The sequence below is a fragment of the Homo sapiens genome, chromosome 2 (genome assembly GCF_000001405.40).
Source record: "Homo sapiens chromosome 2, GRCh38.p14 Primary Assembly".
NCBI lineage: Eukaryota > Metazoa > Chordata > Mammalia > Primates > Hominidae > Homo > Homo sapiens.
In genome coordinates this window covers 223,972,014-224,116,192 of record NC_000002.12, presented here as the reverse complement: position 1 = coordinate 224,116,192, position 144,179 = coordinate 223,972,014, and the positions used below count along the sequence as shown (strand labels likewise).

The 144,179-nt window shown below is 43.3% G+C and overlaps 1 protein-coding gene and 2 long non-coding RNA genes across 9 annotated transcripts, besides 8 other annotated features; 1 reads left to right on the top strand and 2 right to left on the bottom strand.

Annotated features, from left to right (window-relative positions):
- On the bottom strand, positions 73,701–76,791 carry LOC124907991 (uncharacterized). The gene is made up of 2 exons (XR_007088103.1): positions 76,651–76,791; positions 73,701–74,475 (listed from the first exon to the last, which is right to left on the bottom strand). It is a non-coding gene; the product is annotated as an uncharacterized LOC124907991 (long non-coding RNA).
- Positions 76,447–76,741: a silencer, noted in NCBI's record as "tiled region #13948; K562 Repressive non-DNase unmatched - State 13:Ctcf". NCBI's record gives its function as "represses a minimal TATA promoter and a strong SV40 promoter by Sharpr-MPRA in K562 cells {active_cell/tissue: K562}" and the evidence as "EXISTENCE:reporter gene assay evidence [ECO:0000049][PMID:27701403]".
- SERPINE2 (serpin family E member 2) lies at positions 76,907–141,148 on the top strand. Of its 7 annotated transcripts, NR_073116.2 has the most exons (10): positions 84,715–85,217; positions 85,986–86,121; positions 114,271–114,551; positions 117,851–118,078; positions 124,193–124,390; positions 131,243–131,441; positions 133,412–133,512; positions 135,796–135,882; positions 138,566–138,649; positions 140,289–141,148. NR_073116.2 is itself a non-coding variant. In NM_001136528.2 (9 exons), the coding sequence occupies exons 2-9, from the start codon at positions 114,293–114,295 to the stop codon at positions 140,324–140,326; spliced, it is 1,194 nt and encodes a 397-aa protein (NP_001130000.1). In that variant the 5' UTR covers positions 76,907–77,094; positions 114,271–114,292; the 3' UTR covers positions 140,327–141,148.
- Positions 88,232–88,870: an enhancer, noted in NCBI's record as "OCT4-NANOG-H3K27ac hESC enhancer chr2:224892040-224892678 (GRCh37/hg19 assembly coordinates)". NCBI's record gives its function as "activates a minimal SCP1, AML or CMV promoter by ChIP-STARR-seq in naive H9 embryonic stem cells {active_cell/tissue: H9 hESC(naive)}" and the evidence as "EXISTENCE:reporter gene assay evidence [ECO:0000049][PMID:30033119]".
- Positions 88,871–89,510: an enhancer, noted in NCBI's record as "OCT4-NANOG-H3K27ac hESC enhancer chr2:224891400-224892039 (GRCh37/hg19 assembly coordinates)". NCBI's record gives its function as "activates a minimal SCP1, AML or CMV promoter by ChIP-STARR-seq in naive H9 embryonic stem cells {active_cell/tissue: H9 hESC(naive)}" and the evidence as "EXISTENCE:reporter gene assay evidence [ECO:0000049][PMID:30033119]".
- Positions 89,902–89,951: an enhancer, noted in NCBI's record as "active region_17186". NCBI's record gives its function as "activates an Ori minimal core promoter by ATAC-STARR-seq in GM12878 lymphoblastoid cells {active_cell/tissue: GM12878}" and the evidence as "EXISTENCE:reporter gene assay evidence [ECO:0000049][PMID:35858748]".
- Positions 90,012–90,071: an enhancer, noted in NCBI's record as "active region_17185". NCBI's record gives its function as "activates an Ori minimal core promoter by ATAC-STARR-seq in GM12878 lymphoblastoid cells {active_cell/tissue: GM12878}" and the evidence as "EXISTENCE:reporter gene assay evidence [ECO:0000049][PMID:35858748]".
- On the bottom strand, positions 96,873–107,316 carry LOC124907990 (uncharacterized). Its single transcript, XR_007088102.1, has 2 exons — positions 107,036–107,316; positions 96,873–97,385 (listed from the first exon to the last, which is right to left on the bottom strand). It is a non-coding gene; the product is annotated as an uncharacterized LOC124907990 (long non-coding RNA).
- Positions 100,606–101,105: an enhancer, noted in NCBI's record as "H3K4me1 hESC enhancer chr2:224879805-224880304 (GRCh37/hg19 assembly coordinates)". NCBI's record gives its function as "activates a minimal SCP1, AML or CMV promoter by ChIP-STARR-seq in naive H9 embryonic stem cells {active_cell/tissue: H9 hESC(naive)}" and the evidence as "EXISTENCE:reporter gene assay evidence [ECO:0000049][PMID:30033119]".
- Positions 105,696–106,895: an enhancer, noted in NCBI's record as "MED14-independent group 3 enhancer chr2:224874015-224875214 (GRCh37/hg19 assembly coordinates)". NCBI's record gives its function as "activates an origin of replication core promoter dependent on BRD2, BRD4, P300/CBP and CDK7 cofactors, and independent of MED14, by STARR-seq in HCT116 cells {active_cell/tissue: HCT116}" and the evidence as "EXISTENCE:reporter gene assay evidence [ECO:0000049][PMID:35650434]".
- Positions 106,196–106,771: an enhancer, noted in NCBI's record as "H3K27ac-H3K4me1 hESC enhancer chr2:224874139-224874714 (GRCh37/hg19 assembly coordinates)". NCBI's record gives its function as "activates a minimal SCP1, AML or CMV promoter by ChIP-STARR-seq in primed H9 embryonic stem cells {active_cell/tissue: H9 hESC(primed)}" and the evidence as "EXISTENCE:reporter gene assay evidence [ECO:0000049][PMID:30033119]".

Sequence of the window (144,179 nt, the reverse complement as noted above, 5' to 3'; positions counted from 1 at the left end):
GAAGTCAGCACATATTTGGCTTATGATATTTTTATCCATTCTCTCAATCTGTATCTTTTAAGTGAAGTATTTAGACCATTAACATTCAACTTTAATATTGAGATGTAAGGTACTGTTCCAGTCATCACGTTGATTGGTACCTAGATACTTTGTTTTCTTCTTTGTGTTATTGTGTTTTATAGGCCCTGTGAGTTTTATGCTTTCAAGAGGTTTTATTCTTGTGCATATTACCCACTTGTTTCAAGATTTGGAACTCCTTTTAGCATTTTGTGTAGGACTGGTTTGGTAGTGACAAATTCCCTCAGCATATGCTTGTCTGAAAAAGACTATTTCTCCTTCATTTATGAAACTGAGTTTCACTGGACATAAAATTCTTGGCTGACGGTTATTCTGCTTAAAAAGGCTAAAAATAGGGCTCTGTATTAGTCTATTCTTACACTGCTATTAAAAACATACCTGAGACTGGATAATTTATGAAAAAAAGAGGTATAATTTACTCACAGTTCTGCAGGCTGCACAGGAAGCATGGCTGGGGTGGCCTTAGGAAACCTACAATCGTGGCAGAAGGTGCAGGGGAAGTAGGCACAGTCTTCATATGGCCAGAGCAGGAAAGAGAAAGAGCAAAGGGGGAAGTGCTACACACTTTCAAACAACCAGATCTCATGACAGCTCACTCACTAATATGTGAGCAGCAATGGGGGAAACTGCCCCCATGATCCAATCACCTCCCACCAGCTCCTTCTCCCAACTTTGGGAAATAAAATTCCCAAATAATACACCACCACCATGAGATTTGGGTGGTGTATTAGTCTGTTCTCATTCTGCTATGAAGAAATACCTGAGACTGGGTAATTTATAAAGGGAAGAAGTTTAATTGATTCACAGTTCCCCATGGCTGGGGAGGTCTCAGGAAGGCACCTCTTCACAGGGCAGCAGGAGAGAGAATGAAAGAAGTGCAGAGTGAAGGGGGAAAGGCTTCTCACAAAACTATCAGATCTCATGAGAACTCACTCAATATCACGAGAACAGCATCAGGGAATTGCCCCCATGATTCAATCACCTCCCACAAGGTCCCTCCCCCAACACATAAGGTTTACAATTTGGATTACAATTCAAGATGAGATTTGGGTGGGAACACAGCCAGGCCATGTCATTCTATACCTGGCTCCTCCCAAGTCTCATGTCCTCACATTTCAAAACACAATCATGCCTTTCCAACAGTCCCCCAACTTCTTAACTCATTCCAGTATTAACCCAAAAGTCCAAGTTTGAAGTCTCATCTGAGACAAGGCAAGTCCCTTCCATCTATGAGCCAGTAAAATTAAAAGCAAGTTAGTTACTTCCTAGATACAATGGAGGTACAGGCATTGGGTAAATACACCCATTCCAAATGGGAGAAATTCGTTAAAACAAAGGGGCCACAGGGTGCACACAAGTCCAAAATCCAATAGGACAGTCATTAAACCCTAAAGTTCCAAAATGGTCTCCTTTGACTCCATGTCTCACATCAAGGTCACAATGATGCAAGAGGTGGATTCCCATGGCCTTGGGCAGCTCTGCCCCTGTGGTTTTGCAGGGTACAGCTCCCCTCCCAGCTGCTTTCACATCTGGCATTGAGTGTCTGTGGTTTTTCCAGGCTTACGGTATACTACCATTCTGGGGTCTGGAGGATGGTGGCCCTCTTCTCACAGCTCCACTAGGCAGTGCTTCACTGGGGACTCTGTGTGGGGCCTCCAACCCCACATTTCCTTTCTGCAGTGCTCTAGCAGATGTTCTCCATGAGGACTCTGCCCCTACAGCAAACTTCTGCCTAGACATTCAGATGTTACCTTACATCCTCTGAAATCTAAGCAGAGGTTCCCAAATCTCAATTCTTGACTTTTGTGCACCCACAGGCTCAACACCACGTGGAAGCCACCAAGTCTTGGGGCTTGCACCCTCTGAAGCAATTGTACATTAGCCCCTTTCAGCCAGGATGGGAGCTGAAGCAGCTGGGATGCAGGCCATCATGTCCTGAGGCTGCACAGAGCAGGGGGCCCTGGTCCTGGCCCAAGAAACTGTTTTTCCCTCCTAGGCTTCCAGGCCTGTCATGGGAGAGGCTGCTGTGAAAATCTCTGACATGCCCTGGAGACATTTTCCCCATTGTCTTGGTGATTAACATTTGGTTCCTTGTTACTTATGCAAATTTCTGCAGCCAGCTTGAATTTCTCCCTAGAAAATGGGATTTTCTTTTCTACTGCATTGTCAGGCTGCAAAGTTTGCAGACTTTTATGTTCTGCTTCCTCTTGAGCACTTTGGTGCTTAGAAATTTCTTCCACCAGATACCCTAAATCATCTCTCTCAAGTTCAAAGTTCCACAGATCTTTAGAGCATGGGCAAAATGCTGCCAGTCTCTTTGATAAGCATAGCAAGAGTCACCTTTGCTCCAGTTCCCAAGAAGTTCCTCATCTCCATCTGAGACCACCTCAGCCTGGACTTCATTGTCTCTATCACTATCAGCATTTTGTTGAATGGTCAAAGGCATTCAACAAGTATCCAGGAAGTTCCAAATTTTCCCTCATCTTCCTGTCTTCTTTTGACATCCAAATTGTGCCCAGTTCCAAAGTTGCTTCCACATTTTCAGGTATCTTTATAGCAATGCCCCACTTCTCTGGTACCAATTTTCTGTTTTAGTCCTTTCTCACACTGCTGTAAAGACATATCTGAGACTGAGTAATTTATGAAGAAAAGAGGTTTAATTGACTAGTAGTTCTGCAGGCTGCACAGGAAGCATGGCTTGGGAGGCCTTAGGAAACTTACAACCATGGCAGGAGGTGAAGGAGAAGCAGGCACAGTCTTCACATGGCCAGAGCAGGAGAGACAGCAAAGGGGGAAGTGCTACACACTTTCAAACAACCAGATCTCATGAGAACTCACTCACCATCATGAAAATAGCAAGGGGCAAATCTGCCCCCGTGATCCAATCACCTCCCACCAGTTTTCTCCCCCAACATTAGGAATTATAATTCAACATGAGATTTAGGTGGGGACACAGAGCCAAACCGTATCAGATGCCAATCCCTTCTGGCTTGTAAGGTTTCTGCAAGAAGTCTGCTGTTAGTCCAATAAATTTTCCTTTATAAGTTATGTGATGCTTTTTTCTCATTGCTCTTAGAATTCTTTACTTCACATTGGCTTTAGATAGCCTGACAATTACATGCCTTGGTGATGTTCTTTTTGAAGTGAATTGACCAGGAGTTCTTTGAGCTTCTTGTTTTTGGATCCCTAAATCTCTAGCAAAGCCAGAAAAGTTTTCCTCAAGTATTCACTCAAATAAGTTTTCTAAACTGTTTGATTTCTCTTCTCCCTAAGGAACACCAATGATTCTTAGGGTTGGTCATTTTATATAATCCCATATTTATTGGAGACTTTTTTCATTAATTTTAATACTTTTTTCTTTATTTTTGTCTGACTGTGTTAATTTGAAAAGCCTCAAGCTCTGAAATTCTTTCTTCTACTTGGCCTAGCCTATTGTTAAAACTTTCCACTGCATTTTGTAATTCATTAAATATGTCTTTCATTTCCAGAAGTTCTGATTTTTTTAAATATCTATCTCTTTAGTAATTTTTTATTCATATCCTGAATTATTTTGTCAATTTATTTATTTGGATTTTTACCTTTCTCTTGTATCTCCTTGAGTAAATTAATAATCATCTTTTTGAATTCTTTATCCGGTATTTCAGATTTCATCTGTGTTTGGATCCACTGCTAGAGAACTAGTGTGATCTTTTAGGGATGTTATAGAACCCTGTTTTGTCATATTGCTAGAACTATTTTTCTGGTTTCTTGCCATTCAGGTAGACTGTTTCTTCTAATGATTTTTGAATTTTTTTATTCATCTGTCTTTTAAAATTTCTTTCCCACCTTGAGGATGTAACTTTAATGTTTATAGTTTACTGTGACCTAATTTGGCTCTGCATGCTTTCAGGTTTGAAGACTCTGTATGAATTCTTTGGTTATAGAAAGTCTTTATAATGCTGGTTTTCTCAGATGCTGGTTATGGTAGCAATGTGCTGTGTGTGTGAGCAGGTTCACTGTCTCCTGTGGAGCTGGAATGGCAAAGGTCTCTTGAAAGCAAGCTTATCTCATTCCCCAGTGGTGTGTACTTTTTAAATTTATTTATTTTATTCCCTCCTATTTTACTTACTTGTTTGAACAGTTCAGGCTTCAGGTCGGTATGTGTCCATGGGTTAAAAACAGCTGAGGCTAAAGCAGATGGGTGAATGCAATACCCAATGGTGGGCAGGAGTCCCAGCCTTGACAGAGGTGACTGGAGGAGCTCTCAATGAAATGCATTGAGATGTTTTCATGGGGAAGGGAGGGAACCCCCTCAGCTCCCCTTCCAGGCCAGAAGAAAAGTGATCCACCTCCGAGTCACACTCCTGACTCAGTGTTCTGGCTATACAGATCAGACAGGCAGCTGTTTTCATCTGCAGGAATGCTGATGCTCCACATAGAGAGGGATTGTGACTCTACCCCTCATGCAAGCCTTAACCTGGAGGGCACTTCTTCTGTGCAGATGCAGTGACCCTGAAGTGTTCCAGAAAGGCTGTTTACGGATGCATCCATGCCAAGCTCCAGTGAAAGAAGCCCCAGCTGTGTCTTCAGTGGTGGGCAAGGGGGAGAAGAAGTCCCCTTTTCTGAGATCCTTCACAAGCACCAGAGCTTGCTGACTGTTGGGGTAGAGCCACAGACTTTCCCCATTGAGCCCAGCACAGCACCCATGCCTGAAAGAAACTTGCCACAAGTGAAAAGTTCTGGAACTCAAGGCCGGCCATCTGGATTCTGTTGTGGAGTAGGAGTCCCTGAGGGCCAGACTACTGTGAATACTGCTGCCCCTCTGGGTCTAGCCACCCAGTGGGACTTCCACACTCCAGGCTGGTGGTGGGGAATGTCTACAAGGGACCCAGTGGATGTGACCTGTCCTCAAGTCTCCCAGCACCAGCTCTGATGAGGGTAGCAGGGGAGTGACATAGATTCTGTGAGATTCCTTGGCTATAAACAGCCTTAGTGTGTTGGTTTTCTCAAGTGCCAATTATAGTAGTAGTGAAATGGTCACAAGAACACACTCAAGACCTCCTGATCAGCCAGGGTGGCGATTAGCCAGCAGGCGATGGTGATAGCTGAGGTCATGCACAATTTTCCTCCTTCCTGGGTACCATGTTATTTTGCCGCAGATGCTGTAATGGATTGTGTCAGCTGGCCTCCGCCAGGAGGTGGTGCTTGTAAAACTGCCAGCTGCAGTGGTAGCTGTGGGATTTGCACTTGCCTTACGTTTGTTACCCGGGGAAGTACTCTCATGTCTCAGGCAAAGGGCAGGGCCATGGAACTTCCAAAAGTTTCTGTCCTTTGTGTTAAGCTACTAGGGCAGGTGGAGGGGCAAAGCTAGGTGGGGACTGGGTCAGGCAAGTCTGCACTCTGGCTCTCCACCTGTGGATGCAAGCAGTGGCCCCAGTGGGTATCTGAGGGCAATTCTCTGGCCTCTGGGGTAATGTTCCAAGGAGGAGCACAGCTGCCTCTGCTGCACAGAAAATTCCGCATAGGAAGTAGGGAGTAACAGGTGGCAATACGCCCCACCAGCTCCTATGCACTTGGCAAGGCAGGTTTCACACCTCCAGTTCCAGACTGTCTGCGCTTCAGACTCAAAACTATCCCAGGCCATAAGCCTTCCCCACCAAGACAGCACGGCTTTCAGGCACCGCCCCTCCCACTCTGCCCATGAAGAAGGGGCACCCAGCTCCTGCACCTGTGGCTACAATGCACTCCCCATTCGTCCCTCAGTTCTGGCCAAGGGGGTTTATCCCTAGTCAAGATTATACCGTAAATCTCAGTTGGGAGCTTCTCTCAACCTCTGACTGCCACCTAAGTTAGCTGGCCGATTTCCACAGTGTCCCCTGTGATGGAGGATCAGGAACAGCTTCCATCCATCCCCTCTGGAGTAGGAGAGTGCACACACCACACGTTTCAAAGCTATTCCTTCTCATATACTCCTGCTGCTCATTCAATCAGCTCCAGCACTGGGTAGGGTCAAGGCTGTCCCCCATGGCCTGGATTGCCAGGTTCCCCAGTGGGGGTGTACCTCCCAAAGGCAGCTTCTCCCCTTCTCACACTCTGGGGACTTTCTCTCCCTCTCACATTCTGGAGTTTTCTGCCTGGCTCAGAGTTTAGGCTGCAGCGCGCCACTTTGTCCAAAGGATCTGTGGTTTCTTTCACTTTTCCTGTTAGGTTCCTGCATTGCTTCTTGGAAAAAAGATCCCAGTGTGAATATCTGCACGCTATTTTGTCTTTCCAAGTGGGAGAGGCACGCTAACAGTGCCTCCGATCTGCTATTTTGCAAATTTTTCTTTTTGTGTGTGTGTGTGTTTTTTCACTTAACGTTGTAAGTTAGTAAAAGTTTTCTTTTACAGTAAATACTTGGTAAAAATATTTTGTCTAATGTATTTAGTCTCTTCTTTCTGAAGACTGTATACTATTATATTATATACTATATTATAATTTATCTGAGCATTTCTCTATTGTTGGATTTTTTTGAAATTATAAATGATGCTGAAATAAAAAATTCTTATTCAAATCTGTCTGATTTCTGAGTTCTCAGGGTACATTTTCCTAGATGTGAAATAACTAGACCTAGGAAAATAAATTTTATTAAGGCTCATGGTATATGTTGTCATATTTTGCCCTTATAAATCTTTCTCCATCTCTGGTATTTTTTCATAATTTTATCTTTTAGATTTAACTCTAGTATTTCTCCCATAGCTGTAAGGTGAGGTTATAATTTTAATTTTACCACCAGATATTTAGCCAATTTTTCCAATAATGCTGTTGAAAGCCATTCCTTTATGTTAGACACAATATTTATATATGCATACGCACAGTTGGTTATAGGAATACGTGTTCTTTTCTGGTGATTTCTGTATACAACCTTTGGGTGTAAAAAATGACACCATTTTGATGATCAACATTTTAAAGTGAGTTTTAATATCTAGTATAATAAGTCCCTTCTTGACATTTTTCAAAATTTTCTAAGCAGTTCTTAATGTATTAATGTTCTATTGCTACGTAATAAATTCCCACAAACTTAGTGGCTTAAAACAACACATGTTTATTATCTCATAGTTTCTGTGGGTCAGGATTTGGTAGATGTCAGATGAGGGCCATGCTCAGTTCCTAGAGGCCATTAGTCATTCTCTGCCAATGGAACACAGCTCATGACTGCCTCCAGTCAACAGCGCTCTCACTCTTATCTTCTTTTCTTTCTTTCTTTTTTTGAGACGGAGTCTTGCTCTGTCGCCAGGCTGGAGTGCAGTGGCGCAATCTCAGCTCACGGCAACCTCCGACTCCCTGGTTCAAGTGATTCTCCTGCCTCAGCCTCCCAAGTAGCTGGGACTACAGGCACGCACCACCACACCCAGCTAATTTTTGTATTTTTAGTAGAGTCAGGGTTTCACCATGTTGGCCAGGATTGTCTTCATCTCTTGACCTTGTCATCTGCCTGCCTCGGCCTCCCAAAGTGCTGGGATTACAGGCATGAGCCACCGCGCCCAGCCTCTTATCTTCTTTTAAAGGCTTCTCTGAGTGTGTCAGGTCCACTCAGGATGATCTCCCTTTTGAGTAACTCAATGTCAACTGATTTGTGACATAATCATGTTAGTGATGACAAAGACAGGAGGCAGCCAAGGCTCCCCACCGACCCCCCACTGCCTGAAGGCTGAAGAACTGAACTGCTGGTCCTGGATGAAGCCTGCCCTTTTCCCGACTGATTCTTTCTGAATAATGCCCACCTGAGCACTGGGAGGACAGAGTGGAGCCTCAGGAAGTTCACGTGTTTGCAGAGGAAAGGAGCCTGTCCTCTCTTGTTCCTCGGTGGTGACCTGGGCATTCAATCTGTGAGACGGCGGCCTGTTAACAGGAACCTCTCTTGCTTTGCTGAGAGTTTTTTTTTTTTTCCTTTTTGTCCAATAAACTCCATTCACCCTCACCCTTCAAAGTGTCTGCATGCCTAACTTTTCCTGGTCATGTGACAAGAACCAGGTTTTTTTCTACAACAGTGATACCCATCATATCCACAGGTTTTACCCACACTGAAGGGGAGATGAAGGTATTTATACTGGGGGCGGGGGCAGGAATCTTGGGCCCATCTTCAAATCCTGCCTACTGTGATGATAAATTTTATGTGTCAACCTGACTGGACAGTGAGGTGCACAAATATTTGGTCACACATTTTTCTGAATGTGTCTATGACAGTGTTTCTGGATGAGCAGAAATCATGGTCCTTCAATTATTTTCCAGACTTGAACCAGTTTACAGACCCAGAGCCCCTTGAATGAAGGGGAGGCTAGGTCTTTTTTGTGGAAAGACCCTAGTACACTGCTAAAAATTTATCCTGTTGACTTTTTCCTAGCCTTCCCCAAAGGGACCTACAGCCTTTTCACCAGGGTAACTGTCCACTAGGGAAAAGGAAATAATCAGACCTTTCAGGGGTGCTGGACACTGGCTCTTAACTGACACTGATTCCAGGATACCTTAAATATCACTGTGGTCCACCAGCCAGAGTAAGGGCTTATGGAGGTTAGGTACCTAGTGCAGTTTTAGCTCAAGTTCATCTCACAGTGGATCCAGTGGATCCCTAAACTCATCTGGTGCTTATTTTCCCAGTTCCAGAATGCATAATTGGCACGGATATACTCAGCAGCTAGCAGAATTCCCTGTTGGTTGCCTGACCCATGGAATGAGGGCTACCATGGTGGGAAGGCCAAGTGGAAGCCACAAGAACTGCCTTTATCTAGGAAAATGGTAAACTGAAAGCAATACTACATTCCTCAAAGCATTGCAGAGATTAGTGCCACCATCAAAAACTTGAAGGATGCAAGGGCGGTGAGTCCCACCACGTCCCCATTCAACTCACCTATTCAGCCTGTGGAGAGGACAGCTGGATCTTAGAGAATGACAGTGAATCATCCTAAGTTCAACCAGATTGTAACTCTAATTGCAGCTGCTGTGCCAGATGTGGCTTCCTTGCTTGAGCAATTTAACACATTCCCTGGTACCTTCCTACCTCAGGGGTAGATAGGCTCTCCAGCCGTATGTCATAATTTAGTTTATATGAATCTTAATCACCTTTCCCTTCCACAAGATATCACATTGGTCCATTACATTGATGACATCATGTTGATCGAACCTAGTGACCAAGAAGAAACAACTACTTTAGATTTATTGGTAAGGCATTTTTGTGTCAGAGGGTTGGAAATAAATCAGACAAAAATTCAGGTCCTTCTACCTTGGCAAAATGTCTAAGGGTCCAGTGGTATATTGCATGTCAAGATATCTTAACAAAGGTGAAGGGTAAGTTGTTGCATCTGGCCCCTCCTACATCCAAAAAGGAAGCACAATGCCTAGTAGGTCTCTTTGAATTTTGAAGGCAACATATTCCTCATATGGGTGTGTTACTGTGGTCCATTTACTGAGTGCCCTAAAAATCTGCTAGTTGGAACTCAGAACAAGAGAAAGCTGGGCAATAGGCCCAGACTGTGGCACAAGTTGCTCTGCCATTTGGGTCATATGATTCAGCAGATTCAGTGGTACCTGAATGTCAGTGACAGACAGGGATGCCGTTTGGAGCCTTTTGTAGGTCCCTATGGGTAGCACAGGCCCTTAGAATTTTAGAAGCATCCTCTGTGGATAACTATTCCCCTTTCGAGAAACAGCTCTTGGCCTGCTACTGAGCCTTAGTAGATATTGAATGCTTAACTGTGGGCCACCAAGTTATCATTTGGCCTGACTGCCCTTCATGAACTGGGTATGGTATCATCTGACCCACCAAGCCCTAAAGTTGGGCTTGCACAGCAATACCCCATCATCAAATGGAATGGTATATATGTGATCACACCTGTACAGGCCCTGAAGGCACAAGTAAGTTACATGAAGATGTGGACTCCACTCATGCTACACTGCCTTCTTTATCCCAGCCTGCGCCTATGGCCTCATGGGGAGTTCCTTACCATCATTTGAAAGAGGAAGGAAAATGGGCCTGATTTATGGATGGTTCTGCGGGCGTCACATGAAAGCAAATAGCTGAAGCACTGCAGCCCCTCCCTGAGACATCCCTGTAGAACAGTGGGGAAGGGAAATCTTCCCAGCAGGGAGAACTTGGAGTAGTGTGCCTGGTTGTTCACTGTGCTTGGAAAGAGAAATGGCCAGATATGTGATTATATACCAATTCATGAACAGTGGCCTTTGGTTTGGCTAGATTGCCCAACAACTTAGAATGAATGTGATTGGAAAATTGGTGGCAAGGAAATTTGGGGAAGAGGTATGTGAATAGATCTCTCTGAATTGTTTTTAAAAACTGAAGATATTTGTGTTCCTTGTGAATGCCTACCAAAGGATGAACTCAGTAGAAGAAGGTTTCAATAATCAAGTAGAAAGGATGACCTGTTCTGTGGATACTTGTCTTCCTCTGTCTCCAGCCACTCCTGCTATTGGTCAATGGGCTCATGAACAAAGTGGACATGGACGTAGGGATGGAGAATATGCATGGCTCCAGTATGTGGATTTTCACTCTCCAAGGCCAACCTGGCTATGGCCACTTCTGAGTGCCCAACTGCTAGCTGCAGAGGCCAACACTGAGCCCTCAATAAGGCACCATTCCTCACGGTGGTCAGCCAATCCCCTGGTGGCAAGTTGATTATATTGGGCCACTTCCATCATGGGAAGGATAGTTTCATTCTTACTGGAACAGACATTTAGTCTGATATGGATTTGCCTTTCCTGCATGCAGTACTTCTGCCAAACCACTGTCTGTGGACTTACAGAATGCCTTGTCCACTGTCATGGTATTCTGCACAGCATTACTTCTGATAAAGGAACTCACTTCACAAGAAATAAAATGTGGCAATGGCTCATGCCCATGGGATTCAGGATTCACTGGTCTTACAATGGTCATGATCATCCTAAAGCAGCTGGCTTGATGAAATGGTAGAATAGCCTATTGAAGACTCAGTTACACACCAAATATGCGGCCAGAACTTGTAGAGCTGGGGAAAAGTTCTCTAGAAGGTGTTAAATGCTCTGAATCCAGGTCCAAAACATGGTGCTGTTTCTTCCATAGCCAAGATTCTCAGGTCCAGGAATCAAGGGGTGGAAATGAGAGAGGCACCATTCACTATTACCCCTAAGTGACCCACTAGCAAAATCTTTGCTTCCTATTCCCATGACTTTGTTTTGCTGGCCTAGAGGTTTTGATTCCAGAGAGAGGAATGCTTTGACCAGGAGACACAACAATGATTCCATTGATCTGGAAGTGAAGACTGCTGCCCACTTTGGGCTCCTCATGCCTCTGAGTCAACAGGCAAAGAAGGGAGTTACTGTGTTGGCTGGAATGATTGATCCTGGCTTTCAAGGTAAGGAAGAAGAGAAAGTTTGAAATATAGGGGATCTCTTATGGAGTGTCTTAGTTTTGCCAACCCCTGTGATTAAGGTCAGTGGAAAACTACAACAACCCAATCCAGGCAGGACTACTAATGATCCAGACCCTTCAAGAATAAAGGTTTGGGTCACTGCACCAATAAAGACCTGTGATATCCTGAGGTGCTTGCTGAAGGCAAAGGGAATAATACAATGAGTAGTGGAACAAGGCAGTTATAAATACCATCTGTGACCACATGACCAGTTACAGAAAAGAAGACTATAATTGTTATGAAAATTTCTTCCTTATTTTGTTAGGAATATGTGTGTATATCTGTGTGTTTATGCATGTGTGTATTAAGCAGACAACTTTTTCTTCCCTCTCTTATTCCCTTATCATGTAATAGAAGACGTACTGACTTCATATCATAGTACTTAATTACTGTTAATTCTACATTGTATTTATCACATATTTAAGTTATTAGATATCAAGGAGAACAGTAATCATCACTCAAGGACTTTGCATCCTCTGATGGAAAACTGGTTAGTGCATTTTTATTCGTACACAGGATTGTTGTATCATGTTAGATGGAATTACAACCTTGTTATTTATGTTCTTTATTTGGAGAATAAGTATGATTTAAAGAGATGCATATGAGTGCCAAGTTGGCAATGGGTTGATTTGTGATAGTTTATTTTATGTGTCAAATTGACTGGGTCACAGGGTGCGTGGATATTTGGTTAAACATTATTCTGTGTGTGTCTGTGAGGTTGGTTTTGGATGAGATTAACGTGTAAATTAATAGACTAAGTAAAGTAGATGGCCTTCCTCAACATGGGTGGGCCTCATCCTCAGCTGATGGCCTGGATAAAACACACAAGGCAGGGCAAGGGGGAGCTGCTGCCCAACTGCCTTTATGCTGAGGCATCAGTTTTTCCTGCCTCCGAACTCAAACCAAAACTTCAATTCTTCCTGGGTCTCAAGCCTGCCGGTGTTTGGGCTGAAACTCCAACACTGGCTCTCAATTTGCCGTCTGTGGATCTTGGGACTTGTCAGCCTCCATAATCACATGGACAATTACTTTTACTCTCTCTTTCTTTGGACAACCACAATATACACATTTACCTTTATAATTTTAAAAATAAACTGCAGAAGAGTTTGGTCAACTTCCAAAACAAAATCCCACGGAAATGTTTCTTTACTTGTAAGTTATATAAACATCTTATTGAAGTATAGCATACATGCAGAGAAATACACAAATCACAAGTGTACACTTGAATTCTCACAAAATTAATACCTCCCCAACTAGTTCCCTAATCAAGAACCCCTTCTGCCCTTTCCAGTGTTTACCTCCCAAGGGTACCCACCATCCTAACTAAAACCTAGATTGGTTTTGCCTGATTTTGAACTTTATGTAAATGGAGGTATACAGTATGTACTCTTTTGTGTCTGGCTCATTTTACAGCACATTATGTCTATGAAATTCATCTATGTTGTAATGTGCAGTTGCTGTACAGTATTCCACTGTATGAATCCACGATTTGTTTACATATCCTGCTGGATTATTTTCAGTTTTCAGCTGTAATGAACTGTGTGGCATGATTATTCTTGAACAGTGGCCTTGGGGAATATATTAGATATAGATATATGGCTTGTGAAGATGCCATTGGAACTTCTAGGAAGGGTGATTATAAAAATGTTTCTGGGAATAATGGGTGGTAAAATATAAATTAATTTCATGGGAATTTTAATAGGAATTTGCATTAACTCTATATATAACTTTGGCAAAAACTGAAGATTTATCATCTGTGATTCAGGAACATGACAGTTGTCTCCATTTATTCAAATTCAAGTTTTTGTTCAATAATGCTTCTCGCACACTCACCTAATTTGATGTACATTGGCCCCAAAGTGGAAAGAAGGAGATGGAAAGGAAATAAGAGGAAGGAAACTCTGACATCTCTTTCACCTGTCAGTGTTGCGCCATGTTGCCAAAACATTGTTCTGGGCCATATTTGCTCATCGGTTCTGAGAGTAAATATGATGCTTTTGGTTTCCTCACTTGCATGGGTATTAATTTAGTCCAGTCATTAGCTTTCACAAGACACCTTTTGCCTTCATTTTTAGTTATCTATTGCTCATTTAACTTTATGTGCCTGACCTTTAAAGTGTACACTCACGGGAAAGCTCCCTGGGGAACCATTTGGGTTGTTTTAGAGACTTCCTTTTCTGCCTCAAGCACTTTGAGAAACGCCCTTCCCTCTTGAGTCATACTCCTGTTTAAAATCTTTTCTTCACATTTAAAAAACATCTGTTTCAGTACAATCTTGTACACATGTCTTAAGACATCTAGAATTCTTTCCATGTCTAGGATTGCTATGAAATGGTCATCAAGGCATGCCAGGAATTGACTAGACATCCTGCTTTAGACAAAGCTTCTAGCTGATAGTGAAGTGCTGAGGCATCCTGTTGCTATTGCATCATACTTCTGAGTTGAGCTGGTTCAATAATTCTTCATTGGAAAAGCATCTGCTAGACCGTCTGCCAATGACAGGGCCTTGGTGTAAACCATGGGCATGTTTTGTGACACTGAGCTCCTTCCAGCACTTTCCAGGTGGGGATAACTCCCTTGTCACTTGGTCAGTACTGCAACTCTTGTGCTCTCCTTGAACCTCTGTGCTCCTGGACCTGTGCAACAGGAACCCCTGAGGCCCTCTGTGGACCACAGGGAGTGCCTATCCTCCCCAGTAAACCAGATTATAGTCCTTACTCATCTTTTTGGCCCGTCTGCTCCATTAAGCTTCCCACCTCCAGACATTTCCAGGTGAGAGGCAGACAACACTCTTGTTGCTTGCTAATGACCCCAGACACATTTTAAGCTCTTATAGTTACTCCCTTGCCACCCTCCACTCCACTCAGCTATCTACACAGTGCAAACCTGCTCATTCTGAAGCTTAGTCAATTATCTCTCCAGGGAGTTGATGGACAGCCTCCTCTCAACTAAATCCCCAAACCCTAGGAATAATCCTGTTGAAGATCCAGGGTCACATGGCTAGGCAGGATGATGGTGGAGATGGAGAAAGTAACCACCCACCATTACATGGAGCCAGTGATCCCTGATTCCCTATCGCTCTTTCCATTTCCCCTTTCCTTCCCAGAAACCCCATCCCTATGCCCTGTCTGCTGAGGATAACAGGGCCAGATCTGCAGCCATTTAGTCAGACCCAAGACAGGGGCTTGGCCTTGACTTTTTAGAGCTAATTTTAGAATTTAGGGGTATATAACAATTTATTTGTCCTCAGTTTTGGTCCTAAGTCAACTATCTAAAAATAATATTATAAGTCTTAAGATACAAAAGGAAACTTATAATACAATAATGTCAGATAGTTATAAATGTCATAAACACAGTGAAATAGGGGCCAGGCACAGTGGCTCACACCTGTAATCCCAGCACTTTGGAGGATGAGGTGGGAGGATCACTTGAGGCCAGGAGTTTGAGACCAGCCTGGCCAACATGGCTAAACCCCATCACTACTAAAAATACAGAAATTAGCCAGGCGTCGTGGCATGCACCTGTAATCCCAATTACTCAGGAGCTTGAGGCATGAGAATCACTTGAACCTGGGAAGCAGAAGTTGCAGCGAGCTGAGATCATGCCACTGTACTCCAGCCTGGGCGACAGACCGAGACTCTGTCTCTAAAAGAAAAAAAAAGAAGAAAAGAAAGGAAATGAAATAGGACAATGGGATTGACCATGGAGGGGAAGGTCCAAGACAGCCTCTTTGAGGAGGAAGCATCTGAGCACCCACCAGAATGACAAAAGTCTCTGAGCCCTTTGGAGATCTGGAGGAAGGGCATTTCAGGCAAAGGGAACAACAACAGCATGTGCAAAGACTCTGAGGTGGGAGTAAGCATGAAAATTTTGAGAAACAGAGAGAAAACCAATGTTCCATGCAATATGCATTTTGCTTGGGGATGGGCATGATTTCACCCCCATCCTCAAATTGCTACCTAAAGGACACCTTTCATTGATAACATTGAGGACATTGCAGAGCCTGTCCTCACATTGGAGGGAGGGACAGGTGATGGTCACTGAAGCCGTTCTTAGAAAGAACCATCCACAAGCAAGTTTCACATAACCACGTAATTCAACCTTGGACCCTTAGACATCGCTAACATAAAAATCATTCTTGTCTACTTTTATGTGATATATATACACTGGAAACACAACACTGGATTAATTATTCTCTGCAGATGTCTGAACATCCTTTAAAAGGAAATAGCTAATTAACTTCTTCATAAAGGTCCTTGGCACCCAGGAAGCAGCAGTTACAATTCTGAGTAATATAATCAAGAAGGCTTTATACAATCAGTTGAACCAAACAAAGAAAGACATTTCTTGGTATGCATATTAGCAGCAGTACAGGAAAATAAGCTGTTGAACATGTCATTGGAACTTCTAGGAAGGGTAACTATAAAAATGTTTCTGGGAATGATGGGTGGTAAAATATAAATTAATTTCATTATTCTCATACTTGGCTAAGATTATAAAATGCCATTGATATTTCTTTAAAAAGTAAAACTTTCATTTTCAAAACATCTTTATTTTTTTAGAAGCCATTCCAACTTATCTCTCCAGTGCAGAATTATGATAGAACTCTCTCATTCCTCTGCTGTTAGGAGAGCCTGGAGCACTGGCCACACTTGGTTCTCTTCTGGGGAATGCACTTCCACACTCGAGGCCAATGCTGAAATAGGCATGCAAGGGGTGTGAAGTGACCTGGAAGGGCAGTGGAGGCTCTCCACAGCCTGTCACTGAAACCCTGGAGCGGTACTTAGAGAATCAGTGTCTTACAAATCTTCCCTGAACTCCTCCACTGTTTTCTGCTTCACACCTGTGAGCTTTTTCTCTATAAGGGCTCAGAGTCCATTGACCGTGATTGGAGACTGAAGCCATGGCTAAGCTGTTTTGTGGCAGTCTTCCCACACTACCAGACACGAACTGACAAAAACAGAACAAAGCCAAGGCCCTTGTCTTTTCTCCTTCCATCAAAAAACAAGTCTCTATGCATCTCAGTTCACTCAAATCGACTTCTACTCCAGTCTCTGAACTTTGTGCTCTGTATGAAGAGCCAAGTGTGCTGGGTGCAGTGGCTCACGCCTGTAATCCCAGCACTTTGGGAGGCCGAGGCGGGTGGATCATGAGGTCAGGAGATCGAGACCATCCTGGCTAACAAGGTGAAACCCCGTCTCTACTAAAAATACAAAAAATTAGCCGGGCGCGGTGGCGGGCGCCTGTAGTCCCAGCTACTCGGGAGGCTGAGGCAGGAGAATGGCGTGAACCCGGGAAGCGGAGCTTGCAGTGAGCCGAGATTGCGCCACTGCAGTCCGCAGTCCGGCCTGGGCGACAGAGCGAGATTCTGTCTCAAAAAAAAATAAAAATAAAAATAAAAAAAAAATAAAAGGTGCAGCTCACTGTCAGCGCTCATTTAATTTTACATAAACACACTATTTGAGGCTGAAGCAAATATAACTGATTTTCAATGTGAAAATAAAATATAAAAACTGTTCTTGGAATTATTTCTAAACAGAACTAACATGGGAATCGTCTGAATCATCAGAATAATCTATTTCGGAAAAATCAGATTCATCCAGTGAATCTTTGGCCAACAACTGTTCGGGAACGATGTTAACATCACTCGTAGGAATGCTATGTTTTCTAGGATTTGACATTTTCAGTGACCGAGAATTACTATATTTTGTCAATGGGAAATACCACTACTAAAAACAAAATGCTATAAATAGAATGATGCTTTTTTTCCCAAAATTGATATACGAAAGCAATGTGAAAATAATAATGAAAGCGATGTATTTCGTGACAAAGTTATCTCCAAATAAATGCTGCAGCCGCAAGTGCCGCCGGCGACTGTCCTTGGGGAAACAAGAAAAGAGTTAAAAGCAGAGCGTTTTCTCCAGTTCATTGCAGAAAAGGAAGTCAGAGATTCAGAACTGGGGAAGAATTGGATACGCTCTTGCTAGCTTGAAGATGGAGAAGGCCATTTGGCAAAGAATGCAGGCAGCTTGTAGGAGCTGAGTGCAGCCCCTGGCTGAAAGCCCACAAGGAAATGGGACTTGAATCCTACAACTCTAAGGAACTGAATCCTGCCAATAACCCAAATGAACTTGGTAGTCGATTCTTTTCCTGAAGCCCACAGACAAGAACTCAACTTGACTGACACCTTGACTTTGGCCTTTGTGATCCTGAGCAGAAAACCTAGCTACTTCATGCATAGACTTTTGACCTGCAGAACTGTGACCTGATAAATGGGTATTGGTTGAAGCCACTAAGTTTGTGGTAATTTATTACATATCAATTGAAAACTAATACACAGGTAATGGTTCTTTGGTTAACCAAAGTCAAAGTTTTGAAATAGCAGTGGATGTCCTCAGCCTCAGAGTCCTACTCTTTGCTCTAGGGAAGGACGGGACATGCCAGTGCAATCCCCGAGCCTCCAGAAAGTCATACATGTGTACAGTTCCAGGGTGGGATCTAAGATAGCCAGCTTGGCCTCAGACCAAAAATTATTAGAAATACATTATTCAAATGTTTATATTTTCCTCAGAATCTTTCTCCTTCCATTCTCTGATACATGGGAAGGCTCCTTTCTCCCTTCATCTCTCTCTCTCTCTCTCTCTCTGTCTTATTAGATATTTTCCTCACTTATTAAATATTTTCTTAGGCATAAGAATTCAGGCTGTGTTCCTTCTATGTGCACCTGATATAGGTGGATGGAATGAACAGATGATGGTGTACAAGACAGAAGAAGAAACAAAGATCAGAGGAAAAGAGAAAGAAAAAAGAAGGAAGGGAAAGAAAACGAAAAGGAAGGAAGTAAAGAAAGAAGGAAAGAAAGATGGAAAGCAGAATGAGAGAGGGGTGTTTCAGTTATCTATATAACAAATCACTCTACAACTTGGGAGAGTTTGAGAAACAGCCGGGAGACCAATGAGTCTGCAATGTCCTGAGCTAAGGAGAAAGTGCAAGAGGCTGGACTCAGGAGAGGCTCAAGGGTTGGAGCAGGTTGTATGACACTTTGGAGATCATCGTAAGACCCTGAGTCGGGGACTGACATGATATGGTCTGTTTTAGAAGGATACCCCTGGCTTTGTGTCAAGGAGCAAGGGTAGAAGGGGGTGAGGGTGTGGCTAAAACAACAGCTATTTTACTTTCTTCTGATTCTGTGGGCTGACTGACCTAGCTGGATGGCTCTTCAGCTCCATATGATATTAGCTGGGGCTACAGCCATTCAGGGATGTCACTTAGTGAAGCCACTTAGCAGCTTTACTTTGTCCAAGACAGCACACTCATATGGCTGACAGGCAATGTCAACTGCTGTCTGGGAGCTCAGGTGGGACTGTCAACCACAGCCCCATGGTTCTTCTCCATGTGGTGTCTCCATGCACCTTGAGCCTCTCCCAGGATTACAGCTGGGTTTCAAGAGGCAGGAAGTGAAAATGTTTCATCTTCTTTAGATTGGGGCTCAGAAGTTCAAGAACATCATTTTCCCTGCATTCCCACGGTTGGAGCCCAACGTAAGAATAACCCAGATTCCAGAGGAGGAAATAAGCTCCACCTCATGGCGTGAGAAGAGACGTATGTGTACAAGTTGGTGAAAAATTGTCCTAAAGCATCTTTGGAGACTCACTGCCACAGGGTGAGAAAGAGAAGTGCACACCGCCACCCCAATCCCTGCTTCTACCATTGCTCCCTGACGTGAAGCCAGAGGGATCCTTCTAAAACATACCAGATCAGGTCACTCCCCAGCTCAGGGTCTTACAATGATCCCCAAAGTGTCACACCTGCTCCACCCTTGAGCCTCTCCTGAGTCCAATCTCCTGCACTCTCTCTCTGGCTCACTGCATTCCAGATTCACTGGTCTCTTGGCTGTTCCTCCAACTCCTCAGGCATATTCTTATCAGGGACTTTGCCTTTGCTCTTTTTTTTTTCTGTCTGAAACTCATTCTCTGGTTATCTACAAGTTTCATTTCCTAGTTTCTTTTAGCTCTCGGATCAAGTGTCAGGGAAGATCATCCTAACCATCCTAACATAAAACAGTAACCTCCATCATCCCACTGCTATGGACTGAATTGCATCCCCCTAAGTTCACATCTTCTTTAGGTTGTTTAGATGCTCTTCACATCCATCCCCAGTACTCCCCACCATGCCAGGACACAGAAAAAGGCAAGGAAGAGAGGAAGAGAGCCCTCAGAAGGAAACAAATTAGCCAGCACCCGGATCTTGGACTTTCCAGCCCCCAGAATTGTGAGAAAATAAATTTCTATTGTTTAGCCACCCAGCCTATGGTATTTGCTATGGCAGCCCAAGCTGACTAATATATCTACCAACACCCTCTGCCCACCTAGCCTGCCTGTTTTTTTTTTCACTGCCATTATCACCATCTGGATGATCATACACTTATTTGTTATTTGTGCATTGTTAGTCTCTCCACCATCCCCCAGACTACATGCTCCATGAGGAGAGACACTGTCTGTTATAATCACCACCATCTCGTTAATACCTAAAAGAGGCTGCTCAAAGAGGCTGTTCATAAATATTTGGTGAAAGATTTGAATGAATGAGAAAATAGGGATTTTTTTAGCATGAATAAACGGAGGAGGAGCACTGTTTCTTTACCAGCTGAAAGCAGAATATTTCTCCTCTTTCCTAGCAAAGACAGCAGGTGTTTTCAAAAGGTAGCACAGATGAAATGCTGCAGAGATAACCCCTATTTAAACCCTACAAGAACACAGTGGAATAGGAAACAAAAGGGTGTCAGGATGGTAGATGATTCTGGACAGTATACAGCCCAGAATCTCTAATACAGTGAGACTGCTTGATTTTCATACCTGTTTTCTCACCCTCAGGAACCTGTTAGTGCAGCATAGGCTAGATAGACCTATCCACTGGGAAAAGGGGCTTCAATTCTCATTATAGCTCCATGATGTGTACTTTGAATCTGTGGCAACATTAAAGGTATATCTCAGAGCATCTTTTAAGAGCTCTGAGAGTTTGTTTCCATAGCAAGCTTGCTGATGGTGCCCACTGAGACATTGCATCATAAGTCTATGCCAGAATATTTTGATGCCAGAGCATTAACCCTTTATGGGGACTATCACTAACTCTTTAACACCAAAGGATAAGTCTGCAACAACCTCTGAGAGAGGTGAATTGGGAAGCAGCTGTCATGTGTTCCTTAGGCTGATCATATCTCACTTTGTTTTTTTTTTTAATGAAGATGATTCTTTCTATCTGGCCAATGGCTGAATAAAGAAGCTGATGTTGCAGTCCTGGTTTACCAACCAGGAAACTGATGTTGAATAAATTCTTTAAAGTCAGGTCACAAAGGAACTAAAAGAAGAATCAAGATGAAGAGTTGAGAAATGCAAGCTAATGGTCTGACTTTTAGTGTCATTTTCAACAATACCATAGCAAGAACATAAAAACTACGAACTAAGAGCCCATATTAAGGGGCCATTTCTAGTTTCCAAACCAGAATGTCCAGCTCAGTTTCCTCTTATCAAACCATTTATCTGCAAATGCACCATGAACCCCTAGAAGAAACCAGAGAGCTACAGAGAGTGGATCCACAGAAACAAACTTGACAGACACTCTGCATTAGTTGCTTCGGGTTGCCATAACAAATTGCTATGACTTGGTGGCTTAAAACAACAGAAATGTATTCTTTCACAGTTCTGGAGGCCAGAAGTCCAAAATCAAGGCATCAACAAAGGTTGGTTTCTCCTGGAACCTCTGAGGGATAATTCGTTCTATATTTTTCTCCCAGCTCCTAGTGGCTCTGGCAATCCTTGGTGTTCCTTGTCTTATGGATACATCACTCCAATATCTGCCTCTGTCTTCACGTGGCTTTCCTCTCTGTATCTGTTTGTCTTCTCCTTTTCTATCTCTTACAAGGACACTCATCATTTGGATTTAAGTGCCCATCCAAATCCAGGATGATCTCATCTAAGCCCCATACCTTCATTACATCTGCAAAGACCCTAATTCCAAATAAGGTTACATCTTGAGGTTCTAGGGGTTATGACTTGGGCATATCTTTTTGGGGGACATACTTCAACCCACTATACATTCTTTACTCAAACTGTCAACAGGCTCCCAGTCTCACAGCCACAAATATTAGTCATTACTTGATCTAAAGCACAGATAGAATGGATAGCATTGAGCCCTCTCTAATCTGTAACACTCCGACCCCTCTCTAAAGTCCTATTTCATTTTTCTTCAAAACTCTTCTTGACTTATATCTTCCCAAACACAATCCAGTAATTCCTATAAATATCAGTCATCCCCTCCTAAAAACCCACTTATTCTTCAGATATCTCCATTTCCATACATCTGTATGTAGTTACAGAGTATGTTGAAAAACATACGGGCTTTAGATCCTGGCTCTATCACTTGCAGCACTGTCCCCATCACCATGGGAATGGGGTACCCACCCTCTCTCAGGCTCGGTCTCCTTATCTATGAAATGGGAGTTGCCACAAGAAGTAATGGAATTGCATGTAAAGCACTCAGCTCTGTGCCTTGCTCATAGATAGTAAGGGCTCAATCAATGCTGGCTAGTATTTTGTTCTTCCAGGGAAAACACATTTCATCTGTGTGTTATTGAGTGCTTACTCTAGGTATGGCACAGTAACAAGCATTATGGGAGTTTTTCTGAGGCCAAAAAAGAAACATAATTGCTCTTAGAGAACTCACAAATGGATTTTTTCCTTTTTCTGAAATTCTTAGAGGAAGGTTTAGTAATGTCCTCAAATCAGAATGCATGCACCGTGATTCTTTCTGTCTCTACAAAGGCCTTAATGTTTTACCATTACCAATAATGGGCATTTATCCTAATTTAACATCTCTAAGAAACAAATTACCTTTCAAAAACAACCATTTCTCTCCTTAAAATCTGTTTTCTGTCACAGCTTCCTGGCTACTCTTGTGAACTAAATAAGCTCATCTCCTAGTTTTCTTTGTGATTACAGATTTTCAACCATTCAGTACTTTTTAGCAATCTTCTGTTGTTTTAAGTTGTGGCAATTTGATTTGGCCAGCAAATTCCACGGGTCTAACCTGACCATGGCAAACTCATTATTAGCACTTGTACTGTTCAACAAGAAATGTCCCACTTTGAGTCTCTCTGGTACAATGTCACTGTTGGTCAAAATAATGTCAGGCCTCTGAGCCCAAGCTAAGCCATTGTATCCCCTGTGACCTGCACGTATACATCCAGATGACCTGAAGTAACTGAAGAATCACAAAAGAAGTGAAAATGGCTGGTCCCTGCCTTAACTGATGACATTACCTTGTGAAATTCCTTCTCCTGGCTCATCCTGGCTCATCCTGGCTCAAAAGCTCCCCCACTGAGCACCTTGTGACCCCCACCCCTGCCTGCCAGAGAACAACCCCCTTTGACTATAATTTTCCACTGCCCACCCAAATCTTATAAAATGGCCCCACCCCTATCTCCCTTCACTGACTCTCTTTTTGGACTCAGCCCACCTGCACCCAGGTGATTAAATAGCTTCATTGCTCACACAAAGCCTGTTTGCTGGTCTCCTCACACGGACGCAAGTGAAATTTGGTACCGTGACTCAGATCGGGGGACCTCCCTTGGGAGATCAATCCCCTGTCCTCCTGCTCTTTACTCTGTGAGAAAGATCCACCTACAACCTCGGGCCCTCAGGCCAACCAGCCCAAGGAACATCTCACCAATTTTAAATCCAGTAAGCGGCCTCTCTTTACTCTCTTCTCCACCCTCTTTTACTATCCCTCAACCTCTTTCTCCAATCTAGGTGCCATCCTTCAATCTCTCCCTTCTCTAAATTTCAATTCCTTTCCTTTTCTGGTACAGACACAGAGGAGGCACATTTTATCCGTGAACCCAAAACTCCAGCGCCAGTCACGGACTTGGGAAGACAGTCTTCCCTTGATGTTTAATCATGCGGGGACACCTGCTTGATTATTCACCCACATTTCAGAGGTGTCTGATCATGCGGGGACACCTTCCTTGGTCCTTCACCCTTAGCAGCAAGCACCCTGCTTTTCTGGGGGGCAAGGACCGCTCACCCCTTCTCTCCGTGTCTCTACTCCTTTACCACTTTTCTGGGGGACAAGCACCCCCCACCCCTTCTCTCTATGTCTCTAGCACTTTTCCACTTTCCTGGGGGGCAAGCACCTCCCACCCCTTCTCCACTTTCCTGGGGGGCAAGCACCCCCAACCCCTTCTCTCTGTGTCTCTACCACTTTTCTGCTTTTCTGGGGGGCAAGCACCCCCCCACCCCTTCTCTCCATGTCTCTACTCTCTCTTTTCTCTGGGCTTGCCTCCTTCACTATGGGCAACCTTCCACCCTCCATTCCTCTCTCTTCTCCCTGAGCCAGTGTTCTCAAAAACTTAAAACCTCTTCAACTCACACCTGACCTAAAACCTAAATGCCTTATTTTCTTCTGCAACACCACTTGGCCCCAATACAAACTTGACAATGGCTCTAAATGGCCAGAAAATGGCACTTTCGATTTCTCCGTCCTACAAGACCTAAATAATTTTTGTCAACAAATGGGCAAATGGTCTGAGGTGCCTTACATCCAGGCATTTTTCACACTTTGTTCCCTCCCTAGTCTCTGTTCCCAATGTGATTCCTCCCAAATCCTCCTTCTTTCCCTCCTGCCTCTCCCCTTAGTCCCAACCCCAAGCGTCACTGAGTCTTCCCAATCTTCCTTTTCTACAGACTCATCTGACCTCTCCCCTCCTCCCCAGGCTGCTCCTCGCCAGGCCGAGCCAGGTCCCAATTCTTCCTCAGCCTCGGCTTCTCCACCCTATAATCCTTTTATCACCTCCCCTCCTCACACCTGGTCTGGCTTACAGTTTCTAGCCCTCCCCCACCTGCCCAACAATTTCCTCTTAAAGAGGCCACTGCAGCTAAAGGCATAGTTAAGGCTAATACTCCTTTTTCTTTATCCCACCTCTCCCAAATCAGTTAGCGTTCAGGCTCTTTTTCATCAAATATAAAACCCAGCCCAGTTCATGGCTCATTTGGCAGCAACCCGGAGATGCTTTACAGCCCTAGACCCTAAAAGGTCAAAAGGCCATCTTATTCTCAATATACGTTTTATTACCCAATTTGCTCCCGACATTAAATAAAACTCCAAAGATTAAATTCCAGCCCTCAAACCCCACAACAGCACTTAATTAACCTCGCTTTCAAGGTGTAAGATAATAGAGTAGAGGCAGCCAAGTAGCAACATATTTCTAGGTTGCAATTCCTTGCCTCCACTGTGAGACAAACCCCAGCCACATCTCCAGCACACAAGAACTCCAAACACCTGAACCACAGCTGCCAGGGGTTCCCCCAAAATCTCTTCCCCCGGGAGCTTGCTACAAGTGCTGGAAATCTGGCCACTGGGCCAAGGAATGCCCGCAGCCCAGAATTCCTCCTAAGCCATGTCCCATCTGTGCGGGACCCCACTGAAAACCAGACTGTTCAACTCACCTGGCAGCCACTTCCAGAGTCCCTGGAACTCTGGCCCAAGGCTCTCTGACTGACTCCTTCCCAGGTCTTCTCAGCTTAGCAGCTGAAGACTGATGCTGCCCGATCGCCTCAGAAGCCCTGTAGACCATCACAGATGCCGAGCTTTGGGTAACTCTCACAGTGGAGGGTAAGTCCACACCCTTCTTAATCAATACAGAGGCTACCGAATCCACATTACCTTCTTTTCAAGGGCCTGTTTCCTTTGCCTCCATAACTGTTGTGGGTATTGACAGCCAGGCTTCTAAACCTCTTAAAACTCCCCAATTCTGGTGCCAACTTAGACAATACTCTTTTAAGCACTCCTTTTAGTTATCCCCACCTGCCCAGTTCCCTTATTAGGTTGAGACATTTTAACTAAATTATCTGCTTCCCTGACTATTCCTCGACTACAGCTACATCTCATTGCCGCCGTTTCCTCCAGTTCAGAGCCTTCTTCACATCCTTCCCTTGTATCCCCTAACCTTAACCCACAAGTATAGGACACCTCCATTCCCTCCCTAGCAACCGATCACATGCCCTCACCATCCCATTAAAACCTAATCACCCTTACCCCGCTCAACGCCAATATCCCATCCCACAGTACGCTTTAAAAGGATTGAAGTCTGTTATCACTCACCCGCTACAGCATGGCCTTTTAAAGCCTATAAACTCTCCTTACAATTCCCCCATTTTACCTGTCCTAAAACCAGACAAGCCTTACAGGTTAGTTCAGGATCTACACATTATCAACCAAATTTTCTTGCCTATCTACCCCATGGTGCCAAAGCCATATACTCTCCTATCCTCAATACCTCCCTCCACAACCCATTATTCTGTTCTGGATCTCATGCTTTCTTTACTATTCCTTTGCACCCTTCATCCCAGCCTCTCTTCACTTTCACTTAGACTGACCCTGACACTCATCAGGCTCAGCAAATTACCTGGACTGTACTGCTGCAAGGCTTCACAGACAGCCCCCATTACTTCAGTCAAGCCCAAATTTCTTCCTCATCCATTACCTATCTCAGCATAATTCTTCGTGAAAACACACGTGCTCTCCCTGCTGATCACATCTGGCTAATCTCCAAAACCCCAATTCCTTCTACAAAACAACAACTCCTTTCCTTCCTAGGCATGGTTAGGTACTTCCGCCTTTGGATACTTAGTTTTACCATCCTGACTAAACCATTATATAAACTCACAAAAGCAAACCTAGTTGACCCCACAGATCCTAAATCCTTTCCCTACTCCTTTCCGTTCCTTAAAAACAGACCTAGAAGCTGCTCCCACACTGGCTTTCCATAACTCATCCCAACCCTTTTTCATCACACACAGCCAAAGTGCAGGGCTGTGCGGTTGGAGTTCTTACACAAAAGCCGGGACCACGCCCTGGAGCCTTTCTGTCCAAACAACTTGACCTTACTGTTTTAGCCTAGCCCTCATGTCTGCGTGCGGTGGTTGCCACTGCTTTAATACTTTTAGAGGCCCTCAAATTCACAAACTATGCTCAACTCACTCTCTACAGTTCTCATAACTTCCAAAATCTATTTTCTTCCTCCCACCTGACACATATACTTTCTGCTGCCTGGCTCCTTCAGCTATACTCACTCTTTGTTGAGTCTCCCACAATTACCATTGTCCCTGGCCCAGACTTCAATCTGGCCTCCCACATTATTCCGGATACCACACCTGAACCCCATGACTGTATCTCTCTGATCCACCTGACATTCACTCCATTTCCCCATATTTCCTTCTTTCCTGTTCCTCATCCTGATCACACCTGGTTTATTGATGGCAGTTCCACCAGGCTTAATCGCTGCCACTCACCAGCAAAGGTAGGCCATGCTATAGTATCTTCCACATCTGGCTACCACTCTGCCCCCCTCCACCACCTCTCAGCAAGCCAAACTCATTGCCTTAACTCGGGCCCTCACTCTTGCAAAGGTACTACATGTCAATATTTATACTGACTCTAAATATGCCTTCCATATCCTGCACCACCATGCTGTTATACGGGCTGAAAGAAGTTTTCTCACTACACAAGGGTCCTCCATCATTAACGCCTCTTTAATAAAAACTCTTCTCAAAACTGCTTTACTTCCAAAGGAAGCTGGAGTCATTGACAGCAAGGGCCATCAAAAGGCATCAGATCCCATCACTTAGGACAACACTTATGCTGATAAGGTAGCTAAAAAAGCAGCCATCAAAAGGCTGATCCCATTGCTCAGGACAATGCTTATGCTGATAAGGTAACTAAAAAAGCAGCTGGCGTTCCAACTTCTATCCCTCACGGCAGTTTTTCTCCTTCTCATCTGGCCACTCCCACCTACTCCCACTAAAACTTCCACCTATCAATCTCTCCCACCCAAGGCAAATGGTTCTTGGACCAAGGAAAATATCTCCTTCCAGCCTCACAGGCCCATTCTATTCTGTCATCATTTCATAACCTCTTCCATGTAGGTTACAAGCTGCTAGCCCATCTCTTAGAACCTCTCATTTCCTTTCCATCATGAGAATCTATCCTTAAGGAAATCACTTCTCAGTATTCCATCTGCTATTCTACTAATCCTCAGGGATTTCTCAGGACCCCTCCCTTCCCTACACATCAAGCTCAGGGATTTGCCCCTGTCCAGGACTGGCAAATTGACTTTACTCACATGCCCCAAGTCAGGAAACTAAAATACCTCTTGGTCTGGGTAGACACTTTCACTGGATGGGTAGAGGCCTTTCCTACATGGTCTGAAAAGGCCACCACGGTCATTTCTTCCCTTCTGTCAGACATAATTCCTCGGTTTGGCCTTCCCACCTCTATACAGTCCAATAACAGACTGGCCTTTATTAGTCAAATCACCCAAGCAGTTTCTCAGGCTCTTGGTATTCAGTGGAAACTTCATACCCCTTATGCCTCAATCTTCAGGAAAGGTAGAACACACTAATGGTCTTTTAGAAACACACCTCACTAAGCTCAGCCTCCAACTTAAAAAGGAGGACTCTGTCAAGGATACAGCCCAAAAACTTGCCAACCATGCAAGTAATTAGGCTGAACCCCCTTATGCACTCTCTAATTGGATGTTCTGGGCCCTCCCAATTCTTAGTCCTTTAATACCTGTTTTTCTCCTTCTCTTATTCGGACCTTGTGTCTTCTGTTTAGTCTCTCAATTCATACAAAACTGCATCCAGGCCATCACCAATCATTCTGTATGACAAATGCTCCTTTTAACAACCCCACAATATCGCCCCTTACCACACAATCTTCCTTCAGCTTAATCTCTCCCACTCTAGGTTCACACGTTGCCCCAATCCCGCTTGAAGCAGCCCTGAGAAACATCGCCCATTATCTCTCCATACGACCCCCCAAAATTTTCGCTGCCCCAACACTTTACCACTATTTCGTTTTATTTTTCTTATTAATATAAGAAGACAGGAATGTCAGGCCTCTGAGACCAAGCTAAGCCATCATATCTCCTGTGACCTGCACGTATACATCCAGATGGCCTGAAGTAACTGAAGAATCACAAAAGAAGTGAAAATTGCCAGTCCCTGCCTTAACTGATGACATTACCTTATGAAATTCCTTCTCCTGGCTCATCCTGGCTCAAAAGCTCCCCCACTGAGCACCTTGTGACCCCCACCGCTGCCTGCCAGAGAACAACCCCCTTTGACTATAATTTTCCACTACCCACCCAAATCTTATAAAATGTCCCCACCCCATCTCCCTTCACTGACTCTCTTTTCAGACTCAGCCTGCCTGCACCCAGGTGATTAAAAAGCTTTATTGCTCACACAAAGCCTGTTTGGTGGTCTCTTCACATGGACGCGAGTGAAAAATAATGCCCCAGAAGTAGGGCTCCTCTAGATTTCTCTGAACTAACAAACAAATCAATAATGATCAGGCTGGTTTGGATGATAAATATATTTCCTTCTCTGCTAATTTCATAGGAATGGCAAATCCACATATTGTTTGTAAGATAAAGCTCATGGATTATAATCTTGAATCCTAAATCCTGACGCTGATATGCTGTTTCCTCTGCTCCCTGATCCTATGAGGTAGCAGAATGGCACAATTTCCTAGGATCACTCTAGCTGCTATTGCTGAAATCATGCCTACACTTTTAAGGCTAACACAGAGCACATAGTCAGCCCATGTAATAATTCAGCCCACAAATGAATCTTACTTGGATGATATAGTGTAATTTCTTTCTTTTGTTTTTAGGGGGCAGGTGGTCCCCAAATCGAAATGGTCCTTTGTACTCCTTATTGTGTTTTTCTCAATGTAGGCAACTGCCTGGTCCCTGAAGCCATATGAATTGCACATCTCCTAGTGAAATGTAGCAATTTTACTAGAAGACGTGTGATAGTATTGGCTAATAGGCCCACTTAGTGTTACTAATAATTCTTTGTCTACTAGGCACACCCATGTAGAGCTGGCTTGGTCATCCTGACTCATGGGCTCATATTTCAAGCTTACTCAGACAGTTAATTGTCAGAGTGTTTGATTCCAAAAACCACATGCTAAATTTCACTGAGTTATGGCACTTTGGTATTTCCTAAGTTATGGCATTTTGGTATTTTGCTGTTAAAATGCTGGAAACAATATGCCTGAAATTTTCCCCTAGTAGAATATTTAATTTTTTAATTTAGCATTTTTATATTTTAAGCTGGCCCAATAAACCCCAGAACAGAGTTTAAAATGTACCCAGAAGCTTGAGTTTACGAGGCAGAACAAATACCAATCAGACTTACAAGTCTTTCTCGCATGGAAAACTTGACCTACTCATGTTGAGTGAGTGTTCCACAGAAGAAGCTTTCCTTAGCCAAACATTCTGGGAAAACTCTCTGATAAGTATAGGTAAATAACCTTTTTTGTTGGTCTTTAGTATGCTCCAAGAAGAGCTACAGTACATGCTACTTCCCAAATACATTTGTCTAGTAAAGTCTTTTTGTACAAAATATAGTCTTGTACAAAATATAAAGTCTTTTGTACAAAATATCTGCTCACTAGTATTCGAAGGCACATGCTTTGAGAAAGGCTGATGGAAGCTGGTGAGCAGAATGCGTGACAAACACTTAATAAACACTTAATCCTGGTGCCTGAGCTACCCCTAAACAACAATCAGACCTTTTGAGCAAATCTCACAACTGCTATGAGTTACTCTTCATTCATTTAGAAAGTTAATAGGTTATATTCTCTTCCAGCTCAAATAGTTTCTGACTTGCCTCAGAGCTTCATAATATTATATTTGGTCACTTTCACTAAATGATTAATGGAGACAAAGAAAAAGAATACTACCGTATTAAACAGAATTCTAGGACTTTCCAGGGCAACCTGACTTTGCAGAACTACAATTAGTATTCCAAGGTAACATGGTAATAATTTCCTGAGACTCGTGGCATTTTCTCTAAGTGGTGTTTCAAGTCGTGAAGTGTTAAGATCACTAAAAAAGTCTGCTGTTGGCTGCTTTATTAATCCAAGATTTTTCAATGGAATCATCACCAGAACCCTTAGACAATCCCACTTGTAGTACAGAAACTGAGAGAGGCTAAAGAATTTCCTTATTCAGTTTCTTAACGTTGGTAGAAGTAGGTCTAAAGTTAGGACTCCCAGGGCTTCCAATTTATCTATATGGTTGGGTTTTCCTTCTTTACTGCAGTGAATGAGGATGGAAAAGGAGGTCACAGGTCCATCTCCTCTCCTTCTGAGTCTTCACTTCCTAGGGTTTATATCTAATGACTCATCTTCAGTATTAGCTTAAGTGGCCTGGCAACAACCAGAACACTGTTTTCAACAGCAATTTGTCTTTCAATGGCTCAGGAAGTGGGATCATTTTGTACAAGTCACAAATACAGCCCACCGAGCTCCCCAGTTTATGACTTTTCTTTTTAAACTTAAGATATAGGAAAAAAAATATTCACTTGTTTATCAACCTAAGGAAAAATAGGTTTTCTTGTTATGAATAAGAACAAAGAGTTGGCTGAAAATACCACTTCTAATTAGGTAATGAAGTTGTAATAAAGTACATTCAAAATGAAAATTAATTTCCATTAAGCAACTCACTCTCGGCACTGTTTGTTCTTATCACAGATACAAACATATGCTTTGACTTTTCTTCTGGATAATAATCTGTACTTGAAGAATGGAAAGTTTTCTGTTATATATTTGAGTCCAGAAAAGCTACCTAACTGTCCTACATGAGAAATGGCCAATGTTTGGTGGTGGATGGAAAGTATACATGAATTTATATCTAATTTTTCCAACAAGGTTTGGTGGAAATGAATATGTGAGTGTGTGTATGTGTGTGTGTGTGTGTGTGTGTGTGTGTGTGTCTACACAAAAGATGGAAACAACTCAAACTAGCACTTAAGCAAAAAAAAAAAAAAAAGTAATGTATTGGCTGGGAAATCTGAAATGTGTATCTGGTTTCAGTATGATAAGATCTGGGCCCCAGTTTGTGATTCCTGTACTCTCTTCTCCCTCTCTCTCCATATACCTCTGCTGGGTTTCAATCTTAGGCTCTCTCTCCGTCTATCACCAGCAAGATGTCTGCTCATAACCCCAAGACCACCTTGCCCTTATAACTCCTGGCCCTCAAAGAAGAGAGAGACTCTTTTTCTGCTTTCACAGATCGCATCGCAAGGCAGGGTTTTGGTGGGCCTGTTTGAGTCATGTGCTCATGGCTGAGCCAATTACCACAGTCAGAGTAATGGGCTACTCTGATTGGCCAGTCTTGGGTCATGTGTCCACCCTAGTGTCAGGGGAAAACAGGGCTCTTATCCTACCAACATGGAGGGAAGGACAGCTTTCCAAAGGAAGATAGGCTGGGAGCCACACACAAGAGACAGCTAGTCCAAAATACACAAACTTCCTGGCAATCACAGCACCAGAATGCTGAATATAACCTCCAAGTTCAGTTATTCTTCTCTTTCCTACACAAGGTCCTACTGAGGCACACAGCACATTTACAAACCTCTTCCCCCAACCGACTATTCCCCTTCTCTGAGGTATTTGCTAATTGGAGATGGAAACCCAGACACTCAAAAATGTAATAGAAACAGAAAGAGTAGTGAGACAAAGTTTCTAGAATTCAAAGAAAAGCAAAAAGCTTCTTTCTTTATTGGGAAATTGTGTTTTGCTTAGATTTCAGGAATTTTCTTTCTTTTTTTTTTTCTTTTTTCTTTTCTTGGCCTCTGGTTTGCAATAGTACAAAATAAGGATAAAGAAGAAAAATTAAACATAGCATTCTACTATCCTACTCAAATGTTCCCCAGCCTACTAGTCAACTGGTTGGAGAACTATAAAACATAGTTTATAGTCCATAGTTCATAGGTGGAGAACTATAAAACAAAGAGAAGAATAACTGAGCTTGGAGGTTACATGTTTGTTTATTTGCTACACACACACACACACACACACACACACCCTCACACATTCATTTCCACCAAACCTTGCTGGAAAACTTAGATGAGTGAGCACTGACTTCTGGAAAACATTTGCTGAAGACTCAGGTAGAATCTACGATTCACGATTTTTTTCTTTTTCTTTTTTTCCTTTCTTTTTTTTTTTTTTTTTTTGAGACAGAGTGTTGCTCTGTTGCCCAGGCTGGAGTGCAGTGGCACTGATCTCAGCTCACTGCAACCTCTGCCTCCTGGATTCAAGCAGTTCTGTCACCTCCGCCCCCGAGTAGCTGGGATTACAGGCACTGGCCACCACGCTCAGTTAATTTTTGTATTTTTAGTAAAGACAGGGTTTTGCCATGTTGGCCAGGCTGGTCTCAAACTCCTGACCTCAAGTGATCCACCCGCCTCGGCCTCCCAAGGTAGTGGGATTGCAAATGTGAGCCACTGCACCCGGACTTTTTATTCATTTTTCTTTAAATACTGGCTTGCCCTCTGAGTCATGGTTTTCGACACTAGCTGGTGCCCCTGTCTGGAACACCCGTCTTCCTGCCCACTTGTGGCCTCTTCTGTCCTCCATCTTCATCTCCACAGAGAAGCTCTTCTCCCCGGTCTGTAATAATGACTCACTCATCAGTTTTACCAATCACAGAACCCCATTTGTTTCCCTCATGGAGAGAATCACAGTTGATTACATGTTTGTTTATTTGCCTATTTATTATTAGTCCTAGATTATAAGCCCCATGAAGGCAGAGTTCTGCTTAATTTGCCAATGTCCACCAGCAACTAGCATAATGCCTGGCACTCTATAGAGGGCAAAAACTGAAAATAAAGTATACCAGAAGAAAGAGGTAACTTAGGACTTCTTGGTCCTTGGGCAGGCTGAAACAAAAAAGCAAGGGGAGGCTTAAACTACTAGGCACAGATAGTTTCTTTCTGGCAGAAATTGGGAATGTAATGAGACAGAGTCGGTGTTGGGGGGACCAGAGCCTCTGCTTCAGGCACCATCTGTGATTCTTCCCATCTTCTGTACCCATTTCAGTGTATGCTCCCCATTCTCTGTCCTGGCAAAACTTGCTCTCAGGAAAGAGCAGATAAAACTCCTTCACTGTGTCGTATGTGACTAAAAACAGCTTAATATGATAACCTGTGCCAGGGCTTTTTGAATTTTAATACAGACCAAAGCCTCAAAATCTAACAATTTCTGCCATGGAGCTGGGGAGGATAGGAGATATACAGGGTGTCCTCAAAGTCTGGGAAAGAAAGCAAATATGCATAAGGTGGTCTATGATATCCTCAATGTGTAAAGTAATAAAGTATTATCTATGTTTCTATACTTGATGGACTTAATCCTATATTTCCCATTATATACATATTTTCTAACATATATACAATATATAATGCATGTAAGAGGAGAGAATGTTTAAAACTCACACATTTAGAAGGTTCTAGGGTTAAAATGAGAGAAAATGGATTATTCTTGACCAGACATAAAGAAGGGGCAAGACAAATAGCCTAGCACTCTGGAAAAATTGTCATAAAATGCTGTGGGGTAAGACACCAGCAGAGAAATGGGAAGACACAAGGGGAGACGGAGAAGGACAAAAGTTCTCTTAATCTCAGACTTCTAAGAGTGAGGTTGGAAATAAACATGTTTGCCTGGGGTAGATGGACTGGGATCTAGAGTGTGTTTACTTACATGTAGAAACATATTTTGTTGTTGTTTTTATCAGGGATTGAAGCTGAAGTCTGAATAAATCTATCCTTAACCACTGTACTTTGGCTAAAAGAACTGTCTAACCAACATTCATGGAATTCAGGTTTCTAAAGAAAGATGCTTCTTCTGGGACACACCCTGTTGGATTACAGGTTTCTAATCTCTCTTGAAACAAAGAATGCATTTAATCTCTCTCTAGATGTGGAGCCAAACTGGTGGTGAAGGCCCCACCATAGTGTCCTGTTAATAAAGGCACTAGGTCACCATGGTCATGTGGACAAAGTCTTTGCATAGTGGCCTGACCATTTTGTGTAACAATTCATACTTCCAGACTGGCCATTCTCAGCTAACCAGGTTTTTTGAGTCCTTGCAGATGAGCTCACTTCCAACCTGTTACCTATCCCTGCACCTCAGCTGTTCAGTACTATGAGTAGTATTTACACTAATATGTCAACAAACTACTTGATTCCAACTTAGGAAAGTATAAATAATGCTACTAACAATTATAGGTGCTGGGCTTTAAATAATGTAACTTGCTTTTGATTTTTTCTTTCTGGAAGTCACCACTAGAGACTTAAGGAGGATGAAATGAATAGTTGGGTACCAGCAAACATCTTAATGCCAGAAAAAACTTGCTGACATCACAGACACTCAGAAAATCAGACCAGACATGACATGTAGTACATACGAAAATGGCACCGACCTGTACAAAGGGACGGAGCCCAGTGTTCAACTGGTATTTCATGCCTGGGTTATAAGTTTCCTTGAGCCATGATGACCATTTTGTCTGTGGTTTTCTGCTAGGCCTTGGATTAAAGAACAAATATAATGGTAATTTTATGCCCTTGTCCCTGCCAATGAGCCTGTCAAGAGGATTTCTCAACTTTCAATACTTCTTTTCTTAGCATGAAAGAACAAGTTGATACCTCAGTCAATACTGTCATTTCTTCAAGCATTTGAAATATTTTGAATGGACCACAAAAGCTTTGGATTTCTTGTATCGCTTGTAACCATTTCAAATGGACCCTAATGCTTAATTTAATTTGTATTGGGGATTGCTACACTGACTGATCATATTCTCTCTGTAAAGTGGTTTTGGAAATTGTGAATACTGGAATTTAATTATACAGACATATTTTTCCAATAAGGGCTTGTTCCGTTTTGGCCATAGATATGCCTCGGGTCAAAACAAGCTGCTCTGTGAAAAATGAGGTACATAAACCAGTTAGAAAGAGAAACTCCTGGTGTGAGGCTACAACATAGACTAATGCATTCACACAACTCCAGAATGTACACAGACAGTTCCACCTGCATAACCGTGGAATTAGAATGAACTCTTCTCAATTCCCATTTTACAGGCAAGACTGAGAGAGATTGAAAGTCTTGTCCCATCACAGGGCTGGTTAATGGCAGAGTAAGACTGAGCTCTGCGCCATGACTTTAAAATGAAGCATTGCCTTCACCTTATGATCCTTTTTAAGTAAAATCTGTTAATTTTCTCAATCAACAGAAACATAATGACTGACTGATTACTAGGTTCCAGGCACTAGGATTTGATTGTGAAATAGTGTAGACCCCGTCCCTGCCCTCCCGGAGCTCACATCCACACGGGTGAGACAGACAAATACATAAAATAATAACACACTGGGATATGTACCATAAAGGAAACACTCAGGGGGCTGAGAGAGAATAATAGTGAGTATCCACTTTACCTACCTAATGGTAGCTCCCCACTTTCGACAGAAGGGGCATTTAAGCTCAGAGATCTGAAGGATGAAAAAGAGATAGCCATGGGAAAAGTTTGAATGGCACGAGAAGAAGATTCCAGGCATTCAGAGGTGCCTTCAATGATGTTGAACATGAGGCCAGTCTAAACTGTCTTCTGAAAAGGGCAAGCCTATTGTGTCCAAGGATGGATCAACTGCCTGATCTCCAGATATATTTAATACCTGGCCAATTCCTCCTTCAGTCCAGGACAATGCTTCTTATATCCATAAGAAGGGAGCTCCTCTTGTTATTTAGAAGGAGATGCACATACTGTTCCATCTTCTCCCCACCTCTGCCATCTATCTGTAAAGTAAATGCACCTGACACTGGTAACTTAAGCATAGCCTTTGAATGACACTGTATGGCTGATGCACCTTGTATTAGTCTGTTTTCACACTGCTATAAAGAAATACCTGAAACTGGGTGATTTATAAAGGAAAGAGGTTTAATTAGTTCATGGTTCTGCAGGCTGTACAGGAAGCATGAATGAGGAGGCCTCAGGAAGCTTACAGTCGTGGCGGAAGGTGAAGAGGAAGGAGTCACATCTTACATGGTCAGAGTAGGCGGAAGACAGTGAAGGTGGAGGTGCTACACACTTTTAAACAACCAGATCTTGTGAGAGCTCACTCACTATCATGAGAAAAGCAAGGGGGGAAATCCATCCTCATGATCCGATCACCTCAAACATTGGGGATTACAATTCAACATGAGATTTGGGCAGGAACGCAAACCCAAACCATATCACACCTGAATGTATGTTTTGAGTTAGGGAATTGGATGTTGGCAATCCAGAGATTTCTTCCTTGTCCGTGAAGAATATCTGAGCCCTGGGCCCATCCCATGGAACACGGGCCATCCAGGGGATTGAGGCCCTGAGTTTGGGTTGGATGGAGGTTGCCAGGTGGAGGTGGTAAGGGGAGGGTGTTAAGTGAACTGCGACATAAACTGCATGCTGTTTGCAAGTGGTTGCAGTTCTTCTGCCCAGCCCATTATCACACCACTGGGCTATGCAGTAATCTGGTTCAGCCCGCTGCCATTGAACTGTAGGTAAGGTGGATACCTTGTTCAGCTTTCTGCTACTGGATTCTCTTGCCTGTATGTAAGCCTCTAATAAAACCTCTTGTTTGCTGGCTCTGGGTCTCCTCTTCTGCCTCTTGAAACTGGGGCCTTCCCTATTGAGGTTAACAGGGGTTTGGCACAACAAGTAATTGACAAGGCAGGCAGGAGTTCGGAGAAAATCCTGTGAGCACCAAGACAGTGGGATCGGGGAAGGGGAAATCAGTGGGGGAAATCCCAGGTTGGCCATCCACATCAATGTGGGGCCCAATAGCTGCTATCTTTGATGCATGGGGCCTACCACATGAGTACAGGATGCCCTGAAAATGCCGAAGGATCTGGAAGAATTTTTGCAGGGGGTGGATCTGACTGAGCATGGGTCAGATGCCTGAGCAGTGGCAGCCACGGTTGGCTGGCCACTTCTGACCACTCAGAGGCTGAGCTCCTGGCACAGGCGAGGAAGGGTTCATCTATTACAGAGTGAACTGTGATTACCACAAGGTGCCAGATACCGCCGAGACCTTGGCTTGTTGGTTGGCCCGTTTGAAGGGCCACCACCTTCCCCACACCCCCAGGGAGCAGACCCGCAAGATTTGTCCCTATCTGGAATACAACAGCACAGTGCAGGACTGCACCACTGTGGAACTGGTGGAGCTGAGGTTCCACAGAAGGGGAGAGTCAGTCATGGGGTGGCTTCTCCATCTATGTGACATGGGGCGGAGGGTTTTATACTCTCTGAACTAGAGATGAATAAAATGGCACAGTCCACTCCGCCCTCAGGCAGTGCTGCTGTGGCACTGATAATGGGAATTAAGCCATCCCCCTCAGCTGGGGGATGCTGACGGCAAAGCAGCCTGGATAAATAAGGGAGATGCCCCCACCTCCTTCACAAAAGCAGACTATGCAGGAATGGTGGGAAATCCTCCAGGAATAAAGGATGAAGTATGCTCTCTATGCTGAGCATTTCCGAGGTCGTCATGATGAATGTCTCCCTGCTGGCATGAAAGATGCTATCTTGCAGTCTGTACTTGGATAGAGCACCCTTGACATAACTAACTGTATTTTAGAAAAAGGCTTCATTTTATATTTCAGAGAGTACTTTGCCAATAAGCATAAGACATTTTACTTAATAAACAAATAAAAACATAAAGACTGCATCCAACCAATAAGAACACAAACAAGCACACTCTTCCACCAGTTCTCACCAGAGGACTCCATGACTGTAAGAGAGCAGGCCTTCAGCTCAAAACTGCCATCTTAACTGACATCATCTTGCAGCCACTCATAAGAATTAAGCATCTGCTGCCTAGGGCTCTGCCACATCAAAGACTCTTCTTTGCGAAACAGCCTAGACCAGAACTCTTTTTGTCTTCTTTGCTCCCCTGGACTGGTTAATTAACTTTCTCCTATATCTTTTTCCTCTTGATGTTAAAAGTTACTTTGTTATGGAATACTTAATCTATAACATTTATATTTTACACATACTATTATGTATGGTTTGCAATATTGACTGACTGGTGAAGTGCCCATGGCTCTGACCACTGAGTGAATGGGAAGTACTAAGAATTGCCTCCTTTGAAACTCCATGCAGCTCGTGACTTTTGTGATTGAAATAGCATCAATAAAGCCTGACATTGTGGAAAGACACAAATATGCACAGACCTGGTTATCTCTAACCTTGCAACACTCATGTCAGTACTCAACCGATGGTTTGGTGCACTAGTGTCTATCCTGAGCCTCCTGGTAGGAAAAACATGGTCTCAGGTGGCCTTGGTGGCCACCAAATTAGGAAAAATGAAGAAACTTGTGTGGACAAGGGATGCATGCTTGGATGAAAGACAAGGGATCCAAAGGGAAGGAGACAGCCAAGGGGCCTGTCAGGGTGACCCACAGACAAATGTGATGTAACCTGGTAGTAGCAGGGACACCTTTTCATTAAACGGCTTAAACAGCCTAATGCTGTTCTGGTGGGATGATGGCCAAAGCGCAAGCCAGAAAACAGTGCTTCACTAAGGAGCTTCAGGTTCAGCCAGCTGCCCCCTGTGCAGAGGGAATGGCAGGTGCCAACCCCTTTAGACTAGGATGAAGGCCAAGGCTCCAGAATTCTGATAAGAGAAATGGTGTCCAGGTGTCTGGGGACCAGAGGCCACAGGTAGAACTAACTACATATTGGTCCCCTAAGAATAAATAGACTGTGCTTGTCCTGGTGGATACTGGAACCGAATGTACTCTCACATATGTTAACGTTTATCAGTTCCAAGGGTCTATAACAGCAATAGATTGGTGGGGGCCATGAAAGTCAGGCAAGTTGACTAGTGTGACAAGTTGAGAGACTGCCACCAAAACTGTATTTAGTATACACAGCTCCCATCCCAGAATACCTTTTGGGAATGGCTATATTATCATGCCTGACCCTCCAAACAACTGCTGGGGGATTCCGACTGAGAATTGGGTGTGAAGCATGTGATTGGGAGAATGAGAAATGGGCACCAGGACAGTTGCCAGTCCCAGGGTGAGTAGTAGCTCTGAAGCAGTACCGTCTGCCGCAGGGCATGATGAGATCACAGGGCTGTTAAGGAGCTAGCCTGGGTAGGCATTAGAAGGCCAGCACTCAGCCCATACGGCAGCCCTATGTGGCCTGTGTAGAAGCATGATGGGACGTGGAGAATGAAAGTAGATGACCAGGAATTAAATAAGATGGTCCCCTCAATGTATGCAGCTATTCCCAATATCACCTCCTGTATTAGGCCATTCTTGCATTGCCATAAAGAAATACCTGAAAAGGGGTAATTTATAAAGAAAAGAGGTTTAATGGACTCATAGTTCTACAGGCTTTGCAGGAAATGTGCTGGCATCTGCTCAGCTTCTGGGGAGGACTGAGGAAGCTTACAATATGGTGGAAGGTGAAGCGGGAGGCACATCACATGGCCAGAGCAGGAGCAAGAGGAGTAGGAAGGGAAGTGCCACACACTTTTAAACAATCAGATCTCATGAGAACTCACTGTCAGAGGACAGTTTCAAGGGGATGGTACTAAACCCTTCATGAGAAATCCACCCCCATAATCCAATCACCTCCCACCAGGCCCCACCTCCAACAATGGGGATTACATTTCAACATGAATTCTGATGTGAACACAGATCCAAACCATATCACCTCCCTCCTGATGAGGACAGGAGAGGCCCTGGGCACATACCATTTTGTTATCGATTTAGCCAATGCCTTCTTCAGCATCCCCATTTCCGCAGAGAGTCAAGGCCAACATGCATTCACCTGGGAAGGAGAATAGACCTTTACCCTCTTATCCTAGGAAACTGTCCCAGAGGGGGTATGTGGTTTCCATTACGTTGATGATACCATGCTAACTTCAGAGTCTTTTCCAGTTTACAAACTATGCCCCAACCCTGCTGCCTCAATCGGCCAACAGAGGGTGAGCAATTGGCACAAAGTCCAGGGTCCACGCTTGTCAGTCAAATACTTGGATGTCATCTGGTCAGGTGAGACTAAAGTCATTCTGTGTGTGGTTATGGATATGGTGCAGGCTTATCCACATCCCACTGCACCAAAGCAGAGTAAACCTTCCTAGGCCTTCTAGGGTAAGGGCTTCCTTCTATTCCTCATCTGGCCCAATTCCTTAGGCCCCCATACCACTTAGTCAAGAAAGGCGCCTGCTAGGAGGGGCCCACGAGAGAGGATGCAGCTTTTGAATGAGCTAAAGCTGCAGTGAAACAAACACAAGCCTTGTGGGTTCTAGTGCAGGGACAATCCCTGAATTAGATGTGGCCGGTTATCCTGAGGGGTCTGAGTGGGGCATGTGGCAAAGGCAAGGACATAAAACTTGTGCCTTTAGGATTCTGGTCCCGGGGGCTGAAGGTGGATTACAATGTCATGGGGCAACAACTCTGCTGCATGTCATGTCTTGCAACTAGTGGAGGATGGTGTGGAGGGTGTCCTCATGCTGATGCACACTCAGAACCCCATGGCAGGTTGGCTGGAGGATGCTTTTCAGAGACTGAGGTCTGGGAATACCCAGACACAGACTGTGGCCAGATGCCATGCATGCCTGCAACAGAAGAGCACATTGACTGGTAGCCCCTTGAGCACCAAGTTCCATTTGGTGCTTGGCCCTGTCACTTTATGTCACAACTGAAGGACAGTCTTTGACAGAGACCACTGGACTCTACAGGTTCCCCCCTTCATACAGGAGGACAGGGCCCAATTCCTGACACACCTTTGCCCCAGCCTGGGGCTCAAGGCAACCTGCTGTTGCCCTTACCACATGACCTGCCCACCAGGGACCACATCATTAAGTAGCCCCAGAAATAGCAAACCAGCCCCTACCAGTTCAGTTTTCTCACCCCATGGGGGAAGGGCCTAAAACAGGTGATATAGGTCACACCTATTTTGTACCCTACTCGCACTCTGGGATGGTGAGTCCCCTTGTGCAGGGGGCCGATCATCCTCTCATTGTGGAACATTGCAGTGTCCTGGTATCTTGCTCTGGCCTTCTGCCACGTGTCACAGAAGGGGAAAAATCCATTTGGACAATAAACCAGGCATCAGACCAGGGGTGGTGTTCTCTCAGAAAGACATAATGATATGGTTTGGCTGTGTCCCCACCCAAATCTCACCTTAAATTGTAATAATCCTCACACATCAAGGGTGGGGCCAGTTGGAGATAATTGAATCATGGGGGTTGTTTTCCTGATACTGTTCTCATGGTAGTAAGTCTCACAAGTCCTGATGGTTTTATAAATGGGAGTTCCCGTGCACAAGCTCACTCTTGTCTGCTGCCACGTAAGACGTGCCTTTACTCCTCCTTGCCTTCTGCCATAATTGTGAGGCCTCCCCAGCCATGTGGAACTGTGAGTCAGTTAAACCTTTTTTCTTTATAAATTACCCAGTCTTGGGTATGTCTTTATTATCAGCATGAGAACAAACTAATACATACAACTTCCTGTGTCTTGCTAAATGGCCATGTTTCTTGCACCCACTAAACATCTCACCATCCACCCGTTGATGGTGTGCAGCAAACTTCTTTGCCAACTGGCCACAGAAGATGGCCTTTCTTGAGAACAAAACAGAATTTCAGGCCTGCAGAGAGCTGCCCCCTCCTCCTCCACAGGCCTGCCATGGCGCATCCAAGATCTACTCCCTAGTGCTTGGATGAGCTTCGTCATTATTGTGTTTGTTGTTCTTTTTGTAGTTGTAGATTGTATTGCTGCTGCTGGCACCTGGCTGCAATGCTCCTCAGCATACCTGGCCCAAGGAAAATTGCCGAAAAATGGCATGATAAGAATGTGAGAGCCATGCAAAGTTATGCTGGGTTGGAATGTATGGTAAACTCACCTGATGGCAATGACTTGAGCATGGCCTTAGAATGATGCTGTATGGCTGATTCACCTGAATGTGTGTTCCGAGCCAGGGAATCCAGGAGTGGCCAATCCAAAGATTCCTTCCTTGTCTATGAGAAACATCTGAGCCCCCAGTCTGTCCTGAGGGACATGGGCTGTCCAGGGGATGGAGGCCCTGAGTTTTGGGTTGGATGAAGGTTGCTTAGGTTTTCACTACTTACCCTGCTCAAGGAGTCTTGACTCCTTCCTGATTTGAGGACCCATCTTCCTGGAAGAAAAAATATATATATGCAACAAAACATAGGATTTGGGAAATTATTCAAATAGTTTCTGAGTTGAAGAGAATTCCACTTGCCCTCATCAGTTATATTTACAGCACAATGAGCTCAGTTCTCCTTATTTTACAGACAAACTGACGTGTAACTGAAAAATGATGTTCAGAAAGTACTGTTGCATTGGGCCTGCTGATTTGATGACATGGAAAGTCCTGACCACATCCAAATCCATTGCCCTTCTTCAGATCTGTCCCATTAAAATGTCCGAGGGCCCACGATGCTCATCTCTATTTAAATATTTTGTTGTTCCTTTGGGACATAAATAGGAAAGGTTTCTCAAAATTTCAGCTGACTACACTCAGATCCCCTCATGCCAGACCTCACATACTATGATGTAGCATTTTGTAGATAACATGGACAGACACCCACCCTGTCTGCCTGATGTAGTAAATAACTTTACCCGTCCGCTGATCTTGGATTTGACTGCTGATGCTTGCCTGAAGCCTGGGTACTCTCCAGCCTGTCAGTTCAGCTGGGATGATACTAATGAAGCTGTAGCTACAAACTCAGCTCCCCTGGGGACTCATTAGCTTCAGCAGGAAAAAAAAAAATGTTCTAAATTTTCCTCATAGCCCCAGCCATCTATTTTGGAAGCACACCCACTGGGGAACAAGGGGCATTCTACATCATTCTCCCTGTATGTAATCCCTCTTCTTCCCAACAAAGCTTCTTGCATGAGAGGTTTAGACTCGCCAAGCCACCTTATCTCTCAGTTATTTCTTAACTGTCTGGATTTCTTCCTCTTTCCAACATCATTGAAACAATTCCTGCTAAAACCATCAGCAATCGGCTAACTGCCCTGAAATAAGGACTTTTCAGGGCCAATCCATTTCTCCAGAGAGGAAAGAAGAAAAGACAAACATAGTTCCTTCAAAGAAGATAAATGAGCCCTAGTGGATGCTATGCAGCCAGAGTCCTCCCAGCTGCTGGGACATCTGGGGGCTGAAAGCTATCAGCTGAGTTGCTCTTTGGCATCTGTGTCAGCTAAGGAACTTGTTGCTGTCTTGCCCAGTTTTTTGCCTTTCTTGGGACAGCCAGCATCCAATAACTGGTTGTTGGGACATGGGTATAAAAGTCCAGCCCTCTTGCCTTAAATCATGACAACTCTGAAGGGCCATTCTTGTTCCCAAGCTCCTTGTAGGATCAACTGAAAACTTTGTTGTTACTGCCCTGATATGACATCATCCCTTGAGGAGACTGGCCATATAGTGACAATGTGAGTATATTGGTCGCTATAGGACATGAGTCCTATATAACATCACATTGGACCAAAGAACATTATTACGGTATCTCTGGGTCCCATTACTTACCACACTTTTCAGAAGCTAGAGGCCTGATAGAGCAATAGCATGGACTTTTGAAGGTGCAATTAAGGTGCTGACTTGGAGATTATACCCTGCAAATGTGCCCCCTCCCCCAAGATTCAACATATATTCTAAATCAGTTACGATTCTACAATGTTGGGTCTCCAGTATGCAGAATACACATATCCAGAACCAAGGGGTGGAAGGAGAAGTGGCTCTGGCCACCCTCGTGCCCAGCTATGTACATAAGTCTAGTTTCTGTGGATTAAAAGGTCCTAGTTCCCAGGGTGGAAATACCTGCACCAAAAGGCAAAGCAAGAGTCCCATTAAACTTTAAGCTACTAGGCTGTACCAAGGCACTTCAGGTTTCTCATGACAAGAGACAAGAAGGCAAAGCAGGTTTTCCCCATCTTGGGAGGAGTGCTTGATTCTGATCCTCAAGAGGGAGTAAGGCTGCACAGTGGGAAGAAGGAAGAATATGTTGGGCACCCAGGTGACCCACTAGCGTGTCTCTTCACGCTTCCTTGCTCGATTTTGACAGTGAACGGATACATGCAGCAGCCACAGCCTGAGAAGGGCATATTGAGCAGTGTTCAGACCCCTCAGGGTTGAGAGTCTGGGTCATTTACTGAGTGAACCACCTAAACCAGCAGAAGAGACAGCTGAGGGTGAGATACACCTAGCATGGCAGATCAAGTGTGACTTCAAGACCACCTATAGTGATGAAGCCTGTCACTCATCCCATTCACCTTTTTCTTGTAGGTTTTCTCAGGGAAAGAGATCAACCAGAATTCTGAGGGAGTTGTTTCCACGACTTGTTACATGAAAAAAATCGGATCCCAGCAGCACAGGGGGTGGACTGGAAAGCATGTTTTAATGCAGCACCCAGATCCTCCCTCTCAGGGTGGTCACCCATTCACCTAATTGCTTGGAGTGGTGGTAGCTGAAGACTTTCAGTTCGGTTGCCCTCCAGAAATTGTCCTATGTTAAGTAGAGCAACCCCACACCAGAGAATGCTGTCTTTTCACTTGCAGTGCATGTCCAGTGACTGCTTCATCCTAGGAAGGTATAAAGAACCAGCTCCTCTAAGCTGGGCGAGGTGGCTCATGACTGTAATCCCAGCACTTTAGGAGGCCAAGGCAGGCAGATCACTAAGGCCAGGAGTTTGAGACCAGTCTGGCCAACATGGTGAAACCCCGTATCTACTAAAAATGTAAAAATTAGCTGGGCATGATGGCGCATGCCTGTAATCCCAGCCACTCTGGAGGCTGAGGCATGAGAATCACTTGAACCCAGGAGGTGGAGGTTGCAGTAACCCAAGATTGCCCCACTGCACTCCAGCCTGGGCAGTATCAAAAACAAAAAAACAAAACAAAACAAACAGCCCCTTTGCCTCAAGACATGACAACTCTGAAAGGCCATCCCAGTTTCTGAGCTCCCCATGGAATGGGACAAAGTCTTTGTGACTGTATCACAGTCCAACTCCTCCCTCTGATCAACCCTGCTTTTGCCACTCCCCTGTGGGTACTGATATTGGCCACACTCCCCAAAGAACTTTCTACCCACCAGTCTCTTAGAGTCTGTTTCCTAGGGAACCTAAGACTGGAGTTTTAATATTGGAAGATGCTATAATATAGTGTTCAGGGGCATGGATTTTGAAGTCTCATAGAGCTAGTTCACATCCCAGCTTTCTGTTGTTTTAAGCTACCAAGTTTGTGGTAGTTTTTATGACACTGTTCCATAAACTACGAATCTGTGAACGCTTAAGCAAGATGCTTCTATTTTCTAAGCTTCTGTTTCTGCATCTATAAAATGACAATAATGTGGGACTCAAAGGGCTATTGTTAATGAGCAAATTAGATACAATGAATTTCTTAGCACAATGCTTGGCCATAATACTCCAGAAATGGAAGCATATATATTTAAGTGCATCTCGTGTTGCGTTCCCTCTGGAGCAGACCCTGTGCCAAATATTTGAGTGCGGGTAGTTTATTGAAGAGGTGATCTCAGGAAGCATCCATAGTGGAGAAGGGAAGTGAGATGCAGAAAGGAAGGAAGCCAATACTGAGTACATTAACGTGAAAGTTACTGCTGTGGGCAATTAAAGCTTGGTCCCACTAGGGACCTCTGAAAGACTGAATAGAACTTGCTTTTCTCAAGTGGAACCACCAGAGTAAGAATCTAAGGTATTGGCCCCCAACTTCTATTCAACATCTTCTCCCCAGGGCATTAACGCTTTGATGTTTTTAGTTGGCCTCATCTGCCCCCGGGCCAAACACAATGCAGCAAGCAGAGAAAGCCCTTAGGCAGAGAGTGAGAGGTGCATACAGGTAGAAGCCATTGGTGTGTATGAGAGTGGTGAGTGCTGAGGGAATATGGATAGGATGATGACAGCATTTGCTGTGACATGTGTCTGCACATATTATACAGTACCAGCAACCTCGTAGCTTTCACCGTATTTATTAACTTTCCTCTTCTCTTGGTTCCTTCACTGTCTTATATTTTGGGGGTGTAGTGAGTTGGATGATGTCTCCCCCAAAAGATATGTTCATGTCCTAACCCCTGGAACCTGTGAATGTGAACTTATTTGGAGAAAGGGCCTTTGCAGATGTCATTAACTTAAGGATCTTGAGATAAAATCATCCAGGTGGACCCTAAATCCAATGACAAATGTCCTTATTACAAGAGAGAGGCAGTGGGAGTTTTGAGACAGAAGAGGAGACGCAATGTGACCACAGAGGCAGAGTTTGGAGTGATGTGGCCGAAAGCCAAGGAACTCTTGGAGCCACCGGAAGCGGCAGGGAGGAATATTCTGCTGGAGCCTTCAGAGAGGACCTGCCAAGTCAGACGTCTCACTTCCAGAACTGGGAGAGAATGGATTTCTGTTGTTTTAAGCTACCCAATTTGTGGTAATTTTTATGACAGCCCTGGAAAACTAATACAGGGAGTTTCCGGGAACTTGTTTCTGACCCATCTTCAGAGAGTGCCAGCAGCCTTTGTAGCAGTTGAGTTTTCAGGGAGTGGCTTGCACACAGACTGTCTCTCCAGTCATAACCAGGTTTTTTGCTTGGGGGACCTGCACCAACTGTATTTCCCAGAAGTGCTTTAGGAATTGAGATCCAGGAGATTCTAGACCCTGGGCCCCTGGCTCCAGACTATAGGTGTAGCCCTTCTGTGAAGTTCACTGGACATTTCAGAAAAGCCAGAGGACACAAGATCTCTTCTATACTGAGAAAGCTTGAAAAAAAAATGAGTTAAATTAAAGCTAATCAATGAAGCTGATTATTCAAAAACACTTCAAAATTTTTCTGCAAAATGATGCACAAATTAGATACTTATTCCACAAACACTGATCAGCTTCTGCAGTATGCCAAGAATTTTGCTGGGTGCTAATATCTCACAGGCAGGAATCCTCAAGGAAAAGTAATGGTGAATTTATTAAATACACAGGTACTGAGGCTCATATTTCTACTCCTGGCAAAGGCTATGCCTGTGGTATGTCAGGGTGGAGAAGATCTACTTTGGCTCTCTTCAGAGAGTTCCGGCTATCTGGCCCTTTACTTGGAATTCCTGCTGTTCCTGAAATCCATCTGGTTCTGGATGGGACATCTGAGATGTACTGGGAAAGCACTATCCCCAGGTGACATTGGATGCAGAGGCTACAATGCCCGCGGAGCCCCACTCACATTTTAAAGGATGGCATCTCCATACTTGAAATAGGAGAAAAATATGACCCTTCTCACCCGTCCTTCCTGGACCAGCTAGTACAACCTCTTCCAAAATGCTTCCCAGACTTTTCTGACCCAGTTAATCCATCCACCTATGGTACTCTGAGCTGAACTACCAATGCTGAACATTTAGATTGTTGCTTAACTGCTTTGTTAACTGTTATCCCCCCCAGACAGTTGATGAGCACCTGGAAAGCAAGAACATTGTCCTAGCTCACTTGAATACTAATAGGTATCCAATAATTTGTTTGAATGAATATTGAATGAAATTCATTCAACAGTTGAAAAAAATGAATGCATCTTGACACTTCTCTGCTCTAAGCCTCCCACTGTTTCCCTTCACATCCACAGGAGAAGCCAAGGTCAAGGTCATTACAGCTGCCCACAGGGCCCGCTGTGACCCAGCCACCTGCTCCCGTCAGGACCTCACCTCCTATCAGTCTTCCCCTTGCTCACTCTGTGGCCTTCTTGCTGTTCCTTGAACACACCAAGCACACCCTTTCCTCAAGACCTGGTGAGGGTTGCTAGATTCAGCAAACCAAAATACAGCACTCCTGGTTCAAGTAGAATTTTAGATAAACTGACTTAATATATCTTATGCAATATTTAGGATATACTTACACTAAAAAAACTTGCTTTTTATTTGATTTCAACTCAAACCAGCATCTTGCATTTTATCTGGCAGCCCTACGTTCTGGTTCCTCTTCAGGGAACAGTCTTTTGCTAGATGACCATGTGGCTCAGTCCCTAACTTCCTTCTGATACCACCATAGTGCAGAGGCCCACCCTTTGCAGCATGTCTAAAAGAGCACACCACCATCACCAGCTCTATCCCTCTTCATCCCTGTTTCCAGACTTAGTCTTCTTAGCACTATGAAAACTGGACAGTATATTTCTACAGGCTCTTTTCTGTTTTACTTCACTCTCAAGTAAACCCCACATGAGCAGGGACTTGTGTCATTTACTGATGTATTCAGTAAACACCTGGGACAGTCTGGCACAGCGAGCCCTTAGTGACTACCTATTGAATGGCTTTAAATTTGAATGGCTTTTAATTTTCTTTAAAAGGTTAATTCCTTGGTTATTAAAAAGTCAGATGGTGGCGAGGTTGCAGAGAAAAGAAAACTTATTTTATTTTACTTTAAGTTCCAAGATACATGTGCAGAACGTGCAGGTTTGTTACATAGGTAAACATGTGCCATGGTGGTTTGCTGCACCTATCAACCCATCACCTAGGTATTAAGCCCTGCATGCATTAGCTATTTGTCCTGATGCTCTCCCTCCCCACGCCCAACAGGCCCCAGTGTGTGTCATTCCCCTCCCTGTGTCCATGTGTTCTCATTGTTTAGCTCCCACTTATGAGTGAGAACATGTGGTGTTTGGTTTTCTGTTCCTGCATTAGTTTGGTGAGGATGATGGCTTCCAGCTTCATCCATGTTCCTGCAAAGGACATGATCTCATTTCTTGAGAAAAGGAAATATTTATGCACTGCCGGTGGGAGTGTATATTACTTTAGTCATTGTGGAAAACAGTGTGGTGATTCTTCAAAGAACTTAAAACAGAATTACCATTCAACCCAGTAATCCTATTATTGGGTATACAACCAAAGGAATAGAAATCATTCTACCACAAGGACACATGCATGCAATTGTTCACTGAAGCACTGTTCACAATAGCAAAGACATGGAATCAACCTAAATGTCCATCGACAGTTGACTGGATAAAGAAAGTGTGGCACATTTACACCATGGAATTCTATGCAGCCATAAAAATGAATGAGATCAGGTCCTTTGAAGCAACATGGATGGAGCTGGAGGCCATTATCCTTAGCAAACTAACACAGGAACTGAAAACCAAATACTGCATGTTCTCATTTATAAGTGGGAGCTAAACAACAAGAACACATAGACATTAAGAGGGGAACAACACACATGGGGTCCTACTTGCGGGTGGAGCAGGGAGGACAGAGAGGATCAGAGAAAATACCTATTGGATACTATGCTTATTAACTGAATCATGAAATAACCTGTACAACAAACCCCTGCGACACGCAATTTACCTATATAACAAACCTACACTTGTACCCCCAAACCTAAAATAAAAGTTAAAAACTAAAAAATAAACCAAAAACATGTTAATTCTTATAGAGACTTTTGGGAGGTAAATTTCCAAGTTTAAAATGTTAGTATGATTCCCCCTTTAAGAGAATGACTCCCTCTCACTCTCCCCCATCCATCCTGACAGACCTTCTCAATAAGAAAACATCTCAAGTGAAAACGGAATTGGCCTTGACTCTTGGGCTTCTTTGGTGCAGTCTTTTCCCTCCTTTGTTCTATGCTGAATGCCAGCTTGGAAACATACATATTACTTATTTAGAAGTCACAGGAAAACATTTAAGTTCTCATCCTTAGGTTGGCAGAAAAGTCCACTGATACTTGAATCAGAAGACATGTTTGACCTTGAGTTTTCCCTGCAATGTTGTGTGAGCCAGTTTATCTGTAACTGACAATCTGAAGAAGGCAACGATGAACATTAGTGACTGAGGGGATGACCCATGCTATTCCATCCCATGTTCCACTTTTCTACTTGGTCCTTGCCCAGAGATATGAAGAGAAACTGTTCTCTGTTTTATTGTAGAATTCAGCTGTAAAGGAAATTTTAGCTGTTATAACAAGCTGCCAGATGAGGCACACTATTCTCATTTCTGTTTCTTAAACATTTGAAGGATGAGGCATTGCTTGTAAGCATCTAATAGGCAATACTCTGGCTTCAGAGAAGTTGACAATAAGGAGAGGCAATCTCAGCTCACCCAGCCAGTATCCAACAGAGCACCTTTTGCCTTCTGAATCTTTGCCCAGAGCAGATGCATGGGCCAGAATTGTGTTGGGTCAATCTGGACAAAATGGGCTTAGAACCTACAGCTCTCTGATACTCTAATAGTAGAGTCTTTGAGATTTTCTTCTGCCACCACCACCACCCAACCACCACCACCACCACCATATTAGGCCAGGTTTCATCACCATATGCTTGACATCCTGCCAATCAACACATGATTCCAGGCTCTGAAACTAATCATGATTTCTCTCACTTGTTCAGCAATTGTTAGTTTGTGGTACTCTAGGTTTCTGCCCCATCAGGAGTCTTCTGCCTGGCTTTCAAACCCTCCATCATCTACCTTCTACTTACCTAATCAGCCCCTGCCCCCATCTCCCTAATTTTTAGCTTCTTTTCTAGTCTATATCCACCTCCAGGTAACTTTCAGAGTGTTTCTTTTGCCACCTTTATATGCTGAAAACCTGTCCAGCCTTCAGGATATACTTCAGCCTTTACTTATCTCTCCTTGCCCTAAAACTCCACATTTATCATTTGAGTAGATACTTGCTGCATTTTAATGTTTTCTGTTCCTTTTCTCCGCAACTAAATTGTAAGTGTCTTAAGATCTGGAATAAAGATATGAAAAATGAAAACTATATCTGATTATTGATTAATTTCCAAATGGCCTCAATGGCAAAGTTAGCACCACACCTAAGTTGATAGCTATGCGTTTGGTTCTCTCCTACAAACAATAAGTAAAGGAAACGTCATTGTGGGTTCAATGGCTTCCTGACACGGGACTTTAAACAAGCTTATGTGACCATTTGGAGAATCTGAAGCAACTTGACCCCAGCACAATAAAAGCTGGTCTATAGCCTCTTTTGAGGAATCTGAATATTTATGTGGTAGACACTGATGATATGTTATCCTAAATTCTTGTAATAATCTCGAATTGTTAACAAAAGGATTGTTATCTCACTCTAAGGTTAAAAACAAGCTTAGACAGGTCAGAAAGTGCGTCCAAGTTCACACAGTTGGTCAACGGTGAAGTCAGGATGAAGACACGGTGGGTTAACTTTCAGACCCTTAAGCTGTGGCTTCCAAGGCACCTTCCATTCATACCACAGGTATTCTAGATTTCAAGCACCGACACCATCAGGGTAGAAATGGATGAACAAAAGTGTGGACTCAGAGGAGCTATCTGCCAAGTGCTGAAATACACTGGCAGCATTGTACACCTAAGAGCTAGTCAATAACATTATTTCTTTACATTTCTATGGATGTTTGAAAAAACTAAATTCACAAAGCCTTCAGAGAACCCTGGATTCGCTCAAAATTTTGACATGCTGAACTTGATAGTGCTCAGGAAATATTAAACATCTAAATATGATTGATTATTCTCCTGAGGAAGGAAAAAAATCAATGATTTACTTTTCCTCCAGTTTGCTAGAGTTTTCTTTTTTCAAGGCCTTCCTTTGAATGTCTAAATGCTTAATACAAATAAGTCCTAGAAACCTACATAACTGTCTTACAGTTGTGTTAAAAAAAAATACGTGGTTCAGGCCGGGTGTGGTGGCTCATGCCTGTAATCCTAGCACTTTGGGAGGCCAAGACAGGCAGATCACTTGAGGTCAGGAGTTTGAAACCAACCTGGCCAATGGGGTGAAACCCCATCTCTACTAAAAATACAAAAAAGTTAGCTGGGTGAGGTGGTGTGTGCCTGTAGTCCCAGCTACTCGGGAGGCTGAGGCAGGAGAACCTGTAGGCAGAGGTTGCAGTGAGCCAAGATCGCACCACTGCACTCTAGCCTGGGCAACAGAGGGAGAATCTGTCTCAAATATACGTATATATGTGATTCAGTAGCCAAAAAGTAGCTTAATGGAAATTCTACTCTTTGCTTGCATGTCTCAGGGAATATCAGAAGGGATCAGATTGCTAAACCATGGCCTCTCATCCTCATTTCTTTTCTATACAGAAGTTACGCCAAAGCCTCTCATTTGTCACATCCCCAAAATTCTTTCTGACATTCAACCCACAGCAATTCTCTGTGTTCCAGTTCTCTCCTCTCTAGTTCAGTATTCCTCTCCACCCATTCTAGTTTGGCATCACAAAACAGCAACAACCAAAACCAGACTAGCAGAGGTGTGATATTCCCACCTATGGGAAATTAATAATGGCATCGATTTTGCATGCGTCTCTCTATCCACACTGTTTGCAATGTGACTTTGTAGCGCCTCCTGACAAGGGGTGGAAATGACTACATGCTTGCTCTGAGCTCAGACCTCAAGAGGCCTTGCATACTCTTCCTTTCTCTCTCTCTCTTCTGCTCTTCCTCTTTCTCTCCCCTTCTCTTTCTCCGTCTCCCTAATAACCCTGACATAGTTATTGAAGATGAGAAGAGGACAGCCTACTTGTCCCAGCTGAAAACATCCCAGACCAACATACAACCAACCAACCCAAACACATGAGAGTACGCCAGCTGTCAGCTGGTCCACCAACTCATCATAGATGTATGAGCAGGTCCAGCCAAGAGCAGAAGCAGCACCAGGCCAAACCACAGTTTCGTGAGCTAATTAATGTTTAAGTTAATTAATGTTTAAGCTGGTTTAAGCCATTCCTTTATGGAGTGGTTTGTTACACCACACTAGATAACTGATATATTTGTAAAAGAGGAGACAAATCAGAGCTAGGAGCAGAGGGGAAATAGGGAATACTTGCCTGTGAATAAACTGTGCTTGCGTTGAGTGGAAGCTGATATTTATCTGTGAGAGTTCCTAACAGCAACACTAGGGTTCAGTGTTACGTTTTCTTCTTTTAGTCTCACCTACCAAACTAACTCGGGTAGAACTAATGTAAATGTAAAAACTATCCATAGATTTCCTATTGCAAATGTGGACATTTTTCTAGCCCTTACTTGACCATAATAATTTAATCTGCAATCTTCTCTACAATCCAAAGCAAAGGTCTTTTTCCACCATTCATGTGGCTTCTGGTCAGAGTCCATTGCTTAGGGATTTTGCTGAAAGCAGTGCCTACTGTGTCAAAGAAGCATTTATCACAATCTGTGAAAGGTTTATGTGTAAGCAAAAGCAATGTGTATGTCACTGGGTCCTGACAGAGCTGTAATAAAATCTACATATTGGCTGTATCCACTTAGGATATATTTCCCTTCTGAGAATATTTGTTTGCTTTCAGATATTTTGGACATAAATTGTTTTGAAGTTAGGGTGTACACTTCTGAGGCATTGCCAAACAAGCTGCTTTCATTACATCCAAATTCTACCCCCATAAGAGAGTCTATAGCTAAGTTTTTAAAAAGTAGAGCTACAACATAATGATGATGATAAAACATTTTCTCAAGATTTAACAAACACACAAACTTCAAGATAAATTGGATTAGGAAATTCTGTGTAATGTCACCATCTGGTTGCTCCTGCAAAATGTTACAACTGTCTCGATGCCAATAATCAACATTTTATTAATGCCTTAAAGCAAGAAAAGATCATTTTTTAAAGGACCTAAGAGAATTGTTTTGCAGTCTTTAATAGTCTCATGAAGGACAGCATATCAAAGTATCTTTGGGGATGCTTTGCTTCCAACACAGAAATCAACTGTAACTAAATTAAGAAAAAGAAAAACTTATTGAAAGGATACAGGCTCTCATAATCATAAAAGGAAAAGCTTGAAACACACACACACACACACACACACACACACACACGCAGATTTCGGAAAGGGCTAAGAACAGAGTAGCTTCAGGTACAAAGGTGTCAGAAACTATTTAATGAGTCACCTCAAATTGCCATTGTCATGAAGAACAATCTCCAGCTGTTTTCCGTCTTTTTGCGCCATATTGCTTAAGATTCCAATTGCAGGAGGAGAGTATCTACTTGGCCTAACTTGCGTCAGCTACTCAATCTTGCCCAAGGGAGGGCTGGGCCACCTTGATTGGCAGTACCCCCAGGACTGCTTCCAATGGAATCAAGTGTGTGGGAGAGAAGGAGGTAATTCCCAAAGCAACATCAAGGTTCTGCAACTTGAAGAATGAAAAATGAGCACAGGAAAATGAAGCAATAGAAACCTCCCACAGAAGCCCATGCTCAAAAGACTGGCAAACCAAATAAAACCTGAAGTCAAGACCCCATCTCCCATTCCTCTACTATCTTCCACTCTATGTGGAGACTTGTAAATAGCCTTAAAAAACACTCCATGGACAGTGCCTGGGGTGGAGGTGGTGGATAAAATATTTTAATGACAATTTAAAAGGAGAGAGCGTATTAATTTTCAACTTAATTGGACACTAACTCTCATCATCCAGAAGCAGGGTGAAAAAGAGAATAGAGGTTATGGTGAAGTGAAAGTGAACACAATGCAAGGCAAAGAAGAAAGAAATAAAGTCACTGTCAGAAAAAAAAACCATGATAATTATTACTTCCCTATGAAACTACACAGACTAGATGGACTCAGAATGGGTGTTTGCCTGTGTTAATGTCACTGCATTCTATGCCTTAAATGTACCTTCAAGGATCCCTAGGACAATCCCAATTTTTGTACCTTCTGGTCTGGGTCTCTTTGGCCTATTTCTATACTCTCTTCTTTGTATCTAACCTGGCTCTTTCCTCTTATAACTTATTTAATTTATTCTTGTGCTATTATTGGCAATGGTGGAGAATAACATGTCACAACCCTTCCTATAAATATCTTCTCATATGCTTGCAGTTCGTAAACCTATTCTCAATCCTGCTATGAACCAAGTAGTATGATTCAACAACCTTCTCCCACCAGTCCTATGTACTGAGCCTTTAACAAGGTTTTCTGAAAAGAGAGGTGTCAATTTCACTGTGTTCCCAGAAGTGACAGGGGTCTATTTTTTCTCCATTCAGAGTGGAAATAATAAAAAGAGGAAGAATCACAGTGAATTGATTTGGGGGTTGATCACCAACCCTTCCTTAAAAATGTGTACATGTGAATGTCCTTTCACACAAATGCAATCACAGAATTTCCCCGGAGCACATTAGACCTGGTGATATGTTAGACTCTCAGCATACCAGATTGGTGGGGAAAAGGCTAAAGTCATAACAAAAAGGAACCAGAGCAAGGCCAGGGACAGCTCCTACCCCAGTTAACCAGTTATGAAGCATAACAATATCCGGAAATAGTTATATGTGCTGGACCTTATGCCAAGTGTTATATATGAATGATCTCATCTAATTCTCTTACCCACTTTTGCTTTAGAGTTATTTTTCTTACCTACAGATGAAGAAACTAGGGTTCATAAGGTGAAGAAATGCATTCAGGATTACACTTGTAGGAAGTATCAGAGCCAGAATTGACACCAGGTCATCTGGTTCCAAGGCTTAGGCTGGAAATCACCATATTCTCAAGGGCCATGATACCCGATGTTGGAGCTGGAGAGGGAGTGCCCAGTCTGGTAGGCAGCTGCCTAGGGGATCTGGAGGAAGGTGGAAGACCAGGATCCCAGGAGGGTATGGGGGGTTCCAGTTAAGCCTGCCAGGGCTTGGGCCGGCCTCACATCTCAGCAGGAAACTATATGCCAAGCAGTATCAGAGCCTGACTGCCTTAGGCATGCCCATTGTAAAGACTGGAGACCTGTTACCTGCTGGGCCATTCAGGCAGAGTTTGTCAGCCAATAAGAGGCAAGCCTGGCAACACATCCACAGCTCCCAAACCCTAGGGCCCTGCTCAGTAACTGGCCCAGAGCCTAGATTAAAAAAAAAAAAATTACCAAAGAGTCCCTGAGCCTGCTGTGTACTTCCTACATGAGCTACAGCACCACTCACAACCAACACTACGTCCCAATCACTATGTCCAGCCAGGTTCCTGATGGGTCCTCCATTTCCTGCTGGACCAAAACCCTAAAAATATCCCCAGTGTCTTCCTACCCCTTTCTCTCTCCAGTGAGCTGAATCCTGGCCCTCAACCCGCAGTCATTTGTCAGTAATACTGGTTCATTCCAAATGCACCTTCCCTGGATTCAAAATAGTACTTTCCATTGATGCTGGCTGCCATGACCACTCAGAGATCTTACCACCCTTAGCCATCAAACCGGACCACTTGGCTACTGTTACCAGCCCAGATTAAACCCCATCTCACTCGGTGATTAAGGTGGCTGGCTACCTCCCCTGGGCAGGCCCTGAAAAGGTCACTCCCAATTCTATCAGTCCCAGTGACCCAGTCCAATATGACTCAGTTTACTCCCCCTCTCTACCAGTTTGTGGGTTTGGGAGTTTCCAAATGCCTGAAGGCCAAGCTCGAACATGTCCTCATAACATAGGAAACAAAGCAGTGTGCAGTTTTATTGGCTGGCTCTACATAGTATGGGGCAGCCTATCATGAGCAGCCACACAGGTTCACAGTAGTCACCTGCATGACTGGTCATCAGCAGACAGGCTAGCATGAGCTGCAGCAGAAGCCCATCTGACTCTCACTATCAGAGCTAAGGATCACAGGAACTAATATGCCTCACTCCCTGTTGCATACCCTCCCACTTCTCAGCATCTATACTGGATGTTTGCTTATTGAGGACCTGTCTCCCCTTGCCTCTGCCCCAGGTGATATGGTTTGGCTGTGTCCCCACCCAAATCTCACCTTGAATTGTAGCTCCCACTATTCCCATGTGTTGTGGGAGGGACCCAGTGGGAGGTAATTAAATCATGGGGACGGGTCTTTCCCATGCAATTCTTGTGATAGTGAGTAAGTTTCACGAGATCTGATGGTTTTATAAAGGGGAGTTTCCCTGCACAAGTTCTCTTCTCTTGCGTGCCGGCATGTGAGACTTGCCTTTCACCTTCCACCATGATTGTGAGACCTCCCCAGCCACGTGGAACTGTGAGTTCATTAAACCTCTTTCTTTTGTAAATAGTGCAGTCTCAGATGTGTCTTTTTCAGCAGCATGAAAATATACCAGGTTTCCCCTGAATATCCACTAGCTTTTCCCACTTTGAAGCTGCATCTCTTCTCTGCTCTTGTTTTTGGAAAATACTGTTATAAAAGCCTTTTTTGTGGCTGTCCCCATGGACCATCTCTGTGTGGGTGGCACTGCTCCATTCAGGCACCAGGCTGTTAAAGCTGATGGCTTCACTCATTCTGGGCAACACTGGACCACTCCAGGCAACCCTCACAATCTCAACCTGGCTGCTGCCCAGTAGCTCTCAGAAACTTGAATGAAAGAAGCTGTTATTCCAGAGGTCTATGATGATTTCTCTGGAGCCAGGGCTATCAATGGGCTGAAAATGGGCTTCAGGAGTCTATAAACAAGAGTCACCTGTACTAGTAAAATAATTTTTAGATGTGCATTTTTCTGAAAAGAGACTGCATAGCTGTCAGGATATTCTCTCTCTCACCTGCTCTTCCTAAGTCCTAGCAGTATTGTCCCCTGGGATATTTGGCCGCTGGCATTCCTCCACCATCATTCTGATCCAAACTCTGAGAACTGCTACCACAGCTTCCCAGTGGCCTTCTGGCCTATGTTCTTGCCTGCCCCCTACAATCAGACTCGGACACTACAGGAAGCAGGCAAATTAAAACACAAATTTGATTGGGAAGGCCTATTAACTTGAGTGTGTTCTTGTCTTCCACATCCATCCATCCACTGAAATATTTTGCTTTTGCTGCCTAATTTCCTCCCTTTTGCTCTGCCCTCTAATGCAGTTCTGCTTTTTCGGCCCAGTTCCCATGATTGTTGTGATACTGAATCAAGATGAATGTACGGAGAGGTGGTACAAAGAGATGTGAGGAAAAGGGGAGGCAATGGTAGAACCGTGGCCATTCAGCCTGAAAGCTGGGGAGATACTAAAGGTAAAAGAGGGACAGGGGAATGAAGTGAGAGTCGTACAGCTGCCATGGGATTTGAGAGGAGAAAAATGGTGTTTTTAAAGAAGCACTGCTAAGTGTTATAAATCTGGGGTACCCAACCCTTGGGCTTCAGGCTGGTACTGGTCCGTGGCCTGTTAGGAACCGAGATGCACAGCAGGAAGTGAGTGGTGAGTGAACCAGCATGACCACCTGAGCTCTGCCTCCTGTTAGATCAGCAGCGGCATTCAATTCTCACAGAAGCAAGAACACGATTGTGAAATGCGCATGCAAGGGATCTAGGCTGTGAGCTCTTTATGAGAATCTAAGCTCTAAGATCATCATGCCTGATGACCTGAGGTGGAAGTTTCATCCCAAGACCATTCTCCTCCTCTCCACTCCTTGGAAAAATTTATTCCACAAAACAGGTCCCTGATGCCAAAAAGGTTGGGGACTGCTGTTATATCTTGTATTCATCATTGTAGCAGGTAGAATAGTGCCCTCTCTGGAATGCATGTCCAGCTAGAACTTCAGAATGTGGTCTTATTTGGAAATAGAGTCTTTGCAGATGTAATCACTTAAGTGAAGATAAAGTCATACTGGATTAGGGTGGGCCCTTAATCCAATTGTTATGGTTTGGATATTTGTCCCCTCCAAATCTCATGTTGAAATTTGATCCCCAGTGTTGGAGATGGGGCCTAATGGGAGGTGTTTGGGTCATGGGGGTGGATTCCTCATGAATAGATTAGTGTCCTCCCTAGGGGATGAATGAGTTCTCACTCTACAAGTTCCTGAGAGGACTGGTTATTAACAAAGAACTTGGCACCTCACTCCTCTCTCTTGCTTCCTCTTTCACCAGATGATCTCTGCACATGTTGGGTTCCTTTCTGCCTTTGGCCACTAATGGAAGCAGCCTGAGGCCCTCACCAGATGTAGATGCCCAATCTTGAACTTTCCGGCCATCAGAATCATGAACCAAATAAACCATTTTTCTTTATAAAGTACCCAGCCTCAGGTATTCCTTTATAGCAACACAAAGTGGACTAAGACACCAATACTAGTGTCCTTATAAGGCCATCTGAGCACAAAGACATACACAGAGAAAGGCTTGTAAACATGGAGGCAAAGATTGAAGTAAAGAAGCTACAAGTTAAGGAATATCAAGGATTGCCAATAACTGCTAGAAGCTTGGAAGAAGGAGGGAAGGATTCTTCCTTCCACCCTTCAGAGGGATCATGGCCCCAGTGATGCCTTGATTTCAGACTCCTAGCCTCCAGAACTGTGAGAGAACATAGTCATGGACTGTATAATGACTTTTAGGTCAACAACAGACCACATATATGACAGAAATCCTATAAGATTAAAATGGAACTGAAAAACTCCTATCACCTAGTGATGTCATAGCCATCATACATCATAGCCCAATCATTTTATTTTAAAATAAATTTTGTGTAGCCTAAGTGTATAGCACATCCTCAAATAACATCGTTTTGTTCAAAGTCATTTTGTTATAACATTGATGAGAAAAAAATAAAGTCTATTCCCAGCTCAGGCCACTGTCTGTGAGGAGTTCTCACATTCGCCCCACGTCTGCATGGGTTTTCTCCGGGTACCCCAGTTTCTTCTCACATCCCAAAGATGTGAATGTTAGGTGAAGTGGTGTGTCTAAATGGTACCAATAAAATCTACAGTCGTGTACAGTTGTGTCCTAAAGGCCATCATATTCATTTGCCACTTAGTGACTCACCCAGAGCAACTTCCAGTCCTGCAAGCTCCATTTGTGGTAAGTGCCCCATACAGGTGTGTTGTTTTTAAATCTTTTATACCATATGTTAGTGTACTTTTTCTGTGTTTAGATATAGTTAGATACACAAATACTTACCATTGTGTTACAATTGTCTATAGTATTCAGTGTAGTGATATGCTGTACAGGTTCATATCCTAGGAGTAACAGGCTATGCCACATAGCCTAGGTGCCTAATAAGCTATACCATCCAAGTTTGTGTAAGCACACTGTGATGTCTGCACAATGAAATCACCTAATAATGCATTTTTCAGAATGTATTCTCATTGTTAAGTGATACATGACTGTAAATTTCTGTTGCCACCCAGTTTGTGGTAATTTGTTACAGCAGCCTTGGGAAGCTAGTATAGTCATGTTATGCTGCAGTGACAAACACAGTGAAAACTCGGGGCCTTAAAAGGGGGGTTTTATTTCTGATTCATTGAAGTCTGTTGCAGATGAGCAGCCATCTTACACCTTGAAGCTATGCCACTTGGAAAGGTGGCCTCCAACATCACTGTGGCTGATGAAGCAAGGGCCACAGCGTTATACAGAATGTTTTTAAGAAAGAGACCTGGAAATAGCTTACATCATTGCCATCAGAACCCAGTCCCATGATCTCAACCAAACTGCAAGGAAAGCTGGACAATGTAGAGGAGCACATAGATATTGGGTGAGCTTTGATATGGTTTGGCTGTGTCCCTACCCAAATCTCATCTTGAATTGTAGCTCCCATAATTCCCAAGTGTTGTGGGAGGGACTAGGTGGAACATAATTGAATCATGGGGATGGCTTCCCCCATACTGTTCTCATGGTAGTGAATAAGCCTCAGAAAATCTGATGATTTCGTAAGGGGTTTCCCCTTTCACTTGGCTCTCATTCTCTCATCTGCCACCATGATTGTGAGGCCTCTTCAGCCACATGGAATTGTGTGCCCATTAAACCTCTTTTTCTGTATAAATTACCCAGTCTCGTGTATGTCTTTATCAGCAGTGTGAAAACGGACTAATGCAAGTTCTAATACTCTCTGCCTACGATACCCTTTAAAAGGCACAAATAATAAGAACTATCTTTGATTGCATTTCTCTATCAAATGATAGTGTTTTGCATTTGAATGCAATATTATGGCAAGACTGAGTCTTAAGGTACCCAGAGGGAACTGATTAGATCGTATAATCCTATCTTTCCCAGATTAGAGCACTTCGCTGTATTTCTTTTTTCTTCTAGGACAGAGAGAAGAATCCTTACTATGGTCTCCAGGGTCTATCCTAGGTCATCTGGACCTCTTCAGTGTTAGATGTGCCACTCCTCTCTCTGTCTTTCTCCTCCTGTCCCATAGATCTTCTTCAGGTTCCTCCAGGGCACCACACTGCTTCCCACATGGAAGCTTTGCACATGCTGCTGCCCCACACTATTGCAAGGACACTTTCCTCCTCCGCCCTTCACTTTCTGATGTCAGTTCATTCATTGCTTATGAAGTGAAGTCTTACCTTAACAGGGCCTCTTCTCAAGCTAAATTCTATCCTTCAGTTGTTCTCATAAAGTTTCTTATATTTTTTGTTCTTCTTACTGATCATACTTTGTCATTATATGTACGTGTGATTATTTGATCAATGTCTCTGTCTTACTCCCATATTTGAGTAAATATTTGTTAAAAATCAATGAATGAATGAATCCTGGAAAGAGCCTAGGATCTAAAAATATTTAATGACTGCCTTAAAATAGTTTAAAGTAGTGTGTGTTCATTAAGATGCTTTTGGCTGCAAGTAAAGGAAATAATAACTCAAAATTTCCAAGACAAAAAGGAATATTTATCTTATCTGACAAGGGGGACTGGGGTAGGAGGCCTCCTGGGTTGGTGAATTCAGCAGCTCAGTGACATCATCAAAGATGCAGAATCTTTCTATCTTTTGTCTCTTCCACCCTTAGTATGTTGCCTGAGTTCCTCTCATGGTCACAAGTTGGCTGTTGTGGTCCTGGGCATCAGATTGAAGTATGGATCTCCTTTTTGCCTGAATTTTTTTTTAATACTCAACACAACCTTTCTCAGAAGCTCTCCCATCAATTAACCATCGTATACATAATTGGCTAAAATTAGGTCACATTTCCACCCCTAAGCCAAACATTTGGCAAAGAGAATGAAATTATCATGATTGGTCAAGATTAACCAGGATTTTCTTTTAAGGCAATTAGCAGAAGGATAGATGGATAAATGCCTTAACAAAATCCAGATTCTGCAAGCAGAAAATGTGATGGTATTTACAGATTAACAACCCTATCTCCTATACACTGCTATAATCAGTATTATAGAATAAAATAAGCCTTCCACGATTGTATTGCCAGATTTTTATCTGAGTATATAATTTATTATGTGGATACCCATCTTGATGTGTTAAAAGGTATCAGCTAGAATGCTATATTGAGCTAATTGTCTTGATGTGGTCTGGCACTTTTTCATGACTAAGAGGCAGGAAGCATAAAATATTACCAAGCTATACGTACTGACACACATAAAAACCTTTTTGCATGAGTAAATCAGAGTAAGCATTCAGAACTATGGAGACATAGGGATAAAGAGGGACCAAGTGGATTATTTCATACCTATGCTCATGACGTGTGCACCAAAACTTTAACATTCAAAAGTGTGCCATGCCTCAGTGGCAGCAAACACACATAGGACCCAGATCTTGGTTTCTTTTTTTTCTTTTTTCTTTTTTTTTTTTTTTTGAGACAGAGTCTCGCTCTTTTGCCCAGGCTGGAGTACAGTGGCGTGATCACAGCTCACTGCAAGCTCCGTCTCCTGGGTTCACACCATTCTCCTGCCTCAGCCTCCCAAGTAGCTGGGACTACAGCCACCCCCCACCATGCCCGGCTAATTTTTTGTATTTTTAATAGAGACGGGGTTTCACCGTGTTAGCCAGGATGGTCTCGATCTCCTGACCTGGTGATCCGCCCGCCTCGGCCTCCCAAAGTGCTGGGATTACAGGCTTGAGCCACCGCGCCTGGCCGATCTTGGTTTCTAAATTATTTTTCTTCAACAAAAGTAGCCCGGGCTCCTTGGAGAAATGTCTAATTCTAGGGCTAAAGTGGAGAAAATACAAGCTAAGCCTGGAACATCTTGTAGTTCCAGAAAGCAAAAAGTGGTCAAAACACAAAAGAATATTCTGTAAAAGTTAATGGATTCACAACATTTAACTTAAAAAAAAAAAGACAAAGAATGAGGGCATATCAAAGGGACACAAGAAGAGCTTCCAGTGGCCAATGCTGGAAAAATCTGAGCAACAAAATGAATAGTGTGGTATTCTATTATAACCCATAATATAAAATAAACATAAATGAGCCCACATTTATATAAATATATAATTGAATTAAATAAATGAATAGGGGAGAGGATACAAATCTTTCCTACAGAAGAATTCCATTTAATATAAGTAGACAGTAGATATTCCCACCTCCAGAAGGCAGAACTAAACTTCCCTGTGTGTGAGCTGGACTTAGTGACGTGCAACCAAAGAGTAGAATATGGAAAAGGGAAAAACAGTAACTTTACAGTAGAGAAACATGGCAAACACTACCTCAACCAAATTGATTAAGGTTAACTCCACCGCTGATGAGTCGTATTGATATCATGTGCCCTTGATATGACATGATGAGGACACTTCACCTGTCTGGTAGCCTTCCCCAGGACCCATAACCCCAATCGAATCATGAGAAAACATCAAACAAACATACATTAAGGGATATTATGCAAAACACTTGACCAGTACACCTCAGAACTGTCAAGGTCATGAAAAACTAGAATGAGAAACTGTCACAGACCAGAGGAGACTAAGGAGACATAACGACTAAATGGGTATTCTTCATGGAACTCTGGAACAGAAGAGGACATTAGAGGGAAAAAACTGTTGAAATCCAAATAAAAGCTGGAGTTTAGCTAGTGATAAGGTGCCAGTGTTAATTTCCAAGCTGTGACAAGTATAAGAGAGATTCCCCATATTATCTTTACAACATTTCTGTTCACGTAAAATTACCTCAAAGTAAAAAGGTTTATTTTCTCAAAAGTTTAGTTAAAAAAAAATAGGTTCAGAACCACTACTCTAAAAAATCTATTCTTGGATTAGGCAACCATATCAGTGGGGTTGGTTGCCTAGGTGCATGAAATAAATAATACTGCTACTCTGCCTCCACTCTCTCCATTACAGCATTTTCTGATTGTGCTTTAGTATAACGCCATCATTAGAGACAAATCTGCAACCCACCTCCAGGAGTTTTAGGACTTCAGACACATACCTGTGTACCATCCTCATTCCTAGCTTCATGTCACTATCTTCCCTTTATTTTCCCTTTGCTCAGATTTCCATATATATCCCTGTAGTCAAAGGAGGAATAAAAGATAAATCCATATATAGGAATTGGGTCATTCATCTCTGGGCCCTAAGCTCACAGTAGCAACCACTCACACATCACTTATTCTGCACCAGGCACTCTTCAAACACTTAGCAAATATGCATGCCTTTCCACTTCATAACAACCCGATAAAGTAGCTACTGTTCTTGACCCCATTTTACAGTTAAGGAAACTAAGGCCTGGGGAGGTTAAGCAACTTATCTACATTACAGAGAGAGTCAATGACAGAGTGTGGATTTGAACCCAGAAAGTCTGACTCCAAAGTCTGTGTTCTTAACCTTATAATGTCAAATGGTTTGCAAAATGAGAGAGAGGGAGAGAAAAAGGAAAAAAAGGTAGGGAGAGGAATAGATAGAGTGTGGGTCTCTAGAAACCATTTTGATGGAAGACGGTGCTGGCTGCTGCTCACAGTCACAGGATTTGAGGAGTGCTAAAAGATTCCCATTGTCATTCCACTCAAACACATCTGTACCACTGAATGATACATTACTCACTCTTTGGGGGTCTGAGATAAGAAAAGCTGTCATTGAAACGTACATATTTTAACCAAGGAGGTGAAAGATCTCTACAATGAAAACAAACAAATGAAAAAACACTGATGAAGGAAATTGAATAAAGCAGAAAAAAAAATGGAAAGACATCTCATGATCATGGATTAGAAGAATTAATATTTTGAAATGACCATACTGCCCACAGCGATCTACAGATTCAATGCAATTCCTTTCTTAATACTAATGACATTCTTTACAGAGATAGAGAAAACAATCCTAAAACTTGCATGGAACCACAAAAAGCTCAAATAGTCAAAGCAATCCTGAGCAAAAAGAACAAAACTGAAGACATCGCACTACCCGACTTCAAATTACACTAGAAAGTTAGTTATACTATTAACCAAAACAGCATCGTATTGGTATTAAAAACAGACACATAGACCAATAGAACAGAATAGAGAACCCAGAAATAAATCTGTTTATTTACAACTAACTGATTTTTTTACAAAGTCTCCAAGAGCATACATTGGGGAAGGATAGTCTCTTCAATAAATGATGCTGGGAAAACTGGATATCCATATGCAGAAGAATGAAATTAGTCCCCTATCACTCACCATATATGTATAAAGATCAACTCAAAATGGATTAAGGACTGAAATGTAAGACCCAAAACTTTTAAACTACTAAAAGAAAACATAGAGAAAATGCTTCAGGGCATTGGTCTAGACAAAGATTTTATGGCTAAGACTTCAAAGCCACAGGCAACAAAAATAAAAATAGACAAATAGGACTAAATCAAACTAAAAAGGTTCCACATAGCAAAGGAAACAATCAACAAAGTGAAGAGACAACTTGTAGAATGGTAGAAAACATTTGCAAACTATACATCTGACAAGGAACTAATATCCAGAATAGACAAAGAACTCAAATAACTCAACAGCAAAATACCTAATCCAATTAGAAAATGGGCAAAGGATCTGATGGATATTTCTAAAAAAAAAAAAATAAATGGCCAACAAATGTATTAAAAATGCTCAACATCACTAACCATCGGGGAAATGCGAATCAAGATCACAGTGAGATATCTTCTCACCACAGTTAGAATGTCTATGGTCAAAATGACACAAAAAATAAACACTGGTGACAAGGTGCAGAAAAGAGAACCCTTATACACTGTTGGTGGGAATGCAAATTAATACAACCATTATGGAAAATAGTATGGAGATTTCTCAAAAAACTAAAAATAGAACTACCATATAATCCAGCAATCCCACTACTGGGTATTTATTTAAAGAGAAGAAAATCAGTATACGGAAGAGATATCTGCATGTTTAAATTTATTGCGGTACTATTCACAATAGCTGAGATAGACTCATCCTAAATGTCCATTAACAGATGAATGGATAAAGAAAATGTGGTACATATACACAATGGAATACAACTCAGCCATAAAAAAGAATGAAAGCCTGTCATTAGTGGCAACAAGGATGAGACTGGAGGAAAATTATGTTATGTGAAATACGTTAGGCACAGAAAGATGTATACACTCATGTTCTCATTTGTATATGGGAGCTGAAACATGCTGAGCTCACAGAAGGAGAGAGTAGAATAGTGGTTACTAGAGGCAGGGAGGGGAAGGAGAAGGTGGCTAGGGAGAGGTTGGTTAATGAATACAAAATTACAGCCAGACAGGAGAAATGAGTTCTGGTTCTCTATAGTGCTGGAGGATGAACACAGTTAATGGTAATTTATTGCATATTTTCAGTAAGCTGCAAGAGAGGATTTTGAATGTTCCAAACACAAAGAAATAATCAAGAAATAATCAATCTTTGAGATGATGGATGTGCTAATTACCCTGATTTGATTATTACACATTAATACATGTATCAAAATATCACGCTGCACCCCATAAATAAGTACAATTATTACGAGTCACCTAAGAATAAAAGGAAAAAAATACTCCATCACAGAAAAATGCAAATATTATTCAAAAGGAAGTAAAGCCAGTGTTAAAATTGATTAGCTGGCCAGTCCTGTAAAATGAGGCAAGGGGCAGGTGACTTTTTTTTTTTTTTTTTTTGAGACAGGGTCTCACTCTGTTGCATGGGCTCCATGGCACAAACACAGCTCACTGTAGCCTTCACCTCTTCGGTGCAAGTGATCCTCCTGCTTCAGCCTCCACCTGTGTTGCTGGGACCACAGGCTCGTGCCAGCACAACCGACTAATTTTTTTGATTTTTTGAAAAGATAGGAGTCTCACTATATTGCCAAGGCTGGTCTCAAACTCCTGGGCTCAAACTATCCTCCTGTCTTGGCCTCCCAAAGTGCTGAGATTACGAGTGTGAGGCACCATGCCTGGCACAGGTGACTCTTATATGTGGAAGAAAGGTCCAGAATTTGCGGGGTTTCCCAGGAGACAGGAAGAGGTAGAGCCCCACTTTGGGAGGCTGTGAGAAGCCTGCATGAGAACACTGCAGGGGGTAAAGGAAGGGAAGCACTCAGAGGTGAGAGGAAAGAAGGTGGGGAGAAGCCCCAGAAAGCTGTGGGGCGAAGTGTGGGCAAAAGCCTCACCCACCTGGACATTCCTCCAGTGGTTGGTTGGTTCTGCAGGTCATCATGGACAAGCCAAGCCAGAAAGAGTCAGGCAAGCAAATATCTGCAATCTCACAGCTGTACAGCTTTCTGTTCACTTTCCTCTGGAAGCCCTCTTCCTTTTCCTCATTCTTACAAACCATAAAATCTAAATTAGATATAACATTAGTCTCAGAAAGACCAAATGTATCTAAACGCACTATTCCCATTTCTTCTATGCAACATGGGATGCTTATGAGGCAGCACAGAATGTGGACATCTAAGTTAGAATAATGATTCTAACGACTGATTATTGAGAGCTTTCTAGGTGCTTTCTACCTACTTTTCATTTTAACTTCTCAATGAGCCTCTGAAGTAGCATTGCTACTCCTTTAACAGAAAGTAATTTGAGCTTTAGAGGTATTCAGGGAATTACCAAGATTTTAGGCTGGCGAAGAGGAGAGCCTGGATTCCTGCAGTGGCCTATATATAATTCTAAGCACAGGCTCTTACCCAGTGTTTCACGGGCTGCTCATTTACCTACGCAACCTTGGGCAAGTCATTCGGGTTCTTGGACCCCAGCTGCCTTAGACATTAGATAAGCAAGTTAAATCAGTTTTTTAAACTTTCACGTTCATATGACTTCACTGGGGATCTTATTAAAATATGTCAGGCTGGGCATGGTGGCTCACACCTGTAATCCCAATACTTTGAGAGGCTGAGGCAGGAAGATCGCTTGATCCCAGGAGTTCGAGACCAACCTGGGCAACATACAATGAGCCAGACACTATAGGAAGTGTCTCAGTTTGCTTGGGCTGCTATAACAAAATACCTTAGACTGAGTGGCTTATAAATAACACGAATTTATTTCTCACAGTTCTGGAAGCTGGGAAGTTCAAGATCCAGGCACCAGCAGATCCAGTGCCTGGTGAGGGCCTGTTTCCTGCTTCCAAGAGAACAGTCTTCTTGCTGTGTCCTCACATGGCAGGAGGAGTAAGGATCTCTCTTGGGTCTCTTTTATAAGGGCCCTAATCCCAATCATGAAGACCCTGTCCTCATGACTTAATCACCCCCAGTGCCACCCATTGGTGACTAAGTTTCAACACAGGAATGTTGAGGGTACACAAACATTTAGACGACAGCAGTTTGCATAAGGCAGAGCCAGCAAGGAACTGAGATCAAATGTGTGCTTCAGAATTAATAATAGTAATAATCTGTGAAGGTTTTTAGACTTTACAAAGTACTTCACCTATCTTATATTCTCTCAATAGCCCTATAGTAGATATTCAATTACTCTTCCTTTATTATTTTTTTTTAGACATGAGGAAACTGAGCCCCAGAGAATTCAAATGACTTGCCCAAGATCACAATTAAGAGGTGGTAGAAACTGGACAAAAACCCGGGTTTTCTGGCTCCCAGTGTTCCGTTTTCTGAGATGTTCCCATCATGCAATGCTCTAAGAGTTGGAAGAGGTAGGGAACGTGGGACATATAAGGAGGAACAGAAGCTTGCAAACTGCCCAGGCAACAATTAGAATAGTAAAATTAATTGCATTTTTTGTTCATTCCACAAATATTTATTATGGACTTCTCTGTGCAAGGCACTGTGTGAAAACATAAAAATATACAAGACATGGCCCATTGCCCTGAGGTTGGAACCTAAACCAAATGCTTACATCCAAGGCCGGATGTGGTTGTGTGGAATATGCAGCCCATACTCAGAGCCACAAGAGCAGGGAGTAAGGGGAAATCGACACTGGCTAGGCTGAGAAGGGAAAACTGTGAAGGATGAAAATGATTTCAGTGGCAAAGAGTGGTGGCAGATTATGTCCAAAAATGGCCAAAGTAATCCCTCTCCTCCCGCATGCCTTTTTGAAATGGATTTCACTGCTCCTCTTATTATGGACTAAATTGTGTCCCCACCAAATTCATATGTTGACACCCCAACACCCTAATGTGACTGTATTTGAAGATAGGGTCTTTAAGGAAGTAATTAAGGTTAAATGAGAACATAAGGGCGGGGCCCTAATCCAATATGACTGGTGTTCTTGTAAGAAGGGAAAGAGACAGCAGAGGCTGAGCTCCATGGTTCACACCTGTAATCCCAGCACTTTGGGAGACCGAGGTGAGTGGATCACCTGAGGTCCGGAGTTTGAGACCAGCCTGGCCAACATGGTGAAATCCCATCTCTACTAAAAATACAAAAGTTAGCCAGGCCTAGTGGCACAAGCCTGTAGTCCCAGCTACTCAGGAGGCTGAGACAGGAGAATTGCTTGATCCTGGGAGGTGGAAGTTGCAGTGAGCTGAGATTGCACCGCTGCACTCCAGCCTGGGTGACAGAGTGAGACTCCATCTCAAAAAAAAAAAAAAAAAGAAAGAAAGAAAGAAAAGAAAAGAAAAGACAGTAGCAGATCTCTCTCTATATATATATACATATATTAAAAAAAATAAAAAAGTGAGGCCACAGTGAGAAGGTAGCCATCTGCAAGCCAGGAAGAGAGGCCTCACCGGGTACCAACTCTGCTGGCACCTTGATCTCCAGCCTACAAAACTGTGAGAAAATAAACATCTATTGTTTAAGTTACCCAGTCTGTAGTATCTAGTTATGACAGCCTATGCTGTCTAATACACCTCTCATCAAGAGGTAGAGTCCACTTCTTGAATCTGAGATAGCCCTGTGACCTGCTCTGAATTGTGACCGCAGAAGTGGTATTGTGCCAGATCCAAGGCTAATCCTTCATAGAACTTGAGGCTTCTGTTTTCCCCACCTTGAAGTCCTCAGCCATCCTATAAAGCCTGACTACTGCTGGAAAAACCATGTAGGAAAGCCTTAGAGCTTGAAATATAACAAGGTGAAAAAGGCCCGTGAAGATGAAAAACTAGAGAGAGAAGACTGAGGGTTCCAGCCCTTCTCTCTGAGAGTCCACATGCATGAGTGAGGCCACCTGGAGTCCTACGGCTGCAAGAGTGAGGTCAGACAACAGGAGGTGGAGCAGAGTGAACCATCCCAGCCAAACCATGCCCATCCAACCCATACCATCACAAACAAATAAAATGGTTGTTATTTTAAGCCATTAAAATTTGGGATAGTAGGGCCGGGCGTGGTGGCTCATGCCTATAATCCCAGCACTTTGGGAGGCTGAGGCAGGCAGATCACCTGAGGTCAGGAGTTTGAGACCAGCCTGGCCAACATGGCAAAACCATGTCTCTACTAAAAATATGAAAATTAGCTGGGGTGGTGTTAGGCGCCTGTAATCCCAGCTAAGCAGGAGGCTGAGGCAGGAGAATCGCTTGAACCTGGGATGTGGAGGTTGCAGTGAGCTGAGATCACACCATTGCACTCCAGCCTGGGTAACAAGAGAGAAACTCTGTCTCAAAAAAAAAAAAAAAAAAGATAGTTTGTAATGCAACACTAGATAACTGATACAGGTGGAGTAAGAAAAGGGTATTCAGGTCAGAGAGAATGGTTTAAACAATGGCATGATGACATAAAAAATACAATTTTGATATAGGTGAGTAATTCTGATTGGGAAAGCCTTTAAGAACATAGAGAAAATGAAAAGATAATGCAAGAAAGGTGGGTTGGGGTTAAATTGTAGAGAGCTTTCATTGTAGTAAATTTTTATTAAGCATTTATGTGTCAAATACTCAGTTCTTTTCATGAATTAACTACACAATCCTCACATAGCCCTATGAGTGGGTTATTCTATTATTATCCCCCATTTTACAAAATGGACACTGAGGCTCACAGGTTAAATTACTTGAAAAAAATTGCGTAGTGATGAGACTGGGATTTGAACACAGGCAATCTAACTTCAGAGCCTGTGTTCATAACCTCTACAGAAGACTGACTAAACCAAGGAATCGGAACCTTCGTGATGAACAGTGGAATTATTTTAAGCTGGGGAGTGGCATGACCGAAAAAGCACTTTAGAAAGACTAAGCTGGCAGTTACAGATAGAATCTGGAAGCTGAGAGAATAGTTAGGGTGCTATTGGAGTGGTAAGAGTTTGAACTGACTTGAAAAAATGGAAGAGGGGTGACTCAGAGGGACTTGGGGGAAAAAATTTAAAAACTACTAACAGCACCTAAGGAATTGCTGGAAATGGGATGAATAAAAAAAAGAAAAGGGGCTGGGTGCGGTGGCTCACACCTGTAATCCCAGCACTTTGGGAGGCTGAGGCAGGTGGATTGCCTGAGGTCAGGAGTTCGAGACCAGTCTGGCCAACATGGTGAAACCCCCTCTCTACTAAAAATACAAAAAAGTAGCCAGGCATGGTGGTGCACGCCTGTAATCCCAGCTACTTGGGAGGCTGAGGAAGGAGAATCACTTGAATCCGGGAGGCAGAGGTTGCAGTGAGCTGAGATCATGCCACTGCACTCCAGCCTGGGTGACAAGAGTGACACTCTGTCTCAAAAAGAAAGGAAGGAAGGAAGGAGGGAAAAAGAAAGAAAGAGAAAGAAAGAAAGAAAGAAAGAAAGAAAGAAAGAAAGAAAGAAAGAAAGAAAGAAAGAAAGAAAAGAAAGAGGGAAAGAAAGAAAAAGGAAGGAAGGAAGGAAGGAAGGAAGGAAAGAAGAAAGAAAGAAAGAATTCATTCCCATCTTTGTGCTTTGGTGACTGAGATGGAAGTCATGTCTGTAAAACACATGGAACACAGGAGGAAGAACTGGTTGGGGGATGAAGATAATAAGTGGGTTTGACTTGTTAGGTGGGAGGTGATGGTGGGATATTAAGTGGAGGTGTCTGCCAGGCACTTGGAGATAGATGAGTGGTACCTTGGGATGGTGGCCAAGGCCATCTGTAGATATGGGCTTAGAATTCATCCAGAACTAAGCAAAGTTACAGACATTTAAGGTATGTCAGTTAGGCATCCTAGGTTGCTGGCAACAGAAACTGAATCTGGCTAACAAGTAGAAAAGTCTCACAGAAACAGAGTTCACTGTGGACCTCTGCTCAGACGGGACAGGGTCTATGGCAGCTCTGAGGTCCGGGTAGGAAGAACTCACAAATTCATCATTCATCAAGCTGAGATAAGTCAGCTGCAATTACTTTTTCATTCTTTTCAAGATTCAAAGAACTGGGAGGGAATCCAGTGAGCTTGGTCATATGCCCATCCCTTGGCTAGTGAAAGTAAGGATACCTTGATTTCCTTCCCAACAAAATGCTGCATAAAATAGAAGAGGTGTTTCCACTATCAAAAGGTGAGGAGGGGAACAAGTGTTGGTGGCCACAGATAAATCAATGTTCGTTCCACTGGGAGAGAGTGTGGAGAAAAGAGGAGGGAGCTGAGGACAGTCAACTGCATGGTGCCCACCTGTTGGAAGATTTGATGGAAAAAGGATAAAGGCAAGTTAAGGCATAGGAAGAGAGAAAATAGGCAAAGGAGTTTCCAAAAAATGGGCACACATATGAGAGTGAAATCCTGCCAAGGACTCAAAGGTGATAAAGAATGTTGAAAAACTACTGGGGTTGCCATTGGAAGCTATTGGTAACATTTGGGAGAGAAGGAGGGCCCGAGGAAGCGAGGAAGAAAAGGAGGGGAGCCCGATGATGGGGTAAGAAGATTGACCGAAGAGACCCATGGAAAAAGGGAGGCAGCATCTATTGTTTGGTGGTAAAAGGAAGGAGAGCAGCTGGGCTGTTGTTTGAAGGGGTCAGTATCACAACGACTCTCAGAACCTGGCTGTTACATCCTATTTGGTCACATATAAGTAGAAAATAATACCCAGCCCAGCACTTAGTAATGTCTTTTCTCTGAAGCTCTTGGTGAAAACTAGTGACGACAATAGCAAAGTGCAAACTGATGCTCTGGTTTAATCTGTTTCAGAAGTTACAGAAAGAGGAAATTGAATTTATTTGAAAGCCAACTTTAAAGGGAAATAAAAAGATAAATGTCTTTTCTAAGCTAAAAAAAAAAACCCCAAAGCAATGCAACAGTTTCAGAAACTAATTGTATAAGTGTACTGTTATTACCAGTCTCTTTTCCCCTGGTTGAAACAATCTTCCATAACAACATTTGCAACTATAATATTGCGTAACAAGCACTGTTACGGTGTAATGTCTTTTAAATAGGGGTTAGATAGGAGAGAAGTGAGTATCCATTATCTTATTATCATAACATCCGTCAGTCTTCCAGACAAAACACCATCATCCCACTGGGAGCTAAGGACGGTTTTTACTTAAACACAAGGTCATACTGTTTGGGTGCATGGGAGAGCAGTGGAGGTGGGGTGGGGGATTTTCATTTATTCCAAGGCACTCAACGCTGGACTTCTTCCAAGAGAGGAAACAAGACTAAATAGATCATTTGTTTTATTCTGTTTGGGCAGTTCTTGCATTTCTCCCAACTGTGGCTTATGGACACAAAGCCAAACTCAGAGCCTAGCTGGAGCTGGCTAAACTCCAGGTCAAAGGAATAAACAATTTGAAGCTCTATTTGCGGATTAAGGCAAGCCACACAATTGCAGGACAAAATGAAATTTCACTGTGAATGTGAAGTCACAAAGAAACAGCAGGTAGAAGTGTTAAATGATTTGGATTTCTCAAACAAAACCGAGGTAGAGGTAGGAAGGAAATGTGGATTGGAAGTACACATCTATGAGAAATGCATCTCAAAAAGGGTCAAATATTGGAGAATACTGGAGGAGGAACCTGCTGCTTGTGGGGACCAACTGAGGTAGGAACACAACATCTTTGGAACAGCCCCTCACGGTGGGTGTCAAAGAGCCTGGCCATTTGAGTGTCATGGAAAGTGTAGCTTGGGTCATTACTTCTGTCTCCTCTTGCTGGCATCAGGAAGGCTGGCCAACACCAGCCATGCACACTCAGTAACAAGTATAGTTGGTATTCCCAGCATATCCCACTGGCAGAATGGGTCTTTGTCTTCAATCACTTTCCTTTGGGAGACCTCATCGTTGGCCTCATCGCATGTCTAGCGAGAGAGAAGGGAACATTAGTGTCTAGGCTTACTTTAGCATATTAGTTAGCACTGCATCCACTGTGATTTCAGAATTGACAAGTCACGTACAGTATTGCTCAAAATGTTCCTTCGACACTACAGGAAAGAATGGGGAAGTAAATGTCAGTCATTAAAGTGTAACCCAAAGAGGTAAGTCCTAAGGACTTCTAACGTCTTTCATAGATGAAGAATTTGGACCCTATTTACACTCTAATTGGGAAAGCAAAAAAGGCTTGTTGTTGTTTTTTCTTGAAAAACATTGGCTCCTTCAAGACAAGAGACTGAAACTCTTCAAAATAGTAATTTTGTGCATTTCTCTCACTGGTTTGAGTAACTTTAGTAAAAATTTAAAGTTACACATAATTAACCAAAGTGTGTGAGATAGGAATCAACGTATCAATGTTAATATCCTGATTGTGATATTATACAATGGTTTTGCAAAATGTTACCATGAGGAAGACTTGGCAAAGTGTAAAAGAGACCTCTCTGAATCATTTCTTAACAACTGCATGCCAGCCTACAATTACCTCTATTACAAATTTTAATTTAGAAATGTGATTGAGACAGAAATGGATGCAGGGATTCTGGCACATTTTCATAATAATCTGGCTTCACCCACATTTCCCAGTTATTTCTCCAGTAGTTTCTTGAATGACTCCCTTCCATCTGGAAGAGGATACTCCCAGCTTTTCAAACACACTGAACGAGCTCATTCACACCTGTGGGCTTTCCCCCCTCCTTTGAATTGTTCCCAGCTCCAGCCCACACCGCCCTGACTGGACCAAGCACAATACTGTCACTGAAACAGTTCTTAGCATGTCTAAAAGTCACTTGGCTAGTAGTTCATCCACTCGTCAACAAAATTTATTGAGTAACTGCTATATGTGTGGTATGGCTCTAGGCACTAGGGATAGAGTGAGTTGGAAACAATATTGAAATTAGTTTCTCTTCCCTGGTCTCTGGGAGTATATTCCAATGAGAGAGAGTAGAAGAAAACTAGCAAGAAACAAGGTAAAAAAAAAATCAATTCATGATGAGGGTTATGAAGGAAGTCATAGGTTAGAGGGGATAAAGTGACTTTATCTCAAGTGGTCAGGGGAGGCTTCCTAGGGGAGAGGACATTTGAGTTGTGACCTCAAGTGTAAGGATGCAGACAACATAGAAGATCCTGGGACAAAAAGCATTTCAGGCACAGAGAATAAGAAAGTTACCCTGTAACTGAATATAAATATTTGGTATGACTGTAAAATAATTAAACAGATGCTCATTTTTGTAGACTGTTTGCTCCTTATTTTAGGACCAAGCCTCCCATAGCCTGTTTCCCTCTATGAGAGACTGAGAACACCCTTAGGCTGGTCCAGATTTTACACTTTTCAGAGCAACCCCTTCCCCAACACACACGTGCACACTCTGGCACGGCCACCTGCATGCCAAGGGGTGACTGCAGGCTGATCTTCCAAGTGGCTCTCATCAGTAGCTGTACCCTTAATCCAGGGCTGTGTATAGGGAGATTTACATTTCTTCCTCGCTGTTGGGGCCGTCTGCCTGCTAGCGACGATTCTACACTAACGGCTACATAAATTACTGTCATTAAAGTTGGGTCCTTGGGTCCCCAGAAACCTAACTAGAGGCAAAGGAGGAACCAACTAAGAGAGGTCCAGGTAACAGAGCCCGGAGCGGGACGGTCATTTGTTGCAGGCCCCTGGGGTATGTGCCTGTCTATCGCGCACCGGGTCCCAGCAGCAGTGGTTACCGGCTGAGAAGGGCTGGGTTCCCAGGACGCTGCGGGTACCTCATGCTATCACCATAGCCGGGAATCCAGTTTTCTGGTTCCCCTCGTCTGTATTTGCCTAAGGCGACTTGCCGCCGTTCCTCTGTCCCCTAGGCAGGGAGAAGTCAGCTCTAGGACACCCTGCAAAACGCCTCGAGGGGTTATCTGCCCCTTCCCGGCCGCGTCCTGGCACCGTTTCCCCATCACCCGGAGGACTGAGCGCTGTCTCAGGGCGCCCTCTGTCTCTTCCAGGGGGCAGCCAAGACGACATGCCCTGCGTCTCAGGGACGCGGTACGAGCCCTGGTATTCCCCCCGCCACCTCACACACCCCCATCCGGGAGACCCACGTGCAGCTGGGCCCGGGCTGGCGCCGCACCTCGGGGTCTGCGCGTCTCCCCGGCGCGTTCCGGGCGCAGCCCCACGACACGGACCCCTGGCGGGGCGGCATCCGAGAAGTCGCAGGCGGAGAGGGGGCGTCCTGGAGGCCGGGCGCGGGGACGCTGCGGCCCGCGGCCACACAAAGGAGGCGGCGGGAAGGCGGGGCAAGGCGGGCCGGGGGCGGGGGCGGCAGGAAGGGGCGGGGGCCCGCGCGGCGCCGCCGATAAAGCCCCCGCCGCCGCGGCAGCCAGCTTGCGCTGTGGGGCTGCCCGGGCTGCGCGGCGTCTGCAGGCGCCACCGCTGCCTCTTTCCGGCTGTGACCCTCCTCGCCGCCGCCGCTTGGCTGCGTCCTCCGACTCCCCGCGCCGCCGAGACCAGGCTCCCGCTCCGGTTGCGGCCGCACCGCCCTCCGCGGCCGCCCCCTGGGGATCCAGCGAGCGCGGTGAGTACAGGCTGCGCGGTGAGTCCCGGGCGCGGCCGGCGCTGCCCTCGGCGGGGGACGCTCCCCGGGGCTCCGCGCGCCACCGGCCCTGCTCCCTGACCTTGCGCCCGGCCGGGAAGCTGCGGGGCCAGCGGGACCCTGGGGCGCCGACGTCGGGGAGCAGAGAACTTTCTCAGCCTCCCGCGGGCCGCCTTGGCCGGGGCTGGGTGCTCGCCGGGCATCCCGGTCCCGCCCGCCGGGAGCCCCGAGCGGGACCCGGGCAGGGCAAGGCGGGGCCGCCCCGGGGTGGCGTCCAGTGATACCCGCAGCTGGGAGCACCGGGGCCGGCGTGGCTCCTGCCCGGCCATCCGAGCCGGCCCTGACCCTGAACCTGAGGTTTCCAGCTGCTCGCCGGCAACCCCTACCCCGGACTTAGGCTGCGCGCCGCCGGATGGGGAGAGACTGGCGCACTCTTACTTGTTACCTCTGCCTGGGCAGAGGGAGGTGACGCGCGGTGTGGGGAAAGCCTTTAACTTGGCCTCTGGCAGCCGATTTAACCCGAGCGAGCAGGTCTTTGCTATTTTCATCATCTGTAGAAACGGGAGTTGCGAGGCGGATGAGTGACTGCAGGTAAAATGAAAGTACGGTACTCAGAAATTCTGGAAGGAATTAGGCATTTAATGTGTCCACAAACTGAGCGGGGAAGGAAGGCTTCTATTACATAAGACAGCACTCCACCTTCAGGTATTATGGAAGATGCTGTTGAAGGTTTTAGTGTTTTAATGAACGAAACACATTCTTTGTGTGTGTGTCTCTGGAGAAATCTCGAATGCTGCTGTCTTGCTTTGGCTACTTTGCAGGGGACGTTCTTATATTTAGCATCAGCATAAAAAGGTGTTCGAAGGTGTGACTTCCTCTTTCAAGCCAAGAAGCCGTTTATTTGTCTGAATTGTTGTGGAACAATATATGTGATAATTGTGTACTTTGAAGATTTTATATCAAAACTTGAGCACAGATAACTGGAAGAATTGTCAACATTGCTAATTTGTATATCCTAAACCACACTTCGAAAATTGAAGACAGTTTCAACACTATCTGAAGGTCTAAATCAGTACTTATTTGCTATTTGCAGTATTTCAATAGAAAAATTTTTGGCTATGCAAATGAAGGTACTAACCTGAGTAATCTAAGGTTTCTTTTAACCCCCAAATTTTGATTCTTTGTTAAAATAATGTTTGAAAATATCGTACCATGCAGGGCAATTACTGAAGGTCATGAAAATGTCATCGTATTTTATTCTAAAAACAAAAATGAATCTATGCAGAAAATTTCCGTGTCCCATGAACTTCATATTAGTTTAATTTTAAAAGTACTGTCTCCAAAAAAAGCTAATTTTCACTTCCACACAAGGGTGATTAAATACCAGTCAGAGATTGTTTGAGGTGGTAGAGTTGGAAATGAGGTGGTGACCTGGCCACGTCCCTGGGTGCATCTCAGCCTTGCTGTCCTCTTCCAGCCAGTTCTTTTCCCATCGCATGGGGACTTTGGCTCTTGGGCTATTTCTCCTCCTCTAGACCTAAAGTCCATGTGGGGGACGCTCTAGATGCGCACTTCCTTGACTGTCTCAAATCCAGTGTCTTCCATGTACTCCAGCTACCAAGTCCTCTAAGTACCTCCAAGTCTTGCCCTCTCTTGAGATGCTCAACTTCTGAAAACTCTTAGTGCCTCCAACCCGCAAGCTCCTTCCTTCCGGGTTGCAAACCGGACTCCCACTGTAATCTTCAATGCAAGCGATCTCCAATGCTTTTCCTCTTGCGGGTTTGGCAGGTGACTTTGTAGCCCATTCTACCAGGAGAATAGAGGTCATAAGTATCTCCTCACGTCCTCCCCCATCTCCCCTGTACAGACTTTTCTGTGTTTACCCAGTCATCCAATAAATCTTCTTAAGCATCTACTGTGTCTGGGTACTTTGTTGGATACTCATAGGTGGTAAATAGAGCAGATCCTTGCTCGCTTGAAACTGTCATTCTTGTGGGAGAAAACCAACTAAAAGCAAACATAATATGTTGTAAAATGTATGATAAATGAATAAGGTAGAATTATAAAGAAAAATCAAGTTAGACTGAGAACTTAGAGAAATATAGAGAGATGGCCTCCTTGGGGCAGTGACTAATGTCTCCAGCTGTGTCCTGAATCCCAACTCCCAGTGCCTCTCTCTCCTTGTGAGTGTTACTCCCTTTTCTTACTTTTATCTTCAGTCTCTCCCTGTGAGCTTTTTTCTTTTTTAGTAGTATTTTAAGAATGCCTTAACCTCCCTTGTCCCTGCATCCTCAGCTCACCTGTAGTGACAACCACGTCTCTCCAGGCTTCTTAAACTGGTCTGCCCTTCCTGTTCAGCTCTTTGCAAGCTGGCCAGAGTCTCCTCAAAGTTCAAGGCCTGTGACTTCCTGAACAAGCAATCTTTTTTTTTTTTTTTTAATTTTTATTAATATGCTTTAAGCTCTGGGGTACATGTGCAGAACGTGCAGGTTTGTTACATAGGTATACACGTGCCATGGTGGTTTGCTGCACCCATCAACCCATCACATTAGGTATTTCTCCTAATGCTATCCCTCCCCTACCTCACTCCCCGCCCCCCACCACAGGCCCCAGTGTGTGATGTTTCCCTCCCTGTGTCCCTGTGTTCTCATCTGAACAAGCAATCTTATGGATACCCACTAGGTTTCTCCGTGGCATTTGATGAGGTTCTTCTATTCCTTTCTGATGGTTTTTTTTTTTTTTTCCATCCCTGGTTGCCACCTTCTGGTTTTCCTTATTCCTCCCTGGCATCTCTGCTACCTCTTGGGGTTACCCAGGGTTCGCTGTCATCCCTTTTGTGCTCTGTGTATTTGGGTGAACCATGTTCCCACAGCTTCGACTCTCACCAATATGAAGCGAGTCCCAGATTGGCATGTTAAGCTAGCTTGAGCATGCTCCTGTGTTCCAATCAGTTACCTGCAGTCTGGTGCGCTTACCCGTGCCCTTTAGGCCAAAAAAACACCCCAAAATAAATCCAAAATTGATTTTAGTTTTCACCACCCACCCCATATCCGCTTCATTGTTAGCGAAGATTTGTCCGTTTTTTTTTGGCAGTGGTTCCACCGTTCATGGAGATGTTGGAGCAGGGGTCTCACGGTGATGCCAGGCTCCCGCACTGCCCACATGCAGGCTGTCACCAGATCCTGTTGCTTCTTCATGCTGTGAAATTCCACAAAGGTCCGCTCTAGTCACGCTGGCCTTGCCTTGCTTTAGAGCCCAAAAGTGGCAAAATGGTGGCCGGTGTGCCACTTCTAGCAGTAGGCAGCAGTGTTGTTGGCCTGAACAAAGTATATACAACTTGAGTTAATATTTAGAAATCTGGAGATGCCACTTGGATGTATAGCTTCTCCTAAAAGCCAGAAGACCTGGATGAGGCAGTGCGTGGTGGCTCATACCTGTAATCCCAGCACTGTGGGAGGCTGAACCAGGCGGATCACTTGAGGTCAGGAGTTCAAGACCAGCCTGATCAACATGGTAAAACCGCGTCTCTACTAAAAATACAAAAATTAGCTGCGCCTATAATCCCAGCTACTCGGGAGGCTGAGGCAGGAGAATCGCTTGAACCCGGGAGGCAGAGGTTGCAGTGAGCTGAGATGGCGCCACTGTTCTCGAGCCTGGGTGAAAGAGTGAGACTCTGTCTCAAAACAAAAACAAAAACAAAACAAAAAAAACCTGGAATAGGAAGCTTACATTCCCATGTGGCAAACCTCAGCTGCTGCTGGGTTTCCAGTGCCTGAATACACTGGAGGTAGGTTGCTTTCTGGTTCCCCCAGACCTGTGACCCTTGCTTATAGTGGCGTTCTGGCTCCCATGGGCTTCAGAGCTAGAGACCCTAGGCTGAGACGATCATCGACAGCCTGGGAATGCCTAGTGCTTACTGCACAGTGTCGTGCACCTCATGTTGCATCCCTTCTAACTCTCTTCCATGTTATTGCTGGTGTGACTTTCCTCCTGCTGCCCCAAATCCAAGTCTTCTTGGGTCCCTCCTAATAAAATTCAATGGCTCCCTCTTGATCTGGGCTTAAATCCCTGACTCTAAAGGAGTGGCCATGTCATATCACAAGTTTGGTATCTCAAGATTGAAAGATGAGCTCTCCGCTATCTTTATACAGTGTTGTACCCGAGTTTCTGAAGATGCTTTTGAGCTTCTGTAGGGTAGTTAATACAGAGTTCTAGTGTTGATGACAGTCCTGCTGTTTACAAAGCATTTCTACAAGCCTGACTACTGCCCCACTTCCTCGCAGCCCCCCTGGGTGGAGATAGGGCAGGGTCGATTCTATATCCCAAACAGCAGTGGGGAGTCTGTAAATATGGAGGCATAGGCCATCCCAGGGAGTCCCCCACCCTTGGAACATGGGGAACCTTGTTTTACATGTGGTATCCAGAGTCATACAGTGTGTTCCTGAGGTCATTTAGACACCTTAGGGCAGAGTCTTGACCCAGAACTCAGTTCCTGTCAGCATGCAGCCAGGGAACTTTCCACAGTGCTCCATGGGCTCACCAGGCTGCTGGCCATTTGTAATGACCCAACAGAGTCAAAGCTTTCTTCACTCCCTTCCCATCTCCTTGCCTTGTCCCCTGCCTGAAACATTCTTTTCTTGCAAAACTGAACCTCCCGTAAACTGCACTGGTACCGCCCAGTGCTTTTCTGCCTTTGCTCCTTCTGTACCTCTGCCTGGAATTCCCTTTCTCCTCCTGTGTTCATTGTCTGGCTGATTTCTCCTTTTTCAAGACTCAGGCTCAAAAAGGCCTTGCTGGCAGTCACCACCCCAGCCCTCTGTGGCACATGTGCAGTGTACACACACGTCACCCCTCCCCGTGCCTACCTCAATGATGGCAGTTTTTTGTGTTGTAGCAACATGCCCTATCCAGTAGACTCTAAGCTCCAGAAAGACGTGCCTGTGTTTTAGTTTTATTTGCACCAGCGGTGGTGTGTGGCCCAAAGGCAATTAACAGATGTCTGAACTAAACCATATTCATATTTTTTGTAAGTTTACTGCATGCTTTATGGAAGAGTGTTTGTATTCCAGACTCAAAGGGGAGCTCTCTCTGCCAGACCTCCAGCCCTCATTTTGGTACTAGCAAATTTAATATATATCCTCAGACATTTTAAATTTTTGATTAACCTTGTCTTTTGAGATAAAACATTACTTAGAGAAAAGCGGAAGTCTAATACAGAAGCACTTGTGTGCCTGTGTTCACTTCAGTTATCCTCATCTGAACCTCCCTTTGGCATGGTTCTGCCCTCCTTGAGGTCTGTTGGCTGGGCTGCACTCTGCATTTCGTGGTTTTACAGGGTAGGAGAATGCATTTTGGTTTATTTCTATTAACTTTGGTGATGGTGATATATGACCTCTTGGTGACTTTTTTTTTTTTTTTGCCATGGAACTTTTTTGGCTGGTATCGTCAGTCACATTTGGTGGAAAGAGCAGGCTGGGAGAGGGTATGGGCTGCACCACCAATAGAGCGTGTAGGTTACCATCTAGAACTCAGTTTCCTTGTCTGTATAATGGGTATATTGAAATAAATGATCTAAAAGGTGTCTTATTTTTAAAACCTATAAATTCTTGGCTCAGTTTCCTTTTGATGTGGCTTTCTCATAAGTGTTAAGTCTAGATAAAATTTTTTCGTAAATGCATTATCCTGTGCTCATACACCTTAAAGTTCTTGTCTCTCACTTTTTTAAGCCTATAAAATCATTCAGCATTATATTCAGAAACAGCATCATGGGCCAACATGAAGATTTAGTTTGTATTCCCACTTAGAGCATTTATAAAAATTTTAAATAAATTAGGTCCCATATACTTGAATCTTGTCAACCTGTTCTCCACACATAAATGTGCCCATCTTCTCTTTGCAAACCATCTTTCCTCATGAGTAGATTGCACGCCTAATCTGAAAACCAATGTTGGGTTTTTAAAAAATACCCTTAGATACAGAATGGAGTCAAATGCAATAAACTACATCTTTAGGTTATCTCTTGTCTGCAAGTTCCCAATTTAAGAATACTGAGAGATTAGTATGATTTTATTTCTCTTTTGAGAAATACCACCTCCCATCCAACAGGCCAAGTCTATTTCTACAGTCAGTGAGTCTTGCCTTTATTCTGCTGTTAGATTTCTAGGTCTGGATGTAAGCCCAGTCCAGGGAAGTCGGCATCCCTTCTGGGATTCTTTCTGTGCATGAGGATGGCCACTGAGCCCAAGCAATCCTCTATTTGTAATTCCACTCGTATGTTTTGGCAAACATGTCCTAGGATTCCTCCAAAGGTTGGGGTGGACACCCTAGTTCAAGATTAGATCAGGAACACCCAGGCTTTTGCCACAGTTTGACGTAAGACATTATCCTTTGCTTCAGAAGATCATTTGAGAATTGGAATTTACATCCATTGTGCCTTTCCATTTTTCTTATTTAATTCTTTGAAGAATAATATGAGGAGACTTTAATATAAAAGAAAAAATCCCATCAAGAGTCAGAAAGGATTTCCTGTTACGGCTGCAAATCTTGGTAAATGCACTTTGTTTTTGTAAACCGTGCCCCACCCCCAACCCCTAGTGTGAACTCGTAACCTGGGGAATTTCTCTTGAGAGCATACCAAAAATAGCATCAGTGCCTTCTCTTACCCCTACCCCAACTTTCGCCCTCCATGTAGTTCCAGCAAATATAGCTATAGAAAAAATAACCACTTGTTTTTATCCTAAGTTTTTATGGGCCAAATCTTGAAGGTGGATGTGGGTATGTGAAAGAGTTTAATGCCAAATACAAAGCCCACTCGGAAATGAATAAGGTGACTACAAATGAAAATGGATGTTTCTTTCTTCCTTTGGGGAAAGTGCTATGTAAATAAAGGCAATGTTTGCTTCCTCTACTAAAATTTATTTCTGCAGTTTTTAAATAAGAAATCCACTCAAGAAGTTATTCTTACTGAGGATTTGGTCACTGTTAAGATTATAGGAACTATTAACTACTGCATTATCTTTTGCTTACAAGAGAACAAACCCAAATCAAAATAACTCGGAAACAAGGCGGAGAGCTGTTGGCTGACACTGCCCACTCAAGCATGGGAGAGGTGACTCTGGCCCTGAAGATGACTGGAACCAAAGACTGAGGACTTGGAGGCTTTCTTCTCTTTCTCCTTGCCTCTCATCTCTGCTTCTGTCTGCTGATTGTGGTTGTCCTCTCCGGGACCATGACTGTAGGTAGCTCCAGGCTTACCTCCCTACAGCCTCCTCAGTGAGGAGGAAAGAGGGGCTTTTCAGCCAGTTCCAGCCGGCGGGGGGGGTGGGGGGTGGAAATCCTAGGGAGGAATTCTGATTGGCTTAGTTTCAGTCACATGCTGTTCGCTGTACCAATGGCTGTGGGCAGAGGAGTGAGGTCCTATGATTGGCTGATGCTAAGTCACATGGTCACATGCTCGTCCCGATACCAATGGCTGTGGGCAGAGGAGTGAGGTCCTGTGATTGGCTGATGCTAGGTCACGTGGTCACATGCCCTTCCGTGTACCAATGGCTGTGGGCGGAGGAGGGAGGTTCTATGATTGGCTGAATCCCAAATCACATGGTCAATCCTTGGTTAGGAGGAAAGGGAGTGGAGAGGACCGTGCTGCCTGGCGTTCCCCAGCTGCCTTTCTTTCTGTTTTCCCCCCAACGGAATCTCTATGTGGTCTCCTAGAGCCTCGTGCCTGCCTCTCAGCTAGATGCTGATATCATTCCCACTCATGTAGTTGGGAAGGAAGGGTGTGGCAGAGATAAAGGGTCCACGGTCACGCAGTATGTGGGGGGTCACACAGCCTGTATGCCAAAGTGGCACACCCTGTGAATATGTAGGGTCGCACAGCCTTTATGTGTCAGTGCCAGAGCCTGGACCCGGGTCTGTAGATGTGTGAACCGTGAGCTGATACCATGGATATTCAAAGATTTACATCCCATCAATGTTTATACCTTCTTGAGAAGAAATTTGTGTCAAAGCACACTCCTCCTTTCAAGACTACCTCCTCGCCGTGCTGCGTGATAGCCCTAGTATCACAACCAAAACACATGATACAGAAAGAGGCCAGTATCTGTGTGGTACGTTTGAATCATGGTTTTATGCCTTTGGCCCCCTAGTTCCTTCCTCAGACACTTGTTTTTTTCTGGGACTGAAATCTAAAATTAGTACTGACCTTTGGATTGAGAAGGTAGAGAGATTTACACAAGAGTCCAAGCGAATAACTTAAGCTGAGCTGGATAAAACTCAGCAGAATCACAGAACAAGTGTGCCATGACTTTTCAAACATGCCTAATTGAACTCTGTTTGCGATTTAACTTCTTTTTCAAAGGTTTATAGTTACCTTTATTTCAAAATTTGTCATTTTAAAATATGTGTTTCCTCCTTTTCCTCCACTGTATAGTAATTAAGAGTGTGGAGGATTTGGAGGCCAGCGGGCTTTGGTTTGAATCTAGAGGCTACATATTGGAGGGTATGAGCCAAAGCCAAATTTCTAAACATCTCCAAGCCCATCCGTGAGTTGGGCCTAAAGGTGTTTAGGCTTAAGGGCCACCCCTGAAGTGTTGTGAGGATGAAGCGAAGAGTATATCTTAGGCGCTAAGCACAGTGGCAGGAATGGAGCTGACTTTCGGGACACGAGGTGGCTGTGGTTGTGGCATTGGGTAATATTTGTCACAGAAGTACAGGTGAGCACTTCTCTGAGACTCATGTCTTCCTCGTGTCTTTGGCCTGATGAATGAGTGACTTGCTCTGTGTCTTTGCATGCTTTGTTTCCAGACACCTTTCCTGCTGCACTCTCAGTGGGCAGTACTCCCCAATGATCACCTGGTCATCTGTCCTGCCCGCAGGCTTCAGGCTCTTGTGCGTTGGCCATGAAGCAAAGGAAGGCTGTTGCATGAAATAACCTCCTTCTGACTCCACCCTTGCATTTGTGAGATGTAAACAGCAGTGTTACCAAGAGGTCTTCCAGGGAACACGTTGCAGGTAGCCCTGTCATGCTGGCTGCTTTTTTCCATTAGGTTAGTTGTGAATAACGAATAAATGTCTATGCAGGGCCAGACATGTCTATGCTGGCTCACGCCTGTAATCCCAGCAGTTTGGGAGGCTGAGGTGGGCAGATCACTTGAGGCTCGGAATTCAAAAACAGCCTGAACATAGTGAAACCCTGTCTCTACTAAAAATGCAAAAAATTAGCTGGGCATGGTGACGCACGCCCGTAATCCCAGCTACTTGGGAGGCTGAGGCATGAGAATCACTTGAACCCCGGAGGCGGAAGTTGCAGTAAGCAGAATTGTGCCACTGCACTCCAGCCTGGGTAACAGAGGGAGGCTCTGTCTCAAAATAAAACAAAACAAAAAATGTCTATACAGTAGGAAAAATAATCTATTTGGTTTAATATTTAGGTCTCTGCAAGGGTAGCATCCAGAGGCTTCTCTTTTCATTCTTGTTTTTCTGACTGTGAAAAAATCATTCTACTGTGTCCAGTGATGTCCAGATACCAAGAAATAACTATTTTAAACATATGGTGAATATTGTTAAAGCACATGGTGATGGTCATTTAATTATGATTTGATTCCGTCAATATGCAAAAGAGTTCTAAGAATGTTGGGTTAACCTTAGCAAGCATTCCCAGATAGGAAATGTGTTTTCTGCTACCATTGATAGGATTTTTTTAAGGATTTTACTGGCAGTTATCCACTTTGGACTTCATACAGCAGTCTGAGTATATGCCCACACCTGAGTTGTTGCTCTAACAGTGAGATTAGGGGATGCCAGGGAGAATCTGTGTGATGACTTAATTGTAAGGGAGAGCTTTCTTTCTAAAGGTGTGGATTTTTCTGTTTGAAATGTGTATACTAAAAGAATCCTATTATCTTATGCCAAACCTGTGCTAATTTCTTAATGACATGTTAGTTAAAATAACAATTTGGAGGATTGGCTAAGGATGCCACAGTATTCATAATAAATCTGTTCTTGTGCAGCAAGGTGGTAAATCATGAATATCAAAGTTCTGATCATACTAATTTGAATTAATTTAGCATAGTGGAAAGTATGAAGACATAGTTTTTCCAATGCATATGTCACTTCTTAGCCTAAAATTTCTACGAGTGGGGCAAGTACATTTTTTACATGTACAGTGGCAAAATTGTGCTTGTGTACTGCTCTCTACCTTGTGTTCTGGTTCTGCGTGTGTTTTCTCTGCCCTGTTAGGAACCTGCAAGTGGAGTATCTTATTCTTTTGGGCTCCTCCCACCATAGCTGGCACAGAGGAGCCCAAAAAGTACTTCCAAGGGGAGAGGGAAGTGGAAAATTATGCATCATCAGTGTGTCAAGTACTATTAGGCATCTTTTATACACGATCCTGTTGAATCCTAACAACCCTTGTAAGGTAGAAATCATTCCTGGTTTATAGGTGAGAAAAATGAGATTCAGGTGTGTAGAACACCCGGCTCCGATTCCCACTGATGGGATATAGACTCCGGGTCTGTGTCTCTCTGTGGTGGACACTTTGGATCCTGAAACGCTATCTTCAGGAATGATTGAGGCTAAGCCATGTGGCTGAGCAGTGATGCACGGCCTCACAGATTGAAGGTCAGAGCATTGCTGGGCAGAGGATGAGTTTAGAGGTCAAACAAACTTGGTTTCAAACCCCAGGTCCACACTTAGTAGTGTGTGGCTTTAGGCAAAATACTTCCCTCTCTGTGCTTTATTTCCATAGCTAGAGAATAGAGAATGATGAGGATATTACCCTCCTTGCAGAGAAAGATCACAGTGTCCCCAGTTAACATGCAGGGAAATGGGAAATAGGAAATACAGTGACTCAAGTTGCTTGGCAAAGGCAGGGCTGTGGCAGGTTGAGAATTCACGTCTTTGACTCCTGTCACCTGTTACCTCTCCAGATGCCAAGTCTGGGTACAGTTTGATGACAGAACTGCCATCACCTGCCACTCACCCTTGGTTAGCCCTTAGCGGCCCACATAACTTGGTGGCTCTTACAACCCGATCCTAGAGTCCCATGGCTGATTCATGCTCTTTTTCTCTATTGTGTCGTCTCTGTATTCACTCCTGTGTTCTCGAGGAAGATTCATTCTAGAGGGTAAAAGAGAGTCCACAAGACTTGTTCTTAATGTATACACCCCACACAGGACAAGAAGGAAGTTGAAGGTGGCAGCCTGTTGTATTTGGGTGACGTGCAGCTGAAGAGCTAGTTTTTGAGCACTTACTCTGTAAGAGGTGCTTAGAGGGGCACAGAAGTATCTGCAAAACAGGCCAATCTTTGAGGGGTTTATTTAGGTAGAAAGGGCACATCCATGATATTTAATAACAATTTGAGATAGTCTAGAACAGTGGCATATGGTATGGGGGAGGGGGAGGCAATCAGGGAGCATTGTCTGTAGAGGATCTGAAAGCAAAAATGAAATTACCTCAGTTTTTTTTATTATCATGGTGATAAAATATTCCTCCACCAGACCCAACCACTTCTACCACTCCCACCTTGTCCCTAAGTCCTGTACTGGATCAATAATCAGTTGCCAAAATGAGTTGATACCAGTGACATGTTTGGGAGGTCAAGCTGGCAGTGGTCAGTGTGGACTGAACTGTTGGGGAAGGCTGCGTGGAAGTCCCCTCCCCTCCCTCTCAGTTAGGACAGGACACCAGGAGAGCAGTCTGTGACCCTGAAGACTGCAGCAGTCCCTGATGCCCATGCGAGCCATGGGCCAGGAAAGTGCTTTCTGTGCATTGCCTCACCACGTGAGAGGCTGATAGCCCAAGATGGTTCTGTAGCTGAGGAATCTGGGTGAGTGACAGGTGTCCTCCTATGCGAGATTAGGGGAGTAACGCCCAGCTTTCAGACAGCCAGCAGGGGGGCTCAGTAGTGCTAATGCCAAGCCCTTCATGCAGAGAAGTGACTTAAGTGTCAGTTACTACTTTGTGCCAGAGGTAAATCTCTCTGCAGAGGGAAATGTTGGCACATAGCTGGTAAACACCAGTGTCTAGGTAGCCCTCCTGGGCACAACCGTCCTCATTTTTTCTTTTACTTGACTCTCCACTAAATCCTTTTTGCCCGAAACTTTGTAGAATTGGTATTTATTGATTTGTACCAGCTAAGAGTTGGCTATTTAGTCTCTGACGTGCTCTTTATGGCTGAAGAAAAACAGGTAACTCCTTCACAGAGGAGAGATTAATTCCCTAGAAAGGAAGACAAAAGTTTTCATGGACAACTTTGGAAAGGTGTGAAGCATTAAATATCTATGACAGCAAGACACGGGAATACACAAGCCTGTGTTAAGGCCTGATCCCTTCTGGGCCAGGCACATAAGCTGAAAATGGTACCTGAGCAATTTCTGAGTATGTCACGAAAAGGCACTGAAATACAGAAGTTTCTCTATGGAAAAGAGTGTCCCGGCTTGGAAACTGTGTCTGAAGCAAAAAATTTCCTCAAAATTGTTCTTCAGAAAGGGAGTTGCCGTCTAGTAGGGTCCTTACAAAATCATTAAGAGTTCGCAAAAAAACTAGATAGATGAGATCCATGAGTGACTGGCTGAGAACAGATGGGGAAGGCAAATTCGCCTGAAATTCTCTCAGTCAATGCATATTATGAATGCTTATCGAGGTTGCTTCATGAAAAGGGGTTAAATTTTAAAAAAGAGAGGCAAAGAAATTGAATACAGATTTAGTACTTGTTCTTGAGGTTATAACTTCAGAGTTGCCAGATATTGAACGTTGAATTAGTTAAGGTAGTGCTAGTTGTTGTAACAAATAAACCCAAATATGTACCGTGACTCAAACATGATGGAAGATTATTTTCCACTTGTATAAAGCCCGAAGTGGGCGTGTTTATGTGAAACCTGGTGATTTGGCGACCCAGCCTCTTCCTGTCTGTGGTTCCACTTTATTTAACAGGCAGCTGCTAAGGTCACGTACTTGTCAGCATTGAACTGGCGGAAGCAGAAAGATCATGGAGGACTGCATATGGGAGATTTTGATAGGCTAGGCCTGGGAGTGGAATGTGTCACTTCTCCTATTTCATTAAGAACAGTTCAGCCTTATGGTCACGCCCACCTACCTTGAAGGCTAGGAAATGTAGCCCAGCTCTGCGGTTGGCAAGAAGAGGAAATGGGTTTCCTGAAGAGCTAGCTGCCCTCTGTCATTTGAAATTTTATTAAGACCATTGAAGGTCACTTTAAAAGTAACACGATCACTAATATGCTGTGTGGATCGTCAATATATTTTTGCCTCTGAGGGCAACTTTCTTGGTCACTCTGAAGGGCTTCTGATGGCCTAGGGTAGGTGTTTCAGTGGCAGTGTTGCACATCGTTTTGAAAAGTGCTGTGTGATAGGCAACTTGGAAGGTAAGGAGGTGCTGTGCTTAGAAGAATGGTTACACAACTCACAAATTGAGGACAGGCATGTGGACACTACCTGGGAAGACTGTGAGCTAAATTGCTTCATGGAAGGTGGACATGGAATGAAAAGTACTATTTCTAACTCATAGGGTATGTGATTTCATGTGAGTCATAAAGTTTATTTGGGCAGATTGACCAAAATTTGTAGGGGGTAGGGATTTTCTCATTGGGAAAAGAAGAGGGCTGTCTTATCTGGGGGATGCCCTATATCCAAGCATGCATGGGAATTAGAAGTTAATCAAAGAAATAAAGAATTAACGCTGGAGGAGGGGAGCCTCACTCTTGCAATGTGGGAGAAGTTGGTCAGATGTGCTGGAAACACACTTATACATCTGGGAGGAAAAAGAGAGGTGAAAGCTGGGGAATGGGGTTAGTGCCAATCCTGCACTCTGAGGGAATGAAAAGAGACCCAGGGGACTGGGCAAGGGGCGGGCAGGTGACCTGTCCCTGGGAGAAGCCCTTGGCCGTGCCAGTCTTGTGGTGGGTACCCCCGTGTGCTCTCTTTTTTTTCTGTGTGATGTGGGCAGGTTCCCCAACCTCTCTGCATCTCTGTGTGTAAGAGTCTGTGAAATGATGTGTTCACAGAGCTGTGCACATAGTAGGGGCTTTATGAAAGTTTCTTCCCCCATCTTCTGTGCAGCTACTCACCAGCCCCATTGTTGGGGATCATTGTCTCCATAATTGGCTGTGAGTAACTGGGGAGATGTTCTCCCCTATAAAATGCAACTTCATGACAAAAAGAAGCTCAGCCCCCTTCATCCCTAAAGATTCGTTGGTGCAGTTTCTTATACCAGAGGTTAGATAAAGCTGAGAAGGAGAACTTCCATTGTCATTGACTTTTAATTCTAGAAGTCCCTGTTCTCCTATCTTAGCTTTGGATGTTGGCAGCAGGGCAGCAGGCGGGTCTTGTGAAGAAAAGTTCTGTGGAACCTAAGAGTTATTGACTTGTTCTTCAGCATCTTCGCGTAATCCTCATAGCAGCTCTCTGAAGTTCATTGGTGGGGAAGGAGGCTTATCACTGATCTTATAGATGAGGAAACTGAGTTGCAGATCAGGTATGTGACTTACCCATTGCAGGCAGGCCCAGGACTAGACAACAGGCCTGTTCCACAGTAGTGTTAAATGGGCATAGGTTTCTTCTGGGAAATAGCAAACGTCCCCTGGCCCTTAAATCCCTTCACAAGGCATTAGCATCAACTGTAGCAAAGGAAATGGAGTCAGGTTACAGGACGAAGCTCAGTAGCTGGGTGACTAAATCCAGGTTCGGAACCATGTTTCCCATCACTTAACATGGTTTCTGAGCTTTGAAGAACTTTTTTCGTTTGATAGGTGCTTGCTTGGCAGGAAGAGGTGGGCAGTGATCACCTTTTTACAAAATTTTTTTGAGATTTTCTTTGCAAACTCTTTGTACTGAAGGAAGAAAGCAAAAGGCGCAAAGAGTTGGAGATAAAAGCACAGGAACCTTTCTTAAAGTGGAAGTTGTCTTCTCATATCTTCCCCATCCCTCATTCCCTTTTCCTACTTTAGAAGTATTTCTATACCTTGTGCCTACAGATACATATATTTTTATTTACTTACTATATTTTGGAAAATGGCTCATATCATTTTTCCCCAGAAGTCAAAATGTGGGAACCAGGGACCACCCACCTCTTGTACCCAGTTCAAACTCTTTCTGGGTCACTGTTTTATGTGTAATTCATGCCAAAAAGTTACACTGAAGGATATGGATGGACCAAAGCTGCATGGGTTTCTTACAACAGGCCTGGGTAGAGAGGCTTGGTGCAAGAAACCCACCTTGATTACAAGAGCCAGAATGGAGAACTGAAAAAGAAAAGAATGTCTACCCAGTGTCACAGGATTACTTTTGTGGGTGCCAAAACATATCTCAAAGTAGCCCTTTAGTCACCTAATAAAAGATGGGAAATGTTTAGTCCATGTGTACTACTGGAATCCATGTATTTTAATATGACACCTTTGATATATTTGGAGGGAGGGTAGGAAAGATGTTCTCTGTTTTATTTCTTCTGAACCTTTTTAAAAGTTTCTGAACTGCTTAAATGAACCTACCTGTAGACTTAAATGTGTTAGGAAGCTGATTTAGCTGCACTGAGCTCTTCCTTTCCCTTACTTCCTTCTCAGGTTGTAGAATACAAGCTCAGCACTTTCCTGGCTTCCCTCTATTGCTCTGGGAAAGATAGTAAGTAAATAGTGTCTGTTGCCAAAGGGAGAAGAATAAACATAGGCTGGATCACCAAATGGTGCTGCATTTTATTTGTATGGTGTCAGAGACACTGGCTGCTTAGATGGCATCACTGAGGGAGATCCCCAGCATGAAGCAGAGAAGACAAACTTGGGAGTTTGTCAGGATACCCAGGGTCATTGCAGGTCAGAGAGACTGACTAACAATTACCAGACTCACAAGAGACGGATAAATAACAAGAGGGTCCTCTGACCAATAAGGACTTTCCTCACCTTAACAAAATCTTCATGGGAAGCCCACTTGTTATAGGAGGCTTGATTGGTGTATTAGTCTGTTCTCACCTTGCTATAAGGAAATATCCCAGACTGGGTAATTTATTAAGGAAAGAGGTTTAATTGACTCACAGTTCCTCAGGGCTGGGGAGGCCTCAGGAAACTTACAATCATGGTGGAAGGCAAAGGAAAAGCAGGCACCTTCTTCACAGGGTGACAGGACAGAGTGAGTGCAAGCAAGGGAAATGCCAGACACTTATAAAACCATCAAATCTCATGAGATTCACTCATTATCATGAGAATAGCATGGGGGAAACTGCCCCCATGATCCAATCACCTCCCACCTGGTCCTGCCCTTGGCACAGGGGGATTATGGAGATTATAATTCAAGAAGAGATTTTGGGTGGGGACACAGCCAAGCCATATCAATTGGTAAGTACCATGTGAAAGCAAGTTAATGGCCCATGTCATAGAACTAAAACCATTTGTTTTAGTTCTGTGTTGCTTGTAGGGAATTTTCTAGTCAGTTAGCACAAGAGGTTTAGTGGTTCAGCCAAGTTTCACATACTAGGTCCCTTCATTTCCAGAGATTGGGAGTGTCTAAAGGACTAATTTTGTAATGTCAGATAATGTAAGAGAATAGCCCCTGGTGACAGGTGATTGAAATAGATAATTTCTGAGTCCTTTCATTATTTCCTATCTGTTTCTTAATTCGTGAAATAAAAGTTAAGGGTTATCTAAGGAAGAACACTAAGTTATGACTAGTACTTTCATTTGTTCAATAAATACATATCTGGTGTTCATTATGTCATTTAACTTTAAATTTTTTTTTTTTTTTTTTCTTGAGACAGGGTCTCACTCTATCACCCAGGCTAGAGCACAGTGGTGTGATCTGGGCTCACTGCAACCTCTGCCTCCTGGGTTCAAGTGATTCTCCCACCTCAGCCTCATGAGTAGCTGGTACTACAGACGTGAGCCGCCACACCTGGCTAATTTTTTTTTTTTTTTTTTTTTTTTGAGAAGGAGTCTCGCTCTGTTGCCCAGGCTGGAGTGCAGTGGTGTGATCTCAGCTCACTGCAAGCTCCGCCTCCTGGGTTCATGCCATTCTCCTGTCTCAGCCTCCCAAGTAGCTGGGACTACAGGCGCCCGCCACCATGCCCGGCTAATTTTTTGTATTTTTAGTAGAGACAGGGTTTCACCGTGTTAGCCAGGATGGTCTCGATCTCCTAACCTCATGATCTGCCCGCCTCGGCCTCCCAAAGTGCTGGGATTACAGGCGTGAGCCACCACGCCCAGCCTAATTTTTGTATTTTTAGTAGAGACTAGGTTTCGCCATGTTGGCCAGGCTGGTCTCAAACTCCTGACCTCATGTGATCCACCCACCTTGGCCTCTTAAAGTTGGGATTACAGGTGTGATCCACTGTACCCGCCTTAACTTTAAATTCAGATACTTTTAATTCTTTGGTTATGGTTTGTTGGTTGCTACCACTGTGGGTCACTGTCTTATCCTTCCCAGTAGGGATAGATGTGGCTGCTCTTCTGATTTTCACCTCCTCTTACTAATTTACCCTGTGGTGGGAAACACATCAACTGATAGTGTTATTTCATGTTAAGTAAAGGCAAATAGCCACCTTCCTCATTTGACTGAAACTCAATGTGTCACATTCTACCTCTTTTCTTAGTCCTTAAGGATTTCTGTCATCTGTTAGTCTGCAGGCTCTTAAGGTCAGGCTCTGTCTTCCCTTCATCTTTGAAGCTTCTACTCTTGTGCTTCCCTCTTGATGTAGGCCCTGAATCACTGTTTTGTTGACTAGGAGAGCACATGAACTGTTTGTGCAACCTCTCAAGCTCCGTTTGAAATGGAAGATGATCATACATCTTGTGGCACCCCTTTTTCCCAGATCCCAAGCTTCCGGGCACCCTTTCTTTCTTCACCTCCACAGATGCTGCCTTCACCCACCCTTTGATGAACCATCTTGATCAACTGCCAAGAATGTCAAGGGCATTTCTAACGCCAGGGCAACAGCTATGAGCACTTATGAGACCACATCAGGTTTGACTCCTGAACGAAGGATGTCCTTATCCATGGTCTCTTTTTCCTGGCAGGCATCTTGCTGTTATTTTGGAAATTTTCTCTGGGCCGTAGAGGTTTGAACCAGTCATGTCTAGGAGCGTTTGTTTTCTCAGGAAAAGCAACCCTGTTAAAGCCATTGTTTTAAAAAGTCACTTGGAGCATTAAAAACCTTTGACCATCCATTCATAGTGCTAAAATTTAGGAGTGGGGCTTCAGGCAAGCAATATTGAATTAAATGTGTGGAGCACTTTAAGACAGCATTTGATTGTACATTTAAAATAGGGAATGCAAATTGAAATTCCTCCTGGGTGCTTTAAATCATGCATTATATGTGCAGTATTTTCAATTAGCTGCAGAAAAAAATATGTTCGGTGTGGCTGTATTTTTACAGCTGGGAATTGCTCAGAGAACACAATTGACTATTTCATCCATGTGAGATTTATTTAAATGACTCGTGGGGCATTTGCAGTTTAGCCAATAATTGAAAATATTGTTGCAATGTGGCAGGTAAAACTAGGAAATCATTTCGCATTCCTGCAGAGGTGTTCCAAGCTCAGCAGCATATTATATTAGTTGAAGAGGGGCAAACGGAGTGAGATCAGTGTTGAGTCCTAGTCTTTCACATTTCATTCCTGGGTTTTGCCCCACCATGGAAATATATGGGATGGTGCTTTCCAGAAGGACCTGAAACGCTAAGGTGTTATCTTGTTTCTATTCTGTTTTTATATGCCAAACACAAATGAATGGTCAGACCAGATATGGAAAGACCCATCTATCCCCCAACTCTCTTCTGACTCCTATACCTTTCTTTCTATTCTTCGTACCATTTCACTTCAGACGTCACCTGGAATACTGATGCAGGAGGCTAAGCTGAGTCTCTCAGGGTAGACAGTTCAACCTTTCCATGGTTGTTCATAAATATTACTAGGGATTTGGAATGCATGTTCCCACTAAAATGATGTAAATGTGGTTAAGTGATACCATATTAAAATGCATCATTACTTGTGTGATTCAGACAAAGTATGGGTTAACTAGGCATTTTGAAGGCAGAATTAAAATACTAACCACCACCACTTTCTCTGTAATAGTGGTTGCCAACCAGGGGTGATCCTTCCTCTCTCCTTCAGGGACATTTGTCAGTGTCTCCAGACATTTGGTTGGTCCATCTGGGTGGGGTGCTATTAGCATCTCTTGAGTAAAGGCCAGGAATACTGCTAAACATTCTGCAATACACAGGATAGCCCCCTACAATGAATAATTATCCAGACCCACATGGCAAGAGTGACAAGGTTGTGAAACTTTGCTCTAGAAATGTGTACATTCTTTTTTTTTTTTTAAAAAAAAAAAAAAAGACTTCCTCAAATGCTTTAGACCATACCTGCTTATAAGATGGTGGCCACTGTAATTGACCTTAATACATGATGGTAATCAACAGATCATTGAAAGCTTTGCTTTTTCATCAATGCCTCCATTATATATTGAGCACTTCAGTGTCCATGTGCCATGCTGGAGGCTGGGGTGCCATGCTGGAGGCTGGGGTGCCATGGTGAACAGGATGAACAAGGTCCCCAGTGGGCTCACAGGCACAAAGACAAGGGAAGATGACAGTGATCCAGTTAGAGGGAACATAGGCATGAAGGCCTGAGGCTAGGAAGAACCAACCACGTTCTGTAAACTGCAAGGAGGACAGGGCACTGTAGTCTCCACCTTATTGGTGGCCTAAGTTACCTGCAGTCTGAAAATTGGTACATGCAGTACAGTAAGATGTTTTGAGAGAGACATCACATTCCAATAACTTTTATTACAGTATATTATCCATATGTATAATATATAAAAAACAATATATTTTTATTATTGTACTATTGTTATTGTTCATCTCTTACTATGCCTAATTTATAAATTCAACTTTATCATAGGTACTTATGAACAGGAAAAAAACATAGTGTATATAGGGTTCCAAATTTTCCATGGTTTCAGGCATCCACTGAGGGTCTTAGAACGTATTTCCTGCAGTTGAGGGGGCCTCCTGTCTGTGGAAAAGGAAGCCAAATCCAGACCAGACAGGCCGACTCAGAGCCTATGGAGAGAGGGTGCTGAATTTTCTTGCAAGAGCATGGAGAAGTCATCATAGGGATTGACTCAGATTTTAGAGTCACTGGGGCAGTGCAGGCAGAGAGATGGGTCTAGGAGACCAGTGTCCTCCTCCGGAGATGTTGGTGGCTTGGGCTGGGGATAGAGGAGCTTGAGAGGGGTGGATCATTCAAACAATGGAGAGCTTTTCCTTGTTGATGGTTCTGTGGGATAAAGGAAATGATGAAGGACAGTTTCCAGACTTTGGCTTAGGTTCTTGGATGAACAGTTGGTGGTGTCACTTAGAAAGATATAGAACCTGGGAGAACAGCAGGGTTGGGGTGAGGAGTACTTTTTCTTCTCATCCTGGTTTTCTATGATAAAGGGACTTCTATATATCTTTCTACCCCTTTTATTATTTTATTATTATTTTTTTTTTTTGAGAAGTACTGTGTTTTAGAGTCTGCTTGCAAAAATGGAGGGTTTTTCTCCTGGATTACCTCATCTTCCAGTTACCATTGTTACAGGCTTTCCAGTGGAGCTCAGATTTATTTCTAAACGATCTCTTTGAGCAATGATCAAGCATTTTCTATATGAGGTATTTCATCCATCTAAACAAAACTGTGATGAGAGTTGGCCTAAACTCTAGACTTCTATCATGGAATGTGTTGACCACTGAGGCAGGGCTGGTCTGGCTTTAACACACTAAAACTTCTTAAAGAATTATGTTAGTATAATCCCACCCTATTTCAGTTTCAGGCTGGTAGGAAAACACTTCCTTATTCATGAGGTTGGCAGCCTTGGAAAGAACACAAGGAAAATCGCCAGAGCCTGACGCCCATTTCCTCAGTCGCCAGTGACCATCAATCATTTCCTAAGCCCATCATCAGGGCTGTCGATGGAGTCACAGGGCTGAGCTGCTTCCCCTGGGGAGGGCAAGGCCTCTCAAGTCACCTTCCCTGAGGACCTGTGACCAGATGTGAAAGTCTGATAAAGTCACATACTAGAGACCCTTGACTCCCTCTAATAACAAAGAAATAAAGGAAATTGAAAAAAGACCACAAGTCTTAAAGGCAGCTTTAAACATGTGTTTTGATTTTTAGAAATTATAATATTTGAACATTTTGCCCTTGAGGAAATGTTAAGCTGGACTGTAGTATAGGCCTTCAAAGCCTGAAGAGAGGACCCCAGGCCTTCGTGATGATGGTGGTAAATGGGGTAACAGCAGAGGCCAGCTTCGAGTGGGGCCTCAAGAACTGTCCTAAGAACCTGAGACATAGTACTTTTTAAAATCCTTATAACAACTCTTAAAGTAAGAACTACTATTACACCGATTTTCAGATGGAGGAGCTGAGGCACACTGAAGGCTAGCACTTGTCAAAAGTCATACAGATAATTGGCAGTGGAGGTGACATTTGAACTTGGGTGGTTTGTCTTAGGAACCTGCAGGGGCCATGTATAGTGTCCTAAATCCTTTTGTTAATTTCTTATAGAATAAGAATTAATACTGTTATAAGTCAAATAATTATGAGAATGTACAATTATGCAAGCACCCTAAAACTGTAGCTATTCTTTTTGAAAGGACCAAAAATATTACATTTTTGTGTGATTGTACATTTGCAGTACAGGGAAAAAGTAAGAAATAAAAAGATCTGTCTTAAGGTACATTGGCATTTGTTTGCTGACTAAAATTTTACAGTAGGGTTTTTTTGTTGTTATTTTGAGATAGTTATATAGATTCACATGCAGTCGTAAAAAAAAAAAAGTAGTAATTCAGAGAGCTCTCGTGTACCCTTTACCTGGTTTCCTGCAAAGGCATTATCTTGCATAACTGTAGTACAGTACCACAACCAGGAAACTGACATCACACAATCCACCCACCCTATTCAGATTTCACCAGGTTTACAGGTACTCACTGGGGTGTGTGCATTTACTTCTATGCAGTTTTATCACATGTATGGACTTGTGTGGGCACCACCACAGGCAAGATACAGGACATTTCCACCACAGGGACCCCTCATGCCTCCCTTTTATCGTCACACACATCCCTTTCCCTCTCTTGTTCTCTAACTTCTGGTGACTACTGATCTATTCTCCATCTCTGCACCTTTGTCATTTCAACAATGTTATATACATGGAATTACACACTATGCATCTTTTTGAAATAGGCTTTTCCATTCAGCATAGTTCTTTGAAATCCAACCAAGTTGTTTTGTGTGTCAGTAGTTTATTTCTCTTTATTACTGAGTAGTAGTCTGTGGTGTGGATGTACCACAGTTTAGCCATTCACCTACTGAAGAACATCTGGGATGTTTCCACTTTGGGACTATTAAAAAATAAAGTTGCTGTGAACATTGGTATACAGGTTTTTATGTGAAATGATTTTCATTTCTCTCTAATAAATGTCCAGCATTGCTGGATTATACAGTTAAGTGCATGTTTAGTTTTGTAAGAAACGGCCAAACTTACATTAAAAAAAAATAAATAATAAACAGAAACTACCAAACTATTTTTTTTTTTTTTTTGAGACGGACTTTCGCTCTTGTCGCCCAGGCTGGAGTGCAATAGCACAACCTCGGCTCACTGCAACCTCCATCTCCCGGGTTCAAGCGATTCTCCTGCTTCAGCCTCCCGAGTAGCTGGGATTATAGGCACCTGCCGCGACGACTGACTAATTTTTATATTTTTAGTAGAGACAGGGTTTCACCATGTTAGTGAGGCTGGTCTTGAACTCATGACCTCGGGCTCAGGTGATCCGCCTGTCTCGGCCTCCCAAAGTGCTGGGATTACAGGCGTGAGCCACTGCACCTGACCTACCAAACTGTTTTCTAGAGCGGCTGTGCCATTTTATATTCCCACCAGCAATGTGTGAGTGATCCAGTTTCTCTGCATCCTCACCAGCAATTGGTGTTGTCACTAGTATTAGCCATTCATCTGGACATATAGTGACATCTCATTGTGGTTTTAAAAATTTGGATTTCCCCAGTGGCTAATGATGTTGAACATCTTTTAATGGACGTATTTACCATTTATACATCCTCTTTAATGGAATATCTATCCATGTCTTTTATTTCCTAATCCGATTTTTTTTTACAGTTGGGGTTTAAGAGTTTTCTGTGTAGTCTAGATACTAGTCCCTTGACAGATACGTGATTGGAGAATATTTTCTCCTAGTCTCTTCATCATCTTTGCAGGATCTTTTGCAGAGTAAAACTTTTCATTTTGATGAGGTCCAATTGATCAGTTTTTCAGTTTATCAGTTTTTCGTTTTATGAAACTCAGGCTTTTAATGTCAACTTAGGGTTTTGATTCCTGCCTGTTGTCATGCGCAGTGCCGGGTGGTGAGAAAGAGAGCCATGGAACAAGATAGACACTGGAGTGTGAATGATTCTTCCAGTTTCTGTCCGGTTGGGTTCTGCAGTATGTCTTGATGAGCTGCCTATTTGTTGGAGTCATGGACACAGAGTTGCCCTTGTCTTGCAAAGGCTGTAAGGTGATGATGGTATGAAAGGAAAAATATTTCCAGAATAATCCATGGTACCTCCCAACACAAGGTTTGTTTGCACTTGAGAGCTTCTGTCTGGAATACTCTTCCTTGCTTCCATCTCTCCGCCCCTTTGTCCAGTCACTTCCAGTCCATCCTCCAATGTCTGCCCATGTGGCCCTTCCCAGGAGCACTTCCCTGGCCACTGCCTCTCACCCTGGCCCAGGTGTGCCTCTGCTTCCATTCTTACACACTCTCCTCGATGTCAGAGCATTTGTAAAGTAAATACGTGAAAATGAAAGTAAATATCAAGTAATAAGACGATTTGATTAAGGTCTGTTTCCCCTCTAGACCAGGCTTCCCCAACCTTGGCACTACTGACATTTCGCTGGATAATTCTTTGTTGCAGGCGGCTGTCTTGTGCATTGTGGGTGCTGCTCAGCAGCACCCCTGGCCTCCCCCCACCTAGCAGATGCCACGGCACCACCCTCCCTGGCCCCCACCTACCAGATGCCATGGCACCACCCTCCCTGGCCCCCACCTAGTGGTGAAAACCAAAAAAAATGTCTTCAGATAGTGCCAAATGCTCCCTGAGCGACAGAGTCACCCAGGTGGAGAACCATGCCTTGAGACTCTGAGAGGTGGGAGGGCAGGTACCAAGCCCCTTTTCATGCCTATTCTCTCTCTAGCATCCCAGCGCCAGGCCTGGCACTGTGGTGCTTCATTAATATTTGTAGGATAAATTAAGGGATAAACCAACTTAATAGGGGACACTTGTTTACACGGCAGCCTTGGAAATGCTACCCTGACTTCAAAGGAACAAAGTGGGTTTTGTTGGGCACTTGAGACCCAGGAGAATCTAGAGTCTTCTGTATTCAGGTGGATATGGGTTTCCTTATGCAGTACCCAAGACAGCCCCCACACTGAAGAGTTATGTCAGTAGTGCCGAGATAAAGAAAGCCTGCTCTAGGGCACAAGAGAACACACATTCCCACTCTCGCCCCAGGCGCCACACAATGATCCCTCTGACTTTCCCTCTGACTTTCCTTAGTTTAGAATCAGAGTCTCCGTCTGAAGTCCTAGACTGTTTCTCATCAATGCAATGACTGCATTGATACCAATTTACCTAGTGGTTCTCCCTGGAATTTTTCTTTTTTTCTTTTTCTTTTTTTTTGAGACAGTGTCTTGATTGTTGCTCAGGCTGGAGTGCAGTGGCATGATCTTGGCTCACTTCAACCTCTGCCTCCTCGGTTCTAGTGATTCCCCTGCCTCAGCCTCTTGAGCAGCTGGGATAACAGGTGTGCGCCACCATGCCTGGCTAATTTTTGTATTTTTAGTAGAGATGGGGTTTCACTGTGTTAGCCAGGATGGTCTCGATCTCCTGACCTCAAGTGACCTACCCACCTTGGCTTCCCAAAGGGCTAGGATTACAGGCATGAGCCACCTCGCATGGCCACTCCCTGGAATTTTCAAGCCAAGGCTTCTCTATTTGGGAGAGGAAGGAATGAGGCCAGTTACTTTTGTGTATCCTAGAAGGGAAAGGATGTGGTACTGGTAATTGAAGCTTTGGCCTGCCAGCCCACCTTATCCAATTTGTCAGCCCAGGTTCATCTACATCCTGTTGAGAAGTTTGGCAGCTGGAGGTGGACATGCACACACTACACTGAACCTCCTGCAACAAGCACTGCGGAAGGTGTGAACCCCAGGCTGAGTGACTGGGCAGCTGTTCCTCTGCAGGAATAGAGGAGCCCCAGCCTCCTGACACGGTGCACCTCCTGAAACCCACAAAGCAGCAGTAGGGAACCGTGGATGACATTACCAGTCCTCCCCACCTACCGCCTGGTCACTCCTTACAGGCTGCCTTTTTCTTCCTAAGCCAAAGCCAGCTCTATCATTCAGGTTCAGGAAACAGAACAGCCAGCCACTGAGAGAAAAACCTAAAACATTCATATATAATCTAAATTATTCTTACAACCACTGTTCTTACTCCCTGGGAGCTTTCTAAACCAATTTTATCCAGTTACCTGCTTAGCTAAGCAAAACGGAGCCCAAACCCCTGCTTCCCTCCTCTTCCTCGTGAAAAGGGAGCAGGACCCAGCTAGAGGGAAAGTGCAAGTGAACACTGCATTAGGTCTCCAAACCGCCCTGTGCAAGTCACCCCAGAAAGGCCACCTGAAGGAGGGCCTGTCCTGTCTGCTGGGAGGCCCTCTTTTTCTCACAAGGAGAGTCCATGCCTTATGGATAAACAGAGATGCCTTTTCTAGGCTGTGAGAGCACCACTTTGGCAGTGTTCATGGAGGATATGGGGTTTTATCAGGCAGGAACTCAGCAGCTCCCACGTTCCTATTTCAGTGAGCCGGGGAGAAAGGCAAGGAAACCCAACATATATTGAGTTACTACTATATACCAGGTACTATGCTAAACACAGAGAATAAAAAAATTAAGTCATAATCCCCACCATTAAATATCTAATATGTAGATTTGGCCACATACATAGGTCAAATCATGTTCACCAAAATAACACCACCATTTACTGAAAAAACTCAACATGAAATGGTCTGTGGGTTGTAATGGGGTGTAACATTCATCTTAGTGTATATAAAAAGATTCCACTTTATTATTTCTCAACTCTTTCTCCTTTTCCAGTAAATACCATTTTTATTAAAGTTTTATGATCCTTTGGTTTAGCCACTGTTGTGCTCCATAACCTTCTCTGCTCCCCTTTAGAACACATTTCAGCTATTCCAGAGTCTCAGTTCCTGATAAAAGGAAAAGGGATGCTTGTTATAAGTGGTGATTTCATTACAGAAATTTTGAAGGCTACATAACGGTATACAGAATAATAAATATTCATATTCCCACCATCAGAAATAACTATATAGATATTTTAATATCTGTCCTGTTAGTCTTTTTTTGTGCCTGTGTATAATTTTTTTTTTTTTTTTGGGATGGAGTCTCGCTCTGTCGCCCAGACTGGAGTGCAGTGGTGGGATCTCGGCTCACTGCAAGCTCTGCCTCCTGGGTTCACGCCATTCTCCTGCCTCAGCCTCCCAAGTAGCTGGCACTACAAGCACCCGCCACCACACCTGGCTAATTTGTGCCTGTGTATAATTTTTACATAGTTAATTATACCATACTTTTTTCCAGTTAAGATATATCCAGAATGTATTACCATGTCTTTAAGTTTTCTTCAGAGATAGGTTCTTAACAGCCAAAGGATATTGTGTTGGATGGATGTCATTAACTGTTCCTTATTGTTGGACATTTTAGGTTATGTTCTCCCAGAAGCAATCCCTGAGCCAAGCATAAAGTGCAAGTGATTCATTAGGAAGTGCTCCCAGTTGAAATAGTAAGGGAAGGGGAGAAGTGGGAATTAGAAAGGGAAGAAACCAAGCAAGAAATACCAGGTGAAGTCCCACACTCAGAGCTCATGGGGAGCTCTGGAGAGTCAGTTAACAAGCAGACCAGTAGTCAATGGCTGTTAGTCCTCAGGGAGGGAGTGGTGTTTGTGAACTCTCAACCACTTAGGGCCAACCAAGAAAGTGGCCTTCAACTCCCACTAGTAATTGACCGAGGTAACAGGTATAAACCATTAGCAACAAAGCAGATAAAAACTAGGAGATAAGTGCACAAAGCTGGTAAAAGGTCACCCACAGTGTCCCCTCCATTGGAGATTTAATTTGCAATTATAATTGCTATTGCAATTATTTATTGCAGAGAATATTGCAATACTTTTGCTACTGAAAATAATAGTAAACATTTTTGGACCTGAATCTTTTTTATTATCACATTAGGATTGATTGATAGAAGGGGTATTACTGTTCCAATAGATAGATACATTATTAAGATTATTTATGCGTACTAGGGATTGCCTTTAAAAAAGATTTTTAAAAAATCAATTTACATTTCTAACACTTGACACTCATTTTTTAATTGGCAAGAATCCAGAGAGTGTTAGTTTCTCGTCTCTGAATTGGAGGCCCATAGGCATATCAGGGTTATTCTAAAGGATCAGAGAAATCATGTTCATGGCCCAGTTTTGATTATAGATTGATAAATAATATCTCAAAATATGATTTCTTAAAATGTATCTAGGTACTGATAAAAAGAATTTGGATTTTATTGACATGTTTAAGAATTCATGGTTGTATTTTATGTATTTTTACCAATACTAAAAACATGGTCATGAACTATGTGTAATATTTTTTATGTCTAAAAAAGGTACTTCCATGTCTCTTGCTGAAGAGAGAAATTAAAAAGGTACTTCCTTGTTTTTAAAGATTGAGAACCATTGGTCAATGTCACTATAATGTCTTGGGTCACCTCTTGGTTGCTGGATTAGGAAATCAGCCATTTGGACCATTACGTCTTAAAGACATATCAAAAAGAAAAGTCTATAGGACTTGATACATAGGTAAACCAGATTTAATGATCTGAGTCAGCAGACCGAAAAACATATCTCAGCACTATTAAAGGTTTTCTGGGACATACTCACCCCTCCCCCTCCATTCCCACAGTAATGGACCCCTCAGTTCTCTTACAGAGACGGCAAAACGCACCAGCATTGTCTTAATTTATTTCTGAGTCTTAAATAGTCTAAGGAAGTTATAAAGATACAGACAAGGCTTTATCAAGGTAGCAGTGTTTGACTGTTTTCTTAGCTTGATCCTTGAGACTTTCTAAATGGTTGCTGAAATACAAATCAGAGTATTTCAGGTCTTGAGCATTGAAGAGGACCAGAAGAAGAGAGCCAGCATTTACTGAACACTTGCTCTGAGCCAGGTATTAGGCTGGTTACTATGTCTTTCAGTTTGCACCTATTGAATTTCCATGGCCACCCTTGAGATATGATTTCTAATATGGCAGAGGACAAAGCTAAGACGGATGAAGATTGTGACTTGCCTTGGATCTCTTGGTTAATGGGTAGTAGGATTGGAATTTGAACTTTAGGTGAATTTTCCCGGAAACTTAGAGGAAAATAGAATGAATATCCTGTAATCTTGAATTTTAAAAGACAGACTGCTAACAAAGCTCTAATCCCCTCCTTCCCCCTAGCCTTTTCCCATCAACCCAAAGAGATTTCAGAATGGATAATATATGGATAAAAGGCACTTGATGTCAGAGTGTACTTTATAATAAAATATGTGTCTTTTCATTGAAGGGACCATTTGGATGTTGCTGCCATACTTTTCAGCGGCTGAAAAGGTATTTCCTAAACATTTTTAGGTTCCTTTTTGGCCAAATTAATTAGTGTCATAGAATGAGCATACACTTTGAAGGCAGACAAAAATTTAAGAAAAAATTCAGATGTCTCTAAGTCTTTCTCCACTAACCTGAAAAACACATTTTAAAACTACCAAGCTGCTGTCCCCTTGATAAGTTGGCATTTCCTGTTTGTTCTCTAAATTTTAAAGATGCTGAGTCATTTTGCTAGTACTTAGTACACTTCCCAAGGATAACCAAGATGTACTTTAGTTTGCTTGTTCACCTGATTTGGTATCATAAGAAAATGTGGTAGATGTTTGGAAAATGAATACAGGTCTTGGTGGACATTATTTCAGTAATGCTTATACAGATTTGAGAGACAGAGACCATATGTGAGGCTTAACCCCGATTACTTGTACATTAACAATTACTGTCATCTTACAGAGACAGCCTTAATCTCCATGGCTCACCTCCTGAAGAGTTTCTAGAATGCCTCTTGCCAAACACCGTTGAGTGTTGGCAAAGTACTGATGAGAAATGTTTGGTCTGAATGCTGGACAGCACGATTTTACTTAAGGCCATTCAGAAGTCTCAGTTTGGCAGCCACAAACCTTGCCTGTACATTTGTTTTGTTGTTGTTTTTTTTTTGAGACAGAGTCTCACTCTGTCACCTGGGCTGGAGTGCAGTAGCACAATCTCGGCTCACTGCAGCCTCCACCTCCTGGGTTCAAGCGATTCCCACACCTCAGCCTCTGGAGTAGCTGGGATTATAGGCATGTGCTACCACACCCAGCTGATTTTTGTATTTCTAATAGAGACAGGGTTAAGCCATGTTGGCCAGGCTGGTTTCGAACTCCTGGCCTCAAGCACTCTGCCCACCTCGGCCTTCCAAAGTGCTGGGGTTACGGGCTTGAGCCACCGTGCCCGGCCTGTACATTTATTTCTTTGGGAAGCCCTGGCAGGAAAAGCTGTTGAGAGATGTCATGATTCGGACAAAACATACCTGCTGTTTTTCTCTACCTGCTGTAGCCCCTGTAGATTAATAAGGGGCCTTAGGTTCCAAGAACCAGGATCCTAGCAACACAGAGACTAGAAGGATGGCGAGACTTTCCCAGTGCCTGAGAAGGTGTCAGCTTTCACTGAGGGGCGGGGAGGGGAGAGGCTGAGATAAATCCGGGGACTCACCTTGCCGTGCTGTGTGTCGGTTGTTTGTCGCTGGCATCTGCACTGTTAGGATTCCATTTTTAGGCTGGGCTTGATTCAGGAGGCTCGCTGCTGTCACACGAGGGCAATCCACTTTGATTCTCCCAGCCCAGCTTTTAATGCCCAGCAGACTCCTTTATCTTGTCATCATCCAGCGAGCCTCCCTCGGTCTAGATGGCCATGGGAGGCAAACCCGTTCAGTGTCAGCAGCTGGTCTTTCATAATTTGATTTTCCAGTGATGTTTGAGCCATCGGTGTGAAACAGTCACCAGTCTGGCTCTCATAATTTGAATTTCAGTATTTGGATATATTCCAGAGAGTGGTGTAAATGGACTTTGGATTTTCCTTATCACTGTTGCTCAGCATTTCCACAGTTTAAAACATTTAGGGTTTATTAGATAAGGGTGCTCAGTGCTACTGTTTCTCACTAAAAGGAACCAGAGCTCCCTGGAGAAGTGGCTGATTCCATCTGGAACAGAAGATGTATAAAATGAGCCTAAACATCTAGTCAAACCGGAAAGCAAGGAGGCTAACAAGACTGTAGGGTTGTATCAGAAGGTTTAAGAACGAGTGTGAAGAGGCTCATTTTGAGCACCAATAAGAATAAATTTGCAGTGGATCGAGACCCTTAAAGTATGTTGAAAAACACGAGTTTATAGTGATACAGAAAATAGAACCCTCTGGTCAATCAACCTATTTTGAATTATTTTGAAAACTGTTGGATATGGGAAATGAATGAAGAATTTGTCCTGCCCTTGTAACACAAAATAAACCTCAGGGCAACCAAGTAGTTGATTATGGAAAACTTCTTTTTATATAAATATTCTAATTAATAAGTGAGGGAGGAAAGTTAGAATTATAACAGCACCCACATTTGGTAACTCTTAATAAAACAGTGCACTTAGGCGGTCATCATAAGTAGCTTGCTAACACCACAAAAAGAGACAGTCAGCTACCGTCTACTGATTTCACCACCCTCTACGGCACCTCTACAAAATATTCTTACAAAAAGAGAAAATTGACTTGAATCTGATCAGTCCCTACAGCTGGGGTCAGCAGGCTTTTCACGTAGAGGGCCACATAATAACTGTTTTTGGCTTTGCAGGCTATACCGTCTCTCTTGCAGCCGGGCACCTCTGCTCAGCTCCCTATCATAGCACAGATGCAGCCATAAACAAAGAAAAAAGCGTGGCCAGATCTGGCCCATGGGCCGTAGCTTGCAGACCCCTGCTCTAGCTCTAACAGTTTACAGGAAGGACAGAAGACAGAGAAACTTGTTGAACAGCATGACATTAATGCAGTTAGCAAAATCTACCCTGGGGAAACTCTACAGGGCAAATAACCTGTTTTTTTCAACAGAAAAAATTCCAAGGTTAAAAATGAAGCAACTAGTGGAAGATGAAACAAACAAACAACCAAAAAAACAAAGGCAAGAGGTGTAACCAGTTGCAATGTATGGAGCTTACTTAGATCGTAATTCAAATATACTATAAAAAATGCGAACATGGACTAGATATTTGACATGTTAAGGAGTTATTTTGCGGTGTGATAATGATGTCATGGATATCTATTTTAAATCCTTAGGCTGAGTCTATATGTTGAAATTATTTTGAATGATATTATATGATGTCTGCAGTTAACTCCAAAATCATCTTTGATTTGAGTAGAAATAAACCAAGCCGTGAGTTAATAATTGTTTTTTCTGGATGTTGAGTATGGGGGGGAGTATTAAATATTTGCATATGTTTGATATTTCCCATGATATAATGTTTTTAAAAATATATGTATGTTTTATAAAACATGATCACTTTAAACCTTTTATAGAGAATGAGAGAGCATGGAGAACTTTTCCTTCATTAGACGCTTCTGTGTCCTCCCAAAATAGGTGTGCACCATCCAGCTATGAATGGACCCAGAAGAGTCTTTCCAGTGGTTTTTCCCACCAAGCTGTCTGCCTACAACTTACTTATTATGCTACATAGAGCAGACTAGTGTCATATTATTTATCATTTGTTCATGCACTATATGTAAACTTTTATTTCATAAAAAGAATTTATTAGGTAGAAAATGAGCTTCATGTTTTGTGTCTGGCTATCCTAGTTGCCACTGTTCAGTTGTTCAGCACTGGTTCCAGGCTAAGGGGTCTCGTCACAGGTGCTCACACAGCCTGGAGAGGTGATGGCAGTGGCGGCCATGGCAGGGTGTGAGGCAGCAGGGAGCAGCGGGAGCGAGGCACGCTGGAAAGTGGGTGCCCAGCCCATAAGGGGTGGCGTCTGTGCAGAACATTTGCCATGGGGGTGAGGGTCCAGTAGTACTAGAACGTCCACTCTTTTTCATTTTTCCTGAGAATAACCCTAATCTAGACTTGTGACATTTTTTGACTTTTAGTTGCTAAAAATATTTTTAGAATACTCTGTATTGCACATCAAACACTTGCTGGATTAGTCCCACGGGTCAACCTCTGATTTTGTGTCTACCAATGAATGGTAAGGCCCTAAACTGACCCTGTGGGCACCAGGAGTCTACAGTCCCTGCTTTCCGTGAGCTTCCAGTCTACTTGCGAGGAAAGAAAACATACTTGGAAAACAACTAAAATGAGACAGGCAAATAGGAAATGCTATAGGAATTCAAAGAAGAGAATAAAGAACCTCATCTTTAACAATCAGGAAAAACATCACACACACCGTGGAAGGAGTTGGGTAGAAGTGTCACTGTTGCTAGGTGGAGGCTAAGGGAGAGAAGCAGAGGCTCGGGCTTGGGTAAGCAAGCTCTTTCAACAGAAACTATGATTCTTGAAAAAGAGAAGAGTTGGTAGATTTTTGGAGACTAGTACCCCTCCCCACCAGTGGATAATTTTTCTGAACGATCAAGTGAAAACAGGTAGCAAACTGTTGAAAGTATAGCACTGCAATTCAGCAGAGAGTTTGAGGATTTGAGCTGCATATTTGAGCATCACCTGTGTAGAAGAGATGGTTGACGCCATTGGGTCTATAGAGAGTGGGTTCCTCTAATGTCTGCTATTGGCAAGCAGTCTATTTATAAATGTTAGGGTTATATTTTGAGTCTGGCATTTGCAAAACTACCATCCCATTATTTACTACGTTAAATCATGGTTAAAACTCAAAGCAGTACCCAGCTATTTCATAAACATTCCCCGTATTGGAAAGGAGAAAGGTTTGAAGTAAGAGAAACTAGAAGAACATAGGGAAGGAGATACCTGGCATTTGGAAGGATATGCCTGTGGCGATGGCTCTACTGATGGGCTTATGATCTTCCCTCCAATGATGGCCTAGAGACCTATTTTTACTGTTGTGAAACAATATTCAAGCAAATGATAATCTTCCATCTTGTTGCTATGCAGTACATTTGGGCAGCACTCTTATTTCTCTCTGATTTGAAAGTTTAAAGTGTAATTTCTCTTAAAAAGGAAAATAAACAGGAGGTTTCTATGTACTTCCCATTATGGCATCTGCTTGTTCCAGAGATCAAGCATTTCAAAGCTTGAGAACTCCAAGTTACTTCATGTAAACGATTGTCTATTTGGACATGAGTGTGTTTCATTGTTAGGAATTATGCAGGCCTAAAGTAATTTATAGATCAACACCCACTCTCCTGGCTACTGAACTTTGGAGAAAAATGAAAGCTTATTCTTAGACACGTATATAAGCCAGGTGAGTTTAGACGAGTGAGCATTTGGCCTAGGAAACCAAGGCCAAGGAGAAGTTCTGCCCAGCACATCAATCAAAAATAGCTCTGATTCCAAGTTCTGCACAGCTCTAACACTGTCCCAGTGCACTTTTATGAAACTGTACATAGACAGCTCTCAAAAACTTCCCAAGTCCAAGAAACCCAGAAAAACACCCATAACAGCTTTCTTCCGTGTCATAGGAAAACTGTTCTTTTAGCGAAAATTTATAATGAAGCAGAATTCTGCTAAATAAGATGGCTGTTTATTTGGGAGACTGTCCTTGTGACTTTAAGACATTGGAGCTGTTAGATTTCTCACTGTCACTGATCCTTTCACCCTGTTTTTACAATGTTTTATATATATATATATATATATATATATATATAATATATATAAAATATATAAAATATATTTATATATTATATAATATAATATATAATACTACATATATATAATATATATGTAGTATTTGAGTCTATCAACTTTAAGCTACCAGAGGCAAAACCAGTTTAATGTTCATGTCTTCTGAATCCAAATTCTAATATTTATTCAAATATTCACTAATCTAGGAGCATTTCTTTGGGGAGGCTTCAGGAGTACAGATTATAGTGGGCCGAATGTAGACACCAGAATAGACTATAATGCAAGAGACAACAATTGAGATGGATGAAGTTGGTCACTGCATTTGGCCATTTGTAAGAAAGATTGTACACAATGTTTTATACTTATGATGACTTTGTGCTATATTAAATTTTAAAGAGGATATTTATTGCTCAAAAGAAAGAAAAGGCAAGAGGGAGGAAGGAAGGGGAGAACACAGTTTCTAGTTTTTAGATGGAATGAATAAAGCTTCCACGGTCATGATTTGGACGCTCTCCAAAGTCCAGTAGGCTCCAGGAAACTCCAGGGATTGTCGTGGCATTAGAGCCAGTCCTAGGTGCCAAAGTCAAAATAGGCCACGCTGGCCCGTTGAGCCCAAGCGGGAGCAGCGTATGTAGGTCACTTACATGTTTTGAATTTAGACGGGCTGAGTTGATACAATTGTTTTACAATGAAGCTCTGGAGAAACACGGAACATTCTAAATCTTTAGAAAAGCGCTTGTTTCACAACATATAAGAAACTTGCAACATCAGCTGGAAGGATGGCCTCAGTGGTTCACAGTGGGGCCCTCTGTGTCGGGGGGCCAGGCAGGGAGTTCTGCGTGTGCCCACAGTCCTTGCTCGATGTGATGGTGGCTCTTCCCTCAGAGAGTGTCTTGAGCTGACCGTGAGGATCAGGATTAAACACAAGCGTTTTCTTAGCCACACTCCATAAACGCTGTTGTGATGCAGGGAAAGATTAATTAATAAAAATAGGAAGTATTTATGAGCCATCGGATTAATCTCACAAGTGTTTATTGAACATCTCCTACGCCCTAGGGTGGGAAGCACAGAAAGTGTGTAGAAAGGAAGGCAAGGAGACACCAAATACGGGGCCAGTTTTGCCTAACACTGTGGTTGTGCCCATGCTTTCCCCCAGAGCACACAGAGACATGATTTCCCCCTCCCTCCAGGTCACCTGTCTCTTAAAAGGCCCCCTTCTGTTTTATTCTCTGCAGTCACCCCTAACCTCCCACACGTAACAACAGAGTGGGACACATTGGCTCCACGGGAGACTGTGCTTAGCAGGAGCTTGGGCCTCTTGGGGAAGAACTGAATTAGCAACATCACGAATGCTGCTTTTGTTTTACCAGCTGCCACTGTTAAGTTCTTACTTAATGAAAGTATTTGCTTTTCCATAAATACATGTAAATTTCCTACCTCTTACTTGTCATAGCCAGAGAAAGCTCTGTGAGTGGTAATTAAGGAAGGAAGCTTCTTTAAAACAAATCACTGTAGTTGAGAACATCCGTGTAAGCAACACCATCCTCAAAATTGATGAATTTACCAATTGTCCTACCCTATTGTAACTTTAAAGCAGTCACTTAAGTTTATTTTAATTAATAATTCTTTAATTTTAAAAGCAGTGTGCTTATGGTAAAAGAATCAAGCGCTTGTGGTTATAAGATAATCAGAGCAACCCGAGGGATTCACTCCCTTGTTTGAAATCCTCCAGGGGTTTCTTGTAACCCTTGGAGTGAAATCCCAGTGCCTTTCCAGGCTCTACAGGACCTTACCAGATCTGAACTCTCCTTCGGCTTCACCCACCTGTCTCCCTTCTTTACGACCTTGATTTCACATCCACACTGGCCTCTAATACACCAAGTTTATTCCCACGTCAGGGCCTCGGCCCTGCTCTCCCTCTGCCCAGCGTACTGTTTACCCATCAGAGTGTGGCTGGCTCCTTCCCCCATTCAGGTCTCATCACGATGTTCCTGCCATAGAGATGGCTCCCTGATCACCCTATCTAATGACCACCCCCCGCACCCTGCCGGCCCCTCATCTGCTCGCATCCCTGTATTTTATCATTGTGCTCTTTATCCTTTTCTGAAAATGCTTTATTGCTTGCTGGCTTATTTTCTGTCTCCCTTCTAGATTGTAAGCTCAGTGCGGGTGAGAGTCTTGTCCATTCAGTTATGTCATATGCCTAACACTTAGAAAAGGGTCCGACACCCAGTGAACCCTCAGTAAATATTGGCTTAATTGGATGAAGGGCACTTATGAGAATTAAATAATGATTAGGCTGAGCATGGTGGCTCACGCCTGTAATCCCAGCATTTTGGGAGGCCGGATCACTTGAGGCCAGACATTCGAGACCAGCCTGGCAAACACAGTGAAACCTCATCTCTACTAAAAAAAAAAAAAAAAAAAAAATTGCCAGACGAGTTGGCGCACACTTGTAATCCCACATATTCAGGAAGCTGAGACGTGAGAATCACTTGAACCCGGGAGGCGGAGGTTGCAGTGAGCCGAGATTGCGCCACTGCACTCCAGCCTGGGCAGCAGAGTGAGACTGTTTCAAAATAAATAAATAAATAAAAATAAAATAACCGAGAATTAAATAATGATTAGTATAGGACCTGGCACATTGTAAGGACCCAAGAGATGGAAGTTTGCTTCCTTTCCCTCCCCACCTCCCCAGGGTGTGTTTTGAAAACTGATTTAATTACACTGTTCTGTCTTAAATATATTCACATGGCATTCAATTATGCTGAGTACAGTCAAGCATACTAGGTGAGTACAAAATGGCCTCGCAGGCCAGGTACAGTGGCTCACACCTGTAATCCCAGCACTTTGGGAGGCTGAGTCAGGCAGATCACTTGAGGTCAGGAGTTTGAGACCAGCCTGGCCAACATGGTGAAATCCCATCTCTACTAAAAATACAAAAATTAGCCGTGTATGGTGGTACACGCCTGTAATTCCAGCTACTCAGGGGGCTGAGGCAGGAGAATTGCTTGAACCCAGGAGGCGGAGGTTGCAGTGAGCTGAGATGGCACCACTTCACTCCAGCCTGGGTGAAAGAACGAGTCTCTATCTGGGGGAAAAAAAAAAAAAGTAGTAAAGTACCCATTTAAGTATAATTTAAATATTTTTTAACTTACTTTTCCAGGTCGTCCTTGGTGGAAGGAACCATGAACTGGCATCTCCCCCTCTTCCTCTTGGCCTCTGTGACGCTGCCTTCCATCTGCTCCCACTTCAATCCTCTGTCTCTCGAGGAACTAGGCTCCAACACGGGGATCCAGGTTTTCAATCAGATTGTGAAGTCGAGGCCTCATGACAACATCGTGATCTCTCCCCATGGGATTGCGTCGGTCCTGGGGATGCTTCAGCTGGGGGCGGACGGCAGGACCAAGAAGCAGCTCGCCATGGTGATGAGATACGGCGTAAATGGTGCGTGTGCACAATTGCTCACTGGCGGAGCCTTTGCCTGAGAGTCTTGTGACAGGAGGGTTTATGGCTTGGTTTTTGCTGACAACCCCAAGAAGCAGAGCAGCCAGAAGGGGATTTGCTGGTGCCACTTGGGGCTTGGGGTCAGTCTCTTCTAAAGAACAAACACTGTGGTGCTGGCAGTTAGGAGAACTAGACTCTGGTCCCTTTTTTGTACTTTTGGAGCTTGGGGTCTGCCACTAGGTCTCCTTTCCCAGGGCTCCAGCCCTCGTTCCAGCGAGGGGGACACTTCCTGGCTTACCGCCTCCATGGCGCCCAGGGTTGAGTTGCGCTGTGATCGTAGATGTGCTTGTGAAGCCTGTGAGAGGAGCTGGGAAGGGGTGGCTGTGGAGGGCCCAGGGGCCTCGTAGTGATGGAGCCATCCTGGGTCTTGATTGTGGTGGTGGCCACACAAATCTGCACAAATGATAAAGTTGCACAGACCCCCCTCCCCAAGCCCACAACAGGAGTGTATGGAAAATGAGTGAAATCTGAATGCACCCTGTGGACTGACCTGATGGAAATTTCCTGATGCAACGACGGTACCACTGGGAAGACTGGGTGAAAGGCACGTGGGACTTCCTTGCATATTGTTTTGCCACTTCCTGTAAATCTATAATTATTTCAAAATATAAAGCTAAGCAAAGACTTGGAACCAACCCGAATGTCCATCAATGATAGACTGGATAAAGAAAATATGGCACATATACACCATGGAATACTATGCAGCCATAAAAAAGAGTGAGTTCATGTCCTTGCAGGGACATGGATGAAGCTGGAAACCATCATTCTCAGCAAACGCAGGAACAGAAAACCAAACACGGCATGTTCTCACTCAAAAGTGGGAGTTGAACAATGAGAACACATGGACACAGGGAGGGGAACATCACACACTGGGGCCTGTCGAGGGGTGGAAGGCAAGGGGAGGGAAAGCATTAGGACAGATACCTAATGCATGTGGGGCTTAAAACCTAGATGACAGGTTGATGGGTGCAGCAAACCACCACGACACATGTGTACCTATGTAATAAACCTACACGTTCTGCACATGTATCCCAGAGCTTAAAGAAAAGATACAGATAGATAGATAGATACGTAGAGAGAGAGAGCGAGCTAAAAAAATTGTTTTAAAGTAAGGCCCAATGAAAAAGATTTAGTTTGAGTTAAAGAAAAACCTTTCTTAAATGACCCATTTAACTGCACGAGCTTCATCCTCTGGCACTGTTTTACTTCAGCTGAGGGGTCTTGCCCAGAGCCATGTCCCACCTGCTGTCTCCATAAATGCAGTGCTCAGGGGAGCAGGACTGGCTCCCCCCCTCTTCCTGGCCACCAGCACCCTCTGTGACCTTGCAAAAGTCACATTCACATCTAGGTCTGCTCCCTTCGTTGGAAACAAGGGAGTCTTCCTGCCCGTGTTCTTCCACCCAGGCTGGCCCGAAAGTTCTGAGAATCTTGACTGCACTGGCGTCGTCAGCTGGAGAGTAAGATCAGTGAGGTGGCGATTTGTGTCCTTCAGTGCCTCGCTCTGCACCCGCCTCCGACTCTGCTCAGCGTGGCCTCCAGGGCTGCCAGCACCAAATGCCTAATCTCACTGCTCTGTTGATGCAGCATTACACTTCTGTACGAGTTTGCAGTTTGTTCACCTGTTGGAAGCATGGAAGGACTAAATACTTGGAACACACTCTTCTGCCCCTTGCTTGGAAGTTCAGAAAACTCCTGGTGATTTATAACTTCATGGTGGATCACTGCTAAAATTTATGACCTTTCCTAGTGTGATCCAGGCTGTGTCGGCCGAGACAGTTCCAAAATAGCAACTGGACTTTTGTTGTTTGTTTTAATGCTGAGCCACACTGATTTTAAGCCATTATTTCTGAAGTTCTAAGAATATTGGCCCGTTGGCCATCCACCACTGCCTCACCCCTACCCCAAAAGGGCCAGGAGCTGGCAGTTGGCCTTGGAATTGTCTTTCAGCCTCCAAAGCCGGCCGTTTTCTTACTTGTAGAATGGGCCTGCACCATAGAACAATTGTAAGGTGTGGTCATGGGCATCTAAGAGAGGGCCATGCACGTTGTAAAGCCCTACACACGCCCCTGTTTGTGGGCCCTGAGAAGACTGCCCCCCTCCCCCGTGTAAAAGGCCTGAAGAGGACGCACATTCAGAGTGACAAATCGGCTCTTTAGAGGACCATCAAGGTGACTCTGGCAGGATGTTTTAGGACAGTGCCATTTTGAAGAGACCCCAAGCGATGAAGAAGGATCTGTAATTTGAGCTCTCTTTAGAAACACATTTCATCCTTATAACTTATTTGCCTCTTTTTCACCCTCTCAAACTAAATGGAGCATGTATGAATGGCTCATGTAAAATAAAGCTTACGTTGCCATAAAATTAATCTCCTTACTCTTTGAGCTTGTTACCAAGTAAAAACCACATTGTTCTGGATGGTGGCCCATGGTAATTTTTTATAGTCTTTCTAATGCTTATTTTATTCATTTTTTTTCCAAAATAGAAAAAAAGAAATTACATTGTTAAATCTTTGGCAAGAAAGGAAGTAGCACTTAATAACGTTAGACAAGAAAGAGAGAAAGCATTAGGAAGTTCCCTTTGATTTGTTCCCCCTTGGCTATAGAACTGAGGACTGTGCCAGCATTCATACTGACCTGGTGCCCAGAAAGGCTACCATGAGAATGAGGTCTGCATTGGGAAGGTGGTGAGAACACCTTGAATATTCCTGTTTTGATGCAGAAGCACAGTTGATTTTTGAGAGCTTCAGTGGTTAGACTTTAACCCCACTCCCTCCTTTTCTTAAGAAATAGGCCCCTGAGAGAACAGAAGACTTAGTTTCTTGCTACTCATAGCTATCCTGTTTATACTGTTCTGTTATTTTTATTTTTGAGACAGGGTCTTGCTTAGTCACCCAGGCTGTATGCAGGGGCCCGATCATGGCTTACTGCAGCCTCGACTTCCCAGGCTCCAGCGATCCTCCCACCTCAGCCTCCTCAAGTAGTTGGTATCACAGGCGTGCCACCACACCCAGTTAATTTTGTATTTTTGGTAGAGACAGGGTTTTGTCATATTACCCAGGTTGTTCTTAAACTCCTGAGCTCAAGCAATCCACCCACCTCAGCCTCTCAAATTGCTGGGATTACAGGTGTGAGCCACTGCACCTGGCCTATACTGTTCTTACTTGCTGCAACATAAAAGATTTTAAAAACTTTTCTAGATTCTTATGGAAGTATTGCTGTATCTTCTGATTTCTCTTTTAGGAGTTGGTAAAATATTAAAGAAGATCAACAAGGCCATCGTCTCCAAGAAGAATAAAGACATTGTGACAGTGGCTAACGCCGTGTTTGTTAAGAATGCCTCTGAAATTGAAGTGCCTTTTGTTACAAGGAACAAAGATGTGTTCCAGTGTGAGGTCCGGAATGTGAACTTTGAGGATCCAGCCTCTGCCTGTGATTCCATCAATGCATGGGTTAAAAATGAAACCAGGGGTGAGTGGCCGCAGTATGTCATTTGATTGCATAGTTTGTGAATGAAGCATGAGTTAGACTCCAGGGTTCAAAGTGGTGTCTGCAAGTCCAATTCAATGGCCTGTGGGTTGAGAAACTCCTGGACCAAGGAAGCTCTATTCAGTCTCCCTCCTTCCCCTTCAATCTGCCATTGCTCACTGTGCTCCTGGGAGGTGTTTCTCCTGTAGTTTGGGCAACAGAACAGAATCCAGCCCCTCCACTGTCTCCTCTCCTTGCCATATCTGGTCTCCAGCATCCTTGCCCACAGGCTCTTGTTGATTTTGAAGGTTTTCTTGCTCATTCCTTCCTGCTTTTGCATCTGCCTCTCCCTTTACCTGGAATGTCCTCCTCATCCTTCCAGGTTGATTGATCTCTTTGCCTTCCATGCCTCTTGCTTCTGCCATTGCCAAAGACATAGGTACCCTGTTGTCCGTTATGATTGGCACATGATTACAACTTTTACACCCCCCCGATTACAGCCCTTTCCACATCTCAAAATGATTACTCATTTGTAAGTGTCTCTTCTCCCATTAAATAAAGGAGAGTCTAACGTTGGTGTTTTAAAACTTAATTTGTAGGCCAGGTGCAGTGGCTCACACCTGTAATCCCAGCACTTTGGGAGGCCAAGGTGGGTGGATCACCTGAGGTCAGGAGTTCGAGACCAGCCTGGCCAACATGGTTTATCCCATCTCTACTAAAAATACAAAAATTAGCCAGACATGCTGGCGGGCACCTGTAATCCCAGCTACTTGGGAGGCTGAGGCAGGAGAATCGCTTGAACCTGGGAGGGGGAGATTGCAATGAGCCGAGATTGCAACCCTGCACTCCAGCCTGGGCAACAGAATGAGACTGTGTCTAAAACAACAACAACAAAAAGAAACAAAAAAACAAAAAAACCTTAATTTGTAACGTGGAGGTCCAGTTGGAAACATGCAGGAGGAGCTGTAGGTCTGGAACAACAGGAGAATGTGAAGGATGGGAGTACAGATTTGGGACCTTTTTTTTATTTTTAATTTTTTGGAGACAGGGTCTCACTCTGTCTCTTAGGCTAGAGCGCAGTGGTGCAATCATAGCTCACTGCAGCCTCAACCTCCTGGGCTCAAGTAATCCTCCCACCTCAGCCTTTCCGGTAGCTGGAACTACAGGTGTGCGCCACCATGCCTGGCTAATTTTTTTATTTTTTGAAGAGGTGGGGTCTCACTGTGTTGCCCATGCTGGTCTCGAACTCTTGGGTTCAAGCAGTCCTCTCGCCTCAGCCTCCCAGAGTGCTGGGATTATAGGCATGAGCCCCTGTGCCTGGCTATAGAGCCTTTTTTCATAGAAGGGAGAGAGTCAATAGGAAGAAGAAGCCCAAAGACAAAACCTAGGGAAACTGTCGCCTTTCAGGCTATGTTTCTTAAAAGTGTGGTTACTGGTGTCCCTGCATCAGAATTATCTGGGCTATGTGTTGAGAAGGCAGATCCCTGGAGCCCAGCCCACTGCATTGGAATCGCCGAGGGAGTGGCTGGCAACTCCCAGTCTGCCTCTGCCTCCCATCACCATTCTTACACACCCAGATGTTGGAGACCCATTAGCAGAACTAGTGAAGAGGTGGACAAAGAAGGCTCCAGGGAGGGTGGAGGAGACCCCAGGTGACTTGGGTAAATTCGTGGCGTCCCTTCTCAGTGGGGCCTGGACCATGCAGTCTGGGCGCCCTTCCTAAAACCATAAACCATCGGGAGGTCAGCACACATGAGGGTGTTCAGTGGAGTCTCCAGGTGTCTGGCATCTGTAGGCTTGTGAAGAGTGGTCAGAAGCAGACGCCCTCAGGACTGGTTCTTGGTCCTGACTCTGTGGCTGGAGGCTGTGTGACTGTGACATGTCATTTTGTCCTCTTAGCCGCTGCCTTGATCTGTAGAATGGCAATATTAAACCACATTAGTTAGACCATGTGACAGTCTTCAGAGCACCTGGAGAAAACCCCCACGTGTGCTGGGAAGAAGCATGGAGACTCCTGCAGCACTTTGCAGCCCTGTCAGCCCCAGCTCCTCCGTTTGTAACAAATATTTTTAATACTCTCTTTACTATTCTGAAATGAAATTCATACATCATATTACTCTATGCACACACACAAATTTTTAAAAATTTGAGACAGTGCCAAACTGTAATACAAAGGAAAACAAAAGAAATGTATATATGTAGTTCAATAGGTAAACCCTTGGGTACAACTACACTCAAATACGTAATAAAGTAGTCAGAGTCTCAGAATAATTGTGAATTGACAGCTACAAAAGCAGACAGAGACAGGCATGTTGTCCTGGTGACTCATAAACATGAGCTGTGTTAACTATTGCTGATGCAATTTTTTCTGAAACGGTGCAAGACTTTTGATAAATTTCTGAACAAAACAAAGCACAGGCTCTGCTTGATTTGCGTGGGACTCACATTCCTGGCAAATTCAGCATACATGAAAAGGATGCAAAAACAAAAACAAAAACAAAAACAAAAAACCCAAAACACCCTGTGTTTACACACGAAAAAGAACGAGGTTCTGGGCTCAGATAATTATAAGTAGGTGTCCTACCAATGCAGAGATCCGGTGGGGTATTGAAAAGCCACGGGAGAAGCAGCACAATTCTTCATTGGGTGGGACTGTTTTGAACATTGCAGGACAGATAGCATTTCTGGCCACTGCCCACTCAATTAAAAACATCCCTGCCAAATTCCAAACTGCCTTTACCTGGGGGTGAACTGCCCCCACTGAAAGGTACATGACCACATGGTAGAGCTCAGAAGTGACTTGGAGCTCAACTGTTTGTGTCTGGAAGGTTGCTGGGTCTGTCTCACGGAAATGATAGTTCCTTCCCTACAGAGAGTGGGAGAGCCCAACGCGCAGGCCTTTTGCAGGAGGAGACCCATCAGGGATGGGTCTGGCCTGTTGACCTCTGCAGACTCACTCATCCTTGTACTCTATGTTCCAGCCACACAGGCCTCTTCCTAGTCCCCTTACCCACCATCCTGTCTCCTGTTGGAGAACCGCACACATACACTCCTGCTGCCTTCTCTCCCTCTTCCCTGGTTAAGGCCAACTCATTTCTGTACCATACCATGAGTGGCAGGCATGAACATTAAAAGCACACATTCTGAGTTTGAATCTCGGTTCTGCCACATACTACCTGTATAACCTTGGGCAAGTTATTTAAGCTTGCTTTGCATCAGCATTCTCGTCTGTAAAATGGAGAGATGTAATAGTGATACCTATTCAAATAATTCTAACAACAATTAAGGCTGGTGTGAGGATGTGAATAATACATAGAAAGCATTTAGCAAAGGACTCTGCACTTAGTAAATGTTCAACCAGTGTGAGCTATTTTTATAGCCATTTCTGAGGTACTGTCCATCTCAGACCTCACCAACTAGGTCAGGTCACCTTCTTAGCCCTCCATAGCCTTGAGTAATTCCACTTCCAGATATTTATTTAAATTGCAGCTGTATACTTTTCCAAGTTATTTTATGTCAGCCTGCACCTCTCTCTCATTCGTAGTTTTTGAGACCAGATTTCCTTCTTGGTTTCTTATTTAAGAGAGTACCAGGCACATGGTAGGCAGGTAGGTATCCAAGGATGGATGGATGGATGGACGGACGGATGATAGATGCATGTCTGTGGCAGTTACTGATGGCAGGTTTCCATGTGCCTCTTTGCCTCTAAACTATGCATTTTCTTTTTATTTCTTCATGTCCCCTTATTATATCTTAGTCCTCCCAGGGGCAGTTGGAGGCATTATTTGTCTCTGTAAAAAGGGGCTAAGGACATTTCTACAGACAGTTATTGAGCACTGCCTGTATGCTCCATGTAGTGCTAGGAGTAAGCAAAAAGTGAATGGCAGAGTCTCATGCAGGTCTCAGTGTAGCTGAGGGAGACAGACACATTAAAATTGGCTAGAATAAAATACTGCAGGTGTCATGGTGGGGCCAGGCATTGGGCTTTACAGAAATCGGGAGCAGAGACATCTCTTAGGAGGTGGCGAGGATGATCAGAGAAGATTTAGAAGTCCAGGGGACCATTGAGCTATGTCTTAAAGGCAAGTAGGAATTGAACTGGGTAATGTTCCCAGCAGAGGCAAGAAACAACATTCACTATTAGGAAGTCAATTATGAGCTTGCTAGTGGGATGGCATAAAGTTCTAACTTCGCTCCCACAGGACAGTCTGTTTGCAGCCAGCTTTGTGTTGAGTTGAATGATGTCTGTTTATGGCTTAGATATTTTCCTTCTTTGTCCTGACTTAAGGTGGCGTTAGTGCCCCCTTGTGGAAGTAGTGAGTGGTGATGGAACTGTCTTAGCAGCACGCTGTGGGAAACTTCAGTGTTTATTTATCATGATTTATGTAAACACTTGTTTACTGTACATCAGAATCCTCTTGAGTTTCATTTAAAAGGACTTAATACTCTCACCCCTGAATTAGATATTCTTGCTTCTTCAAAAGCTGTTGGTTTTACTCTCACCATTTAAAGTAGTATAACTTGTATTTATATTATGTATTTATACACATACACACATACACACACACACACACACACACACACACATATATTTGAGCTAATAATGCAGTGAACTAAGTTTTAATAGCTTTGGGCATTACTGATCCCTATTTAAAAACACACATACATACAGACACACACACAACTGAACCTTCAAAGACCTCAGAATAATTGTGAAGCTAACTGTATAATAACTGTATAATAAAAGGAAGCTAACTGGAAGACCAAACCTTCAGCCACAGGTAGCATTTTGGAAGGCTCTTTCAGCCACGGGTAGCATTTTGGAAGCATCCTGAAATGAGAAGAATTGTGTTCACTCCTTCACTCCTGATACAAGTAAGACGGACCATTCCCAACGTCTTGTAAAGAGCATTTTCCTTCAAAATTAGGAGTTCTAGGACAGACCTTAATTTTTTCTGTCTTTTTAAAGATTTATTTTATCTTATTTTTTTTAGAGACAGGGTCTCATTCTGTCACCCAGGCTGGAGTGCAGTGGTGCAGTCATAGCTCAACACAGCCTCGAACTCCTGGGCTCGGGCGACCCTCCCACCTCAGCCTCCCAAGTAGCTGGGATTACAGGTGCATGCCACCATACCCAGCTGGCTAATATGTTTTTAATTTTTATTTTTTCTAGAGATGGGGTCTAGCTATGTTTCCCAGGCTGGTCTCAAACTTCTAGCCTCAAGTGATCCTTCCTCCTCGGCCTCCCAAAGTGCTGGGATTACAGACATAAGCCACTGTGCCTGGGCTTTATTTTATTTTTCATTGACCCATAATAATTGTACATATATGGGGTACAGTGGTAATGCTTTGATACATGTATACAATGTGTAATGATCAAATTAGAGTAATTAACATTTCAGTTACCTCAAACGTTTCTCATTTCTTTATGGTGGGAACATTCAAAATCCTCTCTTCTGTTGTCTCTAATATTAGCACCTTGCTTGATGCCTGACCCATAAACAAAGACACTGATTTTTTGTTTCCTTTCTTCTTTAAGCAGTTAGGAGGCCTTGTGATACCCAGAGATTCCAAAATAATGTTTGATGTTTCTAAAATCTTAAGAGAAATGAAGCATTCACCCTTAATAACATACAGGCTGAAGTGTTTATTTTTGACTGGGATTGAATTAAACCAAGTGGAGCAAAACAAAACAAAATTGTTTATCTTGTACTGACCAGAAACCCTTACTATCAGTCATTTATTGGCAAAAAAAAGAAAAGAAGAAGAAGAAATAATTCATTATCAAATGTAGCTTATTTGGATGAGTAAGATTTTTTTAAAGCCTGGACTTGCAGGGAATTGATAATAAAAGAATTTCTTGATGAAAAGTTTTGTAACCCCTAGCTAGGGGTTTCTAAAGTCTTTTCTGTTTCTCTTTTAACTTCTTTTTAACTTTAATATTTAGTGGGGGAGGGGAACCTAGAAAGTACAAAAGGGTAGTTTAAGAAGATTCTCTTTAACACTCCTTAAAAATCCTTTGATTTTTCAGTCTACCTGATGACAGCTGCCATTTGCCCTCAAGCCGGCCACCAGTCCTGAGGTTATTTTTCCCTTGTTTGTTCTTTGGCTTCACAGATATGATTGACAATCTGCTGTCCCCAGATCTTATTGATGGTGTGCTCACCAGACTGGTCCTCGTCAACGCAGTGTATTTCAAGGGTCTGTGGAAATCACGGTTCCAACCCGAGAACACAAAGAAACGCACTTTCGTGGCAGCCGACGGGAAATCCTATCAAGTGCCAATGCTGGCCCAGCTCTCCGTGTTCCGGTGTGGTGAGTTCATGCTCAGCGAAGCCTGTTCTAGGATGTGCTGGCGGCAGAAAGGCCCTTGAGTGCTTTAACTTAATTCCAGAGCAAATCTAACTTTTCATCTTTTAAAAAACTGGGGAACAGAGCAGGGTGCTGAGAGGCAGGATTTTTATAAAGCTCATGTAAATCTGTGTTATGTACAAAAGTTACCATGCATAGCATAATATGCATAATATATGCATAAGTTATGTACAAAAAGTATTAATGCATGGCGTGTGTAGTAGGCTTTTTGGTTGAAAACTTAAAGATGAAAGGACAATTCATGAAATGAGTATAAGTGAGCATTAAACACAGCAACTCATTAGCAGTCTTACATTACCAAATTAAAAATTGGATTTCTTTTTTTACTTAGCAGATCAGCAAAAATTAAAAACATTGGTAAAATCCTTCGGTGGCTTTGGTGGGGAGGAAGCAGGACCCTTGGGCACTGTTCGTGGCAGGGATCTGTGGTCCGAGGACTTCCTCGGGGTCCTGGCTCCAGCAGTCCCGCTCCAGGGAATTTATACTGTGAACATAAGCACACAATGACAAATAAATAGAAGCCAAATACAAATATACAGTGGAACGTATGTGATCATGAGACTTAGATTTATATAAATGGAAAGATTATGCAATATATGATTGATTTCAGAAAACGAGATATAAAACAGCAGATATCAATCTCGCTTATGTAAAATTCTTTTCTTTATATTCACACGTCAATAGAGATAGGTCTCAGAGGATCTTCAGTAAAAAATATTAATGGTAGGATTTCAGAAAAATTATTTCTGAATTTGAAAAAACTTTTTCGAGATAGAGTCTCACTGTGTTACCCAGGCTAGACTACAGTGGCACAAACATGGCTCACCGCAGCCTCGACCTCTTGGACTCAAGCTATCCTCCCACCTCAGCCTCTCATGTAGCTGGGATCACAGGCATGCACCACCACGGCCAGCTAATTTTTTTACTTTTTGTACAAATGGGGTTTTGCCACGTTGCCCAGGCTAGTCTTGAACTCCTGGGCCTAAGTGATCCACCTGCCTTGGCCTCTCAAACTGCTGGGATTACAGGCATGAGCCACCGCACCAGGCTCAAATGAACTTCTAAAATCACTTTGCCTGGGATATGAGCCGGTGGCCGTGTTAGTGTTTCAATGAAGTGATTTTATTTTAGGTCAATCTTTTGTACACACTTTATAGTCCATAAAAAAATAAAATAAAAAGTGAGGGGGCCCTCATTTACTGTATGTTTCTCTTGCTGAAAAAAAAAACAAGTTAATAGTTCAAGATTAAAATGCAAGGATTCCATTAACATTCCTATGGAAGATTTTAAAATGTTTGTTTTTACAGAAATATAACATGAATTTCTTGAGTAAACAGGCTATTCCCAGAGAGTTACATGTCAGGGTAGCTTTTCATTTGGAAACTGATTTGCCTAGGAATATACATGTGTGTTTTATAGAAAATAATGCACAAATACATTCTTATTGTCAAAGATTTAAACCCTACAGAACCCCCACAGTGTGTTGGTATCTTCCCTCCACTTTCCCCGATTCATGCCTCTCTTCTTTACCCGCTTCCACCCTGCTCTGGGCCCCCTTGCCCTCTCTCTTCTTGCTGGGTTTGCTGCTGGGAGTCTGCAGGCGATAGGAAGGACAGAGGAGAAAGGGGTCAGGGTACTAACTTCCCAAGCCCCCCCTTACAGAGTCATGGGCCAGCTGCATTCCTCTACCAAAGGTTTCAGCTTCTGCCAGGGGGTGTGCCCAAGAGCTCTTTCTCTCTGGGTCACCACCCCTCTCTTCCTCCCTCCCAGCCCAAGGCTAGCCATGGTGCCCACCGTTTCTTGTCCAGGGTACTGTCCATCATGTTTCTCTGTATCCTGTCTATGCTTTACAACTGGTCCTTCATCAAATTCTGCTTAAATGGCCCAATTTGATGTCTTATCTGTTTACTCTCCACCCTGACTGATCTGTACCTAATTCGGACCAGAAAAAGAAAGTCCGCTGCTCACTCCTGTTCTCATTCCCTCACAAGTAAACACGGCGAACAGCTTAGCTCACCCTTCTCACCCTCCTTTCCATGCCTGTCATCAGGTTTCACTGAGGAACCTGGAACTGGATGCGACTCTGTTCTGGGCCATGCAGCAGGGCATGAGAGTGTCATAAGTTCCCTGTTTTCTTGCCTTGGCCAAAACCCAGCTTATCATGATAAGATAGGGAAGGATTGTCTTGACAGGGCTGTGAAGAAAGTACCGCCATTTGTGGTGTCCCCAAGTGGCTGATTGTTTCCATTTCCACAGACTGTCCGTCATTTTCTGCCTGTTTCCTCACTCTGACCTGCAGGAGTGGCCCAGCTCGAGCTGCTGTGTCCAAACTCACAGGGCCCAGGGTGCCACCTGTCGGATGCTTCCTGGGCCTCAGCCACGCCTCACTATTCTGGGTCACTTTGCCAAAACATTGTCATTCAGTTTATCTGCCTTCTTGACTGTTTTCCCCAAGATATCATTAAGAGCTCTGAGAATATTTGCTTGATAACAAAAAGAGAGTGAAAACTAGAAGAGAAGAAAACCCTTCTGATTTATGCCCCATAAAGTAGAAGTACTTCAAGGGTAGAAACTTTTCTATTAAGAAAAAGAGAAGCCTTAAAATCATTTTTAGTAGATTTATATTTCATGCTCATTGCAAAATCCTCAGTATACCTCCATGTACAATATATATGGCAGAAACCAAAAGTTCCCCTAAAATCCTATTTCCTAGGATAAAATTCCCTATTAAGTATCAAGTTTGTCATTTGAGAACCTTTCTAGGTATATGTAAAATATGTCTATGAAACTTTTTACATACATAGGATTGTACTGTAGTTTCTGTTCTATAATCTGCTTTCATTAGAGAGTGGACAACTTTTTGTGCCAATTCATAAGGATTTACTTGATCCTTTTATCAGCCACATAATATTCCATAATACAAATGTATCATGCTATCCTATGGAAAGCCATCTGCTTTTTTCCTATAACAACACTGCAGTGAGTATTCTTGTACATAGGTTTTTCAATATTTGCATCAGTAAATTTCTAAAGGTAATTTCCTGGGATAGGAATAGGAATGGAATAGGAATCTCCAAGTCATAGTTGTTACAAATGTTTTATGGTTATGAATTTAGACATTTGAGACTTTATTTTGGAAAAAAAACATGAAGAATAACAAATTTATATTTCCATCTTCTTTTCTCCTGAGTTTCTAACTCATACCTGTCTGTTCACATTACGTCTTAACTTGGTTGCCTACTAAATTCTAGTTGCATAGATGAAACTCATTTATGCCAAGGCACCATGGCACACACCTGTAATTCCAGCACTTTGGGAAGCTGAGGCAGGAGGATGGCTTGAGCCTGGGAGTTCAAGATGATCCTCGGCAACATAGCGAGACCCTGTCTCTACAAAAAAATGTTTAAAAATTAGCCAGGCATGGTGGTGCTCACCTGTGGTCCCAGCTGTTTGGGAGTCTGAGGTCGGGGGTTCACTTGAGCCCAGGATGTTGAGATGCAGTGAGCCCTGATCACATCACTGCTTTCCAGCCTGGGGAACAGAGCAAGACCCTGTCTCAGTAAATAAATATATGTATTGCCCTTGCCCATTTAGTTCTCAACCCATCGTTCCTTAGCAGCAAATGGCACCAATACTCACCCAGTTACTTACGCCACCCCTCCTTCCCCAGCTACTGTCCCCGAACTCCCTTTGGACTCCAGCCTAGAATGTAGAGTATTGCACACGATGGAGCATTTTGCTGTTGTTTTTCCAAAATATCCATTTCAATTTCTACTAAAGTGCAGTCTAAAAAGTTTCTTAAGTCCTCAGGAAATCCATATTTACTTGTAGTAGAAGGTAATTAGAGGGACTTTCATCTATAAAGGTTTCCTGATATTAAATATTTAAGATACCCTCTTTGATTTTACAGTGTGAGCTCTTAACATTTCAGTGAGCCTAGTTACGTCTTCCCTAGTAGCACTTAAAGTGGAAATCAGATTACTTCAGGGGCTTTCTGGAAAAACTGGGTCACCCAAAACACCACTTAGAGAAAGTTCTAAATCTCCTCCACATTTTTAATGCTTGATTCTTCACTTATTGTCTCCCATTAGAAGTTTTGTTGACCACCATTCATCTAAGAGAAAATCCTTATTTTCTCTTTTTCACCTCCGCTCCTTTTCAGAATGAATCAACCTATTATACTTACGTTTTTATACACTGCAGAAATGACCCTTGTTAAAGAATACTCAGTCTGCCTTCCAGAGGTTAAAGAATAGAGAGCATCGGGTAGGGGATTTTAAAGGGAAAAGCTCTGGGACGATGAGAGGCTCCATGCTCTGACACAAGGCTCCCAAGTCCCCTTCCTTACTTGATTCATTCTGCTTGGGAGTTGTGCTTTTATCAGCTACGTAATATTCCATGTAGTTTACCTGGGTGGGCCGATTTTGTGTTTAGACTGTGAGCAGGGACCTCACATTGCAAGAAGTGAGGTATTTTACAAAGCTTCTTACATCAAAAGACGGCAGTTTTTGCTATGGGCCAGCTTATGCTGAGCACTTTGTATGTGTTGTCTCAATGAATTTTCATAGCTCTGTAAAGTAGGTGCTATTATTGTAGGCTTTTACAGATAAAGAAACTAAGACTTGGAGTCAAGGAACTTGCCAAAGTCTCAGAGCTAGTGTGCTACAAGTGCAGGATTTGAATACAGGTCTTATAACCCCAGATCTCGTGGCTTTGGCACGTGTCCTCTATAAAAGGATGCAGTACTTGAGTGACCAGGTAGAAAGACAGAAAAGGTGTTATTTTATCTCCCAGCTCCTCAAGGCACCAAATAAAGGTAAGCATGCGTATGTCTGATGCACCCTGGCTACCACTGGTCATCAGCTTCTGTGGTCAGAAGCAGAAGGAGTGGGGGGAAATCAGTCATCAAGCAGAGGTGACTGGATGCGGTTCATGGTTATTAATATTACTGATCAGTTAATAATGGGTCCAGCCAAGGATGGATTAACTGGTGAAGCTAGATGATCTCTCTCCTCCCTTGAACACATTCCAGCTCATAACTTTTCATTATTCATTACTTCAATCCTCCTTAACAGAAATAGTAAACATTTCTAGAAGCAGTTAACACCTCCAGGTCCTTATTTCATGCCCTGGAGCAATCACTTATTAACCACTTCCCATATTTCACAGTTTCTGAAAATTAGCTCCGCCAGAATAGAGATTTAATGTTTTCTTCAAGGATTAAAGAGCTCATTAGGAAGTGATTTTTTTCTCACTTTCCCATTGATTTTTCCGTTTCTGCTGAGACCATTTTGTTATGCAGGCTAAGAGTAAAGACGAAGAATCCTCTCTTTCATTCTTAGGTTGCCGCAAGACAGAAGCCAGGCTTGGGTGAGAGTTCAACACACATGGGAGCTGAGGCGAGCTGCACCCGGGTTACTGAACAGCCCTGCAGGAAATGCAGTGTGCTAGGACCAGGAGAGCCCCAGTTCCTCTGCCAGTTCTCTATGTTGTTTCTTCCTTAGGGAAAAACTGTAGTGTCATCCTGTGGTGCCATATATTCTAATAACCTCAGTATTTTTATGATATTTCAGTGTTCATCAAGTACACTCTCTTTCCCTCTCTTGGTATCTTTCTCTTCATCTCTCCCTCTGTCCATCCCTCCCAACCCTGTTCTATGGAGAACTGGCATATTGAAGTTCCCTGTCTCAAAGGCAGTGATTGGCACATGTCATCTCCAAAGAAAAGATCAGTGAAAATCGTGCAAGAAACTTGCTTTCTCTCTTCTTGTTTGCTGAACTCCCTAAGATGTGGAATCTGTTTTGTCTATAGAGCATCTTGCAGGTAGACTGTTCTCCAAATAACATTTGAGAAATGCTGGCTTAAATTATTCTTGGGTTTTCATTAGTAAGTAGAAGTACCATAAAGTATCTAAAACTCCAGTGGTGATTACTGGAATGGGTGAAGAGTGAATAGGGCAGGGTGGTGAAGTAGGAGGAAGACAATCCTTGGCATTAGACTCTCCTGGCTCCTCACTTCTTAGCCGTGCATCCTTTGGAGGTTACTTCATTTCTCTAAAGGTGGCTTTCTCAACTGCAAAATAGCACTGCTTACGCCTACCCCGTGAGGTGCTGTAGATCCTCAGCCTGTTGAAGGGTTGATATGGGCCTGGCACAGAGTGAGCCCTGTGGATGCTCTGTATCCCTGTCTCTCTTCACCTGCACATGTAGGCTTATCCAAAATGAGGACTAGAGGTAATAAAATTGCACCATGTTGGGATTCCTGCTCAATGAGTAAATTTTAGCCGCTCTTGTCCCAAAAACAGCAAAATGGGTAATTATGTGAGATAATGGATATGTTAATTTGCTTTTTCATAGTAACTATTTTACTATCTATATGTATCCCATAACGTCATATTGTGTACCTTAATATACACAATACACTTTATTTAAAAAAAAAAAAAAAAGGAATGATTCTAAGGCAGCTTGAATGTATTCTTTTATTCATGTGAGGGTCAACTTCTTGCAAAGCACTGAATTTTAAGCACTTTGTGATTTAGTTAAATTCTCCTTAACAGAATTAAAGTGATTTCAGTGATTCCCAAAGGCATTCTGTCTAGACTGAAGAAAGGAGAATTCTTCACTGGGGAAGGAAGAAATAATTGTCCTTGTCTTTGTCCTTCTAAGGAAGCTATTTGTGGAAAAGGGAAGTTCTCCAACTGAGTTGCTCTCTGAAGCTATCCCGGTGACCAGCAAGCACTCATCCTGCTTCTAGAAGTCAACAAGGATACACTGAACCTGCTTCTGATTTCTTTAGGGTCGACAAGTGCCCCCAATGATTTATGGTACAACTTCATTGAACTGCCCTACCACGGGGAAAGCATCAGCATGCTGATTGCACTGCCGACTGAGAGCTCCACTCCGCTGTCTGCCATCATCCCACACATCAGCACCAAGACCATAGACAGCTGGATGAGCATCATGGTGCCCAAGAGGGTGCAGGTGATCCTGCCCAAGTAAGTGGCCCCTTCCCCTCAAAGAAAACAGTGGCATTATTCAATCAGCAGGTGTTATGTCGGACACCAGACAACATGAGGCGAAAATATGGCACATCATGAAGCCTGTTCTGTTCTGCAGAAATTTCATGGTGGGATTACGAGGCCGTGCTTTTCTAAACGCTTTTATTCAATGCCTGTGCTTCCTGTATGGTAAGATATGGATCATAAGAAAGGAGAGAGGGCAACCTTGGTCTCTAAACCTCCACATGAGCATAAGCAGTTCATGGTACTGCAGGGGCTTTTTGACATATCTCATTGTATTTAAAAGACTGAAAACACACGTGTGTCATCATAGTATGGATGAAAGTACAGTGAGGTTTAATAGAACTCCATGTGCTTTCATAAGGAGCTTCATTTTAGTTATTTATTTATTTAACTAGAAGTTCATGAAGACCAAGGCAGCCAGTTTTTCTATTATACCCTAAGAGTAAGACAAAGATGGAATTTGAGCTGTTATGACTTGAAGCCATGGGAAAAGTAACCCCAAATCCTGTATGAATCTTCATGTTCTAACAGGTCAGAGAATGCTTTGTCCAGAACTGTGAAGAAGCAATGAATGTTGTTCCCTTTCTATGAACTTTTCAACATTGCTGCCTTCCCACCATCCAGAGCTTTTAACAACCCAGGTCTTGGTGGTAGTGGAGAGTTCTAATAGCTTTTGATTCTTTGGTCACCGAGTTAAGTAATCAGAGTAAGACATTCACAATAAGTATTACTAATTCTCTCAAGATTTTTTTTTTTTGTAAAATAAGCCTTCAAGTAGGCAATGCTTGATATAAATAAATAAATAAGATGGTGGCATCGTAGGCCTCAATGGGTGAAGAACAGGTTCTTTACCATTATAGCCCATCTGTGGTGAGAATCTGCCCACGTCTCCTTAGTGCTCTTCCACAGGATGAGATCAAATCTGATAAAGCATCCTCTGATGACAGTAACTGACATTTACACACACACACACACACACACACACACATATACACACATATATATACGTGTGTGTGTGTGTGTGTGTGTGCATATATCTCCATATATCCCCAAGGCCAAGTAGGTCACAAATATTCAAGAAACCTATATTATACCCAAATATAATACCGTGTCACCTATGCCTAATCTTTGCTCCTGTTTTAATAGTAAAATACTTTCAGAATCTCAAAAGGGGCTGGGCGTGGTGGCTCACACCTGTAATCCCAACACTTTGGGAGGCCGAGGTGGGCGGATCACGAGGTCAGGAGTTCCAGACTAGCCTGGCCAACATGGAAAAACCCCGTCTCTACTAAAAATATAAAAAATTAGCCAGGCATGGTCGTGGGTGCTTGTAATCCCAACTACTTGGGAGGCTGAGGCGGGAGAATTGCTTGAACCCAGGAGGCAGAGGTTGCAGTGAGCCAAGATTGCACCATTGTCCTCTGGCCTGGGCCACAGAGCAAGACTCTGTCTCAAAAAAAAGAATCCCAAAATGAACTATCAGGAATGTTTCTCCTCTCTTTTGACCATCTCCAATCCCAATAAGGATGGCAGGTCTTAGAGCAGCCAAGATGGATATGGAGAACTTTAGTTGGATATGGGGAAGAATAATAGATATTCCAGAGTACTAGGAACTTGTTAACACTCAACCTCCACGTCAGTATAAAAGAAAGTATGTTTGTAGATCTTCCTAAGTATTGGAACAGGGGGCCCATTACACCTGAGGGTGGGAGCGCCTATTCTTGCCGTTAGTACATATGACTCATTTTGCCAGCTAAGTGTTTGAGAGAGGAGTTGTCCTTTACTTATCTGGTATTTAAATTTGGAATTCAAATTTAAGATGCAATTCAGATCGGTATTCAGATATTAACTTTAAAAGAATCAGTTTGTAAACATGCACCGACTCTATCATGTAGCATTTATAGCCTCGTGATTTTTTTTCTCCATTTCTGCTTTCATGCTAGGTTCACAGCTGTAGCACAAACAGATTTGAAGGAGCCGCTGAAAGTTCTTGGCATTACTGACATGTTTGATTCATCAAAGGCAAATTTTGCAAAAATAACAAGTATGTTCAATTTAAAATGTATTTGTATACTTGAAGAAAGTGTTACAAACTGAGACTGATTTGTGCAGAGAAAAAGGATCAGAATTAGGAATGTGTTGCCCTGAAACTGTACAAGGTTTCATTTGATACATTGCCAAATTATGCTATTGGCCTTCGTTTATTTATTGACCTTCATTTATTTATTTTTTCCTTTTATCTTTTTATTTCAATAGTTTTTGGGATACAAGTGGTTTTTGGTTACATGGATCAGTTTATATAGCGATGAAGTCTGAGATTTTAGTACACCCCTCCCCCGAGTAGTATACGTTGTACTCAATATGTATTAATAGATTTTTAGCTCCTCACCAACCCACCCTCCTCCTTCTGAGTCTCCATAATCCATTATACCACTCCGTATGCCTTTGCATACCCGTAGCTTATCTCCCACTTACAAGCGAGAACATACAGTATTTGGTTTTCCATTCTTGAGTTACTTCATTTAGAATAATGGCCTCCAGCTCCATTCAAGTTGCTGCAAAAGATATTATTTCATTCTTTTTATGACTGAGTAGTATTCCATGATGTGTACATACCTCATTTTCTTTATCTAGTCATTGCTCTTGACCTTCATTTAAATCAGCGTCCCCACATTTTGCACGTACATTTCATGGGAAGCCCCAGTGACTACCTAAAGGAGTATTTCATGTATTGCTTTTATGAATATTGGCTCTGACTTAGGTGTTGTCGCTCTGTTTTCAAATGCCAACTTTTTCCTTTTGCTTGAAAAAAAGTCAAGACTGCAGTCATTCACTGTACCCAGATATGTATTTTGGCATTTCATGCTCATTAATATGAAACGATATAAATTCAAATGAATCTGATTAAAACTTTCCTTTGCCAAAGCAATTAAGGCATGCTTTTCATTTGCCAGCAGTATATGTACCTTTTTCTAGAGTTATGTTTGAATGGTCAGTCCTTTGTTCTTTAAATTTAGAACATAGCAATCTTTCCAAGGAAAAGCCATGGCTTGAACATTATTTGCACTCCAGTTTGCAAATAACTTTGAGTGGTAAGAAATTAGCTCATTACCAGCTTCAGTTGCATGCTAGTAAACACCTAGTACCTGTTCTGGGGACAAACATGACTCCCCTGGTGAACCTGCAGCTCCATGGATATTCTGATAGCCGTTCATCCCTCATGACTCAAACTCAGGCCTCCAGCCCAGCAGCATTAGCATCACCCAGGAGCTTGTTTGAAATGCACAATCTTGGGTGTAACCCAGACCCACTGAACCAGAATCCATTTTAACACAGTCCCTCAGCCCAGCAAAGACTGAGAAGCACCATTTTCATCTGCACTTTTCCCTTCAAGGTTGTTCATGGTAGCTGAAATACTAAATGGGGGGTGTTCACAGGAAGAACCAGGTGCCCCAGATTCTCCTGGAAAGTCCTCTTTAACACTGCATGTGACTTGGGCCCTATAAATGTGCATCTCAGTCACAATTTGGTCATATTAGAGCTGGGCATTGGTGCAGATAGTTCACAAGCAGATGACACAAAAAGCACATTTTCCCTTTGCATCCAGACCTATGTCCCATCCAGACTAATATCAACTTAAGTTTTTCATTCTCTGTGAAAGCTACACCCAGTGGGTGTTGCTGGAATGGTCAGAATTTGCTGAGAAGTAAAGTGAGTTCACCAGAATGTCCCTGAGGCACAACTGCATTTACACATCGGCCCTTCCAGGAAAATCTAAACTCTTCTCTTGTTCGACACTCTTCTCTTACTAGCATGCCCATGAGATGAGTGGCTGTTGTGAAGAGCCAGGACTTACTCTGCCACTAACTAGCCGTATGATTGCAGGGAACATTACTTAACGTTCTAGGCCTCAGTTTCCCCATCTGTAAATGCTGTCTGAAATCCCTTCTGCATCTGCATTCTGTAACTGAAAAATAATCTTGTTGCCTTGCTGCTTCCAGAAAACCGGGCTTCCTTTTTAAAGCTCTGCTCTTTTCATTTTTAAAAAACAATTCTAGTGATCAGAATTGAATTGATAGAGGCACTAAATCATTTGAGGGCCTGGGCCCTTCTCCAGAAGTGAGTATCACAGTTCACTTAGCAGGGACTGAAATTCACAAGTAACAGCTGTCTGCAGCCTTCAACACCAGGACTGTCAGAGGTCATGTCTTCTGACACTTTAAAAATTGGAATTTGCCATGGCTTTGAGCTTTGAGGTTACTTCCCCAACCAACCAATGGCCTGCCTATCAAACAAATGCTGATACTGTTTTATTTTCTGGAAGCAGGGTCAGAAAACCTCCATGTTTCTCATATCTTGCAAAAAGCAAAAATTGAAGTCAGTGAAGATGGAACCAAAGCTTCAGCAGCAACAAGTAAGCACTGGGTCACGTGGCAGGGCTTCCTCTAGCAGGGGAGCAAACACATTCCTGTATACTCATTGGTTGAGCAAATATGTAATGCACCCTCTTTCCAGCCAGGCAGTGTGTGTGGGTTAACCCTCAGGAGACAGCAGTGAGTACAGACAGACTGAAGACCTGTAACCACAAAGCTCAGAATCTGTTTCATTAAAGAAAAGCATTTCAGTGAGAGAAATTCCTCTAGGACAGGAGTCAGCAAACTTCTATAAAGAGCCAGGTAGTATGTATTTCAGATTTGTGTGTCATACCATCTCCATTACAGCTTCTTAGCTCTTTCACTGTAGCATGAAAACAGCAATCAACAATACAAGTAAACAGATGTGGCTGTGTTCCAATAAAACTTTATTTATAAAAACAGGATTTGTCCTGGTAGACTTGCCTTGAGGAAAATAGTTTGCTGACCCCTGCTCTCAGGAGGATAAAACATGTTCTGGCTTCTTACTGGCAAAAAAGACCAATCTTCAGATTTGAACATAAAATAAACAACAAGTACTTAAAGGAAAATAGGCAATCAGGTCTATCCAGGATAAACCGAAGAATTCGCCAGCATCTGTTGAATTGCGGCAGGATTGCTGTACAGCCTTCCTTGATAATTAGAACATCCACATCTGCTTCCTCCTCAGTGGTTTACATAATGAAGGAGAAAACAGAACAATCGTAAGTCAGTTTTTTCACCCCTCATTATCCGTAGGAAAATAGATGAATAGATTTGGCCAACTCTGTGAGCCCATAAAGTGAAAATCTTAGCTACACTTGCAGCTGGGTCAAATATCTCTGGTCATTGAAACATACCAGTTATACTCACAATAGATGTGTTATTGCCTTTCTCGAATAAACGTTTTAAAAATTCCTTTAAAGAAGCATTTAAAACAAAGACCCTGAAATAAGAGGGTTGGAAATTTTAAGATGCTTTTTGTCTTTTCTAGGTAATTTTAAGTAACATCTAAAAGTTATTGACCAGTTTTGCTGAGTGTAACTATCAGGACCAGCTACATAGTTTGTGGGGTCCTGTGCCAAATGAAAATATGGAGCCCCTTGTTCAAAATGTATAAGAATTTCAAGATAGCAACAGCAGAGTATTAAACCCAGTGCAGGGCCCCATGTAACCGCCCAGGTCCTCCTGTCTTAGTCCGCCTGGGCTGCCATGACAAAATACCGTTGACTGAGTGGTTTAAACAACAGAACTCACACTTCTGGAGGCTGCGAGTTCAAGATCAAGGTGTTGGTGTTGGCAGGTTTGTTTCTCCTGAGATCTCTGGATCTCCGGAGGTCGCCCCCTCCCTGTGTCCTCACATGGTCTTTTCTCCATGTGACACATCCCTGGTGTCTCTCCCACTTCAAATAAGGGCAACGGTCCTATTAGAATAGAACCCTACTTAACCTTCATTACCTCCTCAAAGGCATTATCTCCAAATACAGTTACGTTAGGGGTTTGGGGCTTCAGCATATGAATTTGGGGGGAGACACATTTCAGTCCATAACACCTGCTATTTAATATTTGTTTTTAATAACCCTGGGTAAAAGGGCTTGCCCCAGCATAACTGCAGCTGTTTCCTTTATAACATCAAGCCCAAGTGTTCAATACTTCATGGGGTTTGAGCAAGAGGACTGAGCTATTGCAACAGGCATGTGGTAGTAATGCCACACACCTACCCTCCCGTGAGGCCCTGGTTCAGGCTTATTAAATGGAAACAAGCCTGGCAGACGAGGAATGGCCAAGACCCATGAGGCTAAAGAAGTTTGCTTTCCAAGTCAGATGCCTACACCTGGTGAGTGGAACAGCAGTATAAGGTAGTAGGTCCCGGATGAGTGGTCTACATTCCAGTGCAGAGGAAACCTAAATAATGTGCCAAAGGAGAAGGCACAGACACAAAAGCTAAGAATTGGACTGGGCCTTTATATACAGAAAAGATTTAGAGAAGCTAAACAGGACCAGGGGTCGGGCGCGGTGGCTCATGCCTGTAATGCCCGCACTTTGGGAGGCTGAGGCAGGTGGATCACTTGAGGTCAGGAGTTCAAAACCAGCGTGACCAACATAGTGAAACCCTGTCTCTAAAAATACAAAAATTAGCCAGGCGTGGTGGTGCATGCCTGTAATCCCAGCTACTCAGGAGGCTGAGGCAGGAGAATCGCTTGAACCCGGGAGGCAAAGGTTGCAGTGAGCCAAGATCGCGCCACTGCACTCCAGCCTGGGTGACAGAGTGAGACTCCATCCCCAAAAAAAAGGACTGGGGGCTTTATCAGCAAAGCAGATGGTGTGAATAAAAAATAGCTAATAACAATAAATATGCATTAGATGTGTTTAGTGGCAAACACTGTTCTAAGAGCTATAATATATCTTATGTCATTTAATTATGTCATTTAATTCTCATCAAAACTCTATGAGGAGTAAGTATGTTTATCAGAGATGGTGCTTGTGTAGAAGACATGAGAGAGTAATGTAAAGGGCCTGGCCCAAGGTAGGCTTAGTAAATGGTGACCATTGAGCCTGTTGTAACATGGCCAGCCTATGGAACAAGCATGAAGTGTGTCTTCAGACACCAGCCTCTGAGGGTCCATGAAGCTAGCTAACTTGCTGGCCTTATGCTTACATGGTCTCATGTAATGTGCACAACACATTTTCCTTTTCTTCCCGTAGCTGCAATTCTCATTGCAAGATCATCGCCTCCCTGGTTTATAGTAGACAGACCTTTTCTGTTTTTCATCCGACATAATCCTACAGGTAAGTGACTCTCCTCTTCCATCATGCCCTCTCTGTTAGAATTTCAAAAGGTATATTGCACTCTTCATTATATCCAACAGTGGTGCCCATAGTCCATTTCCCTAATGTCAATAGTTGCAGACACTTTGAATAATATAACCACCCATGTTAAAGAGATAGGAAAATAAAGGCTGTGTTTACAGATGTGATGGAATCTTTTACACACTGACAGGATTTTAGGTTTTGCGGATTGTTGTTTTTAACAGAGAGGCTCAGCATCCCTTTGGAACACTTTTGACATCTATTGACTTTTCCATATTTATATAAATGTGGTGGTTCAATTTTGCTAGAAGCTATATAACTTCAACTTTTGTGTATTAGTCTGTTCTCACCCTGCTATGAAGAAATACCCTAGAGTGGGTAATTTACAAGGAAAAAGAGGTTTAATTGACTCACAGTTTCACATGGCTAGGGAAGCCTCAGGAACCTCACAATTACGGTGGAAGGCATCACTTCACAGGGCAGCAGGGGAGAGAATGAGAGCCGAGTGAAGTGGGAAACCCCTTATAAAACCATCAGATCTCATGAGAACTCACTCACTATCACAAGAACAGTATGGGGGAAACTGCTCCTATGATTCAGTTTTCTCCACCTGGTCCTGCCCTTGATATATGGGGATTATTAACAATTCGAGGCAAGATTTGAGTGGAGACACAGAGCCAAACCATACCACTTTGTAAGCCCACTCTATTGTTATACCTTGGGAATTGTTAATACAGTAGATTTTTGCTCTGTGAGTCATGGTTCAAACTTGGCTCTGGCCTTAAGCCTCATCTTTAAAATGAGGACAACAGTAGTGCTGACTGCTTATTACAATTATGAAGTATAAGTTCATCTTTGTAGAGAGGTTGGCTTCTTGTTGGTACAAGAGTAGGCACTAATATATTTTAGCTTTTACTATTTTATTTAATCAGTAATATGAGATAGTTCCTTATTCTCTTATCTCATTGCATCTGTGATGTTCTAATTGGCATGCCCCAGAACTGAGCCAGCCAATGAGGAGCTTCTGGCCACATGTGGCTATTTAACATTAACTTTAAAAATTCAATTTCTGGTTGGGTGCGGTGGCTTATGCCTGTAATCCCAGCACTTTGGGAGGCCAAGGCGGGTGGATCACCTGAGGTCAGGAGTTCGAGACCAGCCTGGCCAACATGGCAAAACCCCATCTCTGTTAGAAATACAAAAAATTGGCTGGCAGTGGTGGTGGGTGCCTGTAATCCCAGCTACTTGGGAGGCTGAGGCAGGAGAATTGCTTGAACCCAGGAGGCGGAAATTGCAGTGAGCCGAGATGGCGCCATTGTACTCCAGCCTGGGTGACAGTGCAAGACTCTGTCTCAAGAAATAAAAAATAAAATTAAAATTCAACTTCTAAGTCACACTAGCCACATTTTAAGCACTCTCTGGCCACATGTGACTAGTGGCTACCATGCTAGACAACAAAGATATAGACCATCTCTACCACTGCAGAAAGTTATACTGGACACTACTGAGCAAGAGGTCAAACATGATTGTTTCCCTTCCCTTAAATAGAATACCTTCCATCTTATTTTAAGGATTATTAATTTACAGAGTCATGCATTGTTTTCTTTTAATTCTGTAGGTGCTGTGTTATTCATGGGGCAGATAAACAAACCCTGAAGAGTATACAAAAGAAACCATGCAAAGCAACGACTACTTTGCTACGAAGAAAGACTCCTTTCCTGCATCTTTCATAGTTCTGTTAAATATTTTTGTACATCGCTTCTTTTTCAAAACTAGTTCTTAGGAACAGACTCGATGCAAGTGTTTCTGTTCTGGGAGGTATTGGAGGGAAAAAACAAGCAGGATGGCTGGAACACTGTACTGAGGAATGAATAGAAAGGCTTCCAGATGTCTAAAAGATTCTTTAAACTACTGAACTGTTACCTAGGTTAACAACCCTGTTGAGTATTTGCTGTTTGTCCAGTTCAGGAATTTTTGTTTTGTTTTGTCTATATGTGCGGCTTTTCAGAAGAAATTTAATCAGTGTGACAGAAAAAAAAATGTTTTATGGTAGCTTTTACTTTTTATGAAAAAAAAATTATTTGCCTTTTAAATTCTTTTCCCCCATCCCCCTCCAAAGTCTTGATAGCAAGCGTTATTTTGGTGGTAGAAACGGTGAAATCTCTAGCCTCTTTGTGTTTTTGTTGTTGTTGTTGTTGTTGTTTTATATAATGCATGTATTCACTAAAATAAAATTTAAAAAACTCCTGTCTTGCTAGACAAGGTTGCTGTTGTGCAGTGTGCCTGTCACTACTGGTCTGTACTCCTTGGATTTGCATTTTTGTATTTTGTACAAAGTAAAAATAAACTGTTATGAGTAGTAAAAATAAAGCTATTTCTCTGCTATTTGAAAATACAATAGAAGAAACTGAGCCTTTTAGACATTCGTCAGCCTCTTCTAATAAACCTTTGTACTATGTAAACATCAGGAAATTCAAAGCTCGGAGACTTTTCCTATTCTTTTCCTCTAGACCTGACAATCAAACACTTCCCCGCTTCAACACATCTCATTTTCTAGATCACTTCAACAGAGTAACTATTACAGTAATCCTAGTTCTACTCTTAGCTACATTCACTCCAGCAATGGCTAAGAATTCTCAGCAAAGAAACGGATTTTGTAGCAAGTGCCGAATGAAGTTGCTGGGTACCATGTATTTTGGAACTCCTGGGGGAACAGGAACTGTTTCGTTTTTGGTGATGATAGGCAGGAGTGTTTTTGAAATGACAGGGTTTTTTTGTTTGTTTTTTGTTTTTTTTTTGTTTTTTTCAAGGTAACTTTCCAAGTTGAACTCAAACATCATAATTCTTTTTTTCCTTTTTCTTTTTACAGAGACATGCCTCGCCATCTTGCCTAGGCTAGTCTTGAACTCCTGACCTCAAGTGATCCACCTGCCTCAGCCCCACAAAGTGCTGGGATTACAGGCATGAGCCACTGGCATTCAGCTTACAAATATCATAATTCTGATTTTACCATTTGCCTGCTTTTTAAAAAACTAATTTCTTAAAGATTTATGCAGTCTAAGCTAAATCAGAATTTAAGTTTAAAACATTTATCAAAACTTAAAAACATTTTTTTATTTTTAGCCCTTGAGTTCTACTTGCCTTAAACTATACATTAAAACCTCACATTCGGCACTCCATCAGTTTGCCATTTGGAATTATTATTTGTCAAGTGGGCTGAGCCTTGCTGTTCCCAACTATGTATGTGTACTTTTTTTTTTTTTCTTTTTTGAGACAGAGTCTTGCTCTGTCACCCAGGCTGGAGTGCAGTGGCGTGATCTCGACTCACTGCAACCTCTGCTTCCTGGGTTCAAGCAATTCTTCTGCCTCAGCCTCCCCAGTAGCTGGGAGTACAGGCACGCACCACTGCGCCTGGCTAATTTTTGTATTTTTAATAGAGACAGGGTTTCACCATGTTGGCCAGATTGGTCTCGAACTCCTGACCTCAGGTGATCCCCCTGCCTCGGCCTCCCAAAGTGCTGGGATGACAGGCTTGAGCTACCGCGCCCGGACTACATTTTGATATCTTTAAGTCAATGATCTGTAGGCCTTGTCTTACTTCAAAATGATCAAATTTATGGAACCTCCTTTCCCTGAGGGAAATTGAAATAAATTTAGACTTAGAGACTGCCACAAAAATTACAGGCCTGTGATAGATCATTTTTGCTGTGTAGACATGTTTTTTTTTTCCTAAAACTTTTTTTGAGAAATTTAAAATTCCATTTCCATTTTGACACCTAATAATTTTTTTTTTTTTTTTTTAGAGATAGGGTCTCAGTATGTTGCCTAGGTTGCCCAGGCTGGTCTCAAACCCTTGGACCTCCCAAAATATAGGGATTATAGGAGTGAGCCACTGCACCAGGCCTCTAATCATAATGTTATCTGCAAACATTAACAATGTATTTGGTGTGATGCAGAATGGTGATTTCTCATTTTGCAAATTTCTCATTTAAGTCATACCATCACTCCAAGGTCTCTCAGTTGCCCAGGCTGTAATGCAGTGGTATGATCATGGCTCACTGCAGCCTTGAACTCCTGGGCTCAAGCAGCCCTTCTGCCTCAGCCTCCCGAATAGCTAGGACTTATAGGCACGTACCACCACACCTGGCTAATTTTTTTTAAAAAATTTTTTTGTAGAGATGGGGGTCTTTGCTGTGTTACCCAGGCTACTCTCAAATTCCTGGCCTCAGGCAGTCCTCCAGCCCCAGTATATGGACATGTTTGAGCAAATAATGTATCTTATAGATTAGATGTCACACTGAGTTTGAACAAGAGAGAGGCTGCAGTTTTCCTAAAGTAACAAAATGATAGACGTTTGTTAAAACTGAGACAAACCATCAGTGTAGTCACTCTTTTGACAGGTCATGAGATGGGTACTTCCGATTCTGCCTTGGTCACTGTGGAGGAAGAGAGTAGGTACCGACCCAAATACACTGAAAGCTCTGACTTAGCTGGCCTTTCACTCTGTCCTAAAAAGGAGAGGTGACAGGAAATTTTGAAGCAAAAGAAAATCCCAATCACAACAGAAGTTTACAAAGAGGCCCAAGGGAGTGGCCTTTGTACCGGGAGTGCTGTTTTCTGAAAATGAAAAACTGAATAATACATGAGATTCACATGCAGGGCGGGTACGAAAGAGCAGGGATGCAGGCGTTTCCCCTGGGCCAGCAGAGTAGCAATTGCCCACTTCCTAAGAGTGATCAGTGGTGACAGCTGGGAGAGAGGTGAGAGCTCGGTAAGCTGGGAAGTGACTTCTATGTCCTTGACCTCCTGTGAATGTTGAAAGACACTGTGTCATTTGCCTACTGAGAGTCGGCTTTGGGAGGCCCAAGAGTGGAAGACACTACTGGCTTTAAAGCTCCATTTCTCTGGGGATTCCCAAACTGTGCCTTCGACCATCTCTTAAATCTTGAAGAAAAAGAGAGATGTGATTTAAATGAGAAATTTGCAAAATGAGAAATAGCTGTTCTTCATCACACCAAATGCATTGTTAGTGTTTTCAGATAAAATTATTATTAGGTAGCAAAATGGAAGTGAAATTTTTGATTTCTTGGTGCCATACCTCCTTCATCTAAGTTTATGATCCCACCTTGACCCTCTCTTGAATCTTGAAGATAAAAATAGAGATGGTGTGATTTAAATGAGAAATTTGCAAGATAAGAAATCACCGTTCTTCACACCAAGTACATTGTTAATGTTTGCAGATAACATTATTATTAGGGGCCTGGTGCAGTGGCTCACTCCTATAATCCCAATACTTTGGGAGGCCCAAGGGTTTGAGACCAGCCTGGGCAACCTACTGAGACCCTATCTCTTAAAAAAAAAAAAAAATTATTAGGTGGCAAAATGAAAATGAAATTTTAAATTTCTTAGTGCTATACCCCCTTCATCTGAAGTTTATAATCTCTTGCCAAAGGTAAAGTGAAGAATGGCGGGCCTCCATGCCTATCCTTCCTAGACAAAAAACAATAAA

What these genes read in the sequence shown, in the direction of transcription:
- SERPINE2 (XM_005246641.3), top strand. An exon ending in GCTCTCCGTGTTCCGGTGTG is followed by an intron (nt 124,391 to 131,242) that starts GTGAGTTCATGC and finishes TGATTTCTTTAG; the next exon opens with GGTCGACAAGTGCCCCCAAT. An exon ending in AAATTTTGCAAAAATAACAA is followed by an intron (nt 133,513 to 135,792) that starts GTATGTTCAATT and finishes ATTTTCTGGAAG; the next exon opens with CAGGGTCAGAAAACCTCCAT.